Source organism: Botryllus schlosseri, chromosome 13 (assembly GCF_051294905.1).
Source record: "Botryllus schlosseri isolate E-star chromosome 13, Bs_hap1, whole genome shotgun sequence".
NCBI lineage: Eukaryota > Metazoa > Chordata > Ascidiacea > Stolidobranchia > Styelidae > Botryllus > Botryllus schlosseri.
The window spans coordinates 16251818-16374349 of record NC_137248.1 but is presented as its reverse complement, the minus strand read 5'-3'; the positions used below and the strand labels follow the sequence as shown (position 1 = coordinate 16374349).

The 122532-nt window shown below is 41.3% G+C and overlaps 6 protein-coding genes, 1 long non-coding RNA gene and 1 other non-coding gene across 16 annotated transcripts; 4 read left to right on the top strand and 4 right to left on the bottom strand.

Moving 5' to 3' along the window:
• The first annotated feature begins 10724 nt into the window (after positions 1 to 10724).
• Positions 10725 to 30520, top strand: LOC145453593 (thioredoxin domain-containing protein 3 homolog). Of its 5 annotated transcripts, none has more exons than XM_080331560.1 (20): positions 10725 to 10868; positions 11345 to 11402; positions 12420 to 12523; positions 13494 to 13565; positions 14331 to 14447; positions 14513 to 14603; positions 17548 to 17624; positions 18049 to 18141; positions 19323 to 19477; positions 20182 to 20429; positions 20766 to 20910; positions 21155 to 21268; positions 21527 to 21669; positions 22832 to 22932; positions 23009 to 23166; positions 23937 to 24088; positions 25224 to 25571; positions 28638 to 28700; positions 29676 to 29876; positions 30377 to 30520. In XM_080331560.1, exons 1-20 carry the CDS (start codon positions 10839 to 10841, stop codon positions 30385 to 30387), a joined length of 2481 nt encoding a protein of 826 aa, XP_080187686.1. In that variant the 5' UTR covers positions 10725 to 10838; the 3' UTR covers positions 30388 to 30520. The 5 variants fall into 5 exon arrangements, with proteins under 5 accessions (XP_080187686.1, XP_080187685.1, XP_080187683.1 ...); XM_080331559.1 differs by having other exon boundaries at positions 30374 to 30520; XM_080331557.1 differs by lacking the exon at positions 30377 to 30520 and having other exon boundaries at positions 23937 to 24049; positions 29676 to 30367.
• Positions 30521 to 32409: 1889 nt separating this feature from the next.
• Positions 32410 to 36502, bottom strand: LOC145453731 (uncharacterized protein C5orf34-like). The gene is made up of 2 exons (XM_080331713.1): positions 36335 to 36502; positions 32410 to 34082 (listed from the first exon to the last, which is right to left on the bottom strand). Exons 1-2 carry the CDS (start codon positions 36488 to 36490, stop codon positions 32418 to 32420), a joined length of 1821 nt encoding a protein of 606 aa, XP_080187839.1. The 5' UTR covers positions 36491 to 36502; the 3' UTR covers positions 32410 to 32417.
• A 261-nt stretch (positions 36503 to 36763) lies between these two features.
• Positions 36764 to 42493, top strand: LOC145453730 (nucleolar protein 56-like). 2 transcript variants are annotated; one of them, XM_080331711.1, is made up of 11 exons: positions 36764 to 36906; positions 36977 to 37175; positions 37233 to 37406; positions 38994 to 39192; positions 39253 to 39449; positions 39849 to 40000; positions 40231 to 40331; positions 40388 to 40536; positions 40690 to 40811; positions 41215 to 41337; positions 41789 to 42493. In XM_080331711.1, exons 1-11 carry the CDS (start codon positions 36901 to 36903, stop codon positions 42356 to 42358), a joined length of 1992 nt encoding a protein of 663 aa, XP_080187837.1. In that variant the 5' UTR covers positions 36764 to 36900; the 3' UTR covers positions 42359 to 42493. The 2 variants fall into 2 exon arrangements, with proteins under 2 accessions (XP_080187837.1, XP_080187838.1); XM_080331712.1 differs by lacking the exons at positions 36764 to 36906; positions 36977 to 37175; positions 37233 to 37406 and adding an exon at positions 38690 to 38825.
• Positions 42494 to 43115: 622 nt separating this feature from the next.
• Positions 43116 to 48789, bottom strand: LOC145454748 (uncharacterized). Its single transcript, XM_080332733.1, has 3 exons — positions 48509 to 48789; positions 43613 to 43699; positions 43116 to 43559 (listed from the first exon to the last, which is right to left on the bottom strand). The coding sequence occupies exons 1-3, from the start codon at positions 48681 to 48683 to the stop codon at positions 43189 to 43191; spliced, it is 633 nt and encodes a 210-aa protein (XP_080188859.1). The 5' UTR covers positions 48684 to 48789; the 3' UTR covers positions 43116 to 43188.
• A 4896-nt stretch (positions 48790 to 53685) lies between these two features.
• On the top strand, positions 53686 to 53757 carry Trnap-agg (transfer RNA proline (anticodon AGG)). The gene has a single exon. It is a non-coding gene; the product is annotated as a tRNA-Pro (tRNA).
• A 1153-nt stretch (positions 53758 to 54910) lies between these two features.
• Positions 54911 to 86310, bottom strand: LOC145453633 (uncharacterized). Of its 4 annotated transcripts, none has more exons than XM_080331603.1 (17): positions 85398 to 86310; positions 81782 to 81930; positions 81563 to 81723; positions 79493 to 79734; positions 78036 to 78152; positions 75203 to 75326; positions 73669 to 73812; positions 72696 to 73231; positions 68817 to 68994; positions 65416 to 65568; positions 62874 to 63038; positions 59711 to 62704; positions 59553 to 59650; positions 58272 to 58399; positions 57015 to 57634; positions 55771 to 55974; positions 54911 to 55207 (listed from the first exon to the last, which is right to left on the bottom strand). In XM_080331603.1, the coding sequence occupies exons 1-17, from the start codon at positions 86139 to 86141 to the stop codon at positions 55152 to 55154; spliced, it is 6813 nt and encodes a 2270-aa protein (XP_080187729.1). In that variant the 5' UTR covers positions 86142 to 86310; the 3' UTR covers positions 54911 to 55151. The 4 variants fall into 4 exon arrangements, with proteins under 4 accessions (XP_080187729.1, XP_080187731.1, XP_080187730.1 ...); XM_080331605.1 differs by having other exon boundaries at positions 68841 to 68994; XM_080331604.1 differs by having other exon boundaries at positions 72696 to 73228.
• Positions 86311 to 90733: 4423 nt separating this feature from the next.
• LOC145453932 (intelectin-1b-like) lies at positions 90734 to 107415 on the bottom strand. Its single transcript, XM_080331896.1, has 6 exons — positions 100142 to 107415; positions 98591 to 98683; positions 98242 to 98348; positions 96544 to 96848; positions 95534 to 95765; positions 90734 to 91013 (listed from the first exon to the last, which is right to left on the bottom strand). The coding sequence occupies exons 1-6, from the start codon at positions 100440 to 100442 to the stop codon at positions 90813 to 90815; spliced, it is 1239 nt and encodes a 412-aa protein (XP_080188022.1). The 5' UTR covers positions 100443 to 107415; the 3' UTR covers positions 90734 to 90812.
• Positions 107416 to 107473: 58 nt separating this feature from the next.
• On the top strand, positions 107474 to 110344 carry LOC145453931 (uncharacterized). Its single transcript, XR_013919977.1, has 2 exons — positions 107474 to 109605; positions 110115 to 110344. It is a non-coding gene; the product is annotated as an uncharacterized LOC145453931 (long non-coding RNA).
• Positions 110345 to 122532: the final 12188 nt, after the last annotated feature.

Here is a 122532-nt window from a genome sequence, read left to right as displayed (position 1 = left end):
ATACAGCCCGCGGGCCGCATCCGGCCCGCCAGACCATTTCATCCGGCCCGCGAGGCCATTCTGACAAAATTGAAAAATTATCGCATTATCCATCAGATTTATAACGGAAGGTAATATTTTTGGTAATCAAAATACTCCGACGTAAATAATATAATCCATCAATACAGCAAATCTGGAGCATGTTCATAGGTAACAATATAACCTTCTGTCGGCAGTTTTAAGTTTTCAGTCAAGTACGGTAACCATTAGGAATAAGACAAGGACATTGACACTACAGTTTGAGAAGGCAAAAAAGTACACACCCCATTCATAAAGAGTTTTCTGAAAAAATTGGCCAAATAATAGTTATTCACAAAGGGGTAAACGACAATACGAAGCCGTTACATGTAAAATATATGGAGAATATAATATCTACACAAATAATTTAATTTAAATATGCTATACTATGCTATGCTATTTACCTAGCACTGACTGACCCAAAAGACACCAGCCACAGTCTCCAGAGAAACTAGATTGGTGAAGTGGTGATAAAAATGTATTGAACAAAATTCCAATTCATAATCTCCTGTATTCATCACTACGAATACGCAGGGCCGAGGCATCTCGACTAAAACAAGGGAAGCATAGAAATATCCCAACTTATATTCTCCTCTGAGTCACTGTTTTAGCGGCTTATAGCTTTATTCAATCGGTAAATCATCGTATTTTTGTCAATTCCATTGTTTGCGAATAACGGTGTTGCTCGAATAGATTCCTCGGCCCACATGATCCATGATACAATGAAGAATACTGTTTTACATACCGTTGATAATAATAAAGCATTCCAGTTAAAAATAAATATATGGATTTCGAGGTAAATATTGGAATTATTAGACTAGTCCGGCCCGCGAGCGATTATAACTCTTGAATCCGTCCCGCGACCCAAGTTGAGTTTGACACCCCTGCTCTATGCCATTGCTGTGCACAGCATTAAAATTCAGGCCTGCTGTTCAATTATGATAAATCAGCAGATGTGGTCGTTGCATATATATAATAGCATCTTATGAAATAAGTCGGAGCCGGAGCTAGTCCTCAAATAACGAGCTCCAGCTCCGGCTCCGGCTCCGACTGAATTTTATGTAGAGCTCCGGCTCCGGCTCCAGCTCCGGTGAAAATGCACGGCTCCGGGGCTCCGGCTCCGGGCTCCTGCTCCGGCTCCAAAGCCCTGCCGATAACTAAACTCGGGCAATTAGACCGTACTATTGAGGTGTGGACGAAGGTGTTCACTGTTCATGTTCAGCTTTTACGTGTCACCCCCATCAGAACCATAGAGACAGAACAGGGACATGACGCAGGTTGATGACCTCAATCTGTTTCTATATTTGTAGTAGTATTCTTGCCATGTCTTCGTCATCGATGATCAATTGATTATTAAATTGAATCAATTGAATATTACATCATACAGACATTACTTATTTTGATTCCTGAGATGCCAACTAATAGCACGGCCCACCTTTTGTAAGACACTGCTTTTGCAGATCGCAAGACGAGTAGGAGCCTATATAAACATCCAACACCTAGGAAGACATTTCCACCATCGAGAAATGAACTCATTTGGAAGAGATGTTCACGTTTGCAATTTAGAATTACCGACACAGACATTCACATTGCGATTGTTAGGTAGCGTGCCAGCACTGCAGGTAAAAAGTAGGCTCAGGGCGCAACGTTTTGTTGCAGGCGACAAATTTGAGAATTGAGAAGTAAAGATGATCAAGTTATATCAGTTAACAAATTTCCCCGCCGCTGAAGTTTATTATCTCGGTTTGTTCGAACTACATTCGAACTGCAGGTGGCTGCCAGTAACACTATTAAGGTATTGCTATCCTCACCGGCGCTAATACACGATCTACGTGGAAATGCGTTTGGCATCCATGTATAATACACTTCTACGCCTCTGTAGCCTATATGTTAGTGGCGATCGTGCTTGGACTCTTCGATGCGACGTTTAATTACATCGACTTTGCGGTAGTGGGTAGTGAGTAGACTTCATTGCCGAGCCAATCTTAAGAAATTAAGCTCAGCCCGAAGTTTAAACGAGATCTCAGCAGGCCAGTTACGTGGTAACAGAGGTAATAGCTCATAATGCTTCTTCCGGCCTGCAATAAAATTGTAAAAACATGTTTGGGAAGAATGGAAAACGATTTCCATGTCAATTGATAGGCTACCATTCGTAGACGTATTTGTGACATGTCCGTAGAGATAGAAGAATACCTAATATATTCTTTGAAGCAGAGAAAAGCCTACTTGGGTGCTCCGAAAAGATAGAAGTACTTCGTCAGTGACCACCTCTGTAAGACTGTGGTTGCCGCTATACGCATTTTGGTAGTTTGCCTGTGCCGTAAGCCAAAAGAGTTCAGAACCACTCTGCTAGTGTGCCGCGAACTATTCTTCATTTTCAAAGTGTGCCGCGAGGTCAAAAAGGTTGAGAACCACTGGCGTAGATCATAAAATTCTCATCTCGAAATTGGCGCGTTACGGACTTCGGGGCCCACAACTTGAGCTCATGAAAAGTTACCTCACTGGACGCCAACAAATGGTTGCGATCTCAAACACCTTGTCCTCTCCTCACCTGGTGACCTGTGGTGTGCCCCAAGGTTCAGTACTTGGACCGGTCCTCTTCACCTTATACGTCAACGACATTTTTGAAACCTCCTCATTGAACACCACACTGTTCGCTGATGATACTCACCTCCTCTCTTCCGCATCTTCGACGGTAGAGCTGGATGCCCTGACTGGGGACCAAATGCCTTAAGTCCATGAGTGGACGGCCCAGAACAGAGGTGGTCAGTAAGGAAGTACTTCTACTTTTTGGAAGTACTCAAGTAGTTTCCCTCTACTTCTGGTACTTACTCAAGTAGATCTGATTTTCTCTACTTCTACTTCTACTTCGTAATATTTTGTGATCTACTTACTTACTTTTCGCTATTTTAAGTTTGTCAAGTAGAAGTAGTTTAATCCCCCAATACGAAAGATAGCCTGAGGAATTTCGGGGCTGTTTTCACGGAGTACCAACATTTAATATTCATAAAAGTCAAGTAAAGCCCAGAAATTTTGCTGCGCTTTGCGCACAGTAGTTATAGAGTGACAAATATGTTTTCACGAACGAATTAGTGAATATAATTTAGGTACCGGGTTGCTAATGGTTCCGCTCACACCGCATTGTCACCGATATGCAATATTTCATCACAGTAAATATGGCCCACCATAACGTTTGAAACTACCGTTTCGCAATTCAGCAATTACCTATCCTATCGTTATCTAGCAGCCCATGACGTGTCCTGCTAATCTGGAAAATCCGGCTTTTTGGAACGTTACACCTGTTTTAGTAGATCATCTTTGAAGTTTTATGGACAAAGACATGAAATATATATTTCCGCTTTATAGAAGTGGTTTTGTATTTCACTTTCAATTCCGAGTTTGATACTCGGAGTATCATACTTTGAGTTCCAATTACTCTCAGTTCTTTTGTCTGCAGAACATACATGTTGGAGCATAAAAGCAAGTGTAGTAATGCCACTATTTTCCGAAAATAAAGCGACACTAAATATAAATTTTACGATCCACAATATTTGTTATTAACGTTTACTAATCGCGAAAAGTCTTGAAACCGTATCCGATACAACTTCTCCGTATTGCTCTTCGCCTAAACTTGGGCCTTACATTATGAAGTAGAGCGCCATGCCATGATATTCTCTAAAACAGGGTCTTCTAGTAAACAAAGTGTTAGTATGGCATTTTCATATCAATACTATGATTTGCATCCCATGACGCGAAAGAATGCTTCTTCTGTCGTAAATCGATACCTCCTGGGATGCATCAATACGAATCCAGCTCTCTGCAACTTCCGCATAGCTCAATTTGCAGCTTTTGACAGTTAATGCGAACGATTTAAGACCGTTTTCAAAACTACTTACTTACTTGAGTAGATTTAAAGTCAGTCAATTCTGCTTCTACTTCAAGTAGTTTAAGGTGACTTATGAAAGAAGTACTTCTACTCGTACTTGAGTAGATTTTTTCGTCGCTACTTCTACTTCAACTTGAGTAGCTTTCTTGACTACCTTGACCAACTCTGGCCCAGAACAACCTTTGCATAAACGCCTCGAAATCCCAATTGCTAACAGTAAATTCAAAAAATAACCTAACCGTTAATATCGCTGGTCAGCCCGTTTTCAACACAGATAATGCCAAATATCTCGGGGTTTTACTGGACTCGAACATGTCCTGGAAGAGTCATATTCAGTCCCTACAAACTAAATTATCTCCGAAGTGCGGTCTGTTCTACAGCCTTGGGCGCTTCATGCCAGCATGGGTTCTTCTGATACTCTTTAAATCCTTAATCCAATCAAAGTTACATTATGTCGTCCTCTGTTGGGGGCTGCCAGTAAAACTGCACTCAAGCCACTGCAGAAACTACAGCATAAAGTACTCCGAATCATAGCTAGGGCCCCAAAGGGGCCTGGCTGCCCCTCCAATAAGTCGCTGCTGAAGAGATTCGGCGTCCTAAACATAGAAGATATGCGGAAACTAGAAATCGCCAAGTTTATGTATCAGTTCCACTGCGGTCGTTGCCCCGAATATTTCAATGACTTCTTTACCTCTGAATCAAAAGCGCATAAGTAGGCCTACAACACACGCGCGTCCACGTCGTCCAAATATCATATGATCGACCGAAAAGATCATCGCTCTATCAAATATGCCGGACCTGATGTGTGGAACAGTATCCCGCCGGCCATCCGGCAGTCGACGAGCATGTCCACATTCATCATCATCATCATCATTGGTTTATTAGCAATTTTATCAGTTCAATACACCACAAAAAAATGCGATACAATGAAAAGACAGGAAGGTGTCGAAGCGACAAGGAGCAGTCTATGGAATCTGACACCCACCTTGGCCTAGGCGATGTAAAGAGGAGGCATGCACACTGAATGAAAGTAAAAAAGATAATATAGAAAAAGAAAGCGACAATAAATAGGGCGGCATGTCATTGGAAGCGAGATCGATAGGTCAGTCGTGGTCCGGTAATCTTGAGGATGGACTGTATTTATTTAGTAGTAATTGCTTGTATTTCGACTTGAATGTGGACATGCTCGTCGACTGTCGGATGGCCGGCGGGATACTGTTCCACACATCAGGTCCGGCATATTTGATAGAGCGATGATCTTTTCGGTCGATCATATGATATTTGGACGACGTGGACGCGCGTGTGTTGTACTTGTGCGCTTTTGATTCCGAGGTAAAGAAATCATTGAAATATTCGGGGCAACGACCGCAGTGGAACTGATACATAAACTTGGCGATTTCTAGTTTCCGCATATCTTCTATGTTTAGGACGCCGAATCTCTTCAGCAGCGACTTGTTGGATGGGCAGCCAGGCCCCTTTGGGGCCCTAGCTATGATTCGGAGTACTTTATGTTGTAGTTTTTGCAGTGGCTTGAGTGCAGTTTTACTGGTAGCCCCCCAACAGAGGATGCCATAGTGTAACTTCGATTGGATTAAGGATTTAAAGAGTATCAGAAGAACCCATGCTGGCATGAAGCGCCTAAGGCTGTAGAACAGGCCGCACTTCGGTGATAATTTAGTTTCTAGGGACTGAATATGACTCTTCCAGGACATGTTCGAGTCCAGTAAAACCCCGAGATATTTGGCATTATCTTTGTTGGAAACGGGCTGACCAGCGATATTAACGGTTAGGTTATTTTTTGAATTTACTGTCAGCAATTGCGATTTCGAGGCGTTTATGCAGAGGTTGTTCTGGGCCGTCCACTCATGGACTTTGGGCATTTGGTCACCAGTCAGGGCATCCAGCTCTGCCGTCGAAGATGCTGAAGAGAGGAGGTGAGTATCATCAGCGAAAAGTGTGGTGTTCAATGAAGAGGTTTCAAAAATGTCGTTGACATATAAGGTGAAAAGGACCGGTCCAAGTACTGAGCCTTGGGGCACACCACAGGTCACCAGGTGAGGAGAGGACAAGGTGTCTGAGATCGCAACCATTTGTTGGCGTCCAGTGAGGTAACTTTTCATGAGCTCAAGTTGTGGGCCCCGAAGTCCGTAGCGCGCCAATTTCGATATGAGAATTTTATGATCTACGCAGTCAAACGCTTTTTTTAGATCGAGAAAAATGCTACATCCCACATTTCGCTTCTCTGAGATATCATAATACTGTTCGGCCACTGTTAGGAGGGCATGTGCGGTTTGGTGTTTGTTTCGGAAGCCAAATTGTTGAGGGGAAATGACAGACATTTTGGCGAGGAATGAGGACAGGCGGGAGAGGAGCAACTTTTCGAATACATCCCCGATGCATGGGAGAACGGATATCGGACGGTAGTTGGTGACATTAGTTCTATCCCCAGCTTTGTGTACAGGGACTACTCTGGCTTTTTTTAGATAGCTTGGGTAGACTCCATTTTCTATCATGAAGTTGAAAAAATGGGCCATATATTGACCGATATGCATGCTTATCATTTTTAAAAACCATGATGGGATTTGGTCATAGCCGTCGGCCTTGTGCGATTTCAGTTTGTGGATGGCTACTTCTACTTCGTATTTGGTCGTAGGTTCAAGCACAATTGACTGGGATATCGATCTCACCTCTGACCTGGCCGACACAGGTTTTGTAAGAGAAGAAGCAATATTTGGGCCTACGTTACAAAAATATTCATTGAAGTGATTCGCGATGGCCGCCGGGTCTGAAAGTTTGTTTCCGGTATCCGAATTCACAATTTCCGAAATAGACTTATGGCCTTTTTTTCGATGTAGGAGAGAGTTAAGTCCTGACCATGTTTTTCGAGTGTCCTTTATGTGTCTGTTGAAAAATCTCTCATTGTACTTTGCTTTTGCCTTGGAAATGAGATGCACGGTGCGATTCCTGAAACGTCGAAATCTTTCTCGTTCATGTTCTGGGCAGTTCTTGGTGTCTAATCGGTTATGCCACCAAGTCGAAATACAAGCAATTACCACTAAATAAATACAGTCCATCCTCAAGATTACCGGACCACGACTGACCTATCGATCTCGCTTCCCATGACATGCCGCCCTATTTCTTGTCGCTCCCTTTTTCTATACTATCTTTCTTACTTTCATTCAGTGTGCATGCCTCCTCTTTACATCGCCTAGGCCAAGGTGGGTGTTTGATTCCATAGACAACTCCTAGTCGCTTCGACATCTTCCTTTCTTTTCATTGTATCGCATTTTTTGTGGTGTATTGAAGTGATAAAATTGCTAATAAACCAATGATGATGATTGTAAGAAAATGTGATGGGCAGCTGGACCTAGAAAGATAGATGGTCAAAAGAAGTCTTTGAAGATATTCAATTGCATCAGGAAAGTAGGGATGGTGTGACCGTGAGGTTCACGTGCGCGTTCTGTGTGTGAACCTCAGAAATTTAGAGGTTCGCTTTCAGAAACGAACCTGTAGGTTCTGCACCGCGAATCTTTTTCATGTATTACATTTTGTCACGTCATTATTACGTCTTATGGTTGAAATTATTTACGTTTCAACTTCGGACCACTCTTCGCATTGCGCTGGTAGCATGAAATATATTCAGCACTAAACGAGCATACACCTTGCCAATTTCAAAAAATATTTGCTCGAAAGTTGCTCGAAATATTCAGGTTTCGATCTGTGGATCTTTAGTGACTATCCGCTGCGAGCTTTGCCCGCAATCAAACAATAACAAGAACGAACCACACTGCATGTAGGAAGTCAGTGAATTGTTCTTAGTCAACTGATAAATTATTTACATCAACGAAATTAATATAAAGAATGCATCGATGTCTAATGTAAAACATCTATCAAGCGTACTGGATCTATCTTGATTTGATATCCTTATTGTATCATAAACACTAAATCCGTCTAATTGGGGTGTTGTCTACTATGTCACTTGTTTTTGAGATATTATCCGGCGGAAGTATGAAAACCGCTGTTTCACTCTTCAGAATAGGCCTAGATCTATCCGGTCTAGCCGAGTCCTCGTCGAAATTGCTGGAAATCAGCGATTTTATGGAATCATTATAGCATTTGATTGGTCCAGTTGATAACATTAGGTGGGATTTAAAAAGTCTGGGGCATAATATCCAGAGTCGTTGTTATAGGTATCGTATGCTGTACATTTTTAAATAACTTTACGGAAATGTAGGGCTGGAATAGGTAATATGACGTCACGTGACGTCTTGGGTTCGCGTTCACACAGACCCTTTCGAAAATGTTCGCGTTCACACGTAACAGAACCTTTCAGAGGTTCGCAAGATCTCTGCTAGACAGTAATGATGGAAATTCCGACTCAACTACATGTATAGCAATCTTGCAGGCATAACAAAACTACAGGTCAGAATAGTAGGCTACTCGAATAAGTAGTTTGAAAACATAGATTGGGTTGATTTGCCGTTGAACACAGTAATATCATTCAAAAGCACTTGCGAAATATTTTCGGAACCAATAATAAGGCCAAAATAGGTGCAATTTCCGAAATTACATCCACTAAAGTTGTACGCAGGCTTCATTGCCAGTTCAATATTAAACTTTTCAACACTATTACCTTGTAATTGAGATACCTGGCCCGAAAAAGTAAGTAGTTCGACTTCAAACTGCTGACTGCATAAGGAAATAGTGCAAGGGCACATTTAGCAGAAATTCTACCCGTGTGTCAGCCTTGATATAGGCCTACGGGTGCGAATATATACACTCATGCCACACGAAGAACAGAACATACCTCAGAAGTAGGCTATACCGAGCAGTGCGGAGTGGATCGACGAATTCTCTGGTCCAACTCCGATCCGGCTCCGGCCGTATCAGAAAAATTACTGATCCGGCTCCGACCAAAAATGATAAAGCCCAACCGGATATCCATTCGGCTCCGGTCCATGCTCCGTCCTGCCCGGTACGGTGGTTCCCTGCTCGAAGAGCCCATATCTTTTGACGCGACTCTACTCGAGACACGTGCACGGACTCAACAAGCTATCAAGGTGGTATGGAAAATATTAAAATATCAAAATGTCGTAGCTTTGCGTCATCTGAGGTATCTTTATCCATGTTATCATCATCATCATCATCACCATCATCATCATTGGTTTATTAGCAATTTTATCGGTTCAATACACCACAAAATTGCGATACAATGAAAGATGGGAAGGTGTCGAAGCGATTTGGAGTAGTCTATTGAATCAGACACCCACCTTCGACTAGGCGATGTAAAGAGGAGGCATGCACACTGAATGAAAAGTAAAGAAGATAGTATAGAAAAAGGCAAGCAGCAAGAAATGAGGTGGCATGTCATGGAAGGCGAGATCGATAGGTCAGTCGTGGTCCGGTAATTTAGAGGATGGACTAATATTCACTTAGTAGTAGCCTAATTGCTCGTATTTCGACTTGAATGTGGACAATGGACATGCTCGTCGACTGTCGGGTGGCCGGCGGGATACTGTTTCACACATCGGGTCCGGCATATTTGATGGAGCAATGATCTTTTCGGTCGATCATATGATATTTTGACGACGTGGACGCGCGTGTGTTGTACTTGTGCGCTTTTGATTCCGAGGTAAAAAAAAGGTCATTGAAATATTCGGGACAACGACCGCAGTGAAACTGATACATAAACTTGACAATTACTAGTTTCTGCATATCATCTATTTTTAGGACACCGAATCTCTTCAGCAGCGACTTGTTGGATGGACGACCAGGCCCCTGTGGGGCCCTAGCAATGATACGGAGTACCTTATGTTGTAGTTTTTTGCAGTGGCTCGAGTGCAGTTTTACTGGCAGCCCCCCAACAGAGGATGCCATATTGTAACTTCGATTGGATTAAGGATTCAGAAGAATCGAGGATGGCATGAAGCGTTTAAGGCTGTAGAAAAGGCCACCCTTCGGTGATAATTTAGTCTCCAGGGACTGAATATGACTCTTCCAGGACATGTCCGAGTCCAGTAAAACCCCGAGATATGTTGCATTATCTGTGTTGGAAACGGGCTGACTACCGATGTTCCCGGTTAGGTTATTTTTTGAATTTATTACAGCAACTGGGATTTCGAGGCGTTTATGTAGAGGTTATTTCGGGCCGTCCACTCATGCATTGTGGGCATTTGGTCAATAGTCAGGGCATCCAGCTCTGCCGTCGATGATGCGGAAGACAGGAGGTGAGTATCGTCAGCGAACAGTGTGGTGTTCGCCTATTAAATGTGGCGAGTACAAAGTAGTCGTAGCCTAGGCTTCACAGCTGTAACACAAATGGATTCTTAGGCGATTGGGAATTTCAGATTGGGCTGTACTGCTCCAATGCTCTGATGTCAGATCAATATTTGTAAAATTCTAAAATTCTTCGTATAATCGCGGCACCGTCAAATGTCCGCTAGCTGCAAAATTATAACCTGACAGCTTTTACGATGTCCTGATGCATTTGTACTTTCGCATGGTATTGGTTTTGATAAAAATGTTATTTTTTCCGTGCCAGGCGTGAATTCACAAGAATAAATCTCATTTTTACGATGCGTGTAGAATGTCAGTCTGCAAGGTCCTGTCAAATAACGCCTACTTGGAAATACATTGAATTCTCCTGCGGCACATTGAAAAGTAGGAAATTGGCTGGCCAGCACATTTGAGTTTGTGACATCTGGCCTACTATTGCAACTTCGATATTTGGTGATCAGTGGTCCCTGGTACATACCGATCGTTTTGCTTCGTCACCTTTGCTTAGCAGTTTGCGTTTCTATGGTAACGATAACGCGAATGACTTGTAACTGCGCCGAAAGCAAAGCTACGAGACATTGTTTGTTGATTGGCAGTCTGAGCGTCCAAAACTGTCAAAATGGCAAGAAAAAAGGAAGTAATATTACAGGTTAGTGAATTTTTCACCTATATGTGCTGTGTCACAACGACGACGTATAAAAAATCCTAAGATCCTGATTCCTGATGACCAGTATTAGAATATCAATGTTCGTAAGTTATGAAATTTTATTGATTCAAAATAACACAAGAATTGCAATAAAATGAAAAGAGAAGAGGAGTCGAATCGATTTGGTATAGTCCATTTAGGTGGTAGACCTGCCGATTCAGATTTAACATTCACAATCACTAGTATAAAAGTGCAGGATTTAACTGCAAATTGGTATAGGAACATCAGACCCTAGGCGTAGGTTATTAAAAGTGGTATCTAATATCTATTGCCCTTTGTTTTGACTTTGTGGCAGTATCGCCTACATTTCGGTACAAAATACTGTCCGCCAACGGACAGTGAGCTATTTTATTTCTAAAGCAATAGCATAACGATAAAAACTTATCTTGTTTGTAAATTTATATACCTGTTCCATTTAGGAAGTTTTCAATACTACGGAGGCATGGGAGGAAGCTATGGGAAGAGAAAAGCTTTATGGTGAGTTTACTGCAATGTAGGCTATCATCAGACAGCAACAGCAGTCACTTATTTGACAAGATAAACATTAAAAAGCAACCTACTTTTGAAAGTATTCGAAAATTATATTTAATTTTTCCCCTTTCATATTGAAGTTTATATGATGCATGCCTATTAATCCAATGGTTCCCAGCCTATTTCATTCCTCGGACCCTTTGGGTCGAAATTCCATCCTAAGAAAAAGCTGTCTACTAGTGAAAAATAGGTGGTCTCTGTTCGCTTAGGCGGCATGATGGTAAATTTAGCATGTTTTGCCACTATACCTAAACTGGAATACTTTTATTAGTGGGTCGATATAATTGTTTCAGCATGACTATTTCCTGCTTAAGAACAATATAATCGAGAGGCCACAAAGTCGTCTTGCGAACCGCATTCTGGTATATGCATTTCTTACGTCCGTGATACCAAAATCTCTCCCAGGCTGGGAACTTCTGTATTGCACTTTAAATTATAGTGACTATAATAAAATGTTGTCATGTCGGTGATACATGTACTGCTATGTTCTTCAAAGACAATAATAAGCAAGAGAATTTCAACTTGAATAATTCAAAGATAACCATCAAGTACATCAAGTATACAAGTGACGATATTGCTAGATATGAGGTGTCTTAATATCATTCAATCTTCCAAACAGCTGTTTCCAGTATTTGAAACTGGACCAATGTATTTCTTGGTTTTCCTCAAGTGTCTGTTCTGCTTGAGTAGGCGTAATAGTTGTAATGCAGAAAGCAACCATTTCATATTATTATATATCCTATAAAACTGAGGTCGCCAACTCAAAACGGGTCGCTGGCCAATTTTCAAATTTAGCAGAGGCAGGCCCGCATGAATTCAATATCGCGATAAAATAGACCACACAGTTTAACAACCACGTTTTCAAAACTTTGCATCCGTACAATGTTGTGCTCTCTAACATGGACGAATAGTGTGTTGAGAAATATCACTAGATCACCAAACACATCATTTTCTGCCTTTCAGTTGTCGATGTTCATCAGAAATGGTGCGGCCCGTGCAAAGCAATCACAGGGATGCTGAGAAGAATCAAAAACGAGCTTGGTGATGATTACCTCGCATTTGCAGTTGTGAGTAAATGCTGTGATTCATTTTCACTTCAGAAAAACTTCTATTTCCTGTGATCTACTTGTATGACCTGGGACCACTGATATTTTTTGAAATTTGCGGTTGGAGATTTGATGATTTGGTTCATTTGGTAACATTGCCCAAATTATGTCCATAATGGTTATGTCATCTGTCAATGTCAACTGTTGCCGATTGAAATCAACTAGGGTTAAACAGTATTGTAATATTATGAAAGAGCTTCTTCGTTAGTGTGGTACGTCTTCTAGGTCTTGACTTGGGGTGTATACCTGCTGAGTCACAACTGATTTCAGTGACATAAATTCCGGTTCGTACAGTGACACAATGATATGTGACGTTTTATATGTATCTGAGAGGTAGTTGTTTGGAGCTACCTTATCCTTAACATAATCTAACCCCACTTAATCCTAGTCATCAATATTGTCACTCAAATAAACTGACACTCGAATGGAACTTACTCTACCCAATCTTGAATTGTTTGTCACTCGAATGAATGCAATTGTCATTCACTATTCAAATGAGTTTTCACTCAAATGACTTGTCACTCAGCTCAGCATCTACGTTCGACTTGTGTAATTTGTATGCATTTGAGGCAATTGTCGGCCAAGGTGAGCATTTAATAATGAGGTTTGCGAAGTTGTCCGGTCTCAGTCATGTGTTCTCATGGCGTTGAGACTTCGAAATGCATCAAAATTATATTTTTGTTTAAACAAATTCATTGATAAATGTCCCTGCATATTCATATATATACACATATACCTTACCACCCCTGGATGTCACTGCCAATTGCACAGACGTACAGTGTAACCAACACCCTGTCATTATCAGGTTTACCTGTCGCTAAAAAAATTCAAGAAACACCAAGAAATCTGACTGTCTATCATTGCTTCATACGACTGTTCTGTTATAAACTAGTGAACGTGAACAATATTTTTACTCAAAGTCGTTTCACAGGCCGAAGCAGACAGTATTTCACACCTGGAAGCATACAGAGGCAGATGTGAACCGGTTTTTCTATTCTACGGGGTAAGACTCTATTAAATTTCTGCCAACCAACCTAGTGCTGCATTGTTTCTGAACTAGATTTGTCTCCCTGCATTGAACATTGACATCTGACTTTTTTTAGTGCCTTCAAACAGCAATGGTCTATTCATAGCAGGGAAAATTTATTTGGGTATAAAGTTTTTACTTAAATTTTGCTCAGCAGTTTTCTCATTAATGGGCAAGATTTGATTTCATGTGCATGACCGACAAGATAGCGTAATGGTGGACCGTGCGGCTTCTTGATCGGTAGGTCGTGGGTTTGATCCCTGGCCGGGTCAGACCGACTGATTGATAACACTGCTATCCATCACTTCCCTGCTTGGCGCCTCAGCATTACTGGGATCGCATGGAGAGGTGGTGCAAGATTGAAGCCTTACAAGATTATATCTGTACCTTCCTTGTCCAGCATATGCACATCATGCACTCATGGTATGCATGTGCACTGTGCAGGGTGCACAGATTGCGTGTATGTATTATTGTATATGTATTATTATTAGATTACTGACATTTTGCTCCTATAGAATCACCTAGTTATCAAAGGTTGAGACGTTTGAGCAAGTATTTTTGAAGTCCAAAAAATCCTAGAGTATGTTGTTCAATATAACTTATAACATATGTATAAATAGGATCCATGGATCACAGGCTCTACATTGGTGCAAAATTTACGCTCGGAAGGCACTACTCTTTGACTGGCGTTGACATCTGCAAAAAGTGTCCAGTCTTATCCTCCTCTCTCCTGCATTTCAGTGCGGGCATTTGCTTTCCCGGGTTCGGGGATGCGACGCCCCCTTGCTACAAAAAACGATCATGGAGACGCTGGCTCACGAGAAGAAAGTGCTCGGGGGAGAAGCTGAAAGGAAAGCGGTAGGCCTTTACATTCGTGGTGGAAGTTTTGCAAACTCAAAGCTCTCATGCATCTATTTTATCAGATGAAAGATACTGCAGAGGAGGAAGAGGAAAGTAAAGAGGAAGAGGAAGCGGAAGAGGGAGAGGAAGAGCCGGCCGAAGGGGAGTTTGTAGGTACGTAGCAAGCGATCTGTATTCTAGTTCTGGACGTCACCAGTATTTCTTGTTCCGAATGGCCGATTAGTACACCTGAGCACAAGTATTGGAGTCCGTGGATCCTTGTATTGATTGTAATAAGTCTAGTCGTGAAAGCCGATTTTATTTCGAGTAGCATGTGTAACTGATATTTCTTCTTTGCGATCATACGGAAGGTACATAGGCTATTGAACTTTGCATTTCAATTTGATATTCATTTCTTTGCGTTCATATGGAAGGTACGTAGGCTATTATACTTTGCTTTTCGTTCTTACCGTGTATGATGTCATAGTTAGTGATATTCTAATACTTTACACCTCCCGAAGCTTAATACTCCACCTGAAGTCAAATCGGTCAGATACTCTAGTGATACGTGAAAATGGTAGGTTTTCGAATAGTCCATAAGTATCATCGTGAAACATTGCAAAATATAAGTGAAACGAATACTGATACTAAAATGACTTCAATTGTATTCCTAAATATGATATACTTGCGAAATGTGAAGATACGGGCATAAATATGTGACACAAACAAGCACATGGAAAACGACGTAGGCCATACATTTTCACAATCTTGAAGAAAGTTGTTTCTTTTACACCTCCACCTTAGGCCACGGTGTCCAGTTTTACATGCATATCTTTCGGTTTTGCCTGGCCGGGGTTCTATCTCACAACCTACCAATCAAAATGATACTACTGTACCACAGTGGCGGCTCGTCCTATAGGGCAACTGGGGCATTGCCCCACCTAAAATTCTGTTCAATAACAATTTAACCATTTATAGACACACAGCGCTCAATATATACCGAGATCACAGCGAAACCCGCGTTCTTCTTGTGCTTTCGCTTGCAAATGCCCAATTGCCCATACATAGCGAAGTCTCTGCGAAAATCGAATTCTCTTCTGTGTTTTCGCTTTGTGAATGCCTAGCCGGGGCTTGCCCCGGTAGCGCTCATAACAAGCTCTCACTATCTATTCTCTCAAAGCCGCGCACAATTAAGAAACGGTGATATACTCTCTCCTATTCGTAAAATGGCCGAGCAACCGGGGCATATATGCCTGTCGCCCCTAAGGTGTGATGTAACAATCGTATCTATATCTGAACTCGGATACCGTGATATGCGTTGAGTCGACCTTTGCTGGTATAGGTCGATTTTGATGGTGTTTCACACCATGAAAACTCTTGAAACTTGGTATGTCATGTCGTGATGGTGGTATTTAACACTGCCCCAAGTTTCAGGGTTTCTACTTAAAGTTTAGGGTAGTAATTCCGTTTCCGAAGTTGCGTGTGTGCTGATCCGTCATGTATCGCAAACAGATTTTACTCAAAAGCCGGTATTGGTATCCATTGATTTTGACGATGTTCAATACTGAGATCGGTTATTAAATTTGGCACGGTAAGTCTTAATGTTAGTATCGAACGCTGTACCAAGTTTTAAGTTTGTCACTGAACTGTGTTAGTGGTAATTTCGTTTCCTAATTCGAGTGAGAGCTGACTCGTCATTTATCGCTAACAGATTATACGCAAAGCCGGTATTGGTATCTATTGATTTTAACGGTGCTCCTTACCTAGATCTGTCATAAGCTTTTGCACGGTATGTCTTGGTTTTAGTATCGAACGCTGTGCCAAGTCTCAAGGTTGACACTCAGTGATTAGGGCAGTAATTTCGTTATCAATGTCGAGTATGGTAGAGATGTGCTCCGATCTGACACTTTAGCATACAACGCATTGCGGATTTCACGCAAAAGCCGGTGTATCTGCGGTAACGTTAACTTAGATGATGATATCATTCTCAGTTTGCATTCAAATATTTACTTTGATATTATATTCTCCAATGTCAACTTCACCGTGAAATTGTGGCCTTCAAGCCATTTGCTCACAACCCCCTGCTGTCAAGCGCGATAGCTATTTCGTTTTTGATGGCGGCTAACAGCTGATCACTTGATCAGCCTATTCCTCAGTAAATTTTGCGCAAAATTCGGTGTTGGTCTGTTCGCATTAATTTTGACAGTGTACCATACCGAAAAGAGCCATGAGACCACTTCTCGATGATGTCATGTAACAGTGTACTGAGTTTAAAGCTTTCATCCACGTATTTATTCGGTAATATATTTTCCAAAGGCGATTTCGCAGCAGACCTATAGACAGTAATAAAGCCGTATGTGTCGTGTTACAGTCTCCAGTTTCAAGGCCAAAATCTCCTATGCAGTACCGAGACCGAATTTCCGAGGCTGCTATTCTTAGTTCTTCAGAATGATGTTTTGGATTCAATATGACAGGCCCAATCTATGAGATAACAATTGCGTATCTGTCCGAACTCGTTGACCTTTCCAGTTAGGCTTACGTTATCTCTCGAGTTCTAGTCATTTCCAGGTCTAGTGCGAACATGAACCGTGTTGAATCTCTGTTCCGTACGCCGTTACGCAGTTGCCACACTTCAAGTGACAGCTCACCGGCGGACCTCTCGTGGCACATACGTTAAAACCACTGTTGCCGGCAAATTCATGTTACCGTACCATCATTAAGTTACTTGTTTACGTTGGAAAACGCCATGGTGACGTCATCTTAATAAAAAGTCGCTTGCAGCCCTTGCCCCACCACCCGATATTGTCACGAGCCGCCACTGCTGTACCACTATGCTCAGTTAGGGATTGCTGTGTATGTGCATGGTGCAATAAATAAAAGTTGATTGCTAGATTCACAGCGTTTTAATGAAGGACATTATCGAATCTATAGAAACAGAAATAGGCCTAACTCCTGAAACAGTTGTAGGTAGTAAATTATTTCGAAATTGCCCACGTCATAAAATATGACACTAAGCTATGGTTTAAATTTTGAAAATGTCATAGGCTATTGCTAAAGATGGTTTTGGGAATATGAATGCGTATTTTAATGATGTCGATTTATTCCTCTTTCACCGCAGCACGCAAACAAATCACGGTCGCCGTTATCAAGCCTGACATTGTACAAAACAGTCAAGTTGATGAAATTCTCGAAAAGGTTAGTCGACTTGATGATACACAATCACATATGCTTTATCAGCTATTCCAAGAATTATCTCCTAAATTCATTCCATAATTATGATGTAAGACTTTTATAAATGATCAGCGATCCTTGCTGAAGTGTATTTATAGTGGGAAAATCTATTCAAGTTTGATCGGGTAGACAACTTGCTACATGTAGCATCCTGTCTAGAAACGCAAATAAATACCGTCAAGCATATATTATTATCGAACTGACATGCGGAAGATTGAAGTTCGAGTACTCTTTATACCATCATCCTGTGTTATAAGCCTAGCGGATTTGTTTGTTAAAAATTTGTTGGCTTCAATAGATAACCATATGATAGCCAGTCACCCCGTATGCTGGAATCCTGTCAATGCGCCAATGTGTTCACAGATTTAAATTCGCGTTTTATATACAGATTAAGGAAGCCGGCATCGAAGTACTTACCAACGAGGAGAGAATCCTTACTGACGAAGAAGCCAGAACATTCTACCAAAATAAATCGTCCGAGGTACAGTTTGCGTTTCAATCTAGCCGATTGTTGTCAATTTTTAGTCAATGGGACATGAAATTTAGCTCTTTCGACTGTTGGGAAATCGCATTAATCTGTTCATTCTTGTATCATACACAGCTTAGGCGAGAAGCTTAGATGAGCAGGAAGTAGGGTTGTTCACAATTCGAAAAATTTCAAAAGTGCTGCACTGAAAGGCTAGGCTCCTTTTGTAGATATTTATGATGATGAAAACCCTAATGAACAATTAGGGATGTATTTTCGAGTTGAACCCATTGATTAAGCAAATAACTACTTCACTCTAACCCAGTCATTTCCAACCATTTTTCTTCATTCCCCACTTTTGATATTCTTTTGAATCTTTATTTCCCGCAACGTAAAATCCCTTCCTCCCCCCTGAAAAATGCTCCCCTTGCTATGAGTTTGTGAAGTAATCACTTTCTATTGGTACAAGTCAAGTCCGTATTAATGGTGACGGCCCGTTTAAAGAAAGTGAATGACTTCTGCAGTAACCCGTGAAATTCTATCAAAGCTTCATTGTTGATCATGCTGCTCGCGCTAAACGCGTTTGTGACCCTGTAACCCCAATTTTGGTTATCCGGAATTCAAAATTAGTTTTTGCGAACAACACGCCATAAAATTAGGGATGCATTCAGTCCAGACAAGTGAGCTGTGAACCGTAACTGTGGCGTTATGCCTTGGTACATTTGTATATATGTAGTATGTATTTATTCTACTAGTAGGCCTATGTCTCTTTTCACCTCCAGAAACCCCTGCATGCCCGCTTAGGAACCACTGTTCTAACCGAAGTTAAAATCCTGATATATGCCTTTCGTAAAACTCTAACATATTTCTTTGCTTTGTTACCGAGAATTACCTAGCTGTCAGCTTTGTTCGTGTTCATATTTGTTTGCATTCCGACGGAGCCATGGCGCAGAGGTGGCTGGAATAGAACCACATGGCGCTCAACAATAGAGACCGAGCTAGCGCAACGCGGGCTATCGCTCGAAGACGCCCACAACCGCCCACGATGGAGGCGCTTAATAAGGGCCGAAAACTCATTATCTTGATGTTCGTTTGTTTCCTGTTTTCTTTTGCCCTTTTATTTAATTGAAAGACGATATATATATATATTTGTTTGCAAAGCGATCGCGGCCTATTAACTGATGTCATTCTTGCAGGAATACTTCGAAGATTTGATTGCCTACGTCACGAGCGGTGCTTGCAGAGTTTTAGTTTTGACGAAGGCCGGCTCCGGGGAAGGTGTAGTGGAACTGTGGAGGGAAATCATCGGACCTTTCGACGCCGCTTTGGCTAAAGAAGAGAATCCGAACAGGTGCTGGTCTATTTAGTGTTGGCCAACGTAGTCAGTATTGAGGCCGAAGTAGAGATGGAAGTAATGTTGCTAATTTCTACTCAATTATGAGAAGTAGTGAAAATTTTCAAGACTTTCCAAATCTGCTTCAACTAAAGGTTGAAAATTAAACATGTGAATATTACTCATGTGGGATTTCGTCTATTGGTACTGGTACTTGAAAATCCGACCAGAAACTGCTAAAAGTGAAGAAAATCAGTATATTATAAATGCGAACCATTCGATATCACCAAGCAGACTTATAAAAAGTGGGTTTAGCAAGACTTCAACTGGAAACTGAGCAGTCAACACAATGACTTGGACTCAGACTTGAGTCATAATACCATGACTCGGACTCGACCCTCTGCTCGCTGACTTGGACTCGGACTTGACTCGGTGGTGAATTGAAAATGACTCGATTTGACTCGTGTCAAAACTATAAAAGTGAGATTGAATTGTGACTCGGAGCCTTGTGACTTGGTTACAACCCTGTTGCCATGATACAGGGACTATTTGGCCCTTTTGATATGATAATTTTACTCAAGAAGGATACAAAGCAATCCCCAAACTACTTTCTACATTTCAATGTGTAAAAAGTTTTGCGTTAAAAACTGTTGAATAGCGGCTGAAGGAGGTGAAAAAATTCTCTGACCTGTATTTCTCACACTGTCGACATTAAATTTCAGCTTACGAGCCATTTACGGCACGGACGCCAAATCCAACGCTCTCCACGGCTCGAGCTCGCAAGAAGAAGCAGCCAAAGAACTCGCGTTTTTCTACCCCGATTTCGAACCCCCCACGTATCAGGCCACCTCGCGAGCGGCTAGCGCCAAGAGCCGGGCTTCGGCTCGTCGTAAGAAGTCCGCAAAGAAGCCAAGTCAACTCCAGCGAACCCTCGCAATCATAAGACCGGATGCACTGAGGACTCACAAAGGTGTGTATTGAAAATCACAGGTGGTCAGTAGGGATGGGCTATCACGTATCAGTCATTATGGCATCAAAACAGCATGAATGATATGAAAAGTTCAAATATGTACCTTTTCTACGAGTTAAACAATGCCAGTTCTATATCACAATAAAGTTATGGTATTTTATTGACCATACCTATGTCTTTCACAGATCTGTCCTTTCCACTAACGTGCATAGCTCTGTGCTAAATGTTTCGATTGCTCCAATACGGCCAATCCTTTTGATTCTTTTCGAATCTCGAGCGATCTTTATCTGTTAAATATCTCTTTGTAAATCCTGTTGAACACAACGTTGAATATAGATGCTATCATGGAGAAAATTTCGGAAGCCGGTTTCGAAATATCGATGATGAAAGAAATGCAGCTCTCAGAAGAACAAGCCAAAGCTTTCTATAAGGAACACGAAGGCCAAGAATATTTTGAAGCACTTGTAAACCAAATGACAAGGTCTGTGTCTTTCGTGACATTGAGGTACTGACTGAGTCTGATACCCTCTCCGAAGACCAACGCTGGTCACGTAAATCACAGTACAAAATATTTACCAGATCACTGAAGGGTCTGTCAATACATTTTTAGCATAAGCCACAAAATAATAGGCTCTCGCATTAATTTTCAACGAGAGTGTGCTGCTGTCTTGTCTTTGCACTCTGGTATGCAAATAAGGCAACAAAATATTACATTTTTTGTTTAGCGGACCAGTATTGGCGCTATGTCTTGCCCACACGGATGCCATCAACAAGTGGAGAGATATGTTAGGACCGAAGATACCGACAGAAGCATTAGAACAACAGCCGGACAGTTTAAGGTAAGATAATTTTTATTATTAACACCTAATAAAATGCCCCCCCCCATCAAAAAAAATTATATATATATATTTGTTCAGTACGGATAGTCCTTGCAATTTCGTTGTTGAATTCGTATTTGACGGATGAAGTAAATTCACAGAAAGATGATATTATATTCAGTGATTCTTTAGTCAATTGGTATTGGCCTCTTGCCAAATTCAAGAACAAAAGTCCATAATTTTTTTGTTCTTTCATCACACGGTTTTATTAAAAAATAGGGCGCAGTTTCATGTCGAGGATGCGCCGGTCAACATGATCCACGGCAGCGACAGCCCACAAACTGCCACAGAGGAATTGAAGAGCATTTTCCAAATCGAGCAAACGCTGGCCGTGATCAAACCGGACGCTTTAGATCAAAAAGGTGAATTTGTAGCATATTTTCTATACAAGAGAAAGAGAGAGAGAGAGAGGGGAGAGAATGAAGCAACATTGATTGGAAAATAGATCCCTTCACTTGTGATCATGGAACACTTGAGTGTGTGACACTTGAGCATGGCACGCTTAAGCATGAGATACATTAATATGGGACACTTAGGGTGGAGATAATAAAGTTGGATTGGCAATAACGTTGATTATCGCATTCGTCAGGATTTATCAACCCACGAATAAGGAAACAGGTTGATGGCAGCGCATAAAGTTAGTTTTAATCTCATGATTTAACGGACCGGAACAAACTATTGATAACTAGTTATCTTTAAAAACTGCGTACACTGCGTACCATTCCTACGCACCAATATTTCCGATATGGACCGTGCCGATTGTCTCCTAGGTGCTGGCTTCACTAAGCAATCAAAGAATTATGTGCTCACCATTGTAGAGAGATATCAATATTCTATAATCCTTTTCTTAGATGTACTATTATATTTGGACACGACTTTCATTTCGCGATGAAATAAAACCAAACCTATTACAGTGTCAGTATTGTTATCAGCAGGCTGCTGTTTCATTCAACAAATTGAAAACTGACAGCTACTAACGCGTTTTCGCATTATGATGCAACAGATAACGCCACTTGATTGAAAACTCGGAACACCTCGCCTAATCATCGCGAGTAACCTTTTCCAACTTTATGCGTTGCGATTAGCAGTTTTTAATCACATGATTAGCATTCTCCCGGATCAGCTAACTTTATTATCTCCGTCCTTAATCATGGGCTACTTGTTACCGGTATGTTTTACTTGACGATATATTACTTCTGCATGCCATACTTGTGCACGACATTCGAGAATGGAAAACGTGAACACAGCCATGCATGCGATACCTGACCATATGACACTTGAGCTTGGGAAGCATAAGCATGCGGTACTGGGGCTACGTTAGGGTTAATCTTAGTTTGTGGTTTACCAATTCATGCTTTCAATTGTCACATTTCATTGTGTCGCGTGTGTTAATTTCGATTCATAAGGAGGGACGTTATCTAACGAGGTAACAAATCCTGGATTTGGGTCGATGAATATAGTCATAATAATGGAGCTAATTTTTGTCAGAAAGTCACGCAATTTCTCGTTACGGCTTTGTTTCAGAGGCGATCATGGAGAAATTGAAGGAAGCTGGATTCATGATATCATTGCAGCAAGACATGACACTTACCAAAGAGATTGCTGGTGAAATCTACAAGTCCAAGGTCAGTGCGGATACCCTGTCAATTGAAGACACAAGTCCCTTCAGTGTAAACAACGTTTCGATTCCTGTCTTGCCAGGAAGGGTCTGATTTCTATGACGACTTAATCGGTCACATGACCAGCGGCTCCACTTTGATGATGGTTCTGTCGGCGGAAGACGCCGTTAACAAGTTGAGAAGCATAATGGGTCCCGCTGATCCAGAACAAGCGAAGGAGGCCGCCCCGCAGTCGCTTAGGTGAGACCCAATTTGCGGTATTACTACACCGTTGTTGCTTTGAGCGGAATGTGTGTTTGAGGATTTGTTTCTGATTTAGAATCGGTATTTGAAAAGAGTTTTTGTGGTGCAGAGTTCAATGTACATTATAGTATCATATTCCTATTAAAAATAGATAAATTTGTAGCTTTTTTCAGCTGACGATATGTTGTAGAAACGCTTCTGACTCTGACTTCAGCTACTCCAATATGTTATTAACTGCTTTCAGTGTCTATCAAATTAACAAAAGTATATTGAATAAGTTTTTATGCATCATTGAAGCAGTGAAATACTTATTATCAATTTTATTGTTATATGTTCATTTTCATTGATTGTCGTTTCTACGCTGACTTCTGACTGTGTAGACTTACAACTGTATGTACAAACATGCCTCTTATTTACATGTTCTGAGCCAGTGGTCCCCGTCCGTTTTATGGTCGCGACACCCTTTTCAATTTGAAAATTTTCCCTCACCCACCATTGATCGCTGAAAAAGATATGTCAGTACTACCATCGTCCAGACCTACTCAGGGGCCTATTTGGGAAGCGAAAGCTCTGTGGCCAACTGAAAACAACACCATAGCCCAAAGGTTGAAAACCTCTGTCCTAGGCCAAGGTTGGTGTTGGATTGTAAAACTACTCCTAGTAATTGCGACACCTTCCTATCTTTTCATTTTATCGCAATCTTGTGGTGTTTGAAATGATCAATTTTTTATTAATCTCATATTGACCCTGTTGCTATTTTCGTACAGAGCGCTATTCGCAAAATCCGTTTTGGAGAACGCGATCCACTCGCCGTCCAGCAAGGAAAGCGCGGAAGAGAAGATCAAGTTCATTTTCGGCGACAAGGAGTTCCAGTGGGATGGTACTTTAGTAGGGACTGAGGGCCCAGTTTCTGAGGACGGTACGCATTGCTTTCGCTTTTGTTGTGACTGACTAATCTGGTTCTGGCACAAAGACAGCGAATCATATCCGGGCGAGTCAGCTTCAATGGAAATTGCTTGCATCCCCCTGAGTTACTGATTATCTTGTGCTGAATATTTGCGTTCAATCGGTATTTGTTTATTTGCCAAAAATTTACGTTCGTCCGTCCTCGACTTGTGTTTTTGTTAGCGTAATGAGTGTCGTGATTAATGGATTGGGAATTCGGGATTTAGTCGGTAAACTTGGAGGTTTCTGGCATGCTTTTTGACCACAGCTGTTGCAACCCAGTAGAACCGTGTTTGGTCTGCTAACTGTTCTGCGAAATTAAGCCTGGTATTCCCACAATGCTTGAGCTCCAATAATCTGTATAATCTGTTATCCGCGATTTAAAAACCTGTAGAGAACTACTGCTACCGGGGCGTAATTTGAATACATTTAAGGTGGTGTTCTGACCGTATTAATGTAGTTTGACTTTATATTATGTCTGCCTTCAAGCCTGCTACCTTGATGGCAGTTAAAATGCAACGCCTGGTTCCTCGACGGCAGTCAGAAACTGAGTATATAATTTCCGATTGCAAATTCGCGCTACTTTCAGGCTATTTTGACTTTTCAAAATGTCAACTTCAATCTTTTCTGCAAGGGCGGGCAAACCTAGAATGTCTGTTTCAGTTCAATATCTGTCACTTTCGGCTTCCAGTAACCGTGACCGTACCTAAAATCTCTAATGGTCCAGCAATTCTTCCACTGTAGAAGCTGTTTGCTTGTTTCAAGTAGCCCAATGGATCTATTTTTATGCAGTCGGCACAATTTTTCAGATTTCTTAAGCGTTACTGCAATGAATTTACTGGTTCATCAGCATTAAGGTTTTCAAAACAGTGACAGAACAGGCAACTGTATCTTTTACAGCACCATAGACGGTCGCCAATCACAAGCATAAACTCATATATCCCAATTTCACAGTCAACATCTATCATTAACTCGCATGCGCCGGTTCTGTTACTGATATTTGCAAGCTTCTCTCTGCCTTATTTTATGCCTTTTTCTATCAATTGCTTTTCTATATTGCTTCATAACCCTCGGTCCCTCGTTTTGAAATCCGATCCCTGTAATTCCAGCCCCAGAAGAGGATGGAGAAGCCTCTGCGGAAGTAGACAAGCCGGAAGGCGATAAAGAAGAAGATCCGCCTGCCGAAGGCAAGCCTGATGAAGACGCAAATGCGGACGAGGAGAAGCCAGAGGAAAGTGAGACGAACCAGGAGGAGGAAAAGGAGGAAGCTGCAGATAAAGCAGAAGATGCTGACAAGGCAGAAGATGCCGACAAGGCGGAAGATGCCGAGAAGGCGGAAGATGCCGAGAAGGCGGAAGATGCCGAGAAGGCGGAAGATGGTGATAAGGTTGATACTCCTGCTGCAGAAGAGAAAGCTGATGAACCAACCGAAGGCGATGATTCTGAAAAGCCAGCAGGTGATATTTTATGGCCTTGTCTCACTGCCATCAGGTGGTATTTAGAAGCGGAGGGTAAAATTATCGAATGTAAACATGGAATGGCAATGGCCTCGTTCCACTTCACTGAGGTTGGAATCGGGATCACCTCGTGTCAGCGAATGTAGGGTTTCTGGCAATTATGTAGCTGGGGTGTCCAGAGCGCAGAATTTCATGAAACTGTTGTTGGTTGAAAGCTACTGTCGCACTGATTTCGGAAATATAAATAATACTCTGATCAGGACACTGGAACCTCCCGGAATTCGCCCTCAAAGTCCGAAATACCGGCATAGTCCGATCAATCGGAACAAGCAGATTTAAATTTACATTTTCCGAGTCAGTGCTTGCCTTCGATCGTTGCCAGAAATCTTACATCTGGTGCCTGGACACAATCGCAATTTCGGTCTCAGCGAAGCCTAACGAAGTCCAAAAATTGGTTGTTGCCATTCCGTGTTTACATTCAATAGTAAAATGGCTGTAAATGCTAATATATCAAACTGTAGGAAAGTAAAATATCACCTTAACCCGATCGAAACGGCCGGCCTCAAGTCCAAATTTCAATGCATTTAGTAAAATGTTCATAAAATCTGAACCACGGGACTTGAACCGACTCCCAATATATCGCTGTAATCGTGAAACAGCCGCCTAACCAACTGAGCTACTCTCAAAGCGAGAGAGAAACAGGTGATGCCCCTATACCAAGAAGTGTTCTCAACTTTTAGAAAATAAAAGAGAATTTGATTTTTGAATTTGCGACTACGTCATACAAAGACCTGCTCGGGATAGAATCATCGCCTGACTGATTTCGCAAGGATATCAGGATTCTAAAATGACCTGAGTGAGGTTCTTACGATAATACAATCGAGAGTAACGACCGCTGATACAGCGATGGCTACAGTTGGATATAGCGCGATTGATGCCAGGCGTCTCGCATTCGGCGCACATACACGCGCCGTGAGTTATTCTAGTATCGACGACGTTCAATGATTCATTTCACCGCGCCGGTGTATATATTAGCTTTGTACGAGTTACTAAGTACTAGATAGTGCTTTGTCGAAACACACCTTGCTCTTGTACAACAACTAGATCTGAATATATAGTGGTTGGATTGACATACCTGTCATACCTGCAATATAAAATACAGTGTTTCACTGATATTTTACTGGGCATTTGAAAAAAGATTAGGTCATATTATGCAAGCCTTTTATCGATAATCGTGATGTAGACAATCGCTTTGAGACAAGGGCTGTCTATTGAACAAATAGGCATTTTGAAAACCCAGTGTTCACGACATGCGCACCGCAGCAATCAGTTTCGAAGTGCACAACTCGACCGCTGACTCTACACACCTATTTTATTCGCTAATTTGACAATGGACATTGGACATTCAGCCATATTTTGCTTTTGTTCTCTACCATGGGCCAGATCTGAAACATTTTCACCAGAAGTGAAGCCATTTACGGACATAACTTTGCTGTCATATCGATTGCGCGTTGGAGATCTTGTAGCTCGTTGCACATTATCATGCTGGTAATGCTGTATTAGTATAAAAAGCAGCAATCGATATGCGTAATCTGCAACAGCGAATCTGCGCTAATCACAACAGCAAATATATTACCGCGTGTTATTGTTTGGGTAATAACATAGTATCGCGGACGTTCATATGATTCATTTCACAACGTCGGTATATGTAATCGCTTGTCTATCCTTTGTACGAGTTAGTGCCATGTGTTGAAACTAACATTGCTGTTGTACAACACGCGCATCGCAGCAATCAGTTTCGAAGTGCGTTCGTGACCGCAGACTCTACAGTTTACATACCTCGATCCGCTAAATTGAAAATCGACCATATTTTTGTAAAAGAATTTATTGCATGGCGCAATATATCATGAAATAATGCACCACGTGTGTAATGCAATAGCAAATTGAAATAATAACAAGCCAGCACATCTAGCACCAACACATGGAAGAACGTAAGAAACCATTATAGCATTGGCAACTGAAGTTATTGCAATTATATTCGTTGCCCACACTGCAATGATAATAGGTCAACTGCTTTGACAGAGTTACGCCGAATTTTCTTGCCTCTCTCGTAAATCATGGACGAATAAAATACTTTGAATCAAGAAAGTGCATTGATTAGATGGAACCGGGATTTGATGCCTGGCTTTGCTGGTCGTCAAATTTTCATAAATGACCTGCGCGTTGTGGACGGAAATCTCGAGCAGACTCGAAAATACCTTTCAATACCAGAATCGCGACCGGAGCATTGATGTGCCGGTGCATTTCTTTTTATTCGCTACTACGGGAAAGACGTGAATCATTTCCACCAGAAGTGAAGCCATTTACGGACATAAATTTGCTGTCATATCAATAGCGGAGATCTTGTAGCTCGCTGAAGAACATCATGGCAGTATTGGTGTATTAGTATGAATAGCAAAAATATTCAATATGCGTAATCTTCAACAGCAACAGAAAGTACATTGCTAAAACCCGCGCATGTTATTTCGTAACATATTTTTACTTCCAGTTCGAAGAATCTTCTGTGCGACTAATTTTTGATTATAAGTATTCCAATAGATGGGCAATGGGCATAACCAGCACATGTTAGGAGAAAAGATCTGCAAATGAATTTGATGTCTCGGAGATGCGCTGATTTAGGTCACGGGCGCTGGTTTATCTCACGCGCGCACATTCACGCGAACGTCGTGGCGAATTGTATTTTGCGCAAAACATTTTTATGTATTCAATCTGCATTTTGAACAGGCTATTCGATAGTATAAGATGTTATTTATGGCTCGACGTATGCGTATTGATAATAGCTATCCATCTGTAATAGTTGTAATTGTCTACGACCAGAACAACCCAGGAAATTTTGGATTAAGTAAAGCGTGTTCGTGAAAATACGCTCAGTAATCATTAATGAGTGTGCCGTTTCGATCGGGTTAAAAGCATTGAAATCGAAAAAATACATCGCAACCAGATAAGTAACCAGATGCGAGATACTGGAGTCCGTTTCTATGTAATATAATTTATTCTCCCTATCAGACACGACTGAGGAAGCGCAACCAGCAGATGAAAACTCTGTTGAACCAACTGAAGAACCAGCAGGCTAGTTCATTAATGTGGCTTTTGGTGTGCTCTCAAACTAACGAAAGTGATTTATGCCCTTGATCAGTGTTGTTTAACTAACCGATGACATTTTGGGTGCCCTTTCGACAAATTTGACTACTAACAATGTTCACAACTGGATATGAAAATTTGTCATGGTTCAGACTTGAATATTTGTACCGGCTTGATTTCTTTTTTGTTACGTGTAGGTTTTTATGTGTGTGTGTCAATTCCTTTTGTTTCAGATGAAAACCGCCTATTCCCATATTTTTGTTTTCAAACTAATGACATTTCGTAAATGTCCCGGGATCAAACAAGCAAAATTTTCAACTCTCTGGTTCAGGCTCTGTTAAAAAAAATCAAACAACCAGCGTTTTTCTCATACAATATCGATGCTTAATCAGATCAGTTTTATTGCAGAATCAATGTTAGTTTCACTGTCATAGACAGTGGTTTAATTCCAATCGACATGTTTGCTTGAATGCCTTATTCCAAACTGAACCATATTTTTTCGGCTATCTGTAATAGACCATTTTCCGTAATGGTGAAAAAGGATCAAAATCTTGTGATATCACGGAAGGAGTTGGTTACTGAATAAACCGAGTTGACGATAATGGCTCATCTGTTCATTTCTTGTTTTGTCACTATATTCTTGACTTATATAATAATCAAATGACTGAAACAGCAACCGTGATTAAAGACCAAGTCAATGTAATAAAAATTAATCTTTGGCCAATCTAATTCCGGCTTGGTAACATCGTCTGTAGCTTATATTTAATCATAACCATAAAATCTGGATTTGTGCAATCATTACTATCAATCAGTAGCTTATTCAAACGAATTAACATTATGTGAGTGTGCCTAACCTATATAAATTTTGTGTTTTTGCTTTCTTTATATCATCTGCTCGCATTCTAATTGCGAACGAACCCACAAAACACCGCAAACAATCTCTGGTAATCGGAAAACCAACAGCCGAAACCGCAGACAGCAAAAACGTAGAGGAACCGACAACCGAGCAGGCGGCTGATGCTTCAGCGGTGACTCAAGACGAGCCACAAAAAGAAGATGCAACAACAGATGAAGCGGGAGACCAAAATGCGCAAAACGACTCCGAAAACAGCCCAGAAGACACCCCGAAAGATGACAAAGAAGCTGTAGACCAACCTAACCCAGGTGATGATAAACAAATCGACGACAATACCGAGAAAGAACGTAGTAAAGAGTCAGGGGATACATCTGAGAGTGAACCGGTAGCTCAGCAGAACGCCTCAGATGCCCATGACTCTGATGTTAAACCCACCGAGTCTTCTGACAATGTCGATAACACCGCCGAACAGACTAAAGCCGACAGCAAGCCCGACGCTGATTCGGAAAAATCCGCTTCCGAACACAAGGAAACTAAATCTGAAAGTGGCTCTGTAGCAGGCGTCGCAGAAAGTAGCTCTAGCGAACCGCTGGGTAGTACATCTCAGTAGATTGTTTTTGAATAGTCAATAATCCTCGCAATTACTGTATCAAAACAGAATAGTGTGTATTAGTGTTACATTCTGTTTTGATACAGCAATTGCTCGCGTGGCTTGGTAGCTTTGTTTTTAATTAACCACTTCCTTTACCTACTTATTCAATCACTCACGAATCGACACAAGTTAATTTGATTACTCTTGATTTAGAAGCTGAAGCGTGAAGAATCGATCCACGTAGCAAGGAATGAAACCCTATCACTTTCACGATTATTTAATCTCTTTTCTTTTGTGCAAAGTTCTATGTTGTTATGCCCAGCGCTGAAGAGCTATTTTAATAAATTTGCATATTTCGTATATTCTGTCTGCATAGGCAAGTGTTTATGGATTACGTTGGGTGAAGGTCTTCAAGGCATACATATGAGAGAGATTGTTATAATTTGAGACTCTTATCAGAGATTTTCACATTTATCAAAGAGCATACTGGATGATGGTAACAATTTGGATCCACTGATCTGTAATAATAATATACGTTACAGGCTCACCTGACCGTCATGGATCTTGCACCGAACGAAATGATTATCCCTTTTAAATTATTAATATCTCTTGGTAATCTCATGTAAAGTAGTTTGTTGAATTTGGTCTGAATATTCAATCAATTACTGCATAATGACATCATTGTGAAATAGCTAGTGAGAATGTTAGTCACAAACACAAAACATGGGGTGGGGATATACTTTAAGTGTTGTCACTTGTTAGGCATGCAAGGATATTTTGAAAAAATTGAACAATCAACCTAAACAACCCAACTTTCACTATGGGCAACATTATTGATCAGTTTTTACTCTGCCATTACCCATGTCTCAAACCATTTTATGTGTTCTGGAATTGGCCCTCATCCAATAAAGTTTCAACAGCAATGGTTTACTACTTCTTGTCATGCTCGCAGAAGACAAATGTCATTTTAAATGGACTAGCAAGTCAAAAACCTAATTCTCAGATGGCTACCCCCATCACCATGAAATTTTGACAGTCGCTAGATGTCGCAATGCTATATACAAAAAAGTTTAGTACTACCCTGCAGATTGTGGATTTGAATGAGAAAAAAATGCACCGACACGGGGAATGCAAAATCTCAATATTGCGAAGCCCTTTCTTCAATCTAACGCCTTCTTTAGGAAGTACTAGGACAGTGCTGTGTTATGCTAAAATTTGAAGGAATATGTGCAACTCCTCTAGGAGAAATCCCATTTTGAAATTTCAAATTTCAGATCATTTTTTCAAGAAGTTTGCTGTGAAGCACGGTAATTCAGAGCAAGGTAGACCTAGGCCAAACGTCTCTTAGCATAACACAGGTCTCTATGTTGACTTTTCAAAAACCCTCAGTGAATACTATACGACATATATGTCATACAAATTTTTGATTTACCATGAAGCTGTTCAACAAAATTTTACTAAATTTTACAATGGAGAAAAACGTTAATAAACATTTTACCAGTAATAAAAGATACTAAACCGGTGCCAATGAAAATCGAAATTATGAAGTTCTAGTTATGTTTCGGTTAAGATAAGGCCATGAGGTAAGAGTATAGGTACTATGTCGATATTTTGAGCCAAGAAAAAAAAATTCAAAATTTTGATATTTTTTTCTAAATTTTGACTTGCTAGTCCCCTCAACTAATTTTAAACATCAAATGATCTCTGAATGACACAAATTCCTTACCATAACAATAGGTTGGTGTAATAGTGAATCATTAGGACATTGATGAGAAGCGACGCAATTCGGACCCTTAATTTTGCTTTCTGATTTTTGATGCTGCGCTGTTCTGCTAATCGGCACTTGGAACTGATACCTCGGCCTACAGCCTTTCCAGAACACACAGTGGACAATAGACACAAGTTAGCAAATAGATAGTCCAATAAAATATCTACATACATATTTCTTATCAAGCAATAACTTCAAATCACGTAGCAGTAAATAAAATATAAGAGTCACCCACTAGATCAGTGGTTCCCAACGTGGGCGATATCGCCCCCAGGGGGCGATTTGGCGTCCTAGGGCAGCGAAAATGACGAAGGGGGCGATGACGCGTTAGAACGGCTATATTAGAGTCAAGTCAGAGAAATGGCCTTTTTTTAGTCAACCCGTCAATGATTACATTTTCGGTTCATAAAATCTGGGGGGCGATGTTCGGCGTTGAAAAAGGGGGCGATGAGTCGAAAACGGTTGGGAACCACTGCACTAGATGGAATGTCACGAAATACTCTTCTTGAATTCACTAATGATAGCATCAATGTCATCAATCGCCTTACTCGTTTGGGACAAGGCCGCAGACACATCATTCCCCGAAACACAATCGGCTGTGTTTTTAAGTGTACAAGGCGGTGTCGACAATTCCAGATATTGAAATCTGTCGGACGCATTCGAAAACTTTCTGGCCTTTTCACCAGTAGCCTTCTCGATTTTATCAAGCTCTTTCTGAACCATCCTCATTTGAGATTGATCATATATTGTTCCAGTGTAGAACGGGTGTTTGTCTCGCTGCGACTTTGAAAGGGACAGCCATTGTACCCAAGCGCGTACGTGATTAATGTAATTCCGTGCGCACAATGGTGCGGAAGCCAGGTCTTCAAGGACCACGTATCTACCATCATTCAGGACTACCCGACAATTGCTGCATTTCATAGTAGATTCATGTTCTTCAGCCTTTGAAAATACGACATTCATGTGCACCATAGTGCCATCATTGAATTTGATTTCAATGCTATCTGCTACTGCTGAAAATACACCCAGAGCAGGTATATTAGCAGTAGCATGTAAATTTGGTGTAGCAATACGCACATCTTCATTTCCCGATCCCATACTGACTGCAGGCTTTTGGATCCAACAAGGACTTGACTCTTTTGCAGACGATCGTTGAGACTTGTACGATATCATTCTAATACTCCGTAGCATCACGCTTTTTAGGGTTACATCCACAGGAACAAAAGCAGAGGACATAATTCTTTCGACATACGTTGCTTTTTCGGAAGGAAATCGTTTACACTGCATGTGTATGAAGTATCTCTCATTTTTTGGGTGTGATTTAAAAATATCACCGTTTTCCATCCACACTTCGATTTTAGGACTGACATCTTTACAAAACCAGTACATGTTCTTCTCGCACCATAAAAATCTGATACTCGTATCTGTAAATTCAGCTCTGTCATCATTCATGCGTGACTCAACATTTCTCCAATTGTGTCGATATGGATTCGGACATTTCTTTGGAGCAGACTGGAGCGCCGGTTGTCTGGAATTCGATAAGTCAGGACAGATATCTGAGATTTGTGCAGCTTTTTGAAGCAAGCCAACTGGGTACTGCCATTCGGGCGGGCAAGATGAGACGGGGAATATGAGTTTCTGAACTGCATACATCAAACGATCATCAGCATCAGTCGAAGAGATGTCCTCTGAATCGTGTGCATTACCACAGCTGGATATTATCACATTATAATGCACTACAACTGCGTGTTTGCAAGGATGTAGATGGACCAAGGCATGTCCTTCATTGCTGGCTATCTTAAACGATCCATCATCTTCGGAAATGATTGCTTCGAAACTTTGTGGCCATTCTATGGCGCAAGTGTTCTTATATCGACGAATCGGTTTGATGTGCATGTCTTCGAAATATTCCGCAGTCAGATAGGGTCGACAACACAACTGATTACGTACGCCTAGAGCTAGCGCTACTTTTTGACGAGTTTCGCTTGTGGCAAACACGCATCTTTGCGTCACGTCAAACTGACGTCGGCCGATAGCGGGGACGGGTCCTTTGTGAGGTTTGGTGTATCTGAAATTAGCGCCGCATGGTGATAACTGTAAGTTGGAACGATCCTTGAAAAATAGTTCGACGGACTCGTCTTCATAGCCGATTACCTGTTGAACAGACGGATTCTGCAAGTCATCGATTGATTGTAAAGGTAAGAAGATTTTATTACATACCAGCGCACGAAATAATTAGCTACTACTGCTAACAAAATCTAAAGAACATCTTAAATATAAAATCAAGCACAATACTGCTCTCTACTCAATTATATATTCCACATGCAAATATTCTAATAAATATGAATTTCAAGTTGCCTTCTATCAAGAAGTTTACAAGATAGCTAGCTAACAGACCGCTCTCAGTGGCTGCTAGTCTATTGGGTTGTCACTGGCAAGCATATTGCAACCTAGAGAAATTTGATGAAACATAAATGACGCACCCGTAAACCGGGGTAACTTTGGACACTAAGCAGTAAAAGATTTAAATGGTTATTGATGAAAAAGGGTTGCCGCTGGATGTCCAATTCTTTTTCATGAGGCAACAGTACTACAAGTAGTCTCTATAAAAGGTGGATTCATTTCACTACCAGATAAACTTGACCCAACATCGATAAATTAATGGAGGGGGTCAATTTCGCCAAAATTGATGGCCAATAAACTTCTTACAGCCAAACATAGGTAGCATGTGATTCATAGATTCAAAACTTGGCAGCAGATACCTCTAAGTAGTCTTAATCCATGGCCAAAATCTCAGTGGACTCACCCTTAGATCAATACGAGAAAATGTGATGTCCAAAGTTACCCCGTCAAATTTTATCCGAACGGGGCAACTTTGGACAGTGAAAAATGTGATATTTAGAGCTCTGGAAAGTGACTGCTTCATCTGTGTCAAAGGGTATCGTCAACTATATTCCTTATGACCGGCCTGATGGCTTCTTAAAATGGAATGAGAAGGTTAATAAATTAAGAGTTTGCCAAAATATGAAAAAATGGGTAGGCAATGAGCTGAGAGATTGTAATCGGGTGTAAGCTACTTGAAAAACTTATCACATACTCCTAAAGATGCGCATGCTGAATATGGGATATCGTAAATTACGACAAATATATCCATCAGAGGACATAGGAAAGGGAAAGTATATCTTTTCTAGAACAGTAATTTATTCGAAATCGGCAATAAATCACGCTAACATACGGTACTTAATGTTTGCTGTCGATTGCTGACACTGCCAGTGGGATACCCCATTGTCACCATACGTTATCATAAGTCCCGATTGGTGAAGGCATGAGGGAAAATTGAGTAAAGGGATGAATAAGGGGGCATTAGCCTTCATAAACTACCTATTTTTTTTTGGGGGGGGGGGGGGGATTAGATAAAAATCATGCAATAGGCCAGACATATACTATTTTGTTTCAGTTTTAGTCACTGCTCTCATCAACTCTTACCAAATAAGCCTAATTTACGAGGTTTCATAAACAATAGAGGGTAAAGGCATACAAAAAACTACATTGTCCAAAGTTACCCCACATGCACGGGTAACTTTGGACACGGATAATTTACAAAAATAAGCTACTTATTTATGACCATGAAGATTTTGGACTAGTTAATTCTAATCTTTGCTCCATGACTCCAAAAAAAACACAAAACTTGCCTCCCCTACAGCTGATTGGAATCTCCGTCCTTTTTTTGAAATAAATCCTGCGTGATAGAAGCTTTTTTCGCGTGACAGGGTCAACTTAGCGGCGTGACAAGCAAGGTTACTGACTTCAAATGACTGTGTTAAGCCAGTGAGAGGAGATCAGATGCTAATGGTTAGCAACTGGCAAGGTGCAAGTACTTTACCAACAGATAGTAATCAACAGGTCCTGGCTAGTGAATTAGGTCAAAACATTATATACCACATACTAACTGGAATATAGCATTTGGGGTGGCTGAGAACATTGACTTTTTTTCATTTTTTTTTTTTTTAATTTTATTTTTTAAATGAAATCAACGACCCGTGATGGCGTGATCGCGTGCAACTGGCGACCAAGTCGGCGTGATCCTGCGTGCCTTGGACACCGATTCCATACTGGCCTACACCCTAGCATTTCCAAGATACAAAGCGGAATTGTTGAGAATTGTCCAATGTTACCCCGGTTTACGGCATTGCACTTGTATCACAAATTTCACTGAAGAGGACACTGTAGTGTAGCCGGAAACCCGCCAAAATTCTTACTAGAATGGCAATACAGGCAAAGGTGATGTGTTTAATCTAGTCACAGATTAAAATAGTTTATCAAAGCAATCACGGCAGATTTCTCTGACATAAACGACACAACATTGACAAAACTAGACTAGACTAAATGGAATAGCTGCGAAATACCTGGTTTATTTTATCACAGTCGAACACGTCTTCATAGGGGCGGCGATGATCACTGCAATTGACATTTTCGAGGTCCATTACTTGTGTCAATGTCGAATCCCAACACACGGCACACGGCACAATCGCTCTTCTTGTTTTTTGTTGGTTTGTTTTCATTTTGTACTGCCGCGAACAGTCGGTGATTAGAGCGATTTGATTGGTCGAGCTTTATTGTGATCAGCTAGATTCTCCGGAAATAAATTCTACTTGAATCAAAATCAAATAGAAAGTAAAATCATGTTTCACCTAGAAATAATATTCGTTCGGATTTTTTTTGTCACAAAATATTATGAAATAACAGAGATATAGTCATACAGTACAATGCGCTTCATGCATACTTCACAATTTAGTTAGATAAGCATCGCTTCCATTTTCACGTGGTTTACGCTTTTCCGTGCAGCACGGTCGCATGCTTTTATACGAAAGTTTGTTTACTGTGTGGTTGATCGCGAAGAACTGTGCACCTAAATAGAGTCTCTGCGCTGTTGTTTTCATAGAGGTTTTGTGGCCATTCCTGTGCTGGCATTATGATGGTAAGTTCTTCTATTGTTGAAGCTAAAAGCTAAGCATTATAAAATCTTAATATGGTATTTTCGTATTTAGCTGTACGTACTGTACGAGCATGCCACTGGCTATGCGCTATTTCACGTCCAAGAGGTCGAAGAAATAGGTGCTTTATTGCCAAAAGTTGAAAAAGCAATCACGGATTGTTCACTTTTCAAGTCTGTTGTCAAATTGGTCGCCTTTTCACCATTCAAATCCGGGACCAATGCTCTCGATAATGTGAATTCGCTGTCCGAAGGTGAGTGACATACTGCGAGTGGAATATAAAATAGAAATAACTTTCTTTTACTCTCAGGCATTGTGCACGATGACTTGAAGCTCTTTCTTGAGACTAATGTGCCCACTGGAAAGAAGGGCAAAAAGTCAAAGGTTGAACTCGGAGTGTCCGACCCGAGAATGTCAGGAACGATCCAGGATGAACTTGGCATCAAGTGTGCTGGAGGAGATGCTATTACTGAGATATTCCGCGGTATTTTTCCTTTTATTATTATCTTGAAGAAACATCTTGCTAAGGAAAACTGGAAACTGTGGTTGTTTTCGCTTTTCGGCAATAAGTTCCACGTAACAAGCCAGACTGGAATCAGTGGTTGTTTTCCTCAATAAGTTGCGCGCGACAGAAGGATTTCTTCCATAGAATAATTAAGGAATTCAATGGAAAGTTGCGCGTGACGTTTGCCACCAATTCCACTCTGGGTAACAATATGTTTTTTGTATGGAATGATCCAGTAATTCCACGTAAAATTGCATGTGACTTTGCCATCAATTAAGCTTTTGAGAGAGAGAGAGAGAGATATGATATTCTTTCTCGCCTGCACCATCGAGATGCTTTGGCGACGGAGTTGCGATACGGCCCCATGAGGTCATCTAGTCTGCGCCCCCGTTTTTTTCTCCTCCATGCTATCCGTGATTGCTGAGCGCCTAGCAGGATAGCTGCGGATACCATTTTTCGAGTCTTTGGTATGACCCGGCCGGGGATCGAACCCACGACCTACCGCTCGAGAAGCCGGACGCATAACCATTACACTATCTCTTTTGTTGGTGATCGCCTCTTAGTTATTTGCAGATATTCATTTGCTATTGTTATGAGAATTACTGTTCAACCAATAATCATGATATGGATACATACGGCATACCGTAATCATGCGTGCGTTGATATGGGTTAGGGCATCTGATCTGTTGTTTGCCGTACTCTTTCGCTCTACCAGTATACTTCCTACTTGTTAGTAGCATTCATATGTCTACACAAGTGTCTGTCTGTCTTTGGCGTGTAAAAGTATGTTCGTGTCACTTCCACTCCGGTCACTGAAAGACCCTTATTAGTCGACAAGAGATGTCTGGAAAAACGGAAGAAACGCATGAACTGTCCGCTGTTGTGAATGCTGATTCGCAATCTTTGAATTCTTGGTTTATGTGAAATCGTGGAAATTGATTACGTTATAATTATATGCTTCATCAAATTTAATGTGTCAATCCTAACGCAGTAGTAGTGAGATTTGCAAAGTATCCGGTGTACCTCATAATACAACTTACGGTGTCCGCGCATTGTGACTAAAACATAATATGTTAAATTTCTTGTCTCAGGACAAAGTATCTTTGCTGCGGGTGTGTCGTCATATCTTCAATCGCGACCGCTTAGCCTAAACGGGTCATACATGAATCATATCGGTAGGCTAAGATATGTACCCAGAACGCCGTGATGATGTGACCCGATGCATAACTCGTTTGCTGCCAGGCAAAGCAGTTCCCTTCTTAGCTTGGTAGCAGAACCGCTCAATACCTGGTCGGTATAACAACGTCCTCATTGGACTGTTGAACATCATGTTGCAAGTTTGGTCGATCTGAGCGTTCAGGAATTGAGTGCTAGATGGGCTTGTACCTGTGTTTTCGGGTAAGATAGCTGATACTTCTGATATCTCAAGCTGTAGTAATAATATGCCTGATGGTGTTGCTATTCCATAGCTTGAAAAGTAAATTAGAATACTGGCACCTTGTTTTCGACTGCTGTTGTAAAAGTTGTAACGCCTCTACCTTGTGGTAAAACTTGATTTCTCAATAGGGCTGCGCATGCATTTTTCCGGTCTCGTAAAGGGTCTGACTCCTGTTGGTGAAGCCAAGGCGCAGCTGGGTCTAGGCCACAGCTACTCGAGGGCGAAGGTCAAGTTCAACGTCCACCGTGCCGACAACATGATCATCCAGAGTATCGCTCTGTTGGATCAGTTGGACAAAGACATCAATACATTCTCGATGAGAGTCAGGTAGGATATATCACGTCGACGCTTACTCCATTCCCAGCTGCTATTGTAATTTTGTTTTAGAGAGTGGTACTCGTACCACTTCCCGGAACTTGTCAAGGTGGTCAATGAAAATTACATGTACTGCCGCATGGTGAAACTGATCAAATGCCGCAAGAGCATCTATGCCGCCGACGACGAGCTGATTGAGAAAATGGAAGAGATCACGATGGACTCTGCGAAAGTTAAGGCAGTTATTGAAGCTGCGAAAGTGTCCATGGGTATGTGGTCTGTATGGCTTTTACAAAAAAAAGTATCGAAATTCCTGCTAGATTGCTGTTTTCTGTATGAAAATAGGAAATTGAGTCTTTTAGATCACGCACGGTTCATTAAATCCAGTAAAATTTGAAGCTATTACGGTTGAATGTGTCCACTTTACAGTGTTTGCACAATGCTTTGCACATTAGTTCAATATATCGGTTTCATAGAATAATTATCAAATGTTGCATACGGAATTAGTTAACACTAGCTCATTTGTGTGAACTGAATTCTTTCATTTATATTTAGAAATAGAATGGGTATAAGATACAGTAAAGCTTAGATAGTATATGTTGAATTGCAACAGCCTGATATGCTAATATTTGTAATTCTAAATCTTATTCCGTCTGTTTTTATCGTAGGTATGGATATCTCTCCGATCGACTTGATCAATATCGAATCTTTCGCCGCCAGAGTGATATCGTTGTCGGAGTACCGAAAATCATTGGTCAACTACCTCCATGACAGGATGACTTCTGTTGCTCCGAATTTGTCTTCGTTGATTGGAGATATGGTATGGATATGTGTTGAGTTTATACACCGTGCTACTGTATACAGCGGTACACATGAAAGATTAGAAACCAAATCTATAGACAGCCCACTCGAGGTCTGAAATTACTCGAAAATATTTCAAAGGTCTCTAAACAGCCACTTGAAGTGGTACTGCAAGTAAGCTTAATCTGCTACAGTGCCCTGTTGAGTAAGTAATGTTTCGGTACTGACCACCTCTGTCGTTACTTGCAGGTCGGCGCCAGGCTCATCTCGCACGCTGGAAGTTTGACGAATCTGGCAAAATATCCGGCCTCTACGGTTCAAATTCTTGGAGCCGAGAAGGCCCTTTTCAGGTAACGACCGCGTTTTATCGGATTTGTCGCAGATATTTATTCACATTCCGCTTCAGAGCCCTCAAGACGAAAGGCAACACTCCGAAGTATGGTCTTATTTTCCATTCGACATTCATTGGCCGCGCCGCCGCCAAGAATAAAGGCAGAATATCGCGTTTCCTCGCCAACAAATGCTCGATTGCGTCGAGGATCGATTGCTTTACTGGTGAGTGCCTTTTCATTGTCCCAGTGGATGCAATGCAGTTTTGAGTGTTGTTAGCGATCAAATGCCGATTGTGGCCTTGACATAATGACACAACATCTGGTATCAGTTTCGTCCCGCATTAACATCGTGTGATTTCTTTTGTATCTTCTGTAGAAAAACCGTCGCACGTGTTTGGAGATAAGCTCAGGGAACAAGTGGAAGAGAGGTTGCAGTTCTTCGAAACCGGCGACACGCCGAGAAAGAACGTGGAAGTGATGAAGGAAGCTCTGGACGAGGTACGTTACTGCTTGATATTTTTCAGTATAGTTTTGAGCAATCAGCTGCGCTACGGGCTAAGTGAAGCCGTCCCCACACTGTAGCGTGTGACTTTATGGCCTAAAGTCCAGACTTAAACCTCATGCTCAGGTGTTGTCTGCCATCGTGTGTGATGCTCATTGCCGGATGACAGCATTCCACAGAACTGCAGTTGTGCTTACTCTAGTTGTGTCCATATCTTTTCCAACTCCTTTCGTGTTGTATCTTGTGATTTTCCGGGTATTAAGCTACTGTGTCGCGGATAGTAATGTGATATGATCGCTGAAATAGCGTATGTTGACTATTTTGAATGATCTCTGGATAACCATGACATCGTTTGTAGTGACTCTGGCTAGCTCTGACCCCTTCCATTTTTTTCTCCAGTTCTCGCAGCTTGCAGACGCGGAAGAGGTACCTGCCGATGTGAGCGTTACAAAGAAGAAGAAAAAAAAGAAGAGGAAGTCGGAAGCCGACGATGCGGTTATCGCCAAGTTAGCTGACGAAGAGGTAACAATTCCAATTGTTAAGAGCATTAGCAATTTCGTTGATTTGAGTTGATTAGGGAGAATCAATGTTTTTGATTACCGAAACAACACAACCCTTCTCACTTTACACGTGTCATATGGACATTGTCCCGTGCTGTAGTTGCTGTATTTCGAATATCTTTGAACGTCGTTAACGAGATTCGGGCTATTCCACTCGGTTTTATGACAATTTCATTCACAAAAGATTACACCATCTTTTACCAAAACTGCATTCAAATTTTGGAAATACCGAGTTTCAAGAAGTATGTTGTTTTGCCTTAACAACTGTTCAAGTAGAAGTTGAACCGATGTATGTATTAGTACTTGAATAAATTATAATCAGTTCGTTACTCCGACAACCTATGCTATAACACGTATGTTCGTGTGGCGTACGTTCCGACAACTCCGTCAACCGATACCTTTTGTGTGTGCAGAACGAGGAACCCCCGAAGAAAAAGAAAAAAAAAGCGGCTGAAGTTGAAGTAAAAATGGAAGTCGACGCTCCGGACGAAGCCGATGTTGAGAAGGTCAAAAAGAAGAAGAAAAAGAAGAAAGCCGACACGTCGGTCGCAGACACGACCGCCGACGAATCTGTTTTGAACGCAGACGATTCTGTCGCCGACACCACGGGCGACGTGGCTGCCAGCGGTAAGAAAAAGAAGAAGAAAAGAAAGTCGGTGGCTGCCGACGAAGTGAAATCCGAACCGGTCGAGGTAGAAACGGTGACTCCAGGCAAGAAGAAGAAAAAGAAAGCGCTCGCCGAGTGTAACGGCGATGCGTCAGTCGCAGACATGAACGGTTCCGCACTCGCCGAGGAAGAGCCCAAGAAGGCTAAAAAGAAGAAGAAATCTTTGGGCGCTGTGGCGGCGGCGCCAGAGGAGAGTGCTGACGTTCCCAAGAAAAAGAAGAAAAAGAGTTTGAACGCTTCGTCTGCCGAGAACGAAACGGAGACGGTCACCCCGAAAAAGGTGAAGAAGGCCAAAAAGAAAGCGGAAGCCGTGTAGTGTCGCGCGATGGTTTGCTTTTGCCGAGCGTTGGAGAATTGGTTGGGTCTGATGTGGATCGCACTGCCTGGTTTTGTATTGTACGGTGACACGATTGCTGTATATTTTGATGATTAAAAAACGATCATGATTCTGTTTGGGATTTGTGTTAGCCAGATGAGGGGGCCCTCGCTTGAGTAGTTATTGAGTAGAATTTTCAATAAGAGCGGCTAAGAAGCCTTGTTTGTATTGCAGCTATTTCAGTCCCTAGCAATGACGTGATATTATTGACTGATAACGGCTGGGCAGTTGGCACCTTGGCTAATGCCATAAGTAAGTTGCAGAGTGATCTAAACCTGAAGATGATAGGGTCTGTAAAGTATTGAAAGATGTGGAAACCTATAACGGAATCTTTGTCAAAATCTCTAATTTTTCGTTAGCCGTGACGCAAGTTTTGCGACGAATCCAGCTTCATATCTGGATAAATCAGGCACATGACAAATATTGCGGGCGTGAAAAGGAGTGGATTTGGCAGAGTCGGATTCATACTTTTTCTTTACTTCCAGAATTACGTAATTTGCATAAGTCTGGTTTAAAATTGACTACGTCAGAGGTGAGTCGCAGATGAGCAAAGTGTAACCTGTGATAGTCCAAGAATTAACTGTCCAACATGCCTGGCTGATAGCTCCCGGCATGATCCTGACCTGCAATCTGCGGGCACCTTCAGCTCGAAGTCTGGCTATTTGCCTCGCATAACCATTAAACAAATTGAACAACGTTATTCTGCCTTGATATATTGCCATTTTGTATATTTGCGGTTATAAGAGGATTTCAATTGAAAGCATGGTAGCCTATTCGTTATTAAACGGAGATGCAGTCCTGTTGAAATTCCCGTACGCAGGGATAGATTTTGGTTTGAAATCTTGGTAGCCCGAAAACGCTGCTTCGGTCAGAGGGCTAAGAGTATTCGTTGGAGTCGCAGTAAAGGGCTGAATATGGGGTTCAGACTTCAATGTTTCTTTTACATCATACGGAGTAGACGGTCGTACTGGAAGCGGTGACCTGAAACCCCTATGAGCCGAATTCTCGAATGGCTTGTGATTAACAGCGGGATCAGATATGTAATCGAGTCCAAGTGTGCCGGAATGAGCCGATTTGAATTGACGCTGGCCGTAGGCCTCATGCACCATCTTTTCACTGGCTCCATTGGAATTAATTCGAACTGGAAAACGAGAAAAATGTTGGTTGGAATTTCTATCGCAAATGTAATCATACAAAGACTGATTGACTCTTTGCCATCCTCGACTGGATCGTAGTCGAAAATTGATTGCGGGTTTATTCGCCATCTCTTCATTTCATTTTCTAAAAATAATTAAAGTCAACGCTTCTATTATTTTCTTCTGCTCAAGACACGAATGTGCATCGTACAATGCGACGTAGCCTAAGTATTTGTTGGAGGATATCGAAACGATCAAGTAGGCCTACGGTATTTCAATCCAACATCCACCTCGATCTACTGCTCGATGTAGCAGATCGTTCGGCTACACCAGTGGTTATCCCAACCTTTTTCGACTCATCGCCCCCTTTTGAAGCTCCACACCGATCATCGCCCCCCAAATATTGGGAACCGAAAAACAGCACTTCGTGACGCCTACCCCCCCCCCCCCGAAAAAAACGCTGGTCTTTGGCCCCATAGGGTGATAAACCAAACCCCAGTTCCCCTCAGCCAGTGGGCTTTTTGTCGCTACATATCAGCTATATACCCTATTTTATGTAGGCTACTGTTTGGTGAGTCACCGTAGCCTATATCACCTAAACGAGCGAAGCGCGACAAATTTATATAATTCATGTTTGAATCGGTCAATATGGTCGATGTGGTATGTTGGAAAAGGTAGGACCCCTAAATAATAATTAAACATCTTCGGGCGGAATCGTTGTTATATTGACTTCTTTACATGATGCTATTTCGTGACCAACTATATCTGCTATGTCAGAAGATATGGAAATCGTCAAAACGTACCAAACTAAAAGACGCACATGATTTCATATTGGTATTTCTTTACTGGCCAATAATTTTTTCCTTGTGGGATGGCATTTGTCCTGTAGGGTTACGGTCGTCAGGACAGGAACATTCGACGCCAGCCATTGACGCGCCTATGGACAATTAAACATATATGTAGGCCTATATATATCGAAGTTTTTGGTCAGCGCAAGGGCATTCCTTTTCGGCCAATTTCTTCTCGCTGCTGATCGTTCTGGCACACTTCTCGGAGTCGCATGTTACATGGCCTCTAACTTCATATGTCTTGGTGCGTCGTGGCGCAGTAATGGCCGACGCCGAAGTATCCCATTTCCATAATTCATGCGTATTTTTGTTGGGTGACGGCTACCCCAACAACAGGATACATGAAAAGATTAAATCGCGCACGGCGCGAAATTTTTTTGAAAAAGTCATATGAATTTCTAAAAAATGACTCTATATCATTCATGTTAATTCACGAAATAATTTTGGGCTTTCTTCGATTTCAGGCCCCCACCCCCAATTGGGGGGTTTGGGGTGCGGTAGTTACGGTCCAGACTCCAATATAGCCGTTTTAACGCGCCATCGCCCCCTTCGTTGTTTTCGCCCTTATCGCCCCCTTCGTCCGTTTTCGCCCCCCTATCGCCCCTTCGTTATTTCCGCCCCCCTAGACCGCCAAATCGTCCCCTGGGGGGCGATATCGCCCACGTTGGGAACCACTGGGCTACACCTTTCTTTTTGACACTTGACTTGTTCTTTTCATTCGCTTCCTTGTATTTGTCCTTCGTCCACTAGAGATAGGCTATTTCTGTGGGTTCTTCATTGTAAACCAGTGGTTCTCAAACTATTGGTCGCGGCCCCAGTTGGCCTATTCTCGGGGGTCGTGGAGACGAAAATTAAATACCAATCACTATTACAATAATGCTAATTACGCGGATCTTATCAGCGGCTCATTTCCGAGTATTTTGGTTCATTTATCAAAATAGAAGAATAGCACGACCTCTGAGGAATGCGAACCCGGTAAGCAAGGTATCGCGTCAGTCGAACATTCGATCATTTTTAAGCGGCACCTATAATAACTTATGGTTGGTGTGGTCATTTAATATGCCTGATAAAAATCAATAAGACGGTTATGTTTTCATCCAGGAAAACGACAAGTGACCAGCAGCAGTGCTATGTGTTAGCAGTAGGCCTGTAGTACATATACACACGCGCAATATCGAGATTGTTCGTGACACAGTATTTCACCTAGCATAGGGTTGCCATCGTCCGAAATTTCACTGTTCGAACTAGCGTCCGGGAGGAATTTCTAAAATATGCCAAATATCCGGAATTTTGAAGACTTGACTTAGGCTCATAATTTTTTCGTAAATTAACATGAGTAACAGGAGTATTTGTGCTGATGCATGATATTTTTCTTAGCGCTGCGCGCGATTTATCATCACATTTATTGATGCAAAAAGTGCAAAAAAATATAAATAAAAACAACCGTCATTTACTGGAAGAAGCCTAATTGTAATCGCAATTATAGGACAACGGTATATTCCTAGAGATCGTTAAGGCCGTTTAAATGCTTTATTCAATGATATATGATGGCTCCACACTTGGCGGTCGTTTGCCTTTATTCTGGGGTTCGCGAATATCTTGAACGTAGTCAGCTTCCAAAATAGCCCGTGATTCAGTCTGGGCAAAGGTGCTGACTTCTTTTAGTATTCAGCTCGTCAAATTTTGATCCGGGCCACGGAACATTTTCAAATTGGAGACGGAGTCGGGACCATACAAGGTTGGAAACCACTGGATGTTGGGTGTTTATAAAACTCCGTGGTGCTACCGGCATAAGGCTGATAAACAATCTTAGCGGTGGGACATGAACATGACTTAACGTCTAACGATGTACAATTACGCTCCCTGTATTTTCGAACTCATCATCCTCCACCAGCTCTACCGCTAACTCTGATCACGTGGGCGGAGAGAGTAAATATATAGTAATTGTAATATATGGAACAACCAATATTATTGACAGAATTTATTCAAAAATTTAACGACCAAATGCATATAGAAACCAAATTCATATAGCAACTCTCCCAGAAGTTGCATCGATTACCCTATGGTGGGCTCAAAATCATTGTTTAGTTGGGTGGGTAGGGGCTGAAAAATGTGGTTTCGGTCCCGGTCACTCAACACACAGCCACATACTCCTGAACCGGATCGTAATTCGTGACCATGACCACCTCTGGTCTATGAGCAAAGCTTTGCTAGTGTGACGTCATAACTCATTTTGAAATCCTTTAGTGGGCGCTAAAGAGTGTCCGGAGTTTGTGTCACAGAAATATGGTAACACTATCCTAGCATTACTTCACTACTTCGATTTGACGTATAGTAAAAATCGTTCCAAAAGACCCAGTGACGTGCGATCACTGAAAAGACCTATATACCCGTCCTATAGTCGTGATTGAGTTTCCAAGGACAGAGGTTGACGATTTCATAATTTCTATTACTGCGCATGCGCACATAGACGCCAGCTTCACAAATATAGGACGGGAGTAGGTTTGGGTGAAGGTGCTGACCATTTTTAGTAACCAGCACACCAAATTGAGAGGTGGGGTCGCGCAACATTTTGAAATCAGAATTTGGGGTCACGACCATAAAATGTTGGGATACCCTTGTTGTAAAGTAATACTATCTAAGAACAGCGACGGACAGTAGGACGAGCCTAGATTAGCTTCCAACACTTCGAAAAGTACTGATGACGAGATTCCAACCACATTCTTAACCCTCAAGGAGATGAATGCGTCAACTCCCCTACAATTGTTGCACTAAAAGCCTAAATATTCGTGGCTTCGGAACGATTTGGCCATGTATCAAAATACCCGCATGGTATATGCACTACCAGTGCCGTAACAGCACTTCATCACCCCCCCCCCCAAAAAAAACGTGGGTCTTGGGCCACCCATATGATGATAAACCGAACTTCTGGGGGCTTCGCCCCCCACACCCACCTTAGACTATACGGTGTTTCCCTACTTATCATCTGCATTGGGGACGTTGACTGAGTCAGCATGTATGACTTAAATGCGCGAAGCGCGAAAAAAATCGATAATTCATTGTTGAATCGGTCAAAATGATCGGAAATTGCATATCTATTGCTATCAATTTTTATCCTCTCTCTGCTATCGTCATCAGATCTACATGTAGAGCTGCGTGAGGTGTGGTTGAAAAGGTAGGACCCTTCAATAATAAACGTCTTCGGGCGTATACCCGTTGGCAGGAACGAACACTGCACTTCGTCAGCCCCCCCCCCCTAAAATCTTTGGTCTTGGGCTCCCGTAGGGTCATAAATCTACCCCAATCACGTTGTTCGCTTTTGCCTCGAAACTAGCCGTACCGTTTAGTGAGCCAGTGAGCCAGCGCGAAATGTTCGATAATTCATGATAAAATCGGTCAATATCATCGTGGCGGGGTAATGGCCAACCCGATATGCCCATTTCTATAAATCTTGGGTATTTTTTCTTGGCGGAAGAGTGTACCCCAAAATCAAGATATATGACAACTTGAAATCGCGCGAAGCACGAAAAAATTTGAAAAAGTTGCATAAATTTTCAAAAATACTCTATAATTTATGCTAATTCACGAAATAATTTCGGGCCCCCTTCGAGCTCGCCCCCCAATTGGGGGGTTTGGGGTGCGGCAGTTACGGTCCGGCGCACTGCACACCGTGCAGTAGTGGAAGCCGAATGTTTGACTGGCGTAGAATTCACACCTTTTTGGAGGATTTTAAGGCTGAAGTGGGATTATTGACTTCATAGTCGCCTGCACCCTTTCCTACCATTTCTAAGCATCGGGCGTTTTTTTAACGGATAGCGATATTGAAGGAGCTAATGATCTTTTCGGAACGTGAATACCATTTAGGAACGATTTGCACCCACGAACGAACGAGCAACGCATTTTTCATGTCGCGGTTCAGTTTCGGTTATACGCCGCTTGATGTTCGTGATCCATATGCCGTATTTGACCGTAATAAAAGGAAGATAGAACACTACAGTAAAGCACAGAATAATGCATAAGTCTGGCTATACTTCGGTCACGTTAACTATGAACTCTGACTTTCTTTACTTCATGAAGTGTTATAACAAACGCTTCGAATATCTTACTCGCATCAACATGTACTTGATTAGCAAGCACCGGTTCTGTCGGCGGGGCTTCATGATTGATCGGAGGACGGTGAGTTTGCGGAACAACTGTCACCAACGGGTAAGTATCGCTCTCTTTCCCGCAAAATATCCTCCACGTCTCGTCGCGTTCCAACCGTCCAAAGTGTCTGGCCATGTATACTCGAACTTTCAGTATCGATCGCTGCCTGCTTTGCTGTACTATGCCATCTATAACGATTAACGACTTATATTGACATGTCCTGGACTATGTCACAGTATAAATACTAGCAATGTCAAGCGCGTTACGTAATTCGCGGTAGTCTATCAACCATGAAGCGACCTTACCTTTGTTGTGTTGATGGAAAAAGGGCATGAGAAGACAATTGCATGTTGATTGGTGAGTGATGAATAAAGTCGCGTGTATGAGCATCTGGTAGTTGTTATTTGTTGTCGCTTCTTGCGCATAGCTCTTCATTATCTCATCATAATTTAAAATCTGCGTTTTCATATTATCTCATGAAAGTTAGATTATGATATGTTTACAAATATATTCAAGGGCTTGAGCGACCATGCAATGCATAGATCTGCATAATCAGGAAGACTCTGCAAAGTGATGTCAGATATCGGGCGGGGGTCATAATACAGAACACAACTATCGAATGTAACAGTCGATAATACAACGTATGCTATAATTACAAGCCTAATTTGTTGGATTTGCATTGAGTTGAAACACCAATTGCTTTTAAAAATGTCTCCACGGCCATAGTTGATGCCACACACAGAATAAAATATCCCATTAAGCCTTCGGTCGAAAGTTTGTAAAACACCCATTATTTTTATCAATGACTACCAGCAACACCGTATATTGATTTGATTTAGTGCAGAGTGATTCTCAATCGCCTGTCCGTCGACCGGTGCCGGTCCGTGGCAAGTTTCCTGTCGGTCAACCAAAGATATTAGAATTTTATAACTCAATTTTATAATGCAAGAAGTTGGGCGCGTGTAAATAATCTAATTCTAAATTGATCAGAATCATGTAAATTGATATGTGATCATGGCCCCAATAACTAACATTACACTGTGGGCACTGCCCCGACAATTTCAATGACTTCTTTACCTCGGTATCGAAAGCGGTGCATAAGTAGGGGTGATGTGGTACCGATGAGACAGTCCTGAAAAACGGTAAGTGATAATCCCATGATTGCAGTACGCAAATTTGTCTACAACTGCATGCTGATGCTGACAGAATCTTTCCTCACATGCAAACACCTTCGACCTGTGTGAGTTATGGGGTGGGTGACAGACGATTTATGTTTTTTGAGGTAAAATAAATTTGGCTATATATGACCTTCGTCAACTCCATCAAGTATGACGGACCTAATGTATGGAACAGTATCGCGCCGGCTATATCCCTCAGTCGTCGAGTATGTCCAGTGTCCACCCACATTTAAGTCGAAATACGAGCAATTTCTACTGAATGAATACTAGTCTGCCCTCTACTTTACCGAACCACGACCTGACATATCGATCTCACCTACCATCACATACCACCTCATTTTGTCGCTTGTCCTTTGATATCAACTACGTTTACTTTGCATTCAGTGTGCAATTGTGCATGCCTCCTTGTACATCGCCAATGCCCAGGTGGGTGTCTGATCCCAGTCTGATTCCAGTCGTTTCGACAACTTCGTATATCTTTTCATTGCATCGCAGTGTTGTGATGTTTTGAAAATATAAAATTTTAATAACTGGACTACTGGGTAATCTTTGAACTTTTCGGAAACAATTTGAACACCGGTATGTTTTATATTTTTAACCGTCAGAGGTCGCCCCGGGGCTGAGTAAGTTTTTGCTGCTTGGCTCTATTCGACATGAGTGAAGGCTAGTATAGATTCGCGATTGAATAAACCTGATTCGAAGGTTTCATCTTGATCGATGTTCATTGTTCATTGATCATATTTAGTTAGAACTCGAAACAGGGTGCACACTGCGCACTTTCGAAAACGAAATACGAAATGATTTCCTGTTATCACAGAGTTATCACAGAATGTGAATCTTCGATTTGTACGTCATACTCAAAGGCATATTTATTCCCTGCACTGCTCGTGGCGTAATGCATGATGAGATGATCGATTAAATTAAATGAATGACAATTATTAGTTCGCCAGCGTAACAGATCGATAGCCTCGACGTGCGATACCTTTTGATATCGAATAGCCTACGAGAAAATACAACACGTCATAGTTGATTCAATGTGGTATTCCGTATTCTGGGTATTCATATCCGATATTATTGTCAATACGCTGTATTATAGCAATAATCACTAGCTTACCGTTGACAGAATTATGGCTGCTTTGACGAAGATCTAATTTCCGTGCAATTGAGAATACTCGTCTTGATTATAATCGTGTCTGCCCCCTTATTTCATCATCGCTATACTATACAATACATGGAATTCCGAGCTAGCCTATATCACGCTAAGGCTAAAGGGATTTGCATTTGATTCCTATCCTTCATGTACAGTACACGCATCCTATGGATACACATTCAACTTTTCCCTGTCTTATCGAATTACGGTTTGTAGGGCCATAGACCGAAATCAAACTAAGAGCACGTCAGTTTAGGCTTTAATCATTCTCCCATGTGACGCGGCTCAGCGCTGTTGACGAACTATTACATAATCGGGGTGAATGGCGGTACTCGAACACTGCTTGCAGGGTTTGACTCGTTCTAATTTCGAACAATGTTTTAACAAGCTTTGGCCATTTCAACTCACAAGTGAAATCTCTGCGAAATCATGTCGCTACCTTGTCGCGATCGATAATCCATGTGTGACTCTTGTTCTGAGAATTGAACACTTCACACAATTGTAGTATTAACGTAATTTATTACACGTAAAGAGTCTGGTGGTATAGATCAAAAGCAGACGGAACATAGCAGAACGGATACAAAATAAATTAGAATCTCCACAGCTTCAACTTCAAACCGCCATATAGCATATCATAGCAGAAACTGTATAACTTTACGCCAACTCTTGGCGTTCCTCCGCGACAGAAATTTGCTCGACTTTTATTTCCGTCATCTTCTTCCTGGTTTCCTGCGCTACGTAAGTCTCTTTTCGCTTCTCAGCACATTGTAATTTCCACGTAACGTCAGGCTCTCGTTTTTGCTCGCAGAATATTCTCCAGGTCGGATCGTGTTTCAAAGATCCGAAATTTCCGCTCATGATGCCGCGATGGAATTGCGCTCCCTTTGTTGACTTGTGCCTATAAGGACGACAAACTAGAAGTTTTGCTACTTCGTTTTACCGAGCCATACAAAGGGTGTATAAATGCTAATCGATGGACTCGCATGACCTCACAGCTCGCGAAAAGTACACGATCGCTAAATAATCCTCAGGCGTTAATTAGTATGATTATTATCTAAACACAATTGAACGCTGTTGACTCTACTAGAAGATGGGAATGTGGTATAAAGATTGTATACCAACACGAGGTGGCTGGTATTGGAGTAGTTTCACTGTTGGTAATCAATTTCTGAATTTCGTCACAAATCTTAAAAAGAGATTTGACATGACGATAACTGCATGGCTCTTTTTTGTGCGGTTTTGTTCATCTGTAGATGACGCTGCTGCGTCGTGTTTGATGATGTTGGTCGGAGGAATCGCGAATGTTCAAGCTGGTGCGACATGTCCCGTTTCACATGCAATCATCGTATACAGTAGGTTATTGTAGAAAGGTGCACGAAAACCCCCTCTTCCGCGGCATAATTTTGAATGATGCATTTTGGCGCTATCCGTGCTCACCACGCCTCAGTAGACCTACGACGTCACGTCATTGTTGAAAGAACTTCTCCGGTCCCAATTTTCTGCTACCCTTTTATAATTTTGATTTGGTTGCGCGTGTACGGTTGCATTTAAAACGAAATTCAATTTAAATGAAACATGTTTAAAACAAGGCACTTGTTTTTATTTTGTTTATAATGTCACGATGTCACGAATATTCAATTATGACGTCATAATGGATTGACATTGACAATAGAAAATATAGGGTAAATGTAGCTCGTTTGACGAAATATCTGTACTGTTGCTGTTGAACCGATTAAGTGTTCCAACCATCCCATATCGATATCCGACTTCTATAGGGTGTTAATTGTCCGTAGGCTCATATAACATGTATTTTGGAAAGTATTTACACAATCATGGAATAATTTTACAACTTGAAAAAAACACAATTTCCTTCAGCTAGTATACTTCCAAATTGTCTTTATTTATTTTATCCTGAATGCTCAATGCTCATATATGCATTTGTTGTTATTGTAGGCCGATATTCGTTAATATGATTTATGTTATCTACCTAGTTGTAACACGGTCCGTCATCGCACGTAACCTTTATTGACTCAGGAACCATTGAACCATTACGCCAATCTGCAATCCTTCGCGGAACCCCACATTTTATCTGAGAAACAAGATCACACCGGGTCTTTTTATTTTTTGGCCGGATTCATACTTTCGCTTATAAACCTAGATCCGAATCGGAGCCGGATTCATACTTTTTCTGATACGACCGGAGTACTCGGGAGTAGTTTGCAGGATTTAGCCAGGTCCGGGCAGATATTGGCAGGAATTTGTTTGTTTTTGGATTGGAGACGGATTTATATTTTTCTAATACGGACGGAGTCGGATTCCATTTGAAGGAACGTGATCGGAGTCGGCTAGGGAATTTGTCGATCTGCCCCGCGCTGATACGCCGTTACTATATATATGACCGGTGCGGAAATTAAGTGTGAATCAGCAGACTTAACCATAAAATATGATTTTCACAGACCTCAAATGAGGCATTAGAATCATTATTATTTATTGCAAATCATTGTGACTCATGCAGAGACCAGTTTAGCAATGTCAGACGTCACCTTAGTACAGGGTGGTCAACCTGCGGCCGCAGAAGGAAACTCGAGCGACCGCCGACACGAAATTCTATTAGTATGTGTTGGCGGCCGTCGACATACTGATTGAATTTACGAATTGACTCCGGATTTTTGATTGATTTTAATTACACTTGAAATTTTCTTCGCGCTGGGCGCGATTCAATGTGAATTTATCTTTCAACTTGAATATAGCAGCAGCTTCTGCAATCTGAGCCGCAATTACAGACGCGAACAGCAGGGCAACCCGCGTCGGCTCGTTGGTCTAGGGGTATGATTCTCGCTTAGGGTGCGAGAGGTCCCGGGTTCAAATCCCGGACGAGCCCGCGTTTTGCATCTCGGGTGGCGTTCGCGCAAGAGCGGGAGGGTTCATTTGTAGCAGCATGGAGTAAAATTTAAAAAAAAATTCATCTTGTTGTTATAAATTCAAAACAATGAATCATTGCGTGGCAATTTTCAAATGGCAATAGGAGATATGTATCAAACAATTTGAACTAGCCGTCACTTGAACTTGTGACTGCCATGGACACGTATTGGCTCCTGTATGGCGGAAGGCCCATAGAACAGTGATACTCAAACCATAACGAGTCCCAGTAACTATTTATAACGTGGCCACCAGCGATTCCGGTACTTTTATTACGCCTATATAAAACATTTCAGTCCTAATTTAACCGTGAATGGACATGGACAGTTTAACACGTGTATTTGGCGTCCAGTTAGTTCATTACGGATATTGCTCGGGAGGTGGGCGTAGGCTTCATAAGTAATCGAAATGTGACCGTGAATAACAGAAAAGTAGAAAGTGCCAATCGGCCGAAACGCAGCGGCGTGATACGCTTTGCTTATTTACAAATGAGCGAATAAATATTGGAGATAGAATCGACATGTCAAAAGAACAGCGTCTCGATTTTGCACCCGGCATCTCTGCGTAGCCTACGCCACTTCACATGACGTGCCAACACCAACAGTAACGATTCGGCTACTGATGACACTTAGGTAAATGCAACCAATGATGGCCAAGATCGGAGTGTCATTACGAATCATACGTATTAGTTGAGAGTCTTGACCTCCGGTGGAACGCCGGAGACTGACGCAGGGAACCCCGGTAAGAACCATATTGGTATAGGCATTTGTAAGACACCGCGACAGGGGATCAGATGGCGAGGAGGAGCCAAGATAGATGAACTCAGGTAGATATTCTAGAGTTGAGATATTGAGTGCATGGTTCGACGAATTTAGAATCAAGGCGCGCCGATGTTTCGCGTCGAAACAAACATCCGAATAGTGAACGGCGGTGGTCGTGCGTGTGAAAATTAGCAATCAACAAGAACTTTGGTAAAATAACAAACAAGTAGTTGAATATTTAATATTGATTGATTACTCTAACACTCGTAGGCCACAGCAAATGCGGTTCTGCATATAATTCTACCATAATTCGAAGGCATCAAACGTAAAACTTAATTCCAGACGCAACATAGATTATATGAGGAATATTTATTATGTCCTTTCACGACACTCAGATTGCACAAATGCACAAGCACAAGATGTGATATATTTTACAGGGTATGACGAGATAAGCTTTGTAATAAAACGAAGTTGAATTCAAGAAAAACACGATAAAGCAACTGAATAACAGTCTTCAACATATCAACTCTTTCTGATTCCTTGCATTTGAAGATTTATGAGAATATTCCGCAAGCGGTCATAATTGGCAGTCGACTCATCGTCCGGGCGGTTTGTCAAACCAGCGGGTACGTTCTTTTCCGAGGAGATAAGCTGAAAATTCGACGGCATGTCACCTGTTCGTTACCACTATAATACGGCGCAATGGGTTCTATAACAAGTGGGGAAACGATAGTATCCGGCCAATTACGTTTGGTTTTCTTATAACGCTGCACGTTTCATTGACAAAGATGGATTGTACTCCAATAAATAACATTGCAAGATTTTGGCCGGATTCGAACCGGATTTACGACCGCCGAGACCGGATCATCGTTTGATTTGATTGTGGGATCATTAACGATTTTCGCGTCGCTTACAGTATAGAAAAAAGTCCTGGCATTTTATACTACATATGGGCTAAGAGCTGGTTGTGATGGAGTTCAAACACCGTTCCTATAGTTTACGCATTGCGATATCTCCTTTTCGCGACATGGAGTTTAGCCGATCCGGGGGATAATTGAAACTGAATTTCGCGTGTCAGTGACTATGGCAGTATAATACCCAGTCCACCTAGCGTTGATTTACTAGATGTATTAGCTCGCGTGCCAATCAATGATTTTGGAATGGGAAATAGAGTGGACTTGAAACAAATGTACAGCACTTCCGTGATTGTTTACCTTCGCTATCTGATACCACAGATCTCATGTCGTCGTCCACTAATTCCAATCTCTGCATTCCGGAATTCTGGTTATTCTGGCGGATCGGACCTCGCGAATGCTTTTCAGTCAGCGCGTCTTGGCGAATCCACACCTCTTTTGCGATGTTCTCCTGCGCTGCAGCGCTGTTCTGCGGCCGATTCGAGACTGCCAGCACAGCGTAACCTACAACAAAATGGGATTGTATTGTATCACGTATTTTATGTGTGGCTTGAGCACTTTGTGGTCAGGGCCAGGGTTGCCATCAGGGGTAGACACTAGACAGTAATAAAGTACTTATAGTTTTTCGGAGTGATCAAGTAAGTTTTGCCAAATTGCGCTAGTTATTCAGGTAATAATGTTTTTGACTACACTTCCACTTCTACTCGACAGTTTGATAGGTGAAACTACTTAATTTCTAACACTTTTGGAATTAGAAAAGTAGAAAGCAATTTGAGTAAAGTTTGCATCAATTTTGACAGAGAAATTTCAATAACCTGCTGGTTATATAGCCCATGTATAGCGATAACTGAATATAAATACGAACATGACACTTATTGGTGGTGTTATTACAGACATTCTGGATAAGTTGACATGTGGAAGGTAGCCATCCCCGACTGACTATACTGAAAGTGTGCTACGCTGCGAAATCTAATTTTTAAAACTGAAAATATAAATCATAAACCAAATCTTTTTCGATGTTGGTAAAGAGTGGGAGCAAGAAATAATGTTCCAAAATCTTAATAGCAGTGGTATACTCCACAGCTGCATCCGAGATGGGTGGCGCGGTAGCGCGATAGCGACCACGGTCATGACATCATAACTCTGGGAGGTTTATCTTTGGGCTCCTCATCGCCGTCTGATCTGCATAAGCGGTGCCTTATAATATGAAAGAATATATATTGACCAGGTGTAAAAAGACCATAGATGTTGTGACACTTAGAATACCGAACAGCAACATCATCGGAACCGATATCATAAGTTAAAATTACACCGAGTCGTGATCGTGAGTATATAGATGCCAGAGTGATATGACTAGTGTTAATATTTGTACAACTCCAGACGGAACGACAAGACCAGCTTCAAGAAGGGAAAATTAAAGGTTCTATTCCGTCGCCACTGCTGCAATAGTCCCATAAATATCATTCCTGAAGTGAAAATTATCGATGGCGCATCATTTATTTTTCATCCACGCCCGCGATCATGCGGTGCTTACTGAAACAAACCTTGATCCGAAAAATCCCCGTGGTCAGACTTGCAGTTGTATTGCACTTCACAATTCTTCTCCGCCTGGCCGGCGAATCTGGCAACGGCCGGTAAATTGTACTCCGCACGTTCTTGAAAATACGCGGCATGAGATTTGCCAGGCTTGGACGAGTTGAAAAGTTCTTCTATAGCACGATCGTCCTGCAACCTCTCGTTTTCTGTGCGAGGCCCGCGACGCCGTGACGATCGCGTTTCGTCGCTCTCTTGCACACGCCTCCTGTAACGGCTTTGATAGTCGGTTCCGGCTAGCTGTTCCGCGGTAGTATTTGGGTTGTTGGAAGGGTTTGTGTCGTGGAAAGCTGCGGATCGCTGGCTTAGTACGGTCGTATTACTGCTAGTGCCTCTGCGTACATGTGGCGAGCTTCCAGGGTCGTGAGATATGTCAAAGTTCCTTGAAAATGAGACGCTGTCTTGTGGATCACGTGAGGGTCTGGTGCGTGCCTTGTTAACGGGTGATTTGGCACCGCGGGATCCCGGTGATAAGTATTCGTAACCGGACGTTGGCGGTTGATGATTTGACCTTGGAGAGGAGGAGCGCGATCCGATGTTGGTATTCTTGATTTTGATGTTGCCGTCGATGCTGCGCATGGGATTACAATAAATTCAAATGATCGGAATTTGAAAACGACAATAGTTGCGTGGAAAGACGAAAATGTCACGGGTAGTTATCAGAATCAGAATAATTTACATTAAGAAGTTTCATCGATTCAAATATCCCTGCGAATTGTGATACAATGGAAGAAATGGATAACGGCAAGAGATGAAGACAAGCAGCCAACCAGACGCATGGCTCAAAACATGGCGATTTAAATCAAGCAGAAAATGACGAAGAAACTCCTCAATATGCTGGTTGACCAAAGCGGGAATCTATAATCGACCGCTGTTCACTAAGCCCATCACAATGTTCATGTGGCAGCGATGAGATCAATTTGACGCAGTTGAACCCAGGCATGATCAGCGAAGAAGCACTTATACTTGTTCGGAGTACTGAAGACGGTTTTGCTCACTTGAACTAATTGGTTAAACGGGTATATCTTTATGCTAAGTCATCTGTCGCGATGATGCACTTTCCAATTTCGAAAGGGCCACCTCCGATCAACTGTGAAATGCGTAGGCTTGATACATCTCAGAAATCGCGACTGCTACTTTCACAGCCCTCACTCACATCCAGTGTCAATGTTCGACGGTACTCGTACATGTAACAACATGCATCTTACCTCAGATCGTTGTTTCGCCGATTGGTGCGTTCCTCGTATCGGGGTCGGTCACTCCTGCTTTGAATGAGGTTTTCTTGCAGAGAAATTGAGTTGATGTTCGGACGTCTCGTTCGGCCTACTTCAAGATACTGAACACACGTTTGAAATAAGATGTTGGTGTCAAAGCCATTGTCATCGATGACCGCATAAGTATAACGGGACTTACATGGGTCAAATGCAGGGGACGGTAATGAAGTAGTTATACTTTTTCAGAGTAATCAAGTAGCGTTACGTGCTTGCGCACCCTACACGGATGGTCATGTTCAACATGCTAGCCTTCTATCGGACATGGGGGAAAATTTTGGGGAAAATCTTCTTACACCATGGATTTCAAAAGTAGTTATGCGTCACTTTGACAATAGACATTGTCACAAGAACAACGTGAAATAGCCTCTGTATTAGGGTAATTGAATATCCTTCCGAAGATAGTAAGCTACCTATCTGTAGTGTACGACGTAGTGCTAAAAGTATACGCGAGTCTGCGATCAAATCTACTTTAAAACTGATTACTTGAGTAGCCATTCATTTTTACTTATGTCTTGGGAATTGTTACTTCTACCTGTAACTAAGTAGTGAGTTGTGGCGTTACGAATGCTTGAGTAGCGACTTTAACCATGGCCACCTTGGGTCCAACGTGACATATCAACATCCAAAACATCGTTAAAAAGTTCGTGACTTTCGTTTGGGGCTACGACGTCGTCGATTTTGCTTGGGATTCTTCGTATTTTTTCAATTGCCCATTCGTCAAAATTCAGCTAGATTCCAGGGATAAGTATGCACATACGTTTGTGCAAAAATAATGTATTGATATCGGATCAAGATCAACGGATCATGCGAAAATCAATTACAGGATTGGACATAGGTTACGGTAAACCCGACTTATGCACCATTTGCAATCGATACCCGATTAGACGCGGATTCGAACATGATACGAAATGAAAGATACGGACCTCGAATCCTGAACAACATATAGTCGACCATTAAAGTGTGTGAAGCCAGCACCAAATCTACTTTTTGAAAAAGCCTTTTCAAGTACTTTTCTGACCTCACACCTTCTACTTCTACTAGAAGAGACACATCCTGGGAATCGCTACTTATGCATGTGCTTACAAATCTACGGTGATACATCTTCGACCTGATTACCAATCCTGACTATCCTAGGACCAACCCTGTAATTAAGGGGTTATATTTATGTTTACCTAAACAAAGCATTGGCTACGAAACAAGCTCGATGTCACCTACTCTCAAACGCAAATCCAGTTCCCGTTCTTGTTCATCAAGTTCAGCCATAGTCATCCTATGACGGCTTACGTCTCTGCCGTTGACCATGCGAGACCGACCTAAAAATCATGATATCTAGCGCTGTCAAACACGTGTACTCTGCGCATGCGCAGTCTTACGTGACGGTGGCAATCCCGATGCGCTCTGCTGCTTTGCAGTTTCGTATCTCCAACTGTAAAGGTCGTCTTCGGGCGGCTTTGGAAGACTTCTTCTTGATAACGAACGCGGCATGGTGCCATAAGAGTCTTGCTGCATCGAATAAGATCGAGACAACGATCGCGGCTTTCGTGATTCGAAGTGATTACTGCCGGCAGAGTAATCTCTATTTTCGTGGTTTTGAGAGTGATGACGTCGTTCCCGCGATCGTCCACCGTTACCGTAACTTCTACATGGCGGCGGAAATCTACCCGGGATTGGTCTATCTCTCGTTTCATAATCGTGATAGTCGAATGGTTCGCGATCAAGCCGATCATCCTCCTTATACACCTGCTCTTCACACTGTTCCGAATAATCAGTATCCAAACACTCACTGTCATAGTACAGTCTTCTTTGGCGCGAACCTTCATGCTGATACTTATGAGAATTATAGCGATTTTGGTAGCTATCCAGATTGTCAGGTTTACGAATGCCAGGATCTCCGTACTCAACGCGCGGTGAGTCATACTGGTATTTCAACTGTGATGGTTTCACGCGCGGTTGGCGGGCATTTTCAACCACAAACGATGGTTGGTCGTCATTCAAGGCAGTCGGTACTGACAAACTTTTACGAAGCATATTTATCATAGGCTCTGTTTTTGGAAGAACATGACGTTGTGCAGAGCTCGACAGGTCGTCTGGTGAGGTCGCACGAGAGTTACCACGCGAACTTACATAGCGTCCATGCGGACTAGGCTCCCGGCTCCCGGCTTGACTGACTCGTCCAGGGTCACGAACATACTCGTATCGGTAGACATCGCCCGGAATATGTTCTGCAGGCATTTGCAACCCACGGGGTTGCTTTGTTATCGGGCGATCAGCACCAAAAGGGTAGCCTTGATACATATCCATGCCGAAATAGTCATTGGTAGAAGGGTACTGTGCTAATGCCGGATCGTATTGAGAATGTGGAATATTATGCACTTTATTGAACTCCATCATATAATTTGGAGGGTAGCTGTAAATCGGCGGCCCATATGCATTTCTTTGGTAAGGATACCTGTGAGGACAAGGAGGAACTTGCGCTCCTATGTGTCCTGCAATGCCTGGATCAGGATATCGTACAGCGTTGCCCGACACTCTGTATACTGCGTTGTTAGGAATTACTCTGCTATTTGGCGGTACGAATCCATGTGGCGATGGGGACTGTCCGCATTGAAAATCCTGATTTGACCTAATGACGTTGTTCATATATATATTGCTAAGTGGGTTCTTGTTAATTCCTGGTGCTGCAGCATCGATATTTTCCATGTCAGTATAAGCACCTGGTCCTAAAACATTTCCGCCGTAATCTTGTTTTACTGTTGATGATTGTGAAACTGCACCCATGAGTTGCTGTGTGATGTCACGGTCCACTCCTCGTTCTCCAGTCTGTGACGTTGACGCCTTTGTTGACGCTTCTCTAATAGATTTTGCTGGGCAAGAGTGCTTGTCGGAGAATAATTCATCCAGTTCACTGTTGTTATTCAGAGATTCGATGAGGTTTTTGAGTTTTCTCAGATCTGCAATCGTCAATGCCCCCTCTGCAAACGAATCTGAACAAGTTTCATTTGTCGGTGAGACCTGCGTCGATGAATCTACCGACCTCACGCTACGTCTGGGCGTAACTACCACGTGCGAGTATTCCGGTGCTCCGGAAACTATCCGGGTTTTCACATCCATCGGCGATGACGATGATATGGCCTGTGTCGATTTTGTCCCACACGGAAAGCACTGTGCCAGCCCATCCGTGAAGATTCCCGCGCCAGACGAGCTATAGTCGCCCGTTACGCTGGAAGCGTCGCAGTGAATAGAGGATTCGACGGCGTTTGTATTCATAGGTTTTTTCGGCATAGTGAAATTCATGTCACGGGTAATATCGATGCTTCGCGTACTGACTGCAATGGCAGGACTACTCTCCTTATACTGCTGATATCCGCTTTGACTCCTTAGATCACTAGGATCTGAAAACGTTGGACGTACGGACGACTGATCGTCTGGCTTGACAGCGCTCGTGGGCTGACCTTTGCCGTACGGTAGACCGCATTTCTTACCGGCAGTCGATGATCGCGAAGTTTTGCGCGATACGTCAGTCTTTTGCAGTAAATCCGCGAAGCTATCCGTCGAAGTGGTGCGCTTCATAAACATATTAGCCAGCTTCTTCGGTTTGACCCTGGAATCTCGTGAATTCCTTTGCCCGTCTCTGTTCGCTTCGGCATGAAGCGGTTGGAATGTATATCCTCTCCCTCCTACTGCTGAACTAGGGAAAGTTGGTAGGGAAGTCGTGGCTGCTCTCAGGAATTCTTCCTCGTCTTCCGATTCCGTGATGGACGTAGGAGTCACTTCGCCTGATAGAATTCGCATATTTTCCTTCATTTTCTCTTGGAAATCTTGCAGATCTGTATCGACCGCTGACAGCTCATCTTCGATTCTGGTCTTCCTTTCGGTGCTGATCTTGATTTTACCTGATGGTTGCTTGAAATCGTAGGCCGTGCCGCATGTGGAAGAAGGCAGTGGCATTCTCGGGCACTTGGTGCCTGTCGGTTTCGGCTTAGATCGCTTATTAACATTTGAAATATATCTCTTATGATTACTCGATTCAGAATCTACTGCTGGAAATGATTTGTTGATCGTTTCTAAATCATTTCCGACTTGACAGCAATCTTGTTGTTGCAACCCTTTCGAAAGAGAATAATTGTCATCGCAGGTATTTTTGTTTACTATCCTATGGTACTGTCTTGCGTATTCGCCCGAGCCCATCATCGGGCTGTAGTTTAGTTCATTTTGCAATCCTTGTGGGTTTCCCGTAGTCAAATCGCCCGCCGACTTTGCCTTGTTTTCGTTCCTATGCGAGTCAATCATAGATTGATAGGATTCAGACTTATCCGCCCGAATCAGTTTGTTTGGAGCCGATGTCGTCTCAGCGTTCAGCAATTGCCCTGTGAATACATCATTCAAGTTGCTGCTGTTGTCTTACAAGAGTTTATCTGGCATGAGTTGTTGTTGCTGCGCAGTATTCATGCTGTTACATGCTTAGTTCTTTGATTGCATTTGCGATCAACATTTGCCATAATCTACTAGATCGGAATTAGATGTATAAATGACTACCTGTCGTGTCAGGGTGATCACCAATTCTGCCAGAGTACTCGAACAGGTTATCGAAATCACCCTCCGTGTCGTTCTCTTCGAGATCATAGTGATGTCCCGTTGACGCATATTGCTCCATTCTAGATAAAATCTGACCGGATAGCTCATCGCCTGATTGCAGATATCCTGAACGATGATAAGGATTCGTGTTGTACTGGATATTTCTATAATATTATATATATTGAAAGCAGGGCCGAAACAGCACTTCGTCATCCCCCAACGTTGGTATTGGCCCCAATAGGGTGATAAACCTAACCTCTGCGGGGCTTCGCTGTTATTTCTTCTCTGGCAAATAGTGTTCTCTGCGGCATGGCATTTGTCTTGTAGATTGCCAGGAGAGGATCATTTGGTACCAAACATTTATAGGCTCCTATGGATAATTGAACATATACATATATCAAAGTTTTCGCCCAGCATAATGACATTCCACTTCGGCCAAGGTTTTCTCGCTGCAGATCGTTCTGGCACACTTCTAGGGGTTGCATGTTACATTGCCTAAAACTTCATACGGTTTGATGCGTCGTGACGCGGTAATGGCCGACGGCGAATGCCGATCTCTATAATTCATGAGTATCTTTCCTTTGGGGGAAGGGTGCCCAATAATGAAGAGATTTGGCAACATTATATCGCGCCCAGTGCGAAAAAAATTTGAATACAGTTGCATAAATTTTCAAAAACAATACTCTATAATTTATTTTAATTCACGAAATAATTTTCGGCTCCCTTCGTATGCACACGAACCAACACCTTTTAGAGGTTGCCTTCATTCCCAATGTTTTCGTGGCATGGAATTGTCTGTATCATGAATATTTTAGCGCCATACCATAGGGACGTTATTCATGGCTTGGTTATTAATTCGTTTAGAAGTCGTTACTTGTAAGATAAGATTCTTGACAGCTAAGCTTGACAAATTTCCATTTATATTTTCGGTCGAGTTATCACTTTAATTTAATTAATATCACCCGTCCAATAGAGGCATACCGAATGTTAAACGCAGTCGTTGATTTGTAGTTGGCAAGTCCGGATACTGGCAAATGGCAGTTTGGGGGTGATAAATTATTAAAATCTCATTTGCATGGCTACGAATCGGTGTGACATCGACAAGAAAGTAACACGGCAATTGGGTCGATAAGAACCTTTTCCGTGGCAGGTTGCAATGTATCACATCGAGCGTATACGTTCGGAAGTTGAAATATATCTGGGACTATATAGCGGAAATTAGGGTTGCATTTAAAACAAAAAATCAAGTTAAAACAAACATGTTTAAAACAAGGCCCTAATTTAAAACATGTTTTTTATTTTTATTCAAAGCCATGACGTCACGAATATTCAATTGCGACGTCATAGTGAATTGACATTGACAATTGAAAATATAGGGTAAATATAGCTCCTTTGACGAAGTATCTGTACTGTTAATGTTGAGCCGACTTTTTTTAGGGTTCCAACCATCCCATATCGATGCACGTCGGCTATATCTGGTGGTAATTGTCAGTAGGCTCATATAACATGTTTTTTGGAAAGTATTTACACAATTATGGGATATTTTACAACTTGAAAAAAAAACAATTTTGTTTTAAAAAGGCTTTTTTTTAAAAAACACTGTATAAAACATGTTTCAAACAAAGTGTTTTAAAACACCGTTTGTTCTAAATGCAACCCTTGCCGAAATAGGAAGCATTCTCTTCACCACTAGCGACGTTTCAGATATCACAGCCACGTGTGTGGCTGATATGAAGTATATTTCACGTTTTATGTGTCAGCTCCGATTGGCATATTGGCATATTGGCCATATGAGGTACGAAAATATTATGGCCGCTTCTCTGATAACATCAACCGAACAACACCATACGAGTAGTCGCTCGTAGATCCGATGACGTAATGGCTGCTTTATATAGGAGCGACGTAGCAAATGACTGGAAAAATCAATACCCATTTCGGATAGTGTAATTTGGTTTAGGAACGCGCAGGTTTTGCCAGTCGATAACCTATTACAGCAAAAGGAGTTCGCTTGCAGTAATACTATATATATTCAAATTCAATTCAACAGCTCCTATAATGTACCACAATTTCACGGGACAATGTGTGCTGGATATAACTACCAAACCGAAACAGTTTCCAACAAATCATAGTGACCATGCCATGCGTAATCCGCGCACCAAAGCCTATATATCGTTTACTATAACTCAATAGAACGATGAGTCTGTTCTCATAAACTGCATTCATTGACTTCATAACACCAAATGTTATTAATGCCCATCATGAAGCACACCACAAAACGAAAGAACTTCAGGATAAGATACGATCTATACAAGACGGGGAACGTTTTCATGACACTCCGCCACATGACATTTCACACAACCTCAATTCAACTTCGGGTGTAATAATCCAATAGGGACATCCCTTGAGCAGTGTCATCTTTATTTGGGGAATTATAAGGAATCGAGATTATAGTCCCACTATTTTTGTTTTTGTAAGGAAGGCGACTTGCTAAGCCGTGACATACCTGTGTTGACTTGCGAGATGGCAGGTGCCAGAAAAAATGAATCGGTCCCGTCCAGTTCCTCTTCTTTCAAAATCGCAGGTTCCACACTGTCCTGGTATTGAGATTGGGATGCACCCGTTGCAGAATTTCGTCTTGGCACAACTTTAGGTAATTCTGTAATACAGATAACGCATATAGGTCAATTCCCCCTTAAATTCATGACCTGTAAATATATAGACCAGATGTGAACACCTGTAACAGATCCCGTGATATATTGATGCATTTTAGTTTTAATAATTCAAAACCTCTCAAGACGGAATCAATCGTGAAAGCTCGTTTTCCAGTTGATTCGTTACAATCAATTTTAAATCTAAAGACATATGATAATGATATGGTATTTGTTCAAGCTCTTGTGGAATACTTTAGCAATATATGTACTATTATTGCAATATGACGGTATAAAGTGGATATTATTATCATAATTATATTCTTCATTCACAGTAGAACTGGTAAATACACACAACAGTGGTGCTTATAGCCCGATTAGGGCTTTGTGCTCCACGACATTACATTTATCACACAGTTCAATGCATTTCTTCAGGTTCAATTGCTCTTTCACTCTCTCAACAGTCTCTGTATGTTCTAGGCTTTCATCGGTACTTTTTGTCGTCGACTTATATAGCTCGACCCATATCTGTTTTGTTTTTTTGAGTCGCCGCAATTGCAGTGAGGTCGGCGATGAGGAGCCCATAAAGTGGATATGTTTTCATGCGATAGTTTGTTAAATGTGAATCAGAGCACCCTTGTACGACCACTTTTGCAATGAGTATTCCTTTTGTCCGATTTCTGACTAAATATTGCTGGGATTTTATTTAAAATCATCCGTTTTCGTACAAATGTCACCCCCTGTTTTAGAAACTAGCTCAGACGTGCTAAACTTTCGGTCTGCGAGACCATTTTGTGCGTCCCGCGACAGCTCCTCCACATATCGCTCCAGAGCGGGAAAAAGTCATACTGAATCCATGGCTAGTTAGCCAAAATGTTTACCCTGTTTTAAGTCAAAATCTACCTGCCCATAATGTTCGCGAACAGAACATGCCAAACTTGACGCGATGTTGTCACTACCGAAAGCGACGACCTTGTTTTCTTGTGATTTATTTACAGCCAATACAACATATATTACACCGAGTGCAAAATATTTCAAACGGAAGGGATCAGGTGTATTTATGTATACATTACCGAAGTGTAATGTGGTCAGTTTTCAAATAAGTTTTTCCATATATTTTTCCTTAAGCTTTACAGCTGCCGTGTTTTTGTCAATTATTTATTATTGGTATTTTGAAATATAGAGAGTAAGGAGGCGGCTCTTATTAATGCGAACGGTATGGCGCAACAAGTGCAAGGTTTGTCGTGAAAAGTCGAGTCAGGAGAAGTAAAGCTCAAAAGTTATAACAATATGTGACAAGAGTCCACGAATTCGGTGACGGCTGCAAGAAGTATACCGGGTTAACTAAAAGGTTATAATAAGATTTAGTCCCTCATAATGTTGTTTTACTGTCAATAGTTGCATGCTCGGGGAAGTCACCAATATAAGTCACAGGAATACCTTTACCTATTGGGTAATTTCGGGTGAAATATTCGACGAAGGGGTCCGCGAAACGACCATGGTTGTAAGACACTATAGCTATTGAACTGCCCTATGGTCTAAACCAGTGATTCCCAACCTATTTCGACTCATCGCCCCCTTTTCAAGCTCGACGCCGATCATCGCCCCCCAGATTTTGTGAACCGAAAAATCGGTATACAAACTGTAATCAAAGGCGGGTTGCCTAAAAAAAAAAAAAAATAAGGTCATTTCTCCGACTTGACTCCAATATTGCCGTTTTAACGCGTCATCGCCCCCTATCGCCCCCTTCGATATTTTCGCCCCCTGTCGCCCCCTTTGTCAATTTTCGTCCCCTATCGCCCCCTTCGTCATTTTCGCCCCCTTAGGCCGCCAAATCGCCCACTGGGGGGCGATATCGCCCACGTTGGGAACCACTGGTCTAATCAGAGGTGGTCAAAGTAGTCAAGAAAGCTACTCAAGTAGAAGTAGAAGTAGCGACGACAAAATCTACTCAAGTACAAGTAGAAGTACTTCTTCCATAAGCAACCTAAAACTACTTGAAGTAGAAGTAGAATTGACTGACTTTAAATCTACTCAAGTAAGTAAGTAGTTTTGAAAACAGTCTTAATTCGTTCGCACGGACTGTAAGCTGCAAATTGAACTATGTAGAAGGTGCAGAGAGCTTGATTCGTATTGATGCATCCGAGGAGATGAGATGCAAATTATAGCATTGATATGAAAATGCGCTACTAACCCGTTGTTTACTAGAAGACCCCGTTTTAGAGAATATCATGACATGGCGCCCTACCCCATATTATAAGGCCCCAAGTTTAGGCGAAGAGCAATACGGAGAAGTTGTATCGGATACGATTTCAACACTTTGCGCGATTAGTATACGTTAATAACAAATATTGTGGATCGTAAAATCTATATTTCGTGTAGCTTTATTTTCGGAAGATAGAGGCTTTACTACACTTGCTTTTATGTTTCAACATGTAGGCCTGTGTTCCGCAGACAAAAGAACTGAAAGTAACTAGAACTCAAAGTATGATACTCAGAATTACAAGTGAAATACAAATACCACTTCTTAAAAGTGGAAAATATATTTCATGTCTTTTGTCCATAAAGCTTCAAAGGTGATCTGCTAAAACAGGTGTAACGTTAAAAAAGCCACATTTTCCAGATTAGCAGGACACGTCATGGGCTGTTAGTACGATATGATAGGTAATTGCTAGATTGCGAAACGGTAGTTTCAAACGTTATGGTGGGTCATATATACTGTGATGAAATATTTGATATGGGCAACAATGCGGTGTGAGCGGAGCCAAGCAATCCAGTACCTAAATTATATTCACTGATACTCTCGTGAAAACATATTTGTCACTCCATAACTACTGTGCGCGAAGCGCAACAAAATTTCTGGACTTCACTTGACTTTCATGAATATTAAATGTTGATACTGCATGAAAACAGCCCCAAAATTCCTCAGGCTATCTTTAGTATTGGGGGATTAAACTACTTCTACTTGACAAACTGAAAATAGCGAAAAGTAAGTAAGTAGATCACAAAAGATTATGAAGTAGAAGTAGAAGTAGAGAAAATCAGATCTACTTGAGTAAGTACCAGAAGTAGAGGAAAACTACTTGAGTACTTCAAAAAAGTAGAAGTACTTCGTTACTGACCACCTCTGGGTCTAAATGCAATACTTTAAGTGGATTTCACTGAAGAAGGTTCAGCACCCGATTATGTGCTACATAGGCTATATGACATCGCGTACAAGAAACTGTAATGCAGTAATTAGCAGTAGGCTACATACCAACAGATATTGATTTTTCGGCACCTTTCGTTATTCTTTCTGAATTCTTCGACGATGTTTTTCTTGGCAAAGCGCTTGGCGGTTTGGGTGAGCCCTCTCTACTGCACGCGGGTATTGCGGCCGAAGAAACAGGTGAGTGTTTACTGATTGAGGCTTGATTAGATCGAGTGCTTTGTATCTGTAAGTAGAAAGTAAATACTTAAAAATGTCACTCTTGGTATATACCCGATTTTCGGATCCACGAATTCGCACACAAATTCATACGATACAATTAAAGACTGCACCAATTGCAGACGACAAATCTAAATGTATAAACATCGGTCGGTTTAAATCAGTGGTTCCCAACGTGGGCGATTTGGTGGTCTAGGGGGCCGAAAATAACGAAGGGGGAGATAGGGGGCTATGGCACATTAAAACAGATATATTGGAGTCAAGTCGGAAAAATGACCTTTTTTTAGTCAACTCACGACAATTTAGCTGCTAAGTGTATAAGTTCGAGGTCGAGCCGAAAGGTTGACTTTTTTTTAGTCAACGCACCGGTGATTACAATTTGTATGGCCATTTTTCGGTTCAAAAAAATTTGGGGGCGATGATCGGTGTGGAGCTTGAAAAGGGGCGATGAGTCGAAAAAGGTTGGGAACCACTAGTGTAAATCATGCAAGAGGTTCATACCCTCGTACAAGTTTAGCGACTTGGTCGACACGGATTACTTGGTGACTTGAAATTGACTCGAAAACGATGCTTGAAGTCACGAGTCAATCCACGTTGTGAAAAGCCGAGTCAAGTCAAGGCATCTGAAAACGTTGACTAGAGTCCCCCCAACACTGCCTTACAGATAGATATTTAAAGTGATGCGTATCCCTGTGTATATTGTCGAAGAGTAATATGCCAACTGTATACCGATTGTAGGGATGGTGTGAACCTCTGAAAGGTTCAGGTTCGTGAGAACGCGAACCTTTTTGAAAGGTTCTGTGTGAACGCGAACGTGAACCTCATGTCGTCACGTGATGTCATATTGCTAATTCCAATTCTACATTTCAGTGAATTGATAGCTTTATTAATGTACACGATACCTAGCGACAACTCGGGTCACTGAATGCCACAATGCTGAGGTACATATTGACGTTTTAAACGTGGCCAAATGTATCAACTGGGGCAATCACATGATATAATAATACCATAAAATCAATATCTTCCGTCGCTTATCCAACAATTTCGACGAGAACTTTGCAAGGAAATATCTTATGCCTTAAAGGTCTAGGCCAGACCAGACAAGGTATTCGGCGTCTGAGTATTGCTACGTTGATATTGAGCAGAGTGTAAAACGGGTTTCTATACTTGCTGCCGATATTACCCCCAATAGCAAGTTATACAGCAGTAGCCCACACCGCAATCACACGGATTTTGTTTTCATGCTACAACAAACATATAAAATAGAGATTGACCCCGTACGCTTGTTAGGTTTGTTTTATACATCAGACAACAATATCAATTTCATTGATTGGTTGAAAAGGCATCATTCGATGACTTCCTACATGTAGTGTTTCGCTCTTGATGTTGTGTGATTGTGGGCCAAGCTCACAGCTGAGAGTCACTAAATGTTCTAGCAAACTTTTATAACAAAGCAAATAAAATTTTTGAGATTGTCAAGTTGCATGGTCGCTTAGCGTTGATTTTTATGCTGCCAGCACCATGCATATATAGTGACAATATTGCAATAAATTTCAACCAAAGGTGGTATAATGAAGTGACAATCGTCATATATGAAAAAGGTACACAGTGCAGAACCTACCAAGGTTCGCTCGTGAACGTGAACCTCTAAATTTCTGAGGTTCACACACAGAGCTCGAACGTGAACCTCACGTTCACACCATCTCTATGTCGTATAATAGCTACTACTCAAAAACATAACCCAGAGAGTGTTTGCTAATAAACTAATATGACACATGCTGACATGCATGCAATTGATGAAAATGACATAGCGTTGATGGTTTGTGCGTTGAATGCTCAAACAAACGTTAAGGTATAGGATCCTTAACTGACGAACGCGGTTTATGTATTGTACCGTTATCATGTCTAAAAGGAAGACGCTGCATGTTTTAGCATTATAGGCGGCGCGTTGATGCTGTACATAGGTGATAGCACACCTCTATCAGCAACATTTTTTGTGCTCTGACAGGCATTTGACGATCGCTACCCGTTAAAATTGTTCATACACATTGGCTAGCTACACTGATCAACCATGGGATTTTCACAATTATAACTACGATCTGGCGTAAATGCCAAGACGGAATGTTACGAAAATACGGCATAATGTGTAGATTATTAGCAACGGCCGTATGATCTACGTTAGCCTTTGTCCATATGTGTGGTATGGTGAATAATTTATTAGATTTTTGCTCTTCCCGAACGAAATCCGATGATGAGAAGCCGGCAAAGATAATGTCAGCTAAGGGCATATGTTATGGTATTACAACAGATAAAATTTTGTTTGCCGCTTTGTGGGTGTTGTCGTTGTTTAGTGTTCACAGTGTTTCAGCATATACGGTCATGGTCATATTATGGTAGGTTGATATGCTTTGTTATAATGAGCTTCCGACGACTTATAACTTGGTCCATTCCCGTTCTAGACTCATATAAGATATCGATTCTGTGGATCTGTGGACTATTTACTTGAGGGGTTCTGTCTTTAGACTTGACTTCCAAGTATACTTCAGAGTTTTGATTTTCGGGATAATAACTTACTGCTCACATAGACTTCGTTCACTAGATAGTAGTTTTGGGATGTGTTCGTATCACTTTTATGAACGAAAATGTCATGACACCAGGGCGAAAGAGCTCCGGATCATGATAACGGAATATATTTGGACAATGGCACGTATTTAGAGTCTCATGGGTAATTTTGCATTATAGTCGCAAACATGCACGCTGCAGTTTTGAAAGAGGCCACATTCGATTACCTGATTAACGTATGCGACCCATCGAGAAAATCTACATTTTGAAACTACATAACAGATATTTATTTTCTACTTCAACTTGGCATTATTTTGACATGTCTTTGTATATCTGCAAACTAATATAGGCTTATATATGCCTACGCGCATGCGTTATGTCATTGGGATTCAGACCACCCGTCGATATGAAAATTGTATTGTTGGAGAGATGATAGTGTAAATTGGTAATTATGAGTTTAGACCACTCTGGGAACGTAAATCATACATAGAGATCATGAGGATAATAGCAGTCAGGAACCTTTACGCCAAAATGCGGTATATAGTTATCACATTGAAAAAGAATGCGACTTTTTAGCAGGCATCATACAATTTGCATACGTTTATGTGCACAGAAATTGCAAAGACTAATTATGAAAAGCTACAATGTACCTCAAAAGCTGCGAATAAGCCGATAAAGACACCGAATTGAATACTCGACTGCGTAAAAGCTGTGCGACGCTATTCTGTGGACCTCTAATGTAATTGAGTAGCAATCAGCGGCTTAACTTCTACTTCCACATCATTAGCAACGTTAGCTACGTTGATCACCTGTAACACGCGTGTATAGGCTACATATTGCAACAATCTGCATAATACGAATATAGCTAGTCGCCATTTCGAATAGCACGCTCATAACAGTGCCCTTTATAAATACGATTTCGTATTAGAAGGGATTACGTAGCGTTTTGTTTCATGAGTATGATCTTTTCTAATCTCGAATCAGTCAAGAAGCATCAGCTATGCGTATCGTGTGGTCATATTATACTCAGTTAGATGTTCAGTATGATGCTGAAACACAGAAAAACCTCAAAATCTTAACCAATTGAAGACGCGTTTTTACCAATGTAAAGACACGTGAAAGTACAACTGCGATTCCCAATCTCACCTGATTGCCAGAATTCGATACTTCAAGCTCGGAGCTTTTGGAACACGTGCTGGAGTTGTAGCTGTTGGTGTGCTTCGATGATTTGTCTCCCGCGTCGGAAGAATCGTGCCTTATTACGCCACCTGTAGTAATGCTCTCCGACTCCTTTTCCCGACTAGCATTTGGACCACTGGAATGTTTTACGCTGGAGGAATTTCTGGTAATTTCCTTTTCCTTTTGACCTCTGGCAGACTGCGTGTCATGGCTTTGAATTTTGTCATCGCGATCGATTTCTGTTGACAGCATCTTAGATACGCCATTGTGACTCGGCAATTCCGATTTGCCATCGGACATAGCCGCCTTTTTCAATTCCTTATCTTCCGATAATTGCTGTATTAGCGCTTCTGATACGCTGGGCCTCTTCGAATTTGAAGGAACCGAACTCTCTTTGGAGTTATCGATGCTTCTTTGCGCTGGCAATTGGATTTTACCAGACTTCACGGATTTATTATGCGAGCTTTCTGGGGGTGTGGCAGATGACAACTCGCGGGGATCTGCTATAAATAATATAGTTGAATCGAAATGAAAGTGATTTCATCCATTTGAAAACGTTAATATGGTCCTTCGATGTGACATAAAATATATTGAAACGAGAGGAAATGACGGAAAGCATTCACACTGTAAATATATCGGTGGATATTTTCTAGATTTCCACCATCGCGTAGGTTGCAAATCAGGTCTCTTGGTAACAAAAGTTGCTTTAACGCTCTTTTCAATGGATGAAACGAGTCAAATTCATCAATGCTCTGGAGATATAGCCCAAGAATATAGTAGATTCCATTTACTTCTAACATGTTTAAAAAAGCCGTTATCGCTCCAATACGATAATCAAAGGCACGCAAGGTTTCATCAATTATTATCAATTTCGGCCGGATAAAAACTCAATCTCGTATGGCAATATGGTGTTAGATATAACATAGGAATGAGAATTTACCTGTGGTAGTAGGGTTCTCGCTAATTGATTCGCATTCAGTCATAGAAATACGGGAACGTCCTTTTGTGCTCTTCGCCCATGAGTCCCTCCTTGACTTCACGTGCGGGCGAGGGTCGGATTGACTTCTCTGTCTTTCAATTGGTCCTGAACAAGCCAGAATATATTCGTGTATAGCGACACATCAGATTGCAAGACTGGATGATGTACTAAACGGAGCAGGTACAAGAAGTACCAAAAATTGGGTTAACGGGAATCCGGAACACTATTTATCCCGCATCCCGGATTGATAAATTATCAACTATGAAATTGGTTAATTGGTAATTGAAATCACGAGATTCATCTTCTAGACTAGACCGGAATTGTCGAATCGTTTCAGCGATATCAGACATAATAATGCTTACATATTTGTGCTTCAGGCTCATTCGAAGCAATGTACGGAAAAAAATATGCAATAAAAACCAAAGGAGCATATAGTCGTACGGTCGTGTTCACCTCCTCGAATGTTATCATGATGCAACTCTTGTAGTCTTGTATAGCCTATTCACGCTAACACGCTACTTCCAATCCCCAACATTTTATCTCATTTGCCAAATAGTATGATGTGCATATTCGCACCAAGGAATGAAGCCACTTCTATGAATTTCATCTGAAGTCGTTCGGATCTGAATACCTAACCGCAAACATATTTATGCTAGTGCTACAAGTAAAGGGTTCGAGCTTTCATATAACGTATCGATTGATTGACTTTCACCACATTTCTCTGAAACGTGTCATGGCCCGTGAAAAATCAGTAGCGGTCAATATCCCAGTATTACCAATAACGATGATTCGTAAAGGACACCACATAACCATATCCGCAGTGAAATCAAATTGAATATTTTCAGTCGTGATACTAGGGAAGACTATGACTAGAGTTAATATTCATTCCAAGCAGTGAGATAACGTTACGGCAAAAGTTATTCGGTCAATGGTTCGTTTGTTGTCTGAAATTTCTGTCTATTCCTTACACCTCAACATTGCGATACCAATCAGGCGAAAGACTCGATGAAGTTCATGAAGCTAACACCGCTCGCTATGAGGCTCCGCTTCCGGCATATCGTCTAATCAGGAATGCGTTCGCACTCAAACCAAATACACATGGAATATATAGGCGTCACTTCGGGAAATATATTGTTGAGTTTTGCCCGAATGTAAAGCAATCGCAAGCAATCTGAATTCATATCTTCGGATATGATATCCGATGCATGACTCAATGTGGGTAAATCGCGTATTGCGGGAATATTCGATACCATTATGTGATTGCTGCAATAGGACTTTACCGGTCATGAGCGGAACGGCCTCGAAATATTCTCCATCAAAGTCGGTAATTAATACTAAATGATTCATTGGCCATTTTCACACATGTGTCAATCTTTCAGCCCATATCTGTGTGAGAATGTGGAGCATTGATGGTACTTCATGATGGGAAGGCATTGAAATCTACTAGTTTATCGAAATGTACAGATTGGTAATCGCGAGCGCTATACGCCCTTACTTCCAGGTTTGCTCCGCGCACTATAATCCGACGAATCACCTTTGCCGCTATCCGATAAAGATCGCCTCTTTGAAGGTTGCAGATCGCCTTTAGAATCCTTGTTTTGCGAGTTTCGGACGGGATCCTAGACACCAAAAATCCAGTGCGGTTTAACGCTGAGCTATGATTTTAAATGCTTAGCAGCGTGCATTTATGCGGAATGAAAGAAAACTCTGGGCGACCACACCAGCTTTCGATGTAGCTTGATATGGTTTGTCGAAGACACAAGTCCCGTGAATATTTCATCAATTCGGCATTCCCGTGTGTTTTTGGAAGTATACTTTTATCTCAAAGATTCCTAATTTAAATACACATTTAAGAGTACACACACCCAACCATTGTTACCAATATCCTACAAATGTTATGTCAGGCATTTCAAAATGCGCCAGTCAGAAATTATCCAATCGCTTTATTACCATGATGTTGGTCGATGTAAGTGTCTGAGCCAATTGAGCTAGCTCGGTGCTCGAATTTCGTATTCACCAATCTTCACTACTGACCGTATGAGTTTTGATCAATCATTCGCTCTAATTATATCACATCATCAATTCGAGTAACTATAAATTATAAATGTATTTCCTAGCCTCCGAACATAACCAGTCGGCCATGCAAGTTAAGATGGCGATTGATATACAGGCGCACAAGAATTTCGCGCTACCTGATGACCCCTGAGCGTAAGAGAAGGTCTAATGAATAATTTGTCAGCTGATGACTGATTTTCGAACATAGAATACATTGGTGAAAGCACGCTCCATGAATTATTCATTTGAAGTCGCCAAAGTGTATTGATAACGGTTGGTCCGGCACTGGATCAGGAAGCCGAATAATGTAAAGCAACCGCCTACAGATGCGATATGATGTTCATTGGAACGATTAGTAATTTGTGATAATAGCGAAACTGCTCAAGAAAGTATCAAATTAACCAATACAACAACACTGGTTAACATAATGAAAAAAAAAAATGACAGAACATTTAGGAGCCGTTTCTGGGGTTTTCAAGGTTGCTGATTACGAATAGGCTATCACATTAGTTTTGTCAGATTGGCTCTAGAAAAGAAGATATCTATAATCCTAAAAAAGCTTGAAATCACTGTATTTTCCCATGATTATGGTAGAAAGTAAATCTCAGATTTTTCTACTTTTATTCTGCGCATAAAAAAATAATTGACTATATCGAACTCATGTCGTTCTCAGTTATTTCATCCACTTTAACATGAGCTGATGCGAAAAGTTTGTTTGTTTAAAAAGCAGTTTGTCAAGCCTAAAAATTGTACTTTTGCACAATGGAAATATATTTTCTCCTGTACCAATCGGTCATTCTACCAAGACTAAAGAGGAGTATAAAGCTATCAGGTTTGTCCCTATGGAAAGCTAAACAAAAATACTCACATGGGTCTCATCTCTTTTCACTAGTAAATGGATAATTTTCCGTAAAGCCAACAAAGTGGGTACATTTAGTCAAACGAGAAGCTTAAATCTGTAGTCTTCGATGGATCTCAGAATCGAATACGGACCAAGGATTACAATTTCATATTAGGAAAGGTGCTCACTGCATGGCAAACAGTTAGTCCGAGAATTGGTATCTCCATACGGAAACCTTGGAGCAAGCATGAGCATTAAATCCCAATTCCTGTTCAGTCATCTTGATATATTTTCTGATAATATTGTTGATTAAAGGGAATAGAAAGGGGAAAAGTTCCATCCAGCTTCATTGATCATTTGCCACCATTGTTTAATTTTTTTTCTATTTTCCTTTAACTAAACATTTCTTTACAGCCAGACTGTTCAGAGTCAAGTGTACCTGTTTGATGCTGGTGTGATCAGACTAGATGACCTTCACGGTCTTATCGATCATTCCTATCTAATACCGAATACTGTGCACGCATATTTTCTGTACCACCATCACTGCCGTTTGTTATGTATTTTGGTTCGATGAAAATAAAGACTCTCTCTCTCTCTCTCTCTCTCTCCACCAATACATCAAAACACTGCATATGCGAGAAACATATCATGGCAGACTATTGCTGGAACCTTTCGAAAAACTGCACTAAATTGCTTACAACCGAAAATAGTACAAGAACCAATTTTGCTTTAAGATAAGTTATTAATATTATATTCCAACTGATTACTTTGGATTTAAAATAGGTGGTTGACATAAAACTGATTCAATTAATGCAACGTTATCTGAGTATTTACGTATTTACTTTTATACTTGATTGAAGTTTATTTATGTACATGATATCCGTGAAAGTCTCAAATTATGATAAATCTAACACCCCGAAACATAATTTTGTTGATGTATTTTGATTTAAAACAGTCTTCAGCGTGTCAAAATAACAAGCAGATTGAATTACTGAACTTTATAGTACCACTGGGCCGATTTTTTATCCAGCCAATACAACTAAAATATGATATTTTAGTCAACATATAGTCAACAAAAAATAGAGCCAATTCGAAAAAAACTAAGGTCATACACGGAATCAGTACCGTTCAAAACGGTCTTAGTAGGTTAAATGACTTGAAGAAGTGAATGATTTGACGATATGAACACGGTGTGTCATGATTTAATACACATATGTATCACTGTGATAAAATCTGGTATATCGTCACAGCGATCATCCTGATACATAAGTAAACAATCATATGAGGGCTGCAATGCTACCGTATCAGCTAACAGACAACGATGTAGCGGTGTAAAGGTATTGATACCGGGATTTTGTGACTCAGAAGAGCTAAACGTCGTCTTAACATTACACCCGCTACTGTATCATGAAGAATTGTAGACCCCACTCACCAGAGACGTATCAGCGCTTTGACTGCGATTCAGTGGGTTAATTTTTGGAGATTTTAGCCAAAGATTAGAGCGAGCCACCAGCTCTCTCTGTTTCGCGCATAGCACGCACAATAACCCCTGCAATTCGAATATATGCATGTTACATTTGTATTATACACTATAACAAACAAAATAATATTTATAAGAACTAGTTGCAGATACTTCGTCGCCTTAGTATGTAACTGAACCTTTAGAATTGCTGTCCTCGAAAGAAATATCTAATTAAACTGCCCATCAATACATATCTAGATGTATTTTTTCTGCATACCATTTCGGTCTATACCTCTACTGATTACGACCCCTTGATGTTCCACAAATGATTCGGAAGACCTGCCTGTGCTGGTTAATATGCTACGTCCGCCTTGTCGAATTAACTCAAAGCCATACGGCAAGAGAGTCGTATAATATCGATCCATTTAGCTGGAAAATGCTCCTATCGGATTTACGATCGGTGACGACAAATAGTGTTATTGCGTCAGATTGACTGAAACGGTAAACTGAGAATCCATCTATCTTTTAAGGCGAACTAAAAGCAAAGTAACTTAATGCATGGTATTCGGGAGTTTATTTACATGGTACTGTCCATATCAGGACAATTACGTCATAGTCTTAGAAGAAACAGGCCAATGGAATCATGGAAATACGTCGAATGCAATACACATATTCGCTATATGCGCAAGTCCAGAACCGAAGAATGAAGTTTAACAGGAACATATACTCTATGATTCTTACATGGGTCAAATAGCACAGTGCATATTATACGAAAGACATGAACTACATGCTTTTATACCATACGGGGTTTATATCGCGCCTTTTCCGTTGATATATGTCGTACGGAACGCGTCCCTTTCATATTCATTAAAACCTATTCTTTCAGTGCGAGCTATCGTGGAATTCGTGCTGTCTATAAAATACTTTATCAAGTAACTTGTAACAAATAATATGGCCCATGGTTCAAAAGGCCAACAATAGCCATGAGTTATTATTAATTTACTTATAACACCATGTTGGGTATGTGGCGATCTCGATAATACGGGATGCATATGAGATCGTACGCGTGCTAATACCGCTCAGGTGTTCCGATAATATTTTTACCATGGTGATATATGTATTGTGACGGTTATCGAATCGGTTATCACGCAAATGATTTTGTCAAAGATAGACAAACTTTCGGCGTTGTCAAAAATACTTCACTAATGATGTGACGTCACGATTCAACGCGTTGTGTGAACACAAATGACGTCATGATATCGGACTACAAACTACTTGAAGCAAAGGCTATTTCGCTTCTAGCTACGCCGGCAACTGATTACGTGTATATTTAAATAATTGTAAAGGTAAAAATTGGATAACCTCACACATACCTCGTATGGCCACTGAAAAAAATAAAGTTTCAATGCTACAATACTGTGCCTCACCTTTGCTAACAGCGATGATCGAATGGAACATGTATCGCACACGACATGCCCACATGATGAACATTTGGAAGTTGCGTCCACACATTTCGACGATGCCAAATTATTCTCACTGCCTTTGTGGTCGTCGTTGACATCGATGCGAGTAACTGGAAGCGCTTTCGAACACAGGTAGCATTTGTCTTTATTTGATTCCTTCGCAACTTTAACTTGCTTCGAGTCCTCTTTGTGTTTTCGAGGTGACTCTGAAACGGCCACAACTTCTATTTCGTGGCTGAATGATAGCCCAGCAAATGAAAGTATTATTATTAATAATTTTGAAAATGGGACATTGTGGCGCTTGTCACCTTATCGGTCTGGTGCGCCACGACAGAAATGTCGTATTACCTGTCGCAAATCGTGTACCTTAAAGAAAATTTGTTCAAATCAAAACATTGCTGGCCAGGACGAAATGAAAGTATAGTATAGTATGTTAGCGGAAATAGGGCATTCCACTCATTCCCATCATAGCGTGCGGTGTGGAATCAGGTTATCGGCCCTTAATGGTGTATAATTCCGCTTTCAAACCCTTCCGAATAGGAGAAAATCATCTAAATTCACCAATTCGCACTGGGTATAGCCCAGGGGCTGACTATAGACCAGTGGTTCCCAACCTTTTTGCATGTCGGAGCCGCATTCCAAATCTCAGAGTACGTATGGAGCCGCATGAAAAAGCATGCACATTGCACATTTCACATAGACTTCTATGGATTCTATATCGGCTATACTGTAGCATTGATAGACGCAGATTGGCGAGTGCTATACATTGGAATAAACTGAAAATGCATATCACTACTACAACATACTATTATGTCGTTATGTGATAGTTCTTCATATATTCCAGCACTCAATGCACAAGTTTGTGGGGGATTATACGCAGGGTAGTATTGGACTTATTGCAATTTATACAACTAGACTATGAGCCATTATTTCGAAGTTAGTACACTTGTGTCAAAATTTACTCTTCACAGATACTATATATAGAGAGATCTATTACCAGTAGTATGCAAGAATTCTCTTTCCCGGTTTTCAAAAGCGGCCTTGGACGGTTTTGGACATAACTAAGATCCCTCATTTTAGTGTTTATATACAGAAATTGACTATAACTATTCATCGAAACAAAAAACAGCTATCGTCTATTATATTATTTGGCATATTTAGAGGTCAATCAGAGCCGCCATTGGAATTCACTGGTATAGCCCATGTTTGCGTGTGTCACCTTTTGTAGCGATAAGACGGACGTTCTGCGCTAACATTGCAATCTTAAACGATATTCGTTTAATGTACAGATTATGCACGGTAGAGGAGTGTAAATACAGTCATCTGCACTATATCCCGTACAAAATTCTAGGCACACTTAACAGTTGGTTTAAATGAGCCGTCCTTGTATGAAGTGGCTCTGTTCTTGTTTGCCGCTTCAAGAAGGCGCAAAAGATTGTGCAACAAACCCGCTACACCTCTGGAATACATCTTCATATAAAATGATGCATTTGTCTCAACTGCACTAACAGGCACGGGCGAGAAAACCAAAATACGCACCGGAAAGTACCACCGGAATGATTTGCACGTCCCGCAATGGTGAAAATCTGGTGAATATACCTATTTTCCACCCATTTTTTATCGTGTACAGTGTAATTCCAGAATGCAAACAAGTGGCTCAATGTAAATAATTCGACAGCTGACACAAGAGGTGTCGCTAAATCTATTAATACTAATCAAACGCATATTTCGTGCGCGAAAAGCCATACGTCTTGGTGTACAATTACACTGGTAATTCTCATTGCACTTTCACGCATACACGCAGTGTTTTATGGAATCTTGTCATACCGCTGTAACAGTGTTATTTATATCTCATGGCCTGCGAGACAATTTGCCTTCACCAGACACACGAATAAAATGAAGAAAAAACAATAGTTAAAAGGGCCCATTTCAATATACCGACATTCGAATTCATTACTACAGTGAAATATGCTGGACGTAACTAGACCGACTAAATCATATTCGATTGCTTTATCGATCGAGCTTTCATTGAACCTTGATTTCTCTTTAAATCCTTGGGTCGGCTCGTGTTTATGGAAATATATGCTTCACGGGTGTTGTTCTCCGGCTTGTCGCTGCGTTTCTCAGTATCAGCAGGTGTCCGTGTGTTCTGTCGAGCGTTCTGAGAGTACAACGCCACCTGATCTTCGATTTTCCTTTAGGAAGTTGCATAATTCGATTGCCAGCGATGACTAAGACGGGATATGCAATTACCGTATCTTCTGTTGCTCGACTTGCTCGACCTCTTTCGCTCTAGCCGCCACCTGAAGAATTACCATTCGTTCCTCGGCGCTGAGGTGACTCAAATCCAATCCAGAGAGCTCTTCGAAGCCACCAGGGTTAGGAAGAGCACCGCTTTGATCCTGGGACGAAATTGAAACAGGGGTGATATATCAAGAAAATATGGGATCGGTTTCTGGACTCCGTACGATTTGTCTTAGAATGCGGTTAATTAAATGAGTGTCGAAATTATTCCATCCATTAACGATGAAATAGTTTAAAACTGGTTTGAAAAATAACTTTTTCTAACGGACGTGCGTTTACAACTAAATACAGAAATGTCCGCTTTAAACGTTTGGTGTTCAATGCAACCCTAGCATACGAAAATGATTTGTAGGGTGAGCTAACAGGTGCAACTGGTTTTTCTCATCAGCGACAGGGTTCTAAATAGGGTTGCATTTAAAACAAATGGTTGTATAGAACAGATTGTATAAAACATGCTTTCCAAAAACATGTTCTATGAGCTTACTGGCGATTACCACGCGATATAGCCAACGTATATGATATGGGATGGTTGGAGCCCGCGAAATAGTCGGTTCAACAGCTATAGTGCAGTATAGATAGAGATCATTAGTACGAAATGCATGTCCTGATGATGGTGACCGCCGACCGTAAATATGCTGCATGACGATGCAGTCCTGGTTAAAGATATTTTTGGTCCGTATATGGCAAGGGTTGGAAGCCTATATTTCGTCAAAGGAGCTATATTTACCCTATATTTTCAATTGCCAATATCAATCCACTATGACGTAAAACTTGAATTTTAGTGACGTCATTGCTTAAAAAACAACAACATAATAACATATTTTTAGCAAGGGCCTTGTCTTAAACATATTTGTTTTAAATTTATTTTAGTTTCAAACACAACCCCAGTTCTAAAAGGGCAGCCATCGAAAATCGAACACGGACTAGTGACCAGAGGTGTAACCTCATAACATAAGCTACCGTCAACGCAGTCGACACGAAATATATATCCTGTCCAGTCAATCTAAAACTTCAACAGTGTACTTGTTTTCAAGGCTGCAGTTGCCATTACATGGCTAGTCTATAATTATATTGGTTCGCGAATTTGGTTGCTGTTACTTTGGTAATACCGGAAGTTCCGACGATGACTTATTACTGGGTCGATTTTTTGACATGTAAAAAAATCAAAATTTTGTCAAAATTGAAAGGTTAGGTCGAAAAATGTCAATAATTTTCACAAAGTCAAAAATATTTTGAAACCTATATTTCGTTTGTATCATAGATTTTGTACTGTCGGTAGACTTACCATTTAACATTTTACAGCTTCTAGCCTACTTTATAGGCCTACCGCTGTAGACGGCTCATTGTCTGCTCATTGTGAAGCATAAACATTCAAATGAAACAAATAGGTTAGCCCGGTGCGGGGCCTACGATATCGTAGTACAAACTACTTCGTAAGGACTAGGGTGGCATTAAAAAAACGGTGTTTCAAAACAGTTTGTTTGAAACATGATTTAAACAGTGTGTTTAAAAAGGCCTTTTGAAAAAAAAAGTTGTGGTTTTTAGCTGTAAAATTATGTCATGATAGTGTCAATACTTCACAAAAACATGTTGTACGAGTCTACGGACAATTACCACCTGATGTAGCCGGCGCATATCGATATGGGATGGTTGGAACCCACAAAATAGTCTGTTCAACAGCAATAGTACATATATTTCGTCAAAGGAGCTATTTTTACCCTACATTTTAAATTGTCAATGTCAATCCCCTATGACGTCAAAATTGAATATTCGTGACGTCATGGCTTGAAAAAAACAACATAAAAAACAATAAAAAACATGTTTTATATTAGGGCCTTGTTTTAAACATGTTTGTTATAAATTGATTTTTGTTTTAAATGCAACCCTACTAAGGACATACAGTTCCAACCAGAAATGAAGATAAGTAGAACAATTCTAGAATTATGTGGGAAAACACCTAATTTGAATACGTTAGGTAAAAAGTAAGTTTTTAATGTCAAAATTTTGATTTTATAGATCTTCCTTTTTTTAGGTCAAAACATCGCCCTAATTGGTTCATTCTAACCAGCACGGAAGTAGCGACAAGATAGCGTAATGGTGACGCGTCCGGCTTCTTGATCGGTAGGTTGCGGCTACGATCACCGGCCGGGTCAGACCAAAGACCTGATTAGTAACACTGGTATCCATGACCTCCCCACTTGGCGCTCATGCAGCATTGGGATAGCATGTAGTGGCGGTGCAAGACTTAGAAAGCCGTATAAACGGCTATTTCTGGACCTTCATTAACCAGCGGCATATGCACACATGCACTCATGGTAGGCATATGCAGTTTATGCACAGACCGTGCGTATGTACATCATGAGTCGGCGTATATGCCGCAAAAACATCAAGGACAAAAATAAACTACGTCCTTTCACCTTCCTACTTTCCTTGCACTCATCCTGCCTGCATATATTATATGTTGCTATATGTAATATCCGTGCTATCGAACATTGAAGAAATCACATCAAATCGACAGATTTGTCAATTTTTCTCTCCATCCAATACATGGAACGGCAGCAAATATGAACGAAAACGGCCTTCGAAATATCAGCAAACATTACCTGATGCGAAATTGTCATGCAGCATATATTGCATATTCGCATGTACTATCAAGGTAGACACTATAATAGTATATCTATCATATAACCTCACCATTCTTGCGCCTTCTCAGCTGCACTATGTAGAAGCCCGACCATGCATACGAGACAACAACTGCGGGCCTACGAAACGAGTGCAGGCCTTCCACCAAGCTTAACAAATGCGCGTTACTGTGAAATGCAAAGCAATTTCTATCGATCAGTCGACCACAGGTCTCCAAGTTCGACAGATTCAATACAGTCATTATTTAGGCGCCAAATGCTACCTGTCGTAGCGCTTTAGACCTTTCCGGAATCTGGAAGTACCCTAAATACTGTCTTAGGCGTAGTTATTGATAATAGGCGTACGAGGATGTGTACCTTTCAGGAAATCAGAATGTTACTGCCACCATTAATTCAAAGAAGCACGACTAAAGCCTAATCGAACATGGAACGATCAAGGAGAATCGCAGGGGATTCAACTATAGATGACTATCGGACCGCTTTCGATATTTCAGAGTCCGAAATTTCATCACCTGTCATAACTAGCCTGCGAAATCACAAATCCTAAGTCTCCGCACTAAATGTGCCTAGAACCATCATGAAAAGCATACAGCGGCATCGGTTCATCGATCTCATCACCAGTGGCATTGCATATTGTATATGGGCTGCGACGCGCGGCGCTTATAGTCACAAGAGCGATGCAGTGGGATTATCGACATTGATGCTATGTTGAAGACGAACTGACACTCGAATTGAACTGAATAACCGTCGCCTTACTGCAAATCACTCATCGATCACCGGTTCGGCAGCGCAGAAAAATCGTTGGATTTGAATCTGTCCGCGTATACATCGATATACAGAGAGAGCTTGAGCATGAGTAATAGTATGCGCGCTCTCATTTGTTTGATAACAGCTGATTGCTTTATCGATTATTGTGCACTTACCATTAGTTTTAGTGCCTGAGTTTCCATTCCATCCTTGGAGACTCTGTCGGCATGGTGCCGTGTCGCTGCTTCTTGGTTTCTAGCAGCGAGCCTTGTATCTGAGTACTTTTTACCGGCATGTTTGATTGGTCGATTTGCCGGTATATGATGCGTCTGGTTGGAAGTTTTAGGTGACGCAGAAGACGAGCGCGGATTTTGTAAGGAATGAATAGGTCTAATATTGACTCCATCAACTTTCCGTTCTTGGCTATTCGCTTTTCCCGATGCATATGAAGACGTGGTACTGAGCCCGTTACAATTGGATTGCCTGTCTGAAGTCTTGTGTGAATTTGTGTGATGAATTTCGTCTCCATCCTTAACTTGGGATTCAGAATGCATTTCTGAATGTGACTTTCTACGGCTTTCGACTTTGCCTTGTGGTTGCTCGCTCTCGTTGCTGTACTTAGTAAGATCATTACCCTTGATTTTGGGCGCCATTAGCGTCGACCGATTGCCCGATTGAGCTTCACCTTGTATTGATCTGTTACGAGCTGATTCTGCTTTGTTGTTTTCCCCTTTTTGAGATCTGCTGCGATGTCTGTCGGATTGACGTTTTGAGGTGACAAATTTTGGGTTATCCATAATTCTTCCTTCCACTCCTGGTTTGTTCGGTTGTATATTCACTCGTTTAGAAGTAGAACCTCGAACCTGGCCATTATCGTTTGGAACTAATCCTTGCTGATCCAAACTGTATTCATTACCCATCAACACTCTGGATTGTGCGAAAGTTAGGGATTCTGAAGAGATAGATTATTCTTACTTCACATTACTTTCCACATCTATAACTTTTTGGCTAACTTTGATAAATCTATGAAAAGGTAACGTCACGCGATGACTGTCGGGAAAAAGTAGTGGTTTTCGCAGAAAAGCTGGAACCGAATATCATAGTAAAATAGGCCGTTTCCTTCAGTGCACGAAGGAAATGGAGGGTGTATTAATAATTTATAACCGCCCGCTAAAAGGATATTCGACAGCACGCGTAAAGGTAAATTTCACGTGAAGGCGAATGGGTGCACATGCACATGCACAAGTTCAGTAATCTGCGGAGTATTATACAGCGTCATAGTGTTCCATTCAATTTTAAAATCACCCATTGTGTCGGGTCTACAAGCGTGGAAACTTCTGGGGAACTCAATCACGGTTGCTGCGAGGACAGCAGGGTATCACAGCACCGTCACGCATAACATGGCGTGACTCTAGCAAGAGCAACATTCTACGGCAGAGGTCTCAAACTCAAATGAGTTCGCGGGCCAATTAGAATAAAATAGTATTTACAGTGAGCACAACTATAATAAATAAACAAAGAATCGGTCACCGTAAATACTATTTTATTAAAATCCAAATTTTTCGTCGGCAATAACTCCGCTTCCACTGGTTGGAATTGAACCAAATTTGGTGAGCATAGTTTCTACAGACAGCCTAACACTTTCATGGGGTGAACAGAAATTTTCAAATTTTTTATTATTTATTTTTATACAATACATAGAAACTTTCTTCTCCTGTAGCAAAGCGGTTACTGGCTGGAATTGAACCAAATTTTGTGTGCAGGCTTAAATTAGATAACCTAACAATTTTATCAAGTAGCCAGTACGATTTGAGAAACAAATTCATTTTTGAAGAGCCCTACTGCACAATGTAACGCAACGGAATCTCCTGCTGAAAAGATCGCGAAATTAGGTCATTTATTGCCGCGCACTCGGCTATCGCCGCGGGCCTGATTTATCACGTCTTCAACAAGCCCATAGTTCCGCTGGGTTGTAGAATCGCATCTGCGATAGGCCCTGTACACTGTACAGTGTGCACACTATAGTAACGCTGACTTGCGCAATCGCATATGCATTGGCTTGGTGCTCGCGATATTATCGCTGGCCTACACAATCGCATCTGCAATAGACCCGGTACGAAAGGTATCATCGCTGGCCTAACTATTGCGGCCCGGGCCTAGCATGCGTTGCCTCCTATCTCCCGATGGCTTGGAGACAATATGCCGTTAAGTGTATTATGATTAGCGATGTAATTAAAGGGTGACATCGTGAAACTGATTGACATCGAATGTTAGCAAACATGTGCGTGCGTGCAAGCGCAATTGCACTCCGATGATACTTAATTCGAAAAAATCGAAACCTCTCTTATTTCACCCCCCCCCCCCATATTTTTCGGTTGGCTACGCACCTGATCACGTGAATTTCTCAAGGAGGAATTAGAGCGAGATATAATGTCGGCATCAATTCCGGTATCTGCTACTCGTCCTTCCAGTATACTCCAATCCTAAACAGAGGAATGGTCAAAAAGGAATGTGAATTCTTTGAAGCTTCCGGGAAACGACACGCCAGCGTTTAGAGCAGTTCTTCTCAACAGGGGGGGCGCGCCCTCATTGGGGGGGGGGGGACGTGAAAATATTGAAGGGGGCGCGAAGAAGCGATCAACTGAAAAAATATTCGCGCTTCGCGCGATTTATCCCCAGTTCACGCGTGTTCCTCTACATACAGACCAAATCTCATATTTATAATTCTCTCATCAACACTCATAACCTTCCATGCCATCAAACAATCTGTTGAGGTTGCTAGCATCCCGGTTGGATTTTGTGATATGACGATAAGGGGGGCGTGAAATTTTTCACTATCAAAAAGGGGGCGTGTCTAAAAAAAGGTTGAGAACCACTGGTTTAGAGTTTTAGACTCTCTACGAAGCGCTGCTTACTAGTCAACCCACTTCTGTGGAAGCAGAAAGAGCATTCAATGCATTCGGACTCTTTCTTACAAAATCCAGTCCTGGCTACAGAATGCCACAATTGATGCATTGTGCATTATAAGGAGGGAGTTGCAGAAGCAGTGAACAATAATTTTGCGTGATATTTCTCATGTTCGCTCGCACTGCGCGTGTAGGCTACGTATAGATCTACTATAACACTGTGTACTGATTTTGCGATCCAGTTTTCATGCAGACCTCGAGAAATGGATTGTCTCACTTAGCAATTATTATCCAGTTAACCGGTTAGATAAATTCCAAATATACGGATATATCCGTTATCCGGATAGTGAAGATTCTTGATATCCGAATTAACTCTAATTGCGATGTGTCCCGGTTTAGTAGACAGAATACTAACATTTATTCTGTTTTTGGATTAGTATGTTGTCGCTAGTAGCATAGTTGTTGCCAATCTTACCAGTTGCGTATTTCTTTTTCGTTGTGAATCCGCCTTGACGCAACAATATCCAACGGAAATTGTAGCTCAGCTGAAGTAACGCATTCATGATGTATCATTATTATTAGGTTTTCGTTGCTGCGAAGGACAGCTAATACGAATAAAAACCGCAAAGCCCTGTCACCGAGCGAGATAGTGTAATGGTGATGCGCAGGCCGTGTTATTTTTGGCATATGCCAAAACTGCCAAAAATAACTTATTTTTGGCATTTTTCGATTTTTATTTTTGGCAGTTTTGGCATCGTCCTCTAAATATATAGTTTCAGCCTCGAATTAGTCACAAAAACGCTTTATTTGGGCTAGTTTGTCAAAAGACACCACAAAATGTGCAGCATCCACGTATAATCAGTGCCAACAAACAATAAGAAAAATAAAAAACCTAACGATTTCATAGGTTAATAATATCAAACGAAACCACAAAATGTGCAGTATCCCTCGGAATCGGTGCCAATAAGCAAAAAAAAGAAAGAAAGAAAAGCCTAACAAACACGCTCAACAGCTGATTGTTACAGCTGTTGAATAGACTTAAATCGTTTGCACAGTAACAGTGCTTCCAATATAAGGTCAGCTAAGTTTCTCCTAAATTCATTCTCGCCCAGCGAATCTGGGAAATATTGGCTTCAACAGTAGCCGTTGAGGAAAGAATGTTGCCAGTCATCCACAAAAGGTTTTCAGAGCTTCAAAATCTTTGGTGGGCCGAACCGGCTTCCGTGCATCATGAAAAGACATCACTTCGCCAGTGCCATCGATCTCATCGCGGAAAGAATCTTCTTCCCGATCCTTTTCCAGGAGTTTCCTGTGTTGTCTCTCAACACATTTTATTTAGTAGCCCGACTATCATTTCTCCTTCAGTCTACCGATATATTTTCAGAGGACTTTTGTCACTTCAGGTGGCTTTAATATTACCAACTCGCTTGGAGGAGTCCTGGGAAGGTTAGCTTATTGACGCAACAAGACTGTCTGGCAAAACGAGACCATGCAGCTCACAAATAACCAGACAGTTTGTTGCGTCACAATGTTCAACTCGATCACCATGCAAAAATCGTGGTTGATTTTGGGGGTTCCAGTTCCATGAGCAGAATATAATTTATATTTTAATAATCAGTACTGCGGCAGCTTCTCATTGATACACGTTTTATAAAATTTAGCGCTCGAAAAGCCGGTCAAAAATGGTCGTAAAATTGCCTTTGGACAAATGGAAAGTATGACGTTAACCAAATGCAGTCAGCCGCTCAATCTCGCTGTGCCCATACCATTTAGGACACCATGCTTTCACCCCTAATGGGTGGGCTGGACCCAGATTAAGAAACCTGCCTTTCACAAACGCTCTTCTCGCTTGTAACTTGTCCTGTTAACACAACACCATGAACGAAATACACTATTTGGCAAGCCGTGTTATTTTTGGCATATGCCGAAAATTGCTTATTTTTGGCATTCTCAAATTTTTATTTTGGGGAGTTTGGGCATCTGGCTTCTGAAATGCCAAAAATAACACGGTGTGGTGATGCGTCCGGCTTCTTGATCGGTAGGCCGTGGGTTCAATCCCCGGCCGGGTCGGACCGGGCTATCCTGCTAGGCGCTCGGCAATCACGGATAGCATGGAGGAGAGAAATGGAAGTGCAGACTAGACAACCTTGCTATAAAAGCCGTATCGCATCTCCGTCGTCAAAACATCACGATGGAGCAGGCGAATAAGTATATCACATTACTCTCTCTCTCTCTCTCTCTTCGCCTACCTCTTAAGCTCTCGCGTAGCACTAGTGGTACGTTTACGACAGTTTTAGAATCCCTGTGTTAGATCAACAATCCACCATGCATATAACGATTACCCATATAAAAGCCAGTAATTGTGTTTATGTATATTGACCTTTATAGTATGCTATTTTCATGACATATCTTAAATGTCCTCGACGTTAATTTATCTCTACAAAAGGACTTACTATCCGATCTATAGTAGCATGATAACAATCTCGTGATTTAACCTGACTATCGCTGGTCACACGAAAACAATTCGCGGTCTAAAACAAATATGTATCAGATAAAATGTAGTCTATTTGTACATAGTAAAATTTACATTATACATTTACGAATGGCTTCACATATTTATTGCGGTGTTCAACATTAACAAGATATTAGATTTACTGTAAATTTTGTTCAAAGTCGGCCCTTTCGTCATCTGTAAAATATCATGACAACGCTTTCGATGAGCTTCGGCGTCACAAATCCGTCCCGATACGTATAGTCCCCGCATTTATTAGTATCCTCACTTGTAGTTCCAATGCAGAGATCGTAGATGTATGCACGCGATTGTGTTTCGATTTTGACACCAGGACAAAGTGCGTACACAAGGGTCTCAGAGTGTATCACGCGAAACTAAAAATAATATTTCTAGTTGGAAGCATATAATAGGCTTACCATAATACTTAGAATCCAACAAGAGCATTTTTTTCTGGGCAAGTAGCCCAATGCGAAAGTAGCCGCCGGCAAAAGTTATGAAAACAACAAATCAAATTTATTTTTCAGATTCGGCCTATGTACACTTGGCGGTTCCCCTAACTTTAGCCAATAAGGAATTATCATTCGTAAGTAGATCGTGAAATTGATCGTGAATTTTGAGTCCAACATTTGCATTATGGATCATAATGCTGATGCTGATGCTGATGAAATTCGCGATTTTTAACATTTCATTCAACAGAAAGTTGAAAAATGTTTGAAATAACAAACAAGAAGGTAGGGGTGGCAGGGGAATGTCTTAGAAAACCAGTGAATTATGATGTATCATGGATGGTGGCTACAGTATGTTTTTGGAAATAAATACAACGTCACGCCTAAGTCTTGTTGAAAGTAAAAGCAGCTAACTCGAAATACTAAAAAGAGCACATTCTGGCATTTTCTAGCGTCCTCGGAGGACCATTCACTTTTCTTGAAAAAAGAGGACAAATCCTCCTAACAGAGGACATATATGGCAGGTCTAATCAATAGAAATACAACGTTCAATAACAACTTTTCCGACAATGCGAAAAACTTTCTTATTCTTTCAATCTTGCGGTGGTCTAATGCAGTGTTGGGATCAAGTCACTACCTTCGAGTCACTAGTCATTGCACATTTTGACTCGAGTCAAGTCAAGTCAATCGATTTTCGAAGGTGACTCGAGTCAAGTCAAGTCACTCGATTTTTGGAGGTGACTCGAGTCAAGTCGAGTCAAGTCAAGTCACGAGTCTAGTCACAATTCAAGTCAAGTTGCCTTTTCGAAGTATGAGGCATGATTACGTCGTTGCATTTTGCGAGGTGTCTGAAATACCAATTGCATGATCATTGCTTTTGAATTAAATAGTTTGATTTTTGATTTTGAGTTAAGTATATACGCGAGAAGGCATTTTATTATTCACATATACGTAAAGCTGCTGTAATTGCATAGCCTCCGTTTATAGTTACCAGCCGAAATGGAGAATAGAGAAACGAATTAATAAGGTGCAATACATTACCACCAGTGGCGGCTCGTGACAATATCGGGTGGTGGGGCAAGGGCTGCAAGCGACTTTTTATCAAGATGATGTCAAAGTCGCGTTTTCCAACGTAAACAAGTAACTTGGTGGTACGCCAGGTACGGTAACATGAACTTTCCGACAACAGTGATTTTAACGTATGTGCCGCGAGAGGTCTGCCGGTGAGCTGTGACTTGAAGTGTGTTAACTGCGTAAACGGCGTACGGAACAAAGATTCGACACGGTTCATGTTCGCACTATACCTGACTAATTATCTGCAGAAATGGAAATTACTATAACTCGAGAGATTGCGTAACATAATTCTGAGGAACTACGGATAGCAGCCTCGGAAATTCGGTCCCGGTACTGCATAGGAGATTTTGGCCTTGAGGCTGGAGACTGTCACACGACACATACGGCTTACGGAGTTACGGTCTATATGTCTGCTGCAAAATCGCCTTTTGGAAAATATATTACCGAATAAATACGTGGATGAAAGCCGAAAACTTGGTACACTGTTACATGAAATCATCGAGAAGTAGCCTCATGACCGCTTTCGGTATGCTACACTGTTAAAATTAATACGAACAGACCAACACCGAATTTTGCGTAAAATTTACTGAGGAATAGGCTGATCAAGCGATCAGCTGTTAGCCGCCATCGAAAACGAAACATCTATCGCGCTTGACAGGGGTTGTAATTGTAAGCAAATGGCCTGAAGGCCTCAATTTCAGGGTGAAATTGACATTGGAGAATGTAAAATAAAAGTAAATATTTGAATGCAAACCGAGGATGTTAGTACACTGTTTCATGATATCATCATCTCATCACCTATCTCAGTATGGAACACAGCGTTAACACAGATGCAGCGGCTTTGCGTGAAATCCGCAATGCGTTAGGTAGGCTAAGTGTCAGATCAGCGCACATTTCTACCATACTCGACCTTGATAACGAAATTGCTGCCCTAATCATTGAGTGCCAACAATGAGACTTCGCACAGCGTTCGATACTAAAATCAAGACATACCATGCAAAAGCTCATGACGGATCTGGAGGAGCATCGTTAAAATTAATGGAGACCAATACCGGCTTTGCGTAATATGTTTGCGATAAATGACGAGTCAGCTCTCACTCGACTTAGGAAACGAGATTACCACTAACATAGTTCAGTGACAAACTTGAAACTTGGTACAGCGTTCGATACTAACATTAAGACTTACCGTACCAAATGACATGACCGATCTCGGTATGGAACATCGTCAAAATCAATGGGTACCAATACCGGCTTTTGAGTAAAATCTGTTTGCGATACATGGCGGATCAGCACACACTCAACTTCGGAAACGGAATTACTACCCTAAACTTTAAGTAGAAACCCTGAAACTTGGGGCAGTGTTAAATACCACCATCACGACATGACATACCAAGTTTCAATAATTATCATGCTGTGAAACACCGTCAAAATCGACCTATACCAGCAAAGGTCGACCAAACGCATATGACGGTAACGGAGTTCAGATATAGATACGATTGTTACATCACACCTTAAAGGCAACCAGGCTATGTTGCCTCACCTGCTCGGTAATTTTATGAATAGGAGAGAGTAAATCAGTGTTTCTTTATTGTGGGCGGCTTTGAGAGAATAGACAGTGAACGCTTGTTATGAGCGATACCGGGGCATGCCCCGGCTAGACATTCGCAAAGCGAAATCACGGAAGAGAATTCGATTTTCGCAGAGACTTCGCTATATATGGGCATTTACAAGTGAAAGGACAAGAAGAATACGATTTTCGCTGTGATTTCGGTATCTATAGATTGCTGTGCGTCTATAAATGGTAAAGAACAGAATTTTAGGTGGGGCAATGGTTGAGGACTATATAAACTATACTCGAATTCAATTTCAATAAAACAAGAGGTTTGGTTAAGGTCAGAGAATAGAAATAGACATTTTGCTATTAAATTACTTTACTATACTAGTTTACGACAACGTAAGCTGTAAGCTTCGTTCACTCGTTTGAGGTCAATTTATTTGTGAGAGAACAATGGAGGCTCAGTAAAACGCACGATCATTGGATGATTGGTCGCTCTCACGGATTACAACAACGTTTCGTGAACAATCGGAAGATATGCAAGATACAGCAATTTTTATCAACAGCGATTTTTATCAACACCGATTACTTGATGACTTGGAATTGAATGGTGAATTTTGCTCCGAGTCACGAGTCAATCCACATTTCTGATACGACGAGTCAAGTCAAGTCAAGTCAAGTCATTTTAGCAAAGTGACTCGAGTCAAGTCAAGTCATACGTCAAAGGTGACTCGAGTCTGACTCGAGTCAAGTCATGACTCGAGTCATCCCAACACTGGTCTAATGCCATTTGTTTGCTCGTATACTTGGTCAGCATGGTTGCGAATAGTAATATGTTCCACCACTATACAGTTCCATATAGTTGTAGTTTCGAGTTGGATTGGGGTCGATAGCAGAATTCTTGCCTAACTGTTGGAGTTTTACCCAAGCTTCTCCGATCCACGTAGAGTATATTATATTATAGGAGCCTAGAACGAATGAAGGGCGTGCAATAATGTCGGCAGCTTAAAAATCATACATAAAACATCGGCCTGGTGTTTAAAGAACACTCTTGTCGCCATAACAACAACAGGTGCAGGTGGCGAGATAGCGCAGTGGTATAATCCGCGGCTGCAACACCAATGGGTTGGGGGTTCGAGTCCGACAGAGGTTGACTTCAGAATTCCTGTACCTAAGTGATGAAGGTTTATCTACGCTCCTCCTCGCCACCTCAGCCGCGTAAGCGGTGACTTACAAAAAGCCTAGAAGTGGGCCGTGCTATAAGTCGCCAGTTGCGGGATAAAAATGAAGAATAACGACCTGGTGTAAATGACCATAGTAGTCGACAAACACCATTAATAACAAATAAAACAAACAAACAACAGGAGCAAAAAAGTAACAACAGCAAGCCCAGGTCCAGGCCGCTATAAGTTGACTGAATTCATTTATGCCGAATTCACTGCAAACTTCTAGGTTTCAATAGGAAATTGTGATGACGTCCTAGATTTCAAATTGATATAAGGACGTGAACGCAGGTTGATTATGGAACTAATTCGTTGTAATTACCCTATATCCTTTTCTATTGTGTATATTTTCATAATGACGTGAAAATGACCGTAAAATAAATTGAAATGTAAAACCGTCAGCTGGGGTCGTCCATATGTTGATATGGAAGTTGGAGTTGGACCAAATTGCGTAAGAGAAATGAAATCCTAAACAGGATCACAGAGGATAACAGAGGTTAAACTTCAATTTCAAAATATTTGCTGATCGTTCAGAGGTCAACCGACCTAAGTGATACAGACACATCGGGTGGAAATAATGTTATTCAGCGACTCACATGTATGTATTCTGGGACAATCACACCATCTGCCAAGATATCTCCCGTATACATGCTCAATAACTCGTTTCCATCCCCTGTATCCCAGACTACTGGAACGACCGGACCGTCGTCTAAACCGTTGGCTTCGTATTCGCTCGAACGTAACGTATAATTGGCGTAGAAGAAAAATGCAAGATTTCCGCCATAAGATTGCAAAAAGTCGGTTTCGGTGTGATACCTCAGAAATGCTCTAAAGTTAAAATATTAAGCTTGATCAGTGTTAAGTGGGCATTTTGATTTTTTCTTGAAGTCGAAAGCCTGTACCGGTCAAGATATTGGGCAAAAGATCCCCAATGTGTGCTGCAAATCTTAGATTCTTTAGAGACCATCAATGTCAAACATACGACCCACGACCCGTCAGATAAGTTCATCCACCCGCGAAGCAATAGTGAACAAGTTGAAAAATGCTTGGATTATTATCCAACGCATATCTAACAAAATTTGAGATTTTTACTAAGGAATACTTTCACGTAAATAATTGAATCCCTTAGTTCAGAGTATGCTGGAGAAATGGAAATAGTTATTTACAGAGATGCAAATGTGAAACCGTTGTACGCAGGTTACGCGAAGAGTATTTGTTACACATAGGCCTACCATATAATTCAAATATATGTGGTTGTACCGCAGTAAAACTTCTGATTGAAAAGGTTCCCAGACGTCCGGGTTTACAGTGAAATCTCATGTATTCCTCACAGACGCAGGACCAAAGCCGTCTTACGACAATAAAACAAAGAGAGCATATAAATATGCCAACTTCAGAAGGTTTAAATCTAGCCCGTGATCCAAGTTGAGTTTGACACGTCTGTTTTAGACATTACATTACAGAGAGTTGTCCTGATCTAAAACTTATGGCTGACTTTGACTGCATGTGAGTACAGGTCGATCTCTAGTTAGATGCGGAGTACAATATACAGGAGATAAAAAGCTCAAGTGGTTTGGAAACCTTGGAAAATCATAAGCTATTTAACCTTTCGCCGAATTGAGTCATTGGAGTATCATTGGGCATATGCCAAATCATCATGTTCTTAGCCTTCAATCCGAAGTATCCTGGATTCTTGTAGTCATCGCATGCAGCTGAATTCGCTCTTCCGTGGATGGCCCTGTTCTTCCAGAAACCATCTCCATGAGGGTGGCTGGAACTGCTTCCTTGCTCGCTTGACCAACGATCACCAGGTGTACATTTTCCATCGATGTTATTTTCATGCACAGAAGCAACCAGCGTCCATCCTCCACCTGCCGTGTTCATGTCGCAGTAGACTTCGAAAATTGTGCCCTAGGTATAACAATATATATGTCAGTTCTCGAATTATTCTCTACGTTTTCATATTATTTTATTGAACACTCAAAATATTTTGTTTAGTAATAATTTTTTTGTAAGGAAGTACTTCTATTTTTTGGAAGTACTCAAGTAGTTTTCCTCTACTTCTGGTACTTACTCGGGTAGATCTGATTTTCTCTACTTCATAATATTTTGTGATATGCTTACTTACTTTTCGCTATTATCAGTTTGTCAAGTAGAAGTAGTTTAATCCCCCAATACGAAAGCTAGCCTGAGGAATTGCGGGACTGTTCTCACGGAGTACCAACATGTAATATTCATAAAAGTCAAGTGAAGCCCAGAAATTTTGTTGTGATGTGACACATTTATAATCAGTGAATATAAATTAGATTGCTTGGTTCCGCTTACACAGCAATGTCGACCATATCAAATATTTCAATACAGTAAATATTGCTCATCATAGCGTTTGAAGCTACCGTTTCGCAAGCTAGCAATTACCTATCACACCGTAATCTAGCAGCCCATGACGTGTCCTACTAATCCGGAAAATCTGGCTTTTGTTAACGTTACACCTGTTTCAGCAGATCACCTTTGAAGCATTCTGGACAAAAGACATGAAATATATTTTCCGCTTTTTAGAAGTGGTATTTGTATTTCATTTTCAATTATGAGTATCATACTTTGAGTTCTAATTACTTTCAGTTCTTTTGTTGTCTGCAGAACATACATGTTAAAGCATAAAAGCAAGTGTAATAATGCCTCTATTTTCCGAAAATAAAGCTAAACTAATTATAAATTTTACGATCCACAATATTTGTTATTAACGTATACTAATCGCGCAAAGTGTTGAAACCGTATCAGATACAACTTCTCCGTATTGCTCTTCGCCTAAATTGGGGTCTTATAAATGGTGTAGGGTGCCATGCCATGATATTCTCTAAAACGGGGTCTTCTAGTACACAAAGGGTTAGTATCGCATTTTCATATCAATACAATAATCTGCATCCTATGATGCGAAGAAATGCTTATTTTGTTGAAAATTGATACCTTCTGGTTGCATCAATAAGAATCCAGCTTTCTTCACCTTCCGCATAGCTCAATTTGCAGCTTTTGACAAACCACGCGAACAAATCAAGACTGTTTTCAAAACTAGTTACTTACTTGAGTAGATTGAAAGTCAGTCAATTCTACTTCTACTTCAAGTAGTTTTAGGTGGCTGACGAATGAAGTACTTCTACTCGTACTTGATTATACTTTTTCGTCACTACTTCTACTTCTACTTGAGTAGCTTTCTTGACTGCTTTGACCACCTCTGAATAATTCAGGATAATTGTTTCTTGAAGTCAAAAAATTCAAAAGTAACAATATCATTGATAAATATTCCTGCCTCGAGATCTCTTAAAAAGTATGGTCCATCTTCCGAAGAGTTGTCTTGTCGTTTGATTTCGTCACAGCTAGCTGCAGGGTTAGTGATTGATCCAGGTTTTTCGACGTCTAAGTGTATATAAGTCAATTTGACAAAAGTTACATGATCGGACTCCGCTGCGTATAGGTCAGTAAATATGTAGTCAAGGTCAGAAGGCATGACGAATTTTAACGTCATTTAGAAGATATCCTATAATACGTTTTATTAACAACGTCGCATATCCAAGATCGTTCCATGTCATACGGGAGCCTAGAGTGATGAATTTTGAGAATAACATGGTCCTCAATAACCAAACGCCGCGGACACTTACCGTTTAATCTCCCCTCAAGTCGAGAAGTATCCTGAACCGATTTCTCCAAATCGCTTGATAAATCGTTAAATTTGTCGCCGTTCTCTTGTAAATCTATGCATGGAATAGTTCGTAAGCGGTTAAGACACACGATCTCATTTCATTCGAACTAGGATACACCAACCACAAAATTTAGGTGATTTCGTTATTAATAAATGGCAGTTTGTGAATGTTTCAATTGTCAGAAAGTGATCGGTTCTACAGCAGTGTTATGACGGCATGATGTGAAAAAAGGCGACCAGCATAAAAGGTAAGCAGTGTATTCGCTATACGTTTTTTTACTGAATACTAATAATGACAGTGATGACGTTTACCAATATATGTTGATCCAGGGCCGCAGCATATCAGCAGAGCCGCCATTAGCGCTCCTATAGTTAGTAATGATCAAAGCGTTTTGCTGTGGCCGGGTTGTAACCAAGTCACAAGACTCCGAGTCACAAGTCAATCGCACTTTTATAGTTTTGACTCGAGTCAAGTCGAGTCATTTTCAATTCACCACTGAGTCAAATCCGAGTCCAACTCATCGAGCAGAGGGTCGAGTTCGAGTCAGGGTATTAAGGGTTGAGTTCGAGTCAGGGTATTATGACTCGAGTCCGAGTCATTGTGCTGACTTCTCAGTTTCCAGTTAATGTCTTGTTTAACCCACTTTTCATAATCTGTTTGGTGATATCGAATCGTTCGCGGTTATAATATACTAATTTTCCTCGCTTTTAGCAGTTCTGATCGCATTTTCAAGTACCAGTACCTGTAGCCGAAATACCAATAGTGTGGTTACTTTACTATTCTTCGAAATAACAATGAAATATCGGTCTTGGCCGTCAGAGTCTCGAGTCATATGACTTTGTTCGAGTCATGCACAAAGACTCGAGTCCAAGTCAAGAAAACACACGAATTGAGTCGAGTCGAGTCATTTCCGTATTTTAAGAAAATGTCTCGAGTCAAGTCGAGTCATCAGAAAATCGTGCTTCGATTCGGACTAGAGTCATTACAGCCCTGTGCTTTGCAGTTATAGTAGTGCGATAATCAACAAAACAAAACTACGATAAATTATCTTTCACTTTTCGCTAGCTCGATATTGAGTCAGTTAATACGTAACTGCTATTCTGACTGAAATTGCATATATTTTCTCACTCTTTTTCACCACTAGCATGGCGCGATTTCAAAGATTACTGTCATTTAATCCAGTTTTTTTGTACGCGGGAAAAGGACCGTAGGCCTACACTAAATCTAAGCTTCATGTTAACTTCAAAAGGGAAGCGTGTGTTAGTTGGGCAGATTAAGATGAGTTTGGTAAATAGGCATATAGTCATAAAATTACGTCACTGTCGAATTATCACAGAGTGTATATTGTATATGAGAGGATGAGTTCATTATAATATAGACACAGTTACATGCTATAGATATGTATGCTGAGAAGCAAAATAAACAGGTGGAAACTGAAGACTACAATTACCACTGTCTTCTACTACAGATCTGCCTATGTAAAACCGCTTCATATCACGATAATCCCACCTGTTTGCCACTCGAATCTGTGATAAAAATGAAGCCCGAACAAAGCTGCGTTCAGCGACAGAGACAGGAAACTCAAAACGGCGAGGATCGTCAGCGCACGTCTGCTGTGGCCGCGACTTGGTTTCGTAGATTGATCCTTGGTAGTGTTTTTGATATGTTTTGATTCATCATTTCCGCGCGAGTGCCTGGGTGATGTATTCGATGTCTGTGGGTCCGGAATCGCATACTGTGCGTAATCTTGACTTGGATCTGTGTTTTGCGGCCCACTGTCGATGTAGTCGTAATACGTTTTATCAGACATAATATCAGCGTTTTTGCTTGGTTTGCGCTGAATGCAAAATATTCGATGATGAAACTAACTGATCCGACAAGCCAAGCCACTTCAATTTAGAGATCCTCATTTTTTAGATTCAAAGTGCATGTTCTACATGCCATATGGCATGACCTTATACGAAAACATTTCAGTTCTCCGTAACGTTGTGTCCTACTACGAGCTCTGGACAGGTGCTTGACAGACAGACAGACAGACAGACAGACAGACAGACAGACCATAAAAGCATCATCGAACACCTACATACACGTATTCACAGTAGGGTTGCATTTAAAACAAACGGTTTTTTAAAATACTTTGTTTTAAACGAAAGTCATTTTGATTTTTTTTCAAGTTATAGAATTATGCCATAGTTGTATAAATACTTTCTAAAAACATGTTGTATGAGTCTACGAACAATCACCACCCGATATAGCCGACGTCTATCGATATGGGATGGTTGGAGCCCTCAAAATAGTCGGTTCAACAGCAATAGTGCAGATATTTCGTCAAAGGAGCTACATTTATACTATATTGTCAATTGCCAATGTCAATCCACTATGACGTCGCAATTGAATATACGTGACGCCATGGCTATTAAAGCAAAACAAAAAAAAACAATAAAAAGCATGTTATAAACAAGGGCCTTGTTTTACTAAATTTGTTTCAAATTGATTTTTGTTTCAAATGCAACCCTAATTCACAGGCTACTCCTAATTCAGAGTCATAATTTGTTCAGCGCAACGTCCGGTGTCACTCACAATCCAGCATCGGCGTATTGACGGTACGACGCAACTATGACATTTAAAATCGTAATACCGTTCGGATTATTATGATTGTATAAAATTGGAAGTTTCAGCATATACTAAACTCATTCCGAGTTCAAAAAACTTCCTTTCTCTCAAGCGGCTTCGTGCCCCCTTCAGATGCTTTCAAGCCCACCAGTTTGAAAACCACTGATATACACGATGTTGATCTAGCACAGGAGCGGGCAACTTCTCCAGTCGGCGGGCCGGATATGAGAAAATGAAGTACTTGGCGGGCCGGATTCCTGAATCGATATATCAAACGCGTATTTATCCACCTATACAAGGATTTATTGTATTCAATGTTAACTTTAAGTAAGCATAGCGATCAAAGTAGTATTCAATGAATTTAATAACGTACTGTAGGCTAGGACAATAACTGTTTAAGTCAATGAGACATCAGTAGTCGAACAAAGTTGTAGTCACTATAATTTGACGTAGTAAGCGAGGAGTGGAAAATCGCGGAAGACTGTGACCGCCCGCCATATTATCAATTAGGAACAAAAACTGTCTGCGGGCCGGTCAAAATCACGTCGCGGGCCGGATCCAGCCCGCGGACCGCATGTTGGCCGTCCCTGATCTAGCACCTTTATTCGCAATCTATGGAATAGGCAGATGTACATTGATTGGCCGTTCGAACACAGTCATGAAGTCATAAATTAAAACAGTGACAACGCCGATTAAAGTTATAATTTTTTTGGGCGCCCTCCCTGCCTTATTCGTGACGTCATGTCGGACCGGCGTATGCACTGTGAGAGACGCATAAGATTTAGTTTGAATTTGGTTCATTATATGCGAATAAATATTCGGGTTACTACGAATATCATTTCAGGTAACGCTGAACTAACTGAACAGTAAAGAAATTAGGATTAGTGGATAAATTACAGTAACAGCCTGTGACATACTTTCCAAGCGCACACTATACGGATAAAATAAGAGCGAATGGGTTGTAACGCCGGAACCTATTCCGGCAGAAGCTATTCGCACAAAGACCACATATATTCTGCATTCGAACGAATTAGCTAGTGTCAAAGCAGCGAGTTAAAAATTGTGAGGCATTCAGAAGATCTAGTGTCAAACCAGAGTGTCTCAACGCGGCATTCAAAATAGCGAATATGATTACATCTTTAATGCCTTGTTTTCAGTGTTTTGACACTCGCTAATTTGAACCCGAGTTACATAGTTACACTACGTTATTTGTGTATTGTAACTGACATCCTTGATACAAGGGTTTAGGTTTAGGGGTTTCGTCTCTTCAATAACTTTAGATCAGTTCTTTTTGAGAACTATGGAGCAGGGTTGTAACCAAGTCACAAGGCTGCGAGTCACAAGTCAATCTCACTTTTATTGTTTTGACTCGAGTCAAGTCGAGTCATTTTCAATTCACCACCGAGTCAAGTCCGAGTCCAAGTCATCGAGCAGAGGGTCGAATCCGATTCATGGTATTATGACTCGAGTCCGAGTCCAAGTCATTGTGGTGACTGCTCAGTTTCCAGGTAAAGTTATATTAAACCCGCTTTTTAGAACTCTGTTTGGTGATATCGAATGTTTCGCATGTATAATATACTAATTTTCCTCACTTTTAGCGGTTTCTAATCGCATTTGCAAGTACCAGTACCAATAGACAAAATCCCAATAGAGCGGTTACTTTACTATTCTTCGAAATTATCATGAAATTTCGGTCTTGGCCGTCTGAGTCTCGAGTCATATGACTGGGTTCGAGTCATGCGTATTTTGGAAAATGACTCGAGTGAAGTCGAGTCATCAGAAAAACGCGACTCGAGTCGGAATCGAGTCGAGTCATGACTCGAGTCATTACAACCCTGCTATGGAGTTCACGCACCTTTTGCCCTTCTAGGCATATGCTGTCGATGTCACGATGTTGTTTATCATACTGACTATGGATTGAAGACGCAACATTCACGCCGGACGGTTATAATGTGACATATTACCAATCAACGATGATTATGATCGACATATAATGATTTGTAGAGTCTAGACCAGAAGTAATATTTACTTATTTATTAAAATCCTAACTATTGAGAGAAATGTGTGGGATACCATATAATTTTCATTGGCGTATCAATGCATCTCGGGCCAGGTTTTACTGTCGGCTGTAATTCTGACATGCCTGTCCTAGAATAGAAAAGTGGATGCATAAATTTGCTAGCAAATATCCTTTCTCCACCCTTCATAATAATGTACTGTAATATTTCTGAAAATCTACCTTCAGTAATACATTATTATAACGAATAAAGAGAATATTTCAATACTTCGTTATCACGTAACTGTGTATACGTGCAGTACATTCGACCTCTATATAAGCTCACCCACCAATGTATGGTCAGCCAAGGTTTTGCCGACCTCTAAATACCGTTGGTGGCAATAGGATAGGTAGAATGTTCCATCATCCGCAATTGGAAGCGAGACAAAAATGAATAGCCTAGACGTCATCATAACATTATTCATCAATGATTCACATGAAAATTCACACTTTTGATGCTTCTCCAGACCTCACTCATATAACAGTTATTCATCGGCCAACCACGGCTGACTGCACAATACACATGCACGCGGTTGGCGGACTAATACTAATACTATAGATTTCTGCTATACAACATTTGTTAAAAAGAAAATTAAGATACGTCAGTTCCAGTTACGATATTTTCTGGTCGCATACCAATAAGGTGACAAGTCACTCACCACAAGAAGATCTATGCTTTTTGAAGCATAGATAATATGTGACGCATATTCTGAATTGATTCACTCTCTAAATAATATCATATAACACAGGGGTTCTGAAGCGAGTGGTGCAGTTGGTTAAGCGCCATCGTCGCGTCACCAATAGTGGTTCGAGTCCCGGTTCGGACCAACTTCTATGTGTCGAAGGTTTCTCTGGGCTCCTCATCGCCGACCTCGCTGCGGTTGCTGTGCATTGAAAAGCCCCGACCGAAAGTGAGCCGTTGTATATATTAATTTAGCTAATCAGCTAATTTAGCATATCAACTCTCTCATCGCAACGTTTGAAATTGGTACTGTTTTAATAATCGGTATTCGTCTGGACCTGTGGTTCCCAACGTGGGCGATATCGCCCCCCAGGGGGCGATTTGGCGGTCTAGGGGGCGAAAATAACGAAGGGGGTGATAGGGGGGCGAAAACGGACGAAGGGGGCGATAGGGGGCGAAAACAACGAATGGGGCGATAGGGGGCGACGGCGCGTTAAGACGGTTATATTGGAGTCGGGACCGTAACTACCGCACCCCAAACCCCCCAATTGGGGCTGGGGGGCCCGAACTCGAAGGGGGCCAAAAATTATTTCGTGAATTAACATAAATTGTAGAGTATTTTTTAGAAATTCATGCAACTTTTTCCAAAAATTTTCGCTCCTGCGCGCAATTTTATATTTTAATATATCTTGACTTTGGGGTATACCCGTCCCCCAACAAAAATACGCATGATTTATGGAAATGGGAGACTTCGGCGTCAGATATTACTGCGCCACGACGCACCAAGACATATGAAGTTAGAGGCCATGTAACATGCGACTCCGAGAAGTGTACCAGAACGATTAGCGGCGAGCAGACCTTGACCGAAAAGGAATGCCCTTGTGCTGACCGAAAACTTCGATATATATACATATATGTTTAATTTTCCATATGTGCCTCAATGGCTGACGTCGAATGTTTCTGTCCTGGCGACCTTAACCCTACAGGACAAATGCTATCCCGCAAAGAAAAAATTATTTGCCAGATAGAATCATGTAACGAAGTCAATATGACAACGATTCCGCCTAATTTCGTGGCAAAAGCAAACAACATGATGGGGGTCGGTTTATCACCCTATGGGAGCCCAAGAACAAAGTTTATTGGGGAGGGGGGGGCTGACGAAGTGCTGTTTCGTTCCTGCCAACGGGTATACGCCCGAAGCTGATATGTAGCGAAAAATCCCACTGGCTTACAGGGGGTCTGAGGTGGTTTATCACCCTATGGGGCCAAAGACCCACGTTTTAGGGGGGTGACGAACTGCTGTTTTGCGGTTCCCGACATTTGGGGGGCGATGATCGGTGTGGAGCTTCAAAAGGGGGCGATGAGTCGAAAAAGGTTGGGAACCACTGGTCTGGACTCTGGTTTAAGGGTATCCCGCTGGGTAGAGCATTTTTAAAGAGTGTTTACACTCACCCCCACTGACTTGAACAGATCACGACAAGGAAAGGGAATTAAACCACAACTCAGTGTGGAACAATGAATTACCTTTCGCAGAGATAAATGGAAACCTTACATTACGAAGAGCCGTTGTCTTAACAAAGCGAGGAAATGTGAAACGACATCATTAACAGTTTCATTCGGAGTTCAAAAACACATATCCCCCTTCTCATTAGGAAATTCGTTGCTAGCTACGGATCAAGCCCAGCAATCCATATTTTGAGGTATTGTTAAAATTGGCGACAACGTTACAGAGGCATACTTCAGAATTGCTTGGAATATTGCTAAAGCCAAGAAGTCAGCTTGAGGTGATGGGTTTTGAGAGAACTTTAGCGGACTGTGTGAATTCCCTGTTTCCGGAATGTAGCAACAACGACAACATTACCTGGCACATCTTCAAGATACAGTTGTCTGATTCAACTGTGTCCAAATGAGTAACAGCAATGTCAGTCGATCTTTTGTCGCAGTTTTTGAGACAAGTTGTCGCGTTGGCTATACTTCAGCCTAACATCGGACAAATCCACCGACTCCACGGATACTGCATAGCTAATACCTTCGTCTCATATCGAGGAATTTTGCGTGGGAGGCGGAGAGCTGAAAGTGACCGTGGCCTCTGCGAAGACAACAGTTACCGTAATTTGATACTTGTTCGCTCAAGTATAGTGTTCCGTGGTGGATGGGTTGGAGGGTGCATGTATTTACGTGTTGCTGCCAATAGTAGGCATATTTTTAAGAGAAAAATCGGCGTGATTTACTTACGCCACTTGAAGATAGCATACTCGCACAAATAACCAAAACTGCAGACTTGCAAACGCTGTCCAATAATGATTGAGAATGCATAAACATGTATTGAACGTCCATGATTTTAATATAAGAGAACGGTGGATATTTCTAATATATGTTGGCCTTGGCTTGGTGGTATGCAATTTGTGTTACGGGTCCTCGTGAATCGTCTTAATTGGGCGGCAAGAAGATGGCCTGAAGTTAATTGCGACTCCCAAGTTTTTGACGACACTTCCTCCATCAGATATACTAGTAAATCCGATGACGGGGGTAGAGAGTAAATAAAAATTGATAGTAGAATATGGAAGTAATATTATTATTGACAAAATACATATTAAGTTGATAATTATTCTGGTTTTCGCGTGACTAAATGCACATGGATTTTTTATAACATTAATGCTTGCGATTTTGGTGTGTAGGCTACTAATAAATACTATACTATAAATAAATAGACAACACCTAAAAGACAAATATATGTGCCAAGTGATACAGTAAATTTCTAGCTGTATCATTCACAATGCATTGCGATATTATGTGATATTGTGATCATCGTTCATATGCCATATTAAACCGTCCGAGGGCAGTGTTGCCTTTCTACTGCAGCCACAGTTGATAACGAGTTTGTGATGTAGACGCCAAATTTCGAGAACATAAAAAATGCGCAAACGGTTGAGAGGTTTAAGGTAAAATGGACCGACATGTGTTTATTCATATTGTATGTATGTTACACGTGCCCCAAGAATATGGCAAACATATTTTTGGTCGCGCTGCCATATTACGTCTGACTCAAACTGCCCCCGCGGTCTTGCAAAACCATTTGCACTATATTCTATCGATAATATGTCCATTTTCAAAGCATGGGAGTTGCGGTGAAAACTCTTTAATTTCCCACTTTCTCTACGGTAGTGATTGGTTTCGGTGACGCTGTTCAATGACCTTTTTATGTCATTACCCATAATCGTATCCGTAACCAGTGACCACCCAAAGGGCGATTCATGAATAATGAAAAAATCGTATGAGTTCGGGATCATCGTTTTTTTATTATGATAGAATGGATTGATCATTCAATCAGAAATTTCGAATAGTAATATATATCCTGGAATCAGATTACCATGCCATTATGCACTTATTCGAAATGATTGCTTCCTTCCAATGTTATATTACTGCTAGCGAAGTAAATGAAATAGCACTGCATTCAATAACACGCTGCAGATTTCATAGAATACTATAGAATACTTCTTTTTTACTTACTAGAAATCGTTACTTCTACTTACACTTGAGTAGAATTTAACTTGAGTAGAAAACTAGGCCTACTCGAACCATCTGTGCCGATACACTATTTGCAGATACATTACATACCAAGCTCATCCAGACACTCGGTATTGTGGTTAACCAATCCTTGGTGATTTGCAAATTATGTAATTGATATATTATGGACAAAATTGTTTGGGAGCCACTATGGTATATTATCCTTGAATTTTGTATAGTTTAAGTTTCTTTTCCAGTTTCCAAGACCGTGATGCAGCGAGTTCTATTAAGTTGAAGTTGAATTATAGTTGATTGAAGATATCATGATTACTGCAAAATTATGTTATTTCAGTGGTAAGTTCAATTCAAAGTGTAGACACACAGTGGAACCTGAGATTCCGTTGCGGACGCGCGTCTCAGACTTCATTTGGCTCGCATATACCGATCGCGAAACTGAACACAACAGCGGAGTTCCGCATAAATACCATTATAATGTACTTCAAGCGCAGGCTACAAACTGTAGTAGAGATACGACTTGAAAATTTCAACAAAATAATAAAGCATGTCACTGCCAGTAGGCATATCCCATCAAATTGCGCCCGTATCACTCTTGCTGATTGAAACGCGAGTCGTAAATCTTCTAGGACTAGAAAACCGGTGTGAAATTATGCACGTTAGACGTGACATAATCGGTCACAATGTTATAACTTGGTCAAATGTAATGTGTATTGGTATATACCCTAGTTTGTGGGGCTTTTGTAGTTTCGATACGAAATTGCTTCATCAAGTTTGCTGCCATATGTCTGGGAATAGCGATTCGACTAGAGCCCCACCGCCTCAATACGGGACTCAACCTCCAACTGCACCTATGATTCAGCAACCGCTATCAGCGAATGGCTCCATACGAGCAGCAATCAGCGTACCAACCAGCACCCAACTCAATGCAACAGATGCCGTACTATCAGCCGAATCCCGCATTGGCTCAACCGTATCAACAGCCAATGCCGGCAGCAGTCCCTAACGTTACTCAAGTCAATCAATACAATTCTCCCCCAGCACCAGCCCAGCCAATAGTGCATTATTATGTTCCGCCACCGGCCCCAACAGTACAACAGCCGGTCGTTCAAAACAGCATTCAAAACAACATTGTTGTGGGAGCAACGGAGCATCAACACAGTCGGTGAGTGATGTTTCATTCCTTTTTTTTTGCAATGGCGTTTCGGTAAGAGGTTAAGTTCTTGTAGCTAAATACGTTACGCAGTGATAACTCAGGTCTTGTAAATTAGTATGTATGTATGTACTATAAATAAAATAAAGTTTTAGGCAGAATAAGATTTGTATTTCGTCTATTTCATTTTTCTTCGAATTATGGGATAATTACATCGATATTATTATTTGAGGTATTGTAGTATATTAGTCTATAAAACCTAGTTTAACGTCACCTAAATCATGTCGCCTTGTTTTAATAAATGTGGTGGCTATTCGGCTACGATATTTTGCGAGTATTTACAGATTATTTGGTTATTGATGGGCTTGTTTCTTAATTTCTTTTATATGAACGAATTGGTGTCCAACCGCCAGCAACACTCAATTAAGTTGCGTTAACGGCGGAGTATAGCTCCATCCAGGATAATCGCATCGGTACATGTATTGAATATATTGCTTTGAACAGTAATCATATTTAAACCTCGACATTCAATGGTATATGGAACTGGAGATTACGCTATATGCCGTACCTCTTTCTTGCCAGTATTAATATAAAAACTTACCGCATTTGCTTATTTACACACCGGTGCTGTACACTGACGTGGCGAAGGAGTGTGCTATCACATAGTAGTAAATTGGGACTGCATTGGTGTTTTTTAAGTCACACTGTATACTGTCACAGTTGAAATTACTCGCCACATATATTCCAATCTCCCTTTCTAATATTCAATGTGGCTATAGTTTTGTGGGTCCTATAGCCTATACATTTTCCGTAAAGCGATCGGGTGGAAATGTTTTTGTTTCAAAGGTACCCGGTCCGTCGTTCCGGGTAAAATGATGTGTTCCATTTTCAACTTGATCTGCTGTGGCTGCTTGTTAGGAATTCCGGCTATTATCCTGGCTTCTCAGGTAAAGTATGGATTAGATTTGCGACCTTGCTGCTCATAGTTTACTGGCACTGGCTACCACAGATCACCATAATTAGTAAGGTATTTTCATGGTCATTGGTCCAGGTATCTGCACGTTCAAATAAGGGAATTTCATATCAGGACCTGAAATATCGCCTACTGCAGGTGGGCAACGGGAATATTCCGAGGTGGGCCGCAGACATATTAGGAAAATTCCCAAGGGCATATGCCATGTACTGTTAAAAAGTCTGTTACTATCCTATTACAGAGACAGAATTCATTATACATTTTGACATTGAGCACCACATGAGGTGGGCCACGGGATATTTGCGAATCGAAAAGTAGACAACAACTATAAAATCATTATGAACCACTTACTACATCACGTCATCGCATAAAACTATTCAAGTGAAGATTTTTGTCGCTCTTAAAGCGATGTTACAGTCATCTGTATGAGACAGGAAAGCATGCATGGTTTTTTTATTATCACATCAATACTTCACATTCCAGGCGAATAGCTTGAGGAGCCACGACCCGCAAAGAGCGCTTTCAAAGGCAAGGGCTGCCAGGGCTCTTAACATCGTGGGTTTCGTTCTTGGAATCGGTCTCATTGCAACTGTGGGAGGCCTTTCAACTAGAACAGCGACAGTCGCGTATAATTATTCCTATAATAATTAAAAAGTTCGAAATATGCTGAGAATATCATAATATTATCATTCAATAAAAGTCTAAAAACTTTCCATGCTCAGTGTACCATTAGTTAACTATAGTTAGCACCATTGGAGTTCTACAGAATATGATATCAGACTATAAGCGCAACGGATGACTTTTATCCTTACGATCATGAAACCAGCATCTAGATATAGAGGAAAACTACCACTACACTACGCTGCTTTCAGAATAAACACAACAATGAGCTAGTTTTGATTTTTCCTCCAGTCGTTTGCTTTGTCTATGCAAAGTACGCATAATTATACGACCACCAATACTCGCGTCTTCAAAACAAGTATACAGTCAGAAGACCGTGGGTATCCATGAGGTGACTTTCTAGGGATGATACCTTGTAGGGATGGTGTGAACTGTGAACCCCTGAAATGTTGAGATTCGTGTGAACACGAACCTTTTTGAAAGGTTCTGTTTGAACGCAAACGTGAACCTTAGGACGTCACGCCAATTCCAACCCTACCTTCCAGTAAAGGAATATATTTAATATTAATGTACACAATACCTCGCGACGACTCAGACCACGTTATCCCACGATGCTGAAGTGCATGCTGACTTTCTAAACGTCACTAAATGTATCAACTGAAGCAATCAAATGCTATAATAAGCCCATAAAATCAATATATTCGATCGCTTTGCAAACAATTTCGACTAGGACTTGCAAGGGATTATAAGCTTACGCCAGGCCAGACCGGACAATGTATTCGGCGTCTGACTATTGCTATAGCCTACATAGATATTGAGAAGAGTGCAAAACAAGTTTCTTCACTTGCTACCGATATTACCCGATTGACAAGTTATAGAGCTGTAGCCAACACCCCAATCGCATAGATTTGATTTTTATGATACAATACACATCAAATTAAGATGGATCCTGTATGCCTGCTGTATTTTTTACCTTAAACAACGACGTATTCTTCATATAAATTTCAATGATTGGTTGAATAAGCATCAGTCGCTGACTACCTATACATTTACTGTATTCCGTCCATGATGTAGTGTGATGGCGGGTCAAGCTCATAACAGAGAGTCACTAAATATTCACATGGAAAGCTGGATATTTCGAGCAACCCTTTTTAACAAAGCAAGTTAAACTATTGAGATTGGCAAGGTGCATGCTTGTTTAGTGTAGATTTTCATAGGCGAGTGGTCTGAAGTTGAAATGCAAAGAATTTAAACCAAAAATGCTATAATGACGCGGGAAATTGTTATAGAAAACAGATACATAACCTACGAAGGCTCGTTTGTGAACCTGAACCTCCAAATTTCTGAGGCAACATTCAATTGTTCATACGCGCTCGATAAAAAACAGTAGTGCAAATGTAGGCTACTTGTGCACTATTAGAAGGTTTTCAAATTCACTTGAATACACACATTTTCAAGTCAAGCTTGGTCGTGAGTTGATTGAGCCAGATATATAGCTGAATTATGCAGGATGAAAAATTGGGATTGGTTTATATTAGGTATATAACAATGGTTCCTCAATCGTCGAGGATTGTTTCTGTTTTTTTTTGTGTGGTAGCCTATTTATGGTGTTTGTCGACTACTATGGTCATTGGTCATTTACACAAGGCCAATATTTTTCATTTTCCGTAGCTGCCAACGTGTAGCACGGCCTACTTCTAGGCTTTTATAAGACACCGCTCACTCGAGGTTCTGATTTCAAATAACAACCTGCCATCTCATCCGCGTGTAGTCGGTGTCTTAAAAAAGCATGGAAGTGAGCCGTGCTACAAGTCGGCACCTACGTAATAAAAATGAACTAGATTGACCTTGTGTGTGCGACCATATTAGTCGTCTAAGACCATGAAAAAACCTGCCATTGGTACACGGCGTACCACGCGTCAAGAGTCACTATTCGGATACTGATCGGGCTGAATTGGCTGCAACCAATGATGGCCAACACGTTCTGGTTATCAGGAGTCATACGTATCAGTTAAGGGTGCGTTTGGAGCCAATTATATATAAGCCTATCTAAGACTTCACACATGCGTAATTGCGGTACAATGTAGTCGACACATTACGTACACGTTGTTTCTTAATATATGTATATGTATTGAGCATTATATATGACTTGTCATGCCAAGATGGTTGGAACGGAAATTAACAAGATGACGTGTTCCTTCCAGCTATGCACGTATGTAGCGAGAGCGTCTATACCAGTGGTTCTTAACCTTGCCACCAGCGCCCCCCAGGGGGCGCTGGCGATTTTGAAAGGGGGCGGAAACGCTCAGGGGGCGATATGGGGGGCGCTGGGCTCAGGGGGGCGGTGTGGGGGGCGCTGGAGAAAAATGGCTTCGCAGTAGATGATGTGGTGGTATGACATATCCTTAATGAGTATTCAGAGAAAATGAACACCGAAAACTTCGTTATATATAGCCTACAAAAGACATATAGGTTTAATTGTCCATGGGCGCCTAAATGACTGGCACCGAATATTCCTGTGTTGGCAATCTGAACCCCAGAAGACGAATTCCATCCGGCAGGGAAAAATTATATGCCAGTAAAGAAATACCAATTTGAAATCGTGTTCGTCTTTTAGTTTAGTACGATTGGGCGACAGGGATATCTAAAACTAGATATTCTTGTTGGGCGATATCCCTGTTGGGCGATTCTATATTTTTTGATATAGCAGACAGGAGGTCACGAAATAACATCATGCAACGAAGTCATACCAACGGGTTCACCCGCCCGAATATGTTCAATTATTAGTTACGGGCCCTACACTTTCCAAGACACCTAACAATGTTCGCTCTGCGTTTTGATGAGTCTGCGCACACTCAATAAACTCACTGCGCAGACCCTTGGACAACAGTGCGTAAAAAGTAAAAAAGGGTCAAAACTTCGGATTAGTTGTACGCAACGTGGATTTTCTGTGCATAGATACCATGTCCTCACTGCGCACGTGAGCAGCTTAGACGGAACATTGCACCTCACTCAGCTCTACCGGTAAATCTGGTAACGTGAGCAGAGAGGACAAGAAATTAATAGCAATATATATGCAATTCCCGATCTTACTGACCGATTTTATCATGAATTATCGAAAGTTTTCGCACTTCGCACTGGCTCGCTAAACAGTACAGCTTATTTCGTGGCAAAACGAACAACGTGATGGGGGCGGTCGGTTTATCGCCCTATGGGAGCCCAAGACCCAAGTTTTTTTCGGGGGGCCTGACGAAGTGCCGTTTCGTTCCTGACAACGGGTATAAGCCTGAAGATGTATAATTATTATTGAGGGGTCCTACCTTTTCAATCACACATCACTCAGCTCTACCGGTAAATTTGTTTACGTGAGCAGAGAGAGGATAAAATTTGATGTCAATATACATGCAATTCCCGATCATATTTACCAATTCAATCATTAATTATTGAAATTTTTCGCGCTTCGCGCGTCTAGGCGGGAATACCTGGCTCAGTAAATGGACACCCAATGTAGATGACTAGTATCAGCAAATATAGTGGATAGCCGAAAGGGAGTCTGGGGGCGAAGCCCCCTGGAAGTTTGGTTTATCACCCGATGGGGGGGGGGTTAAGACCAACGTTTCTGGGGGGCTGACGAAGTGCTGTTACGGCCCTGGTAACTAATTGATTGTACCTACAGGCACGCCCGAATATGTTTAATTATTAATTACGTGCCCTCCATCTTCCCATACAACAGCTCAATCAGCGCTACTGGTAAATCTGATTACGTGGGCTGAGAGGATAAAAAGTTTATAGCGACTTGTATATGTAATTACCACCTATTCATTCATGCATTATGGAAAATTTTGTTACCTAGGGCGACCATGCCACACGAACTTTGCTGACCATCGAAATCACGCTACGGGGTTCATAGGGGCGAAGCCCTCGGAAGTTCGGTTTATCACGCTATGGGTGCGCAAGGCAATCATTTTTAGGGGGGATGACGAAGTGCAGTTACGGCCCTCCCTCTTACTCATTGTCTTTATTACATTCCTTACAATATGCGGTTGGGGGGCGCTGGAGCACGATAATTTTTGAAAGGGGGCGCTGGAGGAAAAAAGGTTAAGAACCACTGGTCTATACTAAAGTCGAGATATATTTCTCGGTTCACGATAAGGTATAGTCACCGGCTGGTACATTTGTCAGTGAAGAATGCTTAGTCATTCGAATATAACTTCACGTTTAGGCGCTCAGTATGGCATGCTCCTATATCGTTTTAAATAATATATCTTCCTATTGAAAATAGATTAACACTTAAGGCAGGGTTGTAACCAAGTCACAAGGTTCCAATCACAAGTCAATCTCACTTTAATAGTTTTAACTTGAGTCAAGTCGAGTCATATTCGATTCACCGCCAAGTCAAGTCCGAGTCCAAGTCAGCTAGCAAACAAGTAGAGGGTCGAGTGTGAGTCAATGTGTATGTCTCGAGTTTGCGTCCAAGTCATAATGTTCATTTATCAGTGTTCAGCTCAATCCGGTTCAATATTCTTCTTTCAACTCTACTCGATTGATATAGAATGTTAAGCAATTGCTATCATGCTGTTGCGTCTCGACCGAACATTACGATGACACTTTCCAAGGTGAAGCCTCGCTTTTTTAAACTGGTATCTAATTGGGAACATCTGATGTGGCACTCATTTTCATAAAATATTCATTATAATGTCATGAGAAGGCATGCAGTTTATCGTATGTGTTCTACGGGTTAGTAAAGATAACGAACCACTGGTTTAGGGGCAATCGTCAGCAATCGAGGATGTTTAAAAAACTGACGATTACTGCATCGTATGTAACGAATTATGACGTCATAGAAATAAAATGTAGACGAACGAGAACTCAGATATTTAGTTACTGATTTTTAGCTTGAACAAAAATACCTTCTCCTGGCACAAGCACGGTTGGTGGATTTTAGTAAATGTCGACTCAAGTATACAAACAACTGGAAAAGTGTGTGACCTCTCCTACATATCCAAAATCGGCCGTCACTATAATAAATAAACTCTTGTCAATACAAGAGTTTCTAGCCATTGTATTCCAGTATCCGTATGTTAGTCAAGGATACACCTTGTCATAAGTGTAACGTACGCGGAAGGGATTCAGATAGTTGGTGGATATCAAATACTTTTGGGTACGATGAATCGCGGTTTACTGGAAGCAGATACATTTTCACACTGCACTAACCGGGGTGATTAGTGCCAGCAAAGGAGACCAAGGCCAGACGTACAACATATCAAAGGGCATAAACTGCTAGAACAACTTACTAAAATCGCCATTTCATAATATGGAAATACAAACATTCTATAGCCCAGTGACTCCCAACCTTTTTCAACATATTGCCCCCTAATCAAGTTCGACATATATTTAGGTCTCCATTATTTTTGGATCCGAGAAAGAGAACATATAAACGGCTGTGATCGCTGGTAAGTTGATATGTCAACTTTTCGCGTCGATCACGAAATCTCGAGTCAACTTTCGCGACAGTCCAGAATAACTGATTTTCCCGTGTATTTTGTGCCTGTATCCAGTTGCTTGGGAATTGAACAAACGAGCAACTGAACACATCCCCATCCTACCCTTTGTTATTTACGCCCCTGACCCTTCTTTCTCAAAATCGCCCACGTTTAGAACCACCGTTCTAGTCAATACCATGGGCATTACTTTACGCGTGTCCGTAAATTGTAGGGCTACGTCGCGCTTCAACAGTAAACACATGATAAATCTAAAAAGCAAAATGAAATTCCGCGTATAAACTGCACCAACTAATATGAGTGAAAGTAACCTGTAATGCGAATTCGCCCTCGGGTTTGCTGTCTGGCATATGTAGGTTGTACTGTAATGGGTAGTAGGCTCTCACCAGTAATACACATTACACATGAACCATGCTATTATTGTTATTATTTCTATACCAAAATACTGTTGGTATATTTGTAGTGCCACAGATAACCAACACCAATTCGCATTTGATGTCGCTTATAACACTGTTATTGGTCACATTGTATTTGCTGTATAATATCGTACGCAGGAAGCACGCAATCGCCACCGTCGTAGCCGACGAGGTGCTTTCCCTGTCGCTGTCGCGTCGCGAAGTTATAGTGCACGGGCCTCGATGTGGATAATATTGTCAATATTATACAGTATGGTTGCCGTTGATGTACATTGTATTGTACATGTATGATGGCGATAGGATTACCTTGAGATTATACTATGCGACTTGTAACCGCGCAAGTATCATGGCCATTAGTTGTCAAAAGTTCAGAAACTGCCCACGTGCCAAGTTCCGTGTAAACATAGGACGCGTCTGCGACGTGAGTGACTGCTTGCTTGAATTGCGAGGAAATCGACACTAATTTCCCCTCCATCGAGAAAGTCTTCTTATTCAGATATACTGTTCCGTCTGTTGCGTGTAGACGCCAGGAACGTATCGAGATATCGATGTACCTATTCGATTTTTTCAAGAACACGATATGCACATCGCACAATGACAATGCAACGTGATCGATTTTGACACTGTGACGCAAGAATGCAGTCTGGCTCTTTCCCCTTAGCTTCACTCCCGCTATGCGAGACGGAATTGTTGCGTCACCATACGGAATTCGAGGCCAATTTTGGGGGTTCCAGGGCAATGAGCAGAACAAAATTCATGTTTTCGTAATCAGTACGCCAGTAGCTTTCCATTGATATCCTTGTTATCAAATTTATCGCTAGGCAAGCCGGTCAAAAATGGCCGTAAAGTTGCTTTTGGTCAAATGGAAAGTATGACGTAGCTTAAATGCAGTGAGTTGTTCAATCTCGATGTGTCCATACCCGTCCTTGTCAACCTTTTTGAACTCCTTTCGCGCGTTTTCTGTAAAATAAATTTCATTCGCTCACACTTATCGAAAATTGTTATACAAAAAGAAGATGAAGGATACTTAACATTTGTTCAGATGTGTAACAAATTGGCTACTATGTAGCTTAAGCCATCAAGTGTCTCATTAAAAAGGCAATTTTTTCGTTCGTTTTGCTTTCAACTATTTCACTAAAACGCTTCTCGGCAAACAACAATGTTGTTGGTTTTTGCACAAGAACGTCTTGGATGGCCAGATCAAAATAGAGCGTATTTTTGGCGAGTGAAAAATGATTGCTGGCCGAAATCGTTGTTGAGAGCTGACACAAAGGTTCCGGTGGCTCGAGTTCGTCGAAAGGATGAAAAACCCACATGTTTATGTTGAGACTGTTACCTTATGTCTTGGAACATAAGGTGCAAAACGATAAAGGTATGTACATTAGGGCTCGCTACATTGATACGTTGCTCCAGCTTCTGCCTCGCGAGTATATGAGAAGAGCAAATAAACTCACGATAATGTGTGTCTACTCTATAGTAGGGTTACCATATTTTTGTGAAGCAAATTCCGGACACTCTTTAGCGCCCACTAGCGGATTTAAAAAATGAGTTGACACATTGTCTCTCAATATGACGTCACACTAGCAAAGCATTGCCCATCGACTGTATACAGCAGTGGTAATGGTACACGAAGGTCTTCCAGGTGGTGTGCGAGAAGATTCTGATTTTTTCGACCGAAGGAAGTTATTGGTTCAAGGGTTGATTCTAAGTTTTTGAAGACGCCGTCGTTGTTGGTAGTGGCTATCCCACCAGTGATTGCCTACGGGAAAGAGATCTAGTCGTAAAGCATTGGGGTTCTTACCTGACCAAATTCCGCTTTATTATATTTGACCACAAGAATTTCAAATGGATCCACTACAGAAATGATATACTGCGCCCTAAAATGCACCTCAACACGGTGGAAACATTTTTGACTGCCTTCAGCGCGCTTATCTAATGTAGGTGGTACGCGAGCACTGCATAAAACCTCGAAATGGTACTTGGGAGAAAAAAGGTTGGGAACCACGAACCACTGGTATAGGGGAATGCAGTGGAACATAGGTCATGAATTGGGCCACGGTCCGGATGAAATCGACTGACGGACCGTGTCTGGCCTGTTGGGATTGTGTTTGACAGCCCTGCTATATCGTTAGGTCGGTGCGGCTATCTGGTTATGTGTTTTAATCAGATCCGAAACAACATTTTTTCTGCCCCCTTCCGCCGAAAAAAAAATAGGCCCGCCATAGGGTAGTCGATGTAACTTCTTGGGCACTTACAATATGGATCTGGCTGTAAAATAGTTTGAATGACTTCTGTCAATATTATTGATTCTTTCATATATTAGGCTACTATAAAATGCACCAGCAGGTATATCACATCCGGTGATTTCCAACTTTTTATGGTCGCGACCGCATTTCCAACTTCAGAATGTTGCGTGGACTAGCTCCAAACTTGATAAGCTGATTACTAAAAAATAAGCTTGCCCAAACTTTCGGCATAGAAAGCTGATTATGCGTCCAACATCATCGCGAACCCCAGATAAAAGAAAACGACCTCAAGGTTCGGAACCACTGTCTGTTGCCTTAACCAACTCTAGTATTATACCGTTTGCGATTACAATCTGACTTATTTCAGTAAATGACGGTTATTTATATTTATTTTGATTGCAACTTTGGCGAGGGTGGTGCCTGATGCCCATACTAATAATATCAATATACTTTGCATTAACTCGCGCGCGAGGAAACACTTTTAAATTGCATACATCTGCTTGAAAATAATATTGTTTATGTTAATTTACGAAAAAATTTTAAGCCTACTTCAAACCTTCAAAATTCCGGACATTTAGGCAGATTTTGAAAATTCCTCCCGGACGCAGATTTTTCAGTGAAATTCCGGACATGTCCGGAAAATTCCGGACGTATGGCAACCCTACTCTATAGCTCAATCTAACTTGAGAATTCATAACAGTTTAATAACGGTAACGAAGTTTTTGTGGCATTTCGAGAACCGAGCCTCGCCCTTGAAAATTAATTCATTTTTATTATTACACTATCGTTCATTCCAACGGTCTTCGACCATGTTTTCCAGAAGAAAAAAAACAGTCGGACAAATCTTATCATGCATTCTCATGATATAGCCATATTTTCTGCGTGTCTCGCTTATTGGCTACAGTATGGGCCTACCCAACACAGTGACCTTGGATATGTAGAAACTATCGCAGGATTTTTTGCAATAAATCCAATAAATAATATATACATATTACCATACAGGCATAGCCCTGGCACCTTGTCGACCCAAATGTATACCCTTTGCGGTCCATACTTTAATAAACTCGAAGGGGTAAATACCTGCGTTGCAGTGACTTGCAAATGTGAGCCTGTAATGATGGTATTTAGTACTATCCTCGTGCCTCGCGCTCATCGAATAGTTATTACGAAAATATGATATTGTTTAGCGAAAGAAAGCAGAAAGTCAATTTCATGCCGTGGGCTCAGAGGGGCTGGTATACTGTATGTCTGGCACTAAACCAGCTTCCAAACCAGGCTTTTGTTTACGTAACAATTATAGTGCGAAAATATTAATTCACTACGGCTTGTGAGAGCTACGATTAGTGGTGCGTCGTATTAAGTTTTTACGGTTGCGTCGCAACTGCAATAGGTTACATTGCCTTTAAATTTCCTAATAGGTTTATTTGAATTATTCCACGTCAGAAAAATTAACAAATAATCATGATTTTCATTCGCACTTGATCCGGATTTTCATTCGCACCATTCGCACCACCTTTGTCATTCGCACTGCTATTTTTTTTCATTCGCACTAGTGCGAACCATCACACAGGTTGAAAAGCACTGGTCCATACCATACCATATAGGACACTGTGGTCAGACACTTCTGGCTTCCCAGTAATGCTTAGGTTAATTTACGTGGCTTGTAAAAGACTCGAGAGTCTGCTTGACGGGTGAATAAAACTGCCGTGTTTCGAATACTGCATTTTTCACTGACGCAAGAGAAGTTATAATTTATGTTAATGATATAAGTCGAGTAAGGAGATATGACTCTTCCGAGTATCACTTATAACTATGAGGTAATTAATCAATTAAAATTATCGTTTCGATTGTGTTTTCCATGCACTGTGGGAGCGAATCGCTCGTGTACTCAATCTTCCAGCCTTAGTTGGGACTAACCCAAAGTCGACTAGTTGTCACGGATATAAATTCGTAACTATTTTACTAATTATACCGCTATACATCTCAATAGGTTTTGTAACTCATATGAGGTAATCATGATACGAATTCAGTTTGAATGCCCACCCAATATTCATGCATATACCGAGATCGACATCGTTCTGGGATGACTCGTAATTGCAACGGCGCCACTCATATGGCCTCTAGACCAATGGTTGTCAACCTTTTTGACCTCGCAGACCGGCAAAACTTTAAAATAAATGTTGCGGACCGTTGAACCTTAAAAATTCGATATTAAACATATATTTCATTGCGACAAATGTATGCATATCTGAAGTAATATTGGAAGGTTGAGCCCCACTTTTCGCATATTGGAATTAAGATATGTAATGCTAATATCTATATGGCGGACCAGCAATAAACTTTCAACGGACCAGTACTGGTCCGTGGACCGGTGGTTGAGAACCACTGCTCTAGACTAGCTGTGTCAAACTCAACTGGCGTCGCGGGCTGGGCCAGTCAAATGATTCTAAAATATTACCCTAAATAGATATCCTCAAAATAGATATCCTCGTTGTCTCCTGAACATATTAATATCAAGCACATTCTACATCTACATAATAGTTCATTGCATTATATTTCTGGTCATAGATGCCTTCTAACACTGGCCGGTTTGATTCAGTTATAAGCCGTTGGTCTAACGGCGATAGTAGATGGGCTATTTCCATGTTTCCCTCGTTTTATGTCATAATCTGGCGTTGGTTTTACCTTCTGTGAATGACTACTTTGTGGTCCATTTTTCCATAAAAATCCAATCCGTGTGGCATTGCGTGAATTTGAGCGACTGGTTCCTAATAAGGACTGGAATGATAGTTTTAACACCGCTGTCGGATGGTTATAACGTGGCCTGAAGATGCTCGACGTATACTGTCTAGCTAGAGCAGGGTTGGGCAAACTTTTGAGCTCGCGGGCCGCATTCAACATCTGAATCCATTCGCGGGCAGCACTATATAAAATTGGGATTATAAACCAAAACGCAATATTGATATTTGATTATATAGTGAGGACATGGAGATAATATATGTGCTTATTTAAAACAAGCCGAACATTGCTTTGATGATATCGTACGCGCGTCAGAAACATATAGTGGCGAGATTTCATAAGCTGGCGGACCTCAATAACCAATTTGTCAAAACTATAGAGATGAAAGTCGGTTGGCCCGATTCTTAGAACAGGATTGTAATTTAAATCTGTGAGCAGAAATTGTTCATAGATTTACTAATCCCACTTTTGGTTCAGTTCCAGGACACGCAATGCTGACAGCATCATAACAATGTTAGCTTCAAACACGCTTTCACTATGTGTAGGGGAGACCGGGAACAAATGTAACTAGGGCCAAATGTAAAAATCGACCTCACCGCTAGTAGGATGGAGAAATCAGCTTGATATTTTAAGTGCGCATACAGTAGTTATCTCTCCTATTATACCTGGAGTTACGTTGAGCTGCGATGCGAAACCCCGGAATAATTTGCAAAAAACGAAATTTTTGACCCCTGAGTAAAGTTTTTCTAGTCTGGAATAATTTGTCTAGACGAATAGTACCTCAAGTAGTTACAACGTAATATGTGTAGCTGGAACGATGTTACTATAGTCTACCGTGGTGATAGAAAGAATAGGACTTGCATCGCCGGGAAGGTACCATACTGAGACGCTAATCATGGTCGAGAGTGTCAGGGGCAATCGTAACACTCTGTTACTTTTGCCCCGTTACAATATGTTATCAATTCTGAATGTCTTTGTTCATATGTTGGTATTACCATTTATCTACTGCAGAATAATCTTGCAACAGCCAGAAGTTCAACAGAACAGATACTGCCTTGCGATACCAATTCTAACATGATCATCTGGCGAAACGGCCATACAATAGTGTTGATGTGAATCTGACGGTTCGGTTATTTTCGTGATTCAACCACCCTTTATCATGTTGATCGACTTACGGTGTGTCGAACTTCAATAGTCATGGCTTAATTCTCGTCCTCTGACTATGATCATGGCCCACTTACATATGTACAATGACCATTGGTCATGCAATGTCGTACTCATTATACCATAAATTTAAGAGAACGCAACATCGTCCGAGGGCCCTAATCCAACAGAGGGCGTAGTTTGTTTGTTTTATTGACACAATTGGCGCTTATAC

Coding starts and splice junctions, on each gene's coding strand:
- LOC145453593 (XM_080331556.1), top strand. CDS start 10,839: ATGGCAAGAAAAAAGGAAGTAATATTACAG. Junction 12,524..13,493: donor ATTACCTCGCATTTGCAGTT/GTGAGTAAATGC, acceptor GTCGTTTCACAG/GCCGAAGCAGACAGTATTTC. Junction 21,269..21,526: donor CAACAGCCGGACAGTTTAAG/GTAAGATAATTT, acceptor ATTAAAAAATAG/GGCGCAGTTTCATGTCGAGG.
- LOC145453731 (XM_080331713.1), bottom strand. CDS start 36,490: ATGAAAACAAACCAACAAAAAACAAGAAGAGCGATTGTGCCGTGTGCC. Junction 34,083..36,334: donor ACTGTGATAAAATAAACCAG/GTATTTCGCAGC, acceptor TCTGTTCAACAG/GTAATCGGCTATGAAGACGA.
- LOC145453730 (XM_080331711.1), top strand. Junction 39,450..39,848: donor AGCTGCGAAAGTGTCCATGG/GTATGTGGTCTG, acceptor TTTTTATCGTAG/GTATGGATATCTCTCCGATC. Junction 40,812..41,214: donor TGAAGGAAGCTCTGGACGAG/GTACGTTACTGC, acceptor TTTTTTCTCCAG/TTCTCGCAGCTTGCAGACGC.
- LOC145454748 (XM_080332733.1), bottom strand. CDS start 48,683: ATGGCCAGACACTTTGGACGGTTGGAACGCGACGAGACGTGGAGGATA. Junction 43,700..48,508: donor TCAAGTACATGTTGATGCGA/GTAAGATATTCG, acceptor AATTATTTTTAG/AAAATGAAATGAAGAGATGG. Junction 43,560..43,612: donor CAAAGAGTCAATCAGTCTTT/GTATGATTACAT, acceptor CTCGTTTTCCAG/TTCGAATTAATTCCAATGGA.
- LOC145453633 (XM_080331603.1), bottom strand. CDS start 86,141: ATGGGTAATGAATACAGTTTGGATCAGCAAGGATTAGTTCCAAACGAT. Junction 75,327..78,035: donor AAAGCGCTGATACGTCTCTG/GTGAGTGGGGTC, acceptor TTTGGTGTCTAG/GATCCCGTCCGAAACTCGCA. Junction 68,995..72,695: donor TATCGAATTCTGGCAATCAG/GTGAGATTGGGA, acceptor TTCTACTTACAG/ATACAAAGCACTCGATCTAA.
- LOC145453932 (XM_080331896.1), bottom strand. CDS start 100,442: ATGTCTGATAAAACGTATTACGACTACATCGACAGTGGGCCGCAAAAC. Junction 98,349..98,590: donor ACTTGAGGGGAGATTAAACG/GTAAGTGTCCGC, acceptor ATATACACTTAG/ACGTCGAAAAACCTGGATCA. Junction 91,014..95,533: donor TTGTCCCAGAATACATACAT/GTGAGTCGCTGA, acceptor TATTATTTTTAG/TTTCGCGTGATACACTCTGA.